This window comes from Camelus bactrianus, chromosome 20 (assembly GCF_048773025.1).
Source record: "Camelus bactrianus isolate YW-2024 breed Bactrian camel chromosome 20, ASM4877302v1, whole genome shotgun sequence".
NCBI classification, from domain to species: domain Eukaryota; kingdom Metazoa; phylum Chordata; class Mammalia; order Artiodactyla; family Camelidae; genus Camelus; species Camelus bactrianus.
The window spans coordinates 34,892,476-35,035,367 of NC_133558.1; the positions used below are offsets into that span (position 1 = coordinate 34,892,476).

Consider the following 142,892-nt stretch of genomic DNA (forward strand, 5'->3'; position numbering starts at 1 on the left):
GAACAGTCGGGTTGTGGTCCTTGGGTAACAAACACGCCCTAAATCTTTTAGAAAATGTGGAAGAACACAATCTCAGTTCTGCCCCGAGTACCAATGAAAACAAAGACCTCGGTTAAGATTTCAGCTCTCCCTTTCACTTGAGCAAGTTTTTTTGACCTCACTGAGCCACAGTTTCTTCATAGTTCTGAATTCATTTGCTTAGTAAGGAGGTGGAGATGCGAGGAGTGGAAATTGCTGAACAGAGTTAAGGACAAAAAACGGCGCACATCACACATGCACACACACATATGCACAGACACATCTATATCTCCAGACTGCAGCAGCATTCACATGTGCAAAAAGAAGCAACGATGCTTCTTAGAGGAGTGGAAGGTGTTCTCTAGAAGTGCGATTTGGGACGAGGGGCATCAGATCTACTTGGGAAATTGTAAGAAATGCAGAATCTCAGTCCCGGGGCCAGATCTCCTGAATCAGTCTGCATTTTTCACAAGAGCCCCAGGAGATTCACTGGTACCCAGGCAGACCTCAGAGAAATGCTGGGTTCGGTTCCAGACCATGACAATAAAGTGAATGTCACGATAAAGTGAGTCACACGCATTTGGGGGGTTTCTCAGTGCACATAAAAGTTATGCCACACGCTACTGTAGTCTATTAAATGTGCAATAGCATTATGTCTAAAAAACAATGTGCATACCTTAATTTGAAAATACTACATGAATGGACCTGGAGATTGGCATCCTAAGTGAAGTAAGACATAAAGAGAAAGAAAAATACCATGAAATTGGAAGACGAGCAATATTAAGAGCACAACTAAAGCTTTCAGGGTCGCTTTAAAGTTATAGCCCATTTTTAATTGACTCTGAATCTTCTACTTTTCTATCATATGACATATTAGCAAAATACTTGTTTGGTGGGACTTGAAGCATTAATTAGCTGGATTTGACGTGCTATCAAAGGGAAAGTCTCCTATGAGGAACTAGCCCCTCTGAAAAAGAGCTCAGGTGTTTCTGTGGCATTTTAAACACACAAACAGCTGAATGAACCATATTCCTGGGTGGGAAGGGGGTGGGGTTGCTTCTGCAATAGGATGTTTGGGGAGGTAGCTCTAAGCATCTTCTCCGGAGAGCCCCCTATTTCAATTTCAGAAACGAAATTTCCTTTCCATTAGGGTCTTAATGGATAGATTCATGTTGCTTACGGCTTACATACTTACTTAAATGAAACATAGAGCTGCCCGAGAAGATGACTTTCATCCCAGGCTGCTTGGAGAATAAACACAGTGAGCTACCACGTGGCCCACTGCTGTTTAAAGTGCGGGATGGGCTCTGGAAAAGTCTGTGTCAGGGCTTGACTGAGAGACTCCTGCTTTTCCAAATGGCACCATACCCCAGGGATGCAGGACCCCAGAGGAAGACCACTTGGGTCAGATCATTTGGACTGAATCTTCCAAGCACACATGGAGTAGATTATCTAGATGCAGGAGGCTGAGTTTACCCATTAGGCACCCGGCACAGAACGGGTGGTGCCGGCGTTCTTTTCAACTGTGTACGGTAATGTGAGATTTGGCTGAAGAAGAAAAAAATGTAATGGCTCAAAATTAATAAATGCTTAAATTCTACTAAGTAATATGTTATGTAATTCTACATAACATATGTAGAATTTGAATGTAGAACATACATGGTTTTGCTCTGATATTATATGTATCCCATGCACAGGCAATGAAAGTCTTCAAAGGCCTTGTCTAGATGAACATTTGCTATCTTGTTTTCGTTTATGTATCTACACCGAAGAAAAAATATCTGTTCCATTTATTTGATAGAGGCAAGTTTAGAAATAATAGGCATTAAATTAAACCATGAAGTTAAAACAATTGCTGACTACAAGTTACAAATTTGGCCACAAATCTAACTATCCAACCAAGTCCAAGAAGAGAGTATAAAAAAAATGACCACTAACCTTATCTCTTCCTGGCTCTGGTCTCCCGGTGCTGTGCTGGGGATTAAGTCAAGGCTTATAACCCTTTCCTTTCCAGTTGAAAGCTCCACCCACCTCCAGGGATTGGCCAAGGAGCATCCAGTTTGTATATATCTCTGGGGCTTCACTTTACATCCGTTGTGTATGTGATAGAGCATCAAGTTTCTCAAGTAAGAACAAAGTAAGGTTCCAGGGGCTCACTCAGCAAATATTTACTGAGTACCACCCTGTGCCAGGCACCGTTTGAGGCCCTGGGTCTACAGTGGTGAGCATGACAGACCGAGGTCCTGCTTCTGTGGGGCTTACATTCTGGTTGCAGAAGAAAGGCAGTATAAATACACAGATAAAGTCGGTGTGTTCAAAATAATAATAGCAACAATATATCAGGCGATTATATCTTATGGATACGTGAGATCTCTGATGGCAGTGTTATAAGGGGTAGGAGGGAGGAACTGGGACTAATCATAAAGTACCCGCACTACCTGCGAAGTAGTGCAGTGTTGTTTGAAAGTGGTCTTAGTGTAGTTGTATGTAAATAGTGCAAACTTTAGGACAACCGTTAAAACTCAAAAAGAAAAACTAACATTAAATGGCGGGGAGAGTATAGCTCAGTCGCAGAGTGCATGCACAAGGTCCTGGGTTCAATCCCCAGTACTTCCATTAAATAGATAAACAAACAAACAAACCGAATTCCCTCTTCCTTAAAAAAAAAACATAAAAATGAAATTAAAAAATGTTTAAAAACCTGTAATTGACACGCTATGAGAGGAGAGAAAATGGAATCACATAAAAAGCTCGATTAAAACCAGAGCCTGCAGAAAAAGTGGAAGGAAAAAAAAAAAAAAAAAGAAGGGAAAAAGAAACAAAGAACAGGGCAACAAATAGAAAATAGTCACAAACATGGTGGAGATTAATCCAATAATCATTTTAAATGTGAATGTCTTAAATGCACCGATTTTTAAGACAGAGGCTATGGCGAGTGGATTAAAACAGGACACAATTATGTTTTTCACAAAAAACCCACTTCAAATATAAAGACGCAGATTGCATAAACAGGGAAGATTGCGAGGTGGGGGGGGCGGTGTCAAATGCTCTGAAAAAAATCAAATAAGTTGGTGAGAAAGAAGTATGGGGTGTGTGGGGTGGGCTCCCGAGCTCATGGTCAGAGGATTCCCTTCGGTGGAGATGTTGGTGTGGAGAGAACAAGGTGCCCGCCGTGCAATCTTCTGCGCGGACAATTTGGGTTCGAGGAATGAAAAGCACAGACAACAAAGAGGGGACACCAGCAAGAACGAGGGCGGGCTGCAGGCTGTTCGCTGCAGACCCCGCCCCCTGGATTCACCTTCTGCTCCGCCCCCTGGAGCCCCCGCCCCTCCATCCCCCGCCCCGCCCCGCCCCCAGGCGCCCGGGCGGGAGTGTCAGGTGGTCCTTCCTGCAAGCAGTCTGCCAAAGCCCCTCTTAGTGCTTCTGCTGGGTCCCGGGGCTCATTAGGTGCTGCAGCTCGTCCCCTGTAGACGCCAGAGCCTCACGCTGTCCAGCTTCCCCTTTCATCGCAGGCAACAGAGCCCCGGCAACTGGCCGGTTCATCCGTGGTGTGCACTCTACCGCGTTGGCTCAGCGGTAAGCTGGTGAGCCTCCTGTCCCCGCTCTGCTCTGGTTTCCTGCCTCAGGGGTCTTTGAAGATACTGAACTGATGCCTTTGAAGATACTGAACCCAGCGCCTGACTTCTTGCTCCATGACTGGAATCTGGTGGCTCCGGAAAATGGGAGGGTGGAGCGCGTTTAAACCTAAGGGTCTGGACCCATGAGGGGCTGCGACAAAGCTGGGGTACCGCACCTGTGTGGAGTGGGGGAGGGGAACTTGCTTCTCAGCTGGGAAGTGAACTGCAGCATTTAAGGTCATGTGACCTTGAGCAGACCCACGTGGGAAGGTGTCTTCACTGGAGGCGGCCTGGCCTCTCGCAATTACTTTCTCTAATCCTCTAACTCAGTGCAGAAGCCAACTTCCTTCCCGGGCTGTCGTCTCAAAGAGCCAGCCTTAAGGGTCCCCTTGTGTCTAAGAGAATTAAAACCCCCAAACACCCTTTGTTCTATAGCTTATGGTCTACACAGCAGGCCTTTGATGAATATTATTGGGCAATGGCCCTGGGTAGTAAAATCCCATCCAGAAGGTCCTGTAAGAGCCCAGATTTTTTGCTGTCCCACAAAACTCAATGATAGAGACCCCTGGGTATTACCAAGTCGATGTCTGGTTCCCATGTGTAAATCAGCCTCCAAATGAGTGTGAAGTTTCTTCTCCCTGAAGAATTTAGAAAGACCACCCTCTCTCTAACACCAACTACAGGTTCAGGGAGTGTCCCCTAAACACCCTCAGGTCTGCCAGTCGGCCGGAAGGACTCAAAGAACTCACTGAAAATGGTTATACTCACAGCTACGGTTTATTACAGGGAGACAATACAGAGGAAACTCGGTCAAGGGCAGAGATGCACAGGGCAGAGTCCAGGAGAGTTCCAGGTACAGAGCATCCAGATGTCCTCATTCTGTGGAGCATGAAACAGCAAGTGCCAGCTCCTCCTGGCAAGCACAGGTGACAATGGAGTACTGTCACAGAGGAAGCCCACTCTCACTCAGGTGAGTCCAGAGTTTTGACTGGAGCTCCATCACGGGGACATGTCTGTCTGCCCACGTGGCTGGGCTGTCAGCAGACCCTCCAGAGGGGAGCTGACACCACGCCTACGCCATAAGTCATAGTTGTTATCTGGCTGGCCCAGGGCCCCAGGCAAACAAAGACACGCCTTTCAGAGATGACATTTCCTGAGACTCAGAGATCACCTCCCAGAAGCAAAGGCCCGATCTGTCTCTTGGGAAGGTGAGGCTTTTTACTATACCCCTGCCCCCATTTTCTTCTTTTTCTTCTCTTGCTCTCAGGAGCCTGGCGGTTGCATCAGCCTGGGTCACCAGTGCTCCTCGGGCCTGCCCCATGCAGCACCTGCCGCCCTGCCGCGACTCCTCCAGCAGTTCTGAATATTAGCATGATGACAGTGCTCACTGCGTCCAAGTGTGAAGACAGACCTTCACGTCTGCGCTGGATTTTCCTCTAATAAAACCCTGAGGCACTTGCGTGGCTGGGACAGGCATTCAGGGTCCTCTCATGACAGTTTTTTACATCTGGGCAAAAATCCCTCTGGCCGTAAGGAATGAGTGCGTCCTGTCTACAGGACCTGAATCAAACAGTTGCCTTTTGTTTCAGTTTTGAAATTCCCAAGTGTGAGTTACTCCCAAAGTGATAATTCTTTCTTTTCTAAAATGACTTCTGCTGTTTACACATCTATCTCGCCTACTGTATGGGGAGTTTTTCCTAAAGCAGGGCCTCTGTTCCAGGGTTCCTGCCTCCTGGCATGCTATTTGGCACGTATCAGGTGCTCAATTAGTATCTGAGATGTAAGTCAACACATGTTTAAAGCAGTATGAACAAGCCACACTTTTAGTTCTTGAAACGTAAAAATTTAGAAGTCTACAAATAACCATTTGGGCAGTAAGAGGATAAAAGTTATATATATTTATATTCTCTTATACTTGGGTCAAATATAACTGGAAAGATACACAAAGGATAAAGATGCTGGCCTATGGAGGGCAGAACTGAAAATAAAAAAACAAACCACTTTAACTGGATAGCCTTCTATGGTTTCTCGATTCTGGAACCATGTGAATGTATTATATATTACAAACGATTTAATTTAAAAATTCTAGCAGCAGGGCAATGATTTGTAAATCCTTTATTTTGGCAAATATCGATGGCGTTCATGACTACCATGGATCTATTATAACTCAGAGGAGAGTTACTCACTATCTAGCGAATTCCGTTGTCATGAGGCACCAAAAATAAGACGAGCCTGGGGCAGGGGGTGGTTAGAATGGGAGAAGGAAAGGAGAAAAGCAGCTCAGGCGAGAACACGAGGTCCTGCCCATCCTCATTACCAGGCGATTAGCAGACAGAGCAGATCTAACTTAAATGCCGGCCTCTCCAAAAAAGGTGTTCGGAAGGGGGTCCCATAACAATTACTCACTGGACAAGACAGGTTGATGCTTCTAGAAGAGAGCTCCTCGACATGAAAGACCAACTTAGGGACAACTACACACAGCACCACGACAGCTGGATCACGACAGCCTGGCTTCCATTAAGACGCTACTGTGGACGCAGCGACCTCGGGGCTGGCGCTCATTCACAGCCGTGGGAGCCGCTCTACGGCATGAAGATGTTGTACACGGTTCTCACGTAGATGTCATCCGGGGGCGGCTTCCTCTTGCTGCCAGGTTCGAGGAATTTCTTAATTGTAGGGATGTTACTGATTTTCACCGTGAACTCCTGAAAAGGGAAACACAAAAGTTCAAGGCGAACAGCAAAGGTATTCGTTTCTATGAAAACACCGGTATGCAAAATGGCCCATCAAAATGTGTTCAATGAATAGTTGTTGCAGGGATCCACATGAAACCATGATCCAGCATCTGTTTAGGGTCTGATCTCTCTCTCTCTCTCTTTTTTTTTGGGAGAGGGGAAATAATTAGGTTTATTTGTTTATTTATTTATTTTGATGGAGGTTGAACCCAGCACCTCGTGTATGCTAGGCATGTGCTCTACCTGCTGAGCTATACCCTCCCCTCACTCCCGGGTTTGATCTCTTGGTATAGTTATTTATCATTTCTGCCAACAGTGGCTAGAATCTAGACCAGGCTTTCTGCACTATGGAAAACAGTATGGAGTTTGCTAAAAAACTAATAATAGAGTTACCATATGATCCAGCAATCCTTCTCCTGGGCACATATCCAGAAAAACTCTAATTCGAAAAGATACACGAACCCCAATGTTCACAGCAGCACTATTTACAATAGCCAAGACATGGAAGCAACCTGTCCACCAACAGATTACTGGATAAAGAAGATAAAGTATATATATACTGTGGAATACTACTCAGCCATAAAAAGAATGAAATAATGCCATTTGCAGCAACATGAATGGACCTAGAGATTATCATACTAAGTGAAGTAAGTCAGATGGAGAAAGACAAATATATGCTATCTACTTATAAGTTTAATCTAAAATATAATACAAATGAATTTATTTACAAGACAAAAACAGACTTACAGACATAGAAAACAAATTTATGGTTACCAAAGGGGAAAGGGCAGGGAGGGATAAATTAGGAATTTGGGATTAACAGGTACTCACTGCTATACATAAAATAGATGTGTGTTACTTGGAAAAAAAAATTTTTTTTAAGTATATGTGTTACTCTTCAGAGATTTTAGTGTGTGTCTCTCTTGGCTTTTGCTAACTTGGTCAAAGATGTATCAGTTTGGTCTAGACAGGTGATTGGCAACCTTTTTCTATAAAGGCCAGTTAGTAGATATTCTAGGCTTTGCGGGCCACATGGTCTTCATCCGAGCGACTCGACTCTGCTGCGGTAACACAACATACGTATGAGTAGGCGTGGCTTTGTGCCCATGATACTTAATTACGGACACCGAAGTTTGAACTTCATATAATTTCAGGTGTCAGGAAGTACTATTATTCTTTTGATGTTAAAATGTAAAAACCATTCTTCGCTCAAGAGGGCTACACAAACAGGTGGCAGGCCTGATTTGGCCCAAGTGGCTGGAGTTTGCGCCCCCTCTAGTGGAGAAGAAAGCCCACTGGATTGAACACAAAGCTGAGGCCCCCACTAATGAGGCCATCCCGGCTGCTGACTTCTTTACGCGGGGTCTCTGTTTCCTCAGAGGTATATTGAAGGCATTGGATGAGATTAGTTTTTAAAGCCCTTTTCTGCTTCCAAATTCTAGGATCAATCCTGCCACAATACCGAGGAATAAACTGAGTCACACATACAAGTCTATCCCTGGAATCTGGGCAAGGAGAGGGGTGAGAACTCTTTGGGGTAATGTGTAGGGTGCCTCTCAGCAGCTCTCAGACCTCAGCCTCGGACACTTCCAATTTGCGACCTATTTAGAACCTAAAAGAATTACACACACACACAGAGCCAACCAATCAACAGACGTTAAAGAAGGTCTGAGAATTCTCAGCCAACCTTCTAAAATGCTGCTTTATTTACCTGGAGGTGAGGAAAGGCAGACAGGACGTTAGGAATTTTCTCTTCTAGAGCCAAAATGGTCTGCAGTAAAATGATGTCTGCAAGGCTCAGCTGATTACCAACAAGAAACCGTTGTCCGTGTTCCCGTAAAACCTGCAGGGTTTAAGCATTCTGCATCATTTACAATACTCGACGTGGAGAAACTGAGGAAGCTGTGCAATCAGCGCAGCACCTGAGAAGGACCAAAACTACAGCCTTGTCTCCTTTTATAAATAAAGTCGACTAAGAGGTGGTGCCCGATAGGAGAGAGTGCAAAAGGTGCAGAAATGAAGGCATCCCTTAATATCTGCTCTACATCAGAATGAGCTCCTGAAAAAGGGAAGGAGACATTAATTCTGGATTTAACATCCAGTGCTTTAAAAGGATACATTTATTCCCTAAACGTACCTACAGAAAAGAATTAGCCCTGATGCCTTCCAGAGGCTGGGGGGACGTGCCGTAAGTCCTAATCTCATTTGCCAGTTCTGAGTTTCTACGACCTTCAGGACTCAGTCATAAACTACACATGATGATTTAAAAAAAAAAGGCAGGCTTCCTTTCACATCTTCTAAGACAAAGAAAATTGAAAGAACAAGAGTTCATCCTGACTCTCATTTTGAAAGTCACATATGGATGAAGAGATTCACAGGAATAGATGGTGATCGGGAAGAGGCAAGGCACAGCGAGAGAAGAGAGGAGATGCCTTGGCAGGTGCCCACGAGTGTGAACACATGTGTGTGTCTCACAGGGGCTCTACAGATGTCTCCAAATCAGACAGAGCTAATGGAGCAGAGTGGGAGAAGTCACGGTCAGAGGCCAGAGTTCCAGTCCCGGCTCCCACCTTGGACACATCACTCAATCTCTCTGTGACTGTTTCATTACATGTAAAAGAGGGTAACAATGTCTAGCTCCCATTCTGGGCAGAACCCTGGCACAGCCTTCTCCGTAGGAACCGGCAGTGACCTTCTCCAAGGCACCGCCCTTGTCACAGTCCCTCTCTGCACTGTATCATTCTACCTTCCTAAAGTGCCTGTGGGCAAGAGACCATGAAACCAAGGACAGAAAAACACAGAAGGCCAGAGGAAGTCTGCCTACTCCGTGTTTTTACCTCCTCTTCTTTTGTTTTTTAATTGAAGCATTTAAAACAATACCTGTCAGTTGAGGAAAAGAGAGGAGTTTGAAGCTCAGAAAAACAGACACAGTAAGAAGACAAGAAAAATAACAAAACAGAAAACAAAAAGAGCCAAGAGAAGAGAAATAAAACAGAAATGGGTCTTCTCTCCCCATCAGTCAAGTAGGAGGCCTGATACACACGTCTGCACAACGAACGAATGAAGGAAATAGATAGTTTCTGCTTTTCTGAATCCCTCACAGGGTGGCACCTGGCAAATATAAATTATGAGAATGCACACATGGGCCCCTATTTTTCCCAGAAAATATGGAAGACTCTGGAAGAGTCTGGGAGCTCCAAGACATCCTGGCTTTGTGCTGACAGACTCTGCCAGCTCTCAGGAGTCCAGCAAGGTGGGTCCAGCGGGACTCAGCTCAACTCTGCCTGAGCAGCAAGGGGTGTTTGTGGTCCAGTGGTGCCGTGTTCACAGGCTTCTCTGCCACCTACCTTTTCGAACACAGGAAAGTATCTAATTATAGCCTTCTGGGCCATGTTAACCACCTCCTTTTGCTGATCGTCTGGTTTGAGAAAAGGATGCATGATAAGCAGTTCCAGGAGATCCAGTGTCCCCTCCACGTACATGTCAATCCTTCAAAACACAAAAAAGCAGTTTTCTCAGTCGCCCCTCTTTGAACTCATCCGTTTCCACAACTAAGTATCCAGAGTGCTTTTTAGTTAAGGCCCTGGCCAACTTAAGTGCCAAGAAGCATTCATCTCCACCCGTCCCTCAAGAGCAAAGACGCAAAGTCAGTTCTAGCTGTAATTCAGAAAAACCTGTCACGAATCTCAAAGCACAAGAATTGCCAGTGTCCTCTCCCCCTGGCCCCTGCACCCCAGCCCTCACTCCAGCACCCACGCTCAGTGTGGGCGGTACTTCATGTTTATAAAAATAGTGGGGATCATTTATAGAATGCTTGGTGTGTGCCAAGTGCTAAACACTCTATATCCAGTATTTCATTGAATCCTATGACAGTGTGAGGAATGTGCTATTGTTAACCCCGTCGTAGGGGGAACTCATCAGGACACCAGAGCTTAACGCTTTGCCCAGGGTCACGCTCCAGGGGGTACCAATACCAGGCTCTGAATCATTATAATTATCAAATTATAATCCAATGCACAGTATCCTGGGCCCTGAATGTTCCAGCAGCTCCCCATTCCTAATACTCAATGACAATACATTTGCAAGAAAGATGAAGAATGATATCAAAGCATTTATAGATGTTGAAACTTGCATCGTATCCCAGACACACGCTCTGTGATCTGAACTCAATTCTCTTCTGTCCTTTTACTCAGACTCTCTGTACTGATTTCCCAACTGGTCTTGACGACCTTTCTGGAGTTTTGTTCCCTGTTTGCACTAACAATACAAGACATGAGGTGGACAGGTGTGCTGTAGAGGACAGCTTATCAGCAAAGCATCGGTAAGTGGACAGGCGAGAGAACACATAAGAGGGGCCACAGTACAGGGTCCTCTCCTTGAGGTCTTTGCCGAAGAGATGGTGCTTGTCCGCTATGTAGTGGAGGATGCTCCGGGTCTGCACCAACTTCATCCCGTCAATTTCAACCATTGGCACTTGTTGGAACAGCAGGTGGTTACCTGGGAATGGAAGCCCTGAGTTAGGCATGACCGCTTCCCTGCCCTCCACACTCCAAAAATGCTCTGCTGAATGGAAAGGGACCCATTTCCTGACCCAATGGGGCCAGGGCCTTCGGAAACAGTAAAGCACCCTCAACTTCATTCAGGGGTGGAGATTTAGCCATGAAACAAGCTGAAAACTAGCTTTGCTCTAAACCTTCCCTGTTGGCTTTCACCCCAAGAGAAATAAGTAGCCTCAGTGTTAAGGGGAGAACTAGTGAAGACATTTCCCCAGAGCTGCGCTGGTCAGGACAGTAGCCAGTAGCGGCATGTGTGCAGCTAAACGTAAAGTGACATTAATCAAATTTTTGAACGATTTAAAACTCACTTCCTTAGTCGCCTTGCACACATTTCAAGTGCTCAGCAGTCACACACAGCCGGTGGCTCCTGCACTGGCCGGCGCAGAAGAGAACAATCCCGTTACTGCAGAATGTTCTGTGGCTGCACTGCTTTGACAATCTGGTAATGAAACCCAAGTCACCACGTGATACTCACGTACACGTGTCCGCAGCTGCAGCTACCTCCAGCAAGTTCACTGTCACTAGTCAAAAAGTAACCGATTACTTTCTTCAACAAGCCTGTTTCAAACACCTTCCATGCACCAAAACCCAGGGAGGGAGGCACGTATGGGATCCAGCCCAGCCCTGGGTGGGAAACTGACGGATTCATGTAGTGTCACGCAGGACAGGTGGCATCACAGCCTTGCAGAGCTGGTCCCTCTCCAGGGAGCCTTGAGTTGGGCCTTAGGACCCTGCTGATGACCAGGAAGGAGGCTGCTTACAGGGGCCTGTGTGTGTGTGTGTGTGTGTGTGTGTGTGAGGGGTGTGACCAGGAGTTAAATGGGGCGGGGGGGGCCTTTCACTGGTGTCAAGTCTGTCCGGTATTTAGTGCAGACAGCGGCCCAGTGTAAAAGGGACGATGAGGACAGAAGTGGAAGCGATGAAGGAGAGGAAGAAAAGTCTGGGGGGGGGGTGGGGGGTAGGGAGTCCAGGAGCCAGCGGGGAAGGAGAGGGATGGAGAAGGACCGCCCACTCGGATGGAGGGAGGAACTGCTCCCTCCCTTTCACCAGCTTCTCTGAAACTACTGAATCCAAAGCGACCTCCTGGCAATTTCAGCGACTGCTCCCTCTTGCTTGGCTGGTTTCAGGATGCTGTTCTGGATGCAGAGCATCAAGAGCATCTTTGCCCTTCCACATAAATATCAGTTCTTAAAAAAAATCAGCATTACTGACAGTAATACATTTTGATACTCACCATCCTGCAGCTTCTGCAACTGCTCCTTCGTTTCTAAAAATTCTTCATCAAACTAAATTTAAAAAGACAGCCCCCCCCAAAAAGAAGAGAAATGTCATTATAGGTTCAAGACAAAGATACCTAGTCAAAAGCAGAGAGAAAAGGACACACTCAGCACCCACATCTGGGTTTCTAAATATCACTGGGCTCCCAGGAGAAAAGGTGGACTCTGTGATGTCTAAAAGTGGGGATGGGCTCAAAGACTTATGGACACGTCACAGGCGAAGGCAGGCAGGGCCCTGCACGAGAGGGATTCCCTAGTCACATCTGGGACAATTCAAGGTTTGAAAAGAGTGTTATCAGTTATAGTAACACACGCCAACCAAAAACCTGTGTCCATAACTGATACTTTTTTAAAAAGAGAGAAAAATAAAGCTCTTTTTCACAGGAGAATTATTCCTAGTTAATGTAGAATTATTCCTAATTAATGATAAAACTAGAAAATCCCCAATTTTCACCCTACAACATAAAAACCGATTCCAATAAGGATCATAATAGGTGCTGAAATCACTGGGTCCCAGGGCACAGAAGCTTCCCACAATCTCAAAGTGTCACCCCACAAGTAACTTAATTAGGACAAGGAAAAAACGCCTCTGCAGCGGGAAGATCTGGAGGTTTCTCCATCTCCCAAGTGGTCAAACTCAGCTCCCCACCAGGAGACACCCTGAGACACCCTGTGCTCCCTGCCGTGACCTAACTTGCACCGGACTACAAGGGGAGAATGAGGGACGCTCTGTCACATAAATAGCCTGGACTCCTTCCAGCCTCCAGAACTTTGGTTTTGTCTTTAAGCTCCTTGGGATGCGCAGGGTTCAGAAACTGGATGGCGGGACCATTTGCCTCCAGCCGATCCCACTCCGTGGTCCTCACCACGTGTCTAGACATCCATTTACTTCCTAACTGAAAGTAGGAGCCCCGTTCTTAAGGGCAAATCTTTATTTTAAAAGGATTCGGCTCTTCTTTATAGTATGTGGCCTCCGAGCCTCATAACTCATTATTTCTGTTGGCAGAAACTCAGGCAAAAGACTCAATTCCTCCTCCACACACTCCTTTTCTGTTAAGTGAAAGGAAGGGAAGAGACCAACAACCGTAGGTACTGTTCTAGATGAAGAGACTAGAGACACAACCAGCAAATGCCTGAATCTTGCTTGATTAGATCCTGGAGCAGGGGAGGGGCAGTTGTAACTGCTAAATACATAAGTAACGGTTGTACAGACATTTGGGAGACAACAGGGAACTTCTGAATATGGACCATATCTTTGATGTTGTAAAATTAGTACTAATTTTCTTAGTTGTGACTATGATGTTGAGGTTATTAGATTAATTGTTTATTCCTTCTCAACAGGAAGATACAGGCTGTTGTCTGACACTTACTTTCAAATGATGGAGAATTTAAAAAAGCAGACAGAGAAGGAAACAAATGTAGCAAAATGTGAACAACTGGTGAATTTGGTTGAAAGTTGTCCATTGGACAATGATAGCTTTTCTGTGGATTTTAAAGTTTTCAAACTAAAAGGCTGGGGGCGGAGGGGAAGGAATAGTGAGAGTGACTTTTCTTGTGACTTATAAAACGTGCTCTAATGCACTAATGCATTTCATATCCCCACGGAGTCCCCAGATGGTTCCCTACCCGGTCAGTCCTTGCTCTGCCCCCCATGTCACCCAGCTTCTCTCCTCCTCCTCAACTGGCTGGCTTGGGGGGGGAGGGGAGTGGTTCATCGGGATGATGGGGTGCAGGCATGGCTTGACCTACCCCCTGAGTCCTTGTATGGGAGGAGGGAGCCTCAGTGTCCTAGAGGCACTCCCTCTGGGGCCCACGGAGCAGTAGCCTCCAGGCAAGAATGTTCTGGGCATTTGTCCAAATGCCCAGCTGCGATGCCAGGGGCGTTCCCTCTGCTTCACTGCTCTCCAACTTTTCTGACCATCATTTATAGCGTGTGGGAAGGAGTGTGTGTGTGTGTCTGTGTGTCATCCCAGGCCCACCCCTCAGAGAGTCACATCCAAGGCTGGGAGAGACCAGACATGTACCTTTTATTAGAAACAAGTCCAACTGAATAGTTCTGATTTTGGCTTTTGACTTCTGGGAACACGTAGCAAAAGGCGAACTCTCACTACGGACACCCTGTCATGTCAAGCTTTATAAAACTGTCCGTAAAAGAAACCGGTTCCAGGACAGAAGGTGAGAGGGTGGGAGGGAGAGGATGGAAAAACGTCACCAGGCAGAGCTGGGAGGGGCTGGGCACTGTCTGGGGGCTGCTCTGGGCTGTCAGGACAGAGTGTTTCCTGTCCACGCCGTCAGCCGTCGCTGTTCCCTGACCGGGGTGCTGTTCCCCCTGGAATTCTTTAGAGAAGTGCCCTTGTCCACACCTCGAACTCCGTCTTCACACCCGTCCCTTCTTCTAAGTGAACTGCCCAGAAATCCTGAACGAGGAGTTTGTGGCCTTAACGTCTTCTCTTTCACACCGTTCATCTCCCTCTTCACAAGGAGGATCTGACTGGGTTTTTGGAGCGGGGGGTGGGGGGTCAGGTGGTCTTCAGGCAAATGAAGCCCCAAGCAGCCAAGCAGCAGCACCCAGCATCCAGCACAGAGCCAGGTCTGGGGACTCAAACCAAGCGTGAGACAGAGGAGGATGCTGACTCCCTGAAATAGGCCAGGCTGCCTCTCAGCAGGTGTCGGTTACCTAGTTACCTGCATGCCTGTGCCTTAAGTGTCAGGCTCTACCTGACACTGTGACCCTGGGAATCAGGAACTCACCCAGCGGCTGCCAGCCTGGCCCTCGCCACTATTTCAGATCTGTATGAGCACAAATGTAGCTGAAAATGTCTTTTGGCAAAGTACTAGGAGGACTCCTGATTCTGCCTTTGGGGACTTGCTCTTATAAACCACGTGGTCGGCCCTGGTGAGGGGGGTCAGTCCAACTCCACCCTGGTCAGTTCCAGCCAAGACCCAGGCTGGGCTAATGACTTCACCCCACCTGCCTGCCTGGTCTAGGGTAGGCGGGTCATATGACCCGTGCATTTCTTTATTTAACTTGTGTAGGGCTGGGTTTCTCTTACTGTAACCAGGAATCTTGATTCACAGGAGAATAGGAGGGGCAGGGTAGGATGCAGCTAAAGAAGAGAGGGGATTTGATTTTGACAAGGGATTCTATTACATACATGTGTAAGACCCCCACTGCAAAACCTATTAAATAACTGCAAGCTCTGAAGCACACAGTGATTAGACAGGTGACATAAATATGCCAACCAGGTTCAGGCCAAAGGATCAAGAACTGTTTCACTCTCCCCTTAACACAATTAGAAAATGAGTCCTGAGACGACAGGGGAGATGGAGACGGTTTTGAGCTAGAAAGGTCCATCTCTAGTGGCCGTCCTTACCCAGAGTCAGCAACTGCTGCCCATGGGAAGGAGGGCCTGGTATCATCAGATCTTCCAACTTCCCAAGAGAAGCCAGAAATCAGAATTTGTATGTAAAAATGAAATCGACTAATTTAGAAAACTGTAAAACACTGCGTGGTGGGTTACAATGATATGCACAGAAACCAAACCCAAACCAAATCAGCAAACAAAAAACGAAACCCCGAATCCAGCCACCTTCGTTTGTCATCTGTGGAGGTTGCTAGGGTAACGACTCGTTATTCTGCAAATTCATAAAGAGGCAGAATCAAGCGTTTATCTTGCTTTTCTTACGTGAACTGTACTTCAAGGTAATTAAATAGTTAACCAGTGAGCAATTGCTCTTTAAAAGAAAATCACATTTCATGAATTCAGGTGAAATGACAGAAATAGGAAAGCCACCATTTTGTAATCTCTAACAATGGTGATGCCCAAGGCTGCGAGGCCACTCGTGGAAAGGGGACCTGGGGAGACTTCATGCCGCATGGATCAGGCTCATGTCACGGAAACAAACTGGCCAAGCTCAGCAACGCTGACAACGAGGCAGGCAGACATCATGCACCCCTGATGTCGCACAAGAGAAATGTGTTCACCGTGTCAACTCTGATGCAGTCTGGCAGGAAAAAATAATTAAAGGTAGGGAAAAAAAAGGAGCCGGAATCTGATCAGGCTTAAATTCATGCTGATATAAATAAGTGATGGAATAAGTAAACCAATGGAGGAGAAGACAAATCTTCCTTACATAGGAATTCTAAATGCAGAGACTCCCCACTCCAGGAGGTGAGTATGGGCTGAACTGAATGATTCGGTTCCAAAGAATAGAGGGGAAATTAGTCACTTTACAGTAAAGGAGCCTGGCAGACACCACCTTAACCACGTGACCAAGGTAAGTGCACAAGGGACATCTCACATTAATATCATGTAACCTCTTATATGATGCAGTAAGAAAGACACTCCCTCAAACCCAGAACCCAGTGTAATCATGAGAAAAACACCAGACAGGCCCAAACTATGGAGGATTCTACAAGAAACATGACCAATACTTTGCAAGACTGTCATAGTGGTGAAATAAAAAAAAGACTGAGAAACGGTCACAGATTACAAAAAGCTAAGGAAACATAATGACTAAATACACTGCTGGATCCTGGAACAGTAAAAGGACATTCGTGGAAAAGACCAAGTAGATTTGAAACATGTCTACAGTTTAGTTATGCACCAATGTTAATTTGTTTCCATGAGCTTAGGTAGGATGTCATCATCAGGGGAGACAGGGACAGTTACAAGGGAACACTCCGCACTATCTGGACAACTTGACTATTAATCTAAAATTATTTCCAGATGCAAAGTTTATTTTCAAAAAATGCAGAGGAAATGTTACAGATTTTTTAGATACTGAAAGAAATGTAATCAGATGCAACCTGTGGACCTAATTTAGATCCAAGGAACAAGTTCTGTTTGAGACGATTGGACTGAGGGCTGGATGTTAATAAGGAACTGTTGTTAATTTTGTTGGGTGTGATAATCATATCATGGTTATGTGTTAAAACGCTCATCTTTTAGAGAGAAAAACTAAAGTACTCACAGATGAAATGATATGATGTTTGCGTTTTGCTTTAAAAGCAAGTGGAGGGGAGGAGACAGATGAAACAAGATTAGCATAAAGCTAATTGTTGTGGAACCTGGGTGGAGAGTAGGTGGAATTCCCGGCCACGTTTTCTCTACTTTTGCTCTCACCTGAAAATTCCCATAAATAAGACACTACAAGAACAGAACAAAACCAAACACACTGTGGGCCAAAGCAAACAGGTATGCAGACAAGATAGGAAGGCTGCCCGTCTGAAGCCACTGGAGTAAACAGCAAATTCATCGAGAGATTCTATATTCACAAATGTTCTGGGTGTATGGCAAATTGAAGGTTCCTTTCTTTCTCCTCATTAATAAATATTGATGGTAGATCCGACGCCAATGGTTAAGTAAAAGCTGAGCGTAAAACAGAATCCCATCAAATACATTCCATTCAGAAAGAGAAAAACCCTGGAAAGACTCTTCTGACTCACGGAGCCAAGTCTGAAATATCAGTGGGAGAGGACAGGGCTCCGCCATTGACGCTTCCCTCAGAAGTCTCAACGTTGTAGTAAAACCTGTGGGAAAACAGCATAGAGGTAGGGTACCTCGACTCCCGCGGCGGCCAAAACCCATCTCACGGATTCCATCCGGCCTCTTCCGTTTGGATAGTGAAGCTTGGGTTTCGTAGACATCATGGCCTTTCAGGTTTTCTGCAAAACAAACGCAGCAGCTCCTCGCACGAGAACAGAGAACAGCCTTAATTTCTTGTCTTTGACCGAGTGCTCAGGGGCTAAACGACTATTCAGGACTTTGGCACAGGAAATTGTTTTTCAGGTATTTTGGGGTTTTGGGGGAAGGGTTTTTTTTTTTTTTTTTCCAAACTGCGTTTTCCCTCACTCGACAAAAAACATACCACCATTTTAAAACCTTAAAAAAAAAACACCCCACACCACCACTTGGCTTTCATATTGTCTCTATTTCTGATTTCTTACTCTGGACCTTGGGAAGCTGGGGCCATTTGCTGTAAAGACATCTGTGCTAGCTGCATGGTACTTCACAGACTCCGAATATCCTATACTTTGACCTTGAAAAATCTGAGATTTCCTAAATTCGGCCTGAACAGGCCAGACGCCGAGGCCCGCGGAGTTATGCACACACCCACGCAACCTCCGCAAAAATCCACTTTCACAGGCAGCGAATTTGAGTTTCAGAGCATCCAGGTGGACAGGCCGAGGATTATCATTGTCTGTAAGGCAGGCCGGCAGTGATCATAGCGGGGTCCTGCAGGCCCCCGCCGCACCCGCGACCCGCGGGGACGCGAGCCCCCAGCCCCGGGTGCGCCCAGGCCACCGCTCGGCCGCCGAGCCAGGCTCCACGTGGCCTGGCCCGGGAGACCATCCGAGCCTGCCTCCCACCCAGGGCTGCGGACTCCACAGAGCAGGTTAATAAAGATACTCAACACAGGGCCAAGCACGACCCACACCCGCGTCTGCCCCGATGGAGGCGGGGGCGCAAAGGACCAGCTTGGGGGGAGACAGGAATAGGATGGACGCGAGGTGGCTATGGGATGGAGGGAAACTGAGAGGCTCAGAGCCGGGAGAAACAAGAGGGGAAGGGGTGGGTGGGGGTGGCAGGAAGAAGACAGACCTGCGTCCGCTCCGAGAGCCGGGAACCGCACAAAGCGCCCCGCGAGCGGTCTGCAGCTGGGGGACCCGCGGGCCACCAGAGGCGCTCTCGGTGGGCGAGGCTCCGGAGGATTTCACCAATAGAGACGGCAGTATTTAGCATGCCCCACCCATCTGCAAGGCATGCTGGATAATACGAAGACAACAGAAATTCAAGCCCGTTTTAACACCCAATTTTAACGATTTGAGGGGATTCAGTGACCTTTTAAGTGTTAGTTAGACTTGAACTTTAGTTAAAAATGCCTGTTAGAAATCCTGCATGAACAAGAACTCGACCTATGCTAAAAGTTTGGAGTCTCCATCGGTTTATATAGCGCATGCTCGGCAGCGTTACCTCGGATGTGAGGGCGATCTGGCTGCGACATCTGTCACCCCATTGATCGCCAGGGTTGATTCGGCTGATCTGGCTGGCTAGGCGGGTGTCCCCTTCCTCCCTCACCGCTCCATGTGCGTCCCTCCCGAAGCTGCGCGCTCGGTCGAAGAGGACGACCATCCCCGATAGAGGAGGACCGTTCTTCTCGGTCAAGGGTATACGAGTAGCTGCGCTCCCCTGCTAGAACCTCCAAACAAGCTCTCAAGGTCCATTTGTAGGAGAACGTAGGGTAGTCAAGCTTCCAAGACTCCAGACACATCCAAATGAGGCGCTGCATGTGGCAGTTTGCCTTTCTTTTGACGATGATTTTTCTAATCTCTTCAAGAGCAAATGCAAATCATGATACACAATTCGTATTTTGAAAGATATCACATATAGCTACGTAACACAAAAGTGCTGTTAACAAGGTCCTACTGTATAGCACAGGAAACTACATTCAATATCTTGTAAACAGCCTATAGAAAGATGAAACCGGATATATGTGCACACATATATACGCATAAATGAATCATGCTGTACACCAGAAATTAACACAACATTGTAAATCGACTATACTTCAATGAAAAATATTAAGGAAATAAAAGTGCTGTTAACTCATTAAGCAATAGAACTTAATTTCTCTCATTTTGTGTTTGTATACATAACTTTTTTTCTCCTACCCTTCCTTCTTTCTTTCATGACCCGGTGGATCATCCTGAGCTTTTCTTTCATTTTGTATACTTTAGACAAAACTGCCTTAAGCCACAGCTTAACATGGCACCTTCCTGGGTGGGAAGAACTGGGGGTGTTGGGGCGGAGGTGTTAGTAGGGCTAAAAAAGTAATTTGTCTGGTAAATAAGTTAAAACTTAACAATACATATGTATTAGAGAGTAGAATGAAAAATTCACCTGAATTTTAAAATTAAAAACATATTGTCTCCAAAAGGCCTTCAGAGCGATTTTGTTTTCAGAGGCAGCTTCTGTCATTTCTCAGACCATAGATGTTGCTGACTATTGTTTTCACCCAGGAGGGGCTCTTGAGAGTATCTGGCTAGAGAAGCCTGTGTTGCTGACCAATTGCAGCAACTAACACAATCAGATCTTATTTTCCGTGAATTCCTCTGGCAGAAACGTGGAGAATCAGTTGGGGCCTTTCAGGGTGGAGAGAGGCCAATTAAATATTTGTGTGAATTAGAGTAGCATCGTAAGTCTGAAGATGGGTAAGAAAAGGTGAGATATTAACGAGGTGGGAGGAAGAAATGAAGTCTAGAATGATGCCCCCTTCCGCAAACACACACACACACACACACACACACACACACACACGCACGCACACGCACTTCCTCTTCCACCCTCCTTGGGGTTTTTTTCCCCCCATAACCTTTATTGTCATCTAACGTACTATATTTTTATTTTGCTAACTGTCTGGAATTTTGATAGAATGTAAATTCTATGAGGTTAGGGATTTTCATATTTTTGGAAATGTACTTCTTTATATCCTGTTTCTAGAATAATGCTTAGTATGGAGAATGCTTTCAGAGAATGCTTGTTGAAAGAATAAATGAAAGAATAAAAGAAAGAAAGAATGAATGAATGAATACCTTGCTTTCTAGCTCCATAAAGTTTGGGGGAAATAATAATAAGTAGATTTGTCTTTCATTCCTATGAGCCATCCAACTGGAACTGTCCACTACGCCAGTGACGAGTTAGAAGAAAGGACTGAGATGCATTAACCTGCAGCAAAAGGGTGAGCTTACCCAGAGAGAGCATGTTAAGTTAGAAGGAAGCAAATCAAGAACAACTGGGCACCCTGAGAGTCAGGAAAGTCACTTTCATATGCAAATAACAGTATATGTTCCATTTCATCTTTCTAAATCTAATTCTGACCTATCATAGAGATTCCTCAGTTTAACATGAGCAGGAAGCCACATTTTCCAAACCTGCTGAAGGTGATCGTTCTTCGTTAACCTTCTCCAACCCACCTTTCTATGAGAATTCACTTTTATCGAGCTAGATAGGACAGGCATTATTATTCAGCTTTGTTGATAAGCCAAACATTTATCTCCATTTCCTTATTTGTAATTGGTTGAACCATATCATATTGGTTGATATTTTACTATTTTTTTAACCTACAAAAATGGACCCTTTATACATCCAGCCTGATAAATGAAGGGTCACACCATCCTGGTGATCTTGTTTACCCGAAAGAGAAACTAAGGCAGTGTCGTATGACTCTGTCATTACACAGGCTTGTGGAGAAATAAAAAGTCCTGTTATAATAATTCTGCCATTCCATGACAGGTATCCTTAGGTCATCCTGCTCCTTGGAAAACCCTGAAGTCATTCTGTTCTTGGAGACCCTTGGTGTTACTCTCAGTCTGGGACAGTCTTATAATACCTATCTACCTACCTGCCTGATATGTATGTTCAGAGGCCCTAGGACCTCATCTCAGCCTTTGATCCTTCCCCCACCCACTCAGCAGCGGGCAAAATGGCCTTAACAAAAATCAAGAGCTTTAACTCTCAGTGTAAGAGAAGCTATTATAATTAAATGCCCCAGGAAGAGGGAAACAAAGGCTTAAATTCAGTCTTAGCTATGAATGACTACATCAGACCCTAGTCTAACAGCAGGATTTTTTTTTTTTAATTGAAGTATAGTCAGTTACAATGTGTCAGTTTCTGGTGTACAGCATCATGCCCCAGTCATGCATATATACACATGTATTTGTTTTCATATTCTTTTTCATTAAAGGTTATTATAAGATACTGAATATAGTTTGCTTTGCTATACAGAAGAAATTTGTTTTTTATCTGTAACAGCGGGTTTTCATAGCAGGAAGGCTGGCTGGAACCTGCTGGACATCTGAAGAGGCAAGGTGGGTATATATGCCAAGAATTTACACTGATGGGATCATTACACGGTCAGGTCGGGGTATTCTGATCGAGAAGGGCACATCTACGAATTCACCCATACAAGGTTGATTGGTAAATGTGTTCCCTCAAAATTCTTTCAAAGATTCAAAGAATGGTTGGGAAATGAATTTCCCGTGGAATCCTGTATGGAATTCATGAAGTTAGGAGCTTCTTTTGAAGGTTTATATTGTACCTGTGAGTATATGATGAAAACTAGAAAAATACCAGATGAATATTAATCATGATGAAATCAGCAACAAGAAATTGTTCTGACTTGCATATTTTTAAAACATTCTCAGTCCCTCAACTCGCTAAAAGCTAAATTTAAAAAACCTCCACATTGCAGGATAACTCTGGCTATGCTGGTCTGTCTGCTTCCAATTTCACTTCAATAACACTGTATTTAGCGTTCAGGAGAAGTTACAAAATACCAAAATTCCAAATTAGGAAATAGTACCATTACCACTTGATGGAAGAACATAAAAATAAAAACCAAACACTCAAATCAATTTTTCTTAAACTGTAACTTTATTTGAAGCAGAATTTTCCTTAAGTAAAGTTAACGCTTTTAAACACCGTGGGACAAACTGTTCAAAAAAAGAGCGTTTTATTTCAGAAGGGTCTTGAGTATGTGGTTTCCCATCCTCCTATCTTTTCAATATGAGTATTTGCTTTATAAATAAATATATTCTTAGCTAGTCCTTTATAATCAAATCAGGTGACTAAATTGCTGTCAGATCTGAAATATCAGTGATCAGAAGACTGTTCAGGTTGTTTTAAACTCACATTAGCACAGTGTCTATGAGAAACTGATAATACAGATTCATGGGATATTTGCCCCCAGTTTATCTTCTGTTGGTTCCCATGAGAAGGTCCTCACAATAAATTATACAAAGTACAGTACTTTGGTTGGAAATTGTAAATGTAATTCTAAAAATTAACCACATATATTAAACAAACAAGTTGCTACAGTATGCTTTAAATGATACAAAAAAATTAGTATGTCAGACATTTTCGTATAAACATATTGCTTTGGGTCACACACTGAGCTGAAATGTGCAGCCTGGGTCTTGTTCTCTCTTAAATGGCACAAAACAATGGCTTGATGTCACTTCATGAGAAAACACGGTGCCCGTGAACTTTAACAGTACCAGTAAATGTATCGATTTTTGATAACTCCGGAAGATGACATAGCGTCATTTATTGGACATAGATAGTCCTTCAGACAAGAGATATGTCTAAAAAAATTGCTTGAAAATCAGTTTTCTTCCTGCTAAAATCGTACATGAGCTGGGGGAGCACTTAGTAATTAATGGCAGTTTATTGTAAAATGAACAGCGCTACCTAGAGTATCTTTTACGCTCAGGCAACTTGCCCTGCAGCCCGCACACATACTCCTTGGCTCATACTCATTGTCACTGAACCTTTTCCAGAAAGCCTTCTGGTGAGAAATGAGGTACAGCGGGGGGACAGGTGCAGTTAAACTCATCATTCCTCTTGGTGCCCTGCGATACATTTTATAATTCTATAGTAACTGAAAATATACGTACCAGGTGCCATTTCATTTTCCACTTAACAAAAAGGGACTGTTCCCTGCTACAGTAAACAGCTTGTAGACACAATTTATCCTTTACCCATTTCAGAGGGGAAAAAAAAAAAAAGAGGACAGATTTTGCTAGCTCTTCGGAACAGACATTATTTTTTCAGCCTTCTTGTTTTCTCAATGGCAGGTCAGCTACTTGACTTTCAAATGACTGAATGTGTTTGGTTTCTCAAGGGAGGTTGTTTGCTGATGAACCAAGGAAAGAGGAAGAGAAATATTTTCTGAATTTCAAAATGATTGAATGTGTTTGGCTTCTCAAGGGAAGCTATTTGCTGATAAACAAAGGAAAGAGGAAAAGGAAGAAAAGTGAAATATTTTCTGAATCTGGATCCAACAAAAAATATTAGCAAAACAAGTTTATAATGTGTAATAGCCAGGTAACTAGGTTTTTCAATTGAAAAAAAAAAAAGGACTTAACATAAACTAGGGCCAAGAATACGGTATTCACAACCCAGCTGCTTCTCTGGGGCTTATTTACAATTTAAAACCAGCTTTCCAGCAAGCTGGGTAAGGTTTCAGATTAACTTACTTTTTATACACAACACAGAAAGGGGAAATAAATATTAACCTCACAGTAAAGGACTCATCTCTGAAAACACATTTTCTGTTGCTTTAGATAATGAGTTAAGAAGATAATACAGAAATAAATTCAGCTTCAAGTTGTGCTTACATGTACATATTTATTTCCTGAAGCTTTGCCACCAGTTTGGTAACAGGAAAATATTCCATCTCAGATCCACACCCATCATGTGCTTTTCTCATGCCCTCAGGGATCATGGTACTTGGTCAAGTACATTCTGGAGCCAGACTCTCCACAGCACACATCACTCACTGACTTTAGGTTAGGGCCCTTTGGGAACCGTGGTGATTTGTTCAAGCTGCAACGTGTTATTAATACAGCAATGCAAAAATTTACCAACTTATTAGTTTGAACCATCTCAAAGTACCAATATGCATGTTAACCTATCAAAATGACAATGTCATTGGCTCAACTCCTGGAACCTGGAACCAAACGAGAGTGGCTGGAGCCCTGGGAAAAGGTGAGTCAATACGATCTGGAGACCACATTGCACTTACTGGCTGTGACCTTCCTTCTAGCCTTTCAGGAAACCGTGAGTGGAGGCGAGGGTGCCCCACAGAGACGGAGGAGAGTGGACCTTTTGTCTTTTTCTGTCTCCAAACCAGCTTTGTCATTTTCTAAATTGCTGTAAACATTCCTCTCTGTGGAACCGCCTCTGCCCGACAAATGGAATTCTCACTGTCGAAAGAAACTACACCAGGGTTAAGAATTCAAATGTGGCATGTGACAGACAGCGACATCATGGTAACCGTGACTTCCCAGACCAGTGTCACCTCTGCCATCCATCTTTCCTGCTCCCCCGAATTGCCATAAAAATTTGACTAGAGGACTGGAGAACTGAGCTATGTGCAAAATTCTATGGGTTCTGATCTCATAAAATCTGCTGCTGCTTTGAAACTTAGCTGCTTTCAGATCATGCACATTTGCAGGGATATACATTAAAGTGACTGCATTAACCTTTATGTTGAGAACATTTTGGCTTGAAAAGCTTCCCTTTTGTGGGTACTTATACCCTTGAACTTCAGAAACAGAGGAAAATAGAATGTGACAGCATAGCTTGGTTTCAGCTGGATTTTACTAACCATCAAAAAGGGTGTTACGAAAATCGGAAAAAAATGTTTACTTAGGGTTCTTTCATCTGGGGAGTAAAAAGAAAACAAAGTGAATCATAGAATAGTACTTTGAGAACAGCCCAGTGGTATCAAAACGTCGAACCAATAACATGAAATTGAGAACAGCAGACGGTCACTTTTCTAGTGCTGAGGTCAGTCCAAGAAGTACCGAATACGCCACATCGGAAATTTCACAGGTATCTGCACACATCGAGGAAATAACCCTTTATCGTGTAGCCTTAAATTGCACCCCTGTTGCAATACTGCATCAATATTATTACGTTTTTAAAAATCTGTATAAAATATTACCTGGAACCCCAAAGGAAAATCAATTAATCTTTAAAAAGTTCATTACAAAGTTGACTGTATAAAATGCTAAAACATAATCCATATATACAAAATCCTGCCGTTTAAGAAACTAAGGGGACCCAGTTTTAGAATAAAATAACTTTGTACAAAAAAAGCTATTGCATTCAAATCAATATTAAAAAAAAAAACAACTTTAAAAAAGAATATTGAAATGTCTCAGTTCAAGAAGAACAACTATACTCGGCTTTTCCACCATCTGAAAGTCTGAAGGTGAAACACCACCAGCTGGCTGAGGGCTGGTGTCCCGTGGTCCCCCACGAAGGTCTGGGTGAGGGTCATCGCCGAGATGGGTACTTAGAAGCCCAGTCCGTCCGGCCGTGCACGGGCTGGGCGGCGGGAGGCCGGGGCAGCAATCCGGGAGTGCTTCTGGGCTGGGTGTGGAAAAAAGGTCGCCCGGCATGAGGTCTCACAGCCTTCAGGGAAGAATAACCTGCAGTGAAAGAGAAAGGTGGGTCTGATTTTTTTTTTTTAATTAAAAATTTTTATTTTTCCTTAATGGAGGTACCAGGGATTGAACCCAAGCCCCCAGGCATGCTAAACAGGCGCTTTACCAGGAGCTATACACCCACCCCCCCCAAGGTGGGTCTGACTGATAAGGGATCCACGAAAACAGAGTGCAGATAAGAGCATCGAGGTGACAAAGATGTTAGAAAAAGAGTTTCGAGAGGAGCCTCTTCCTCAGTCCTCTCTCCCAGATAAGGACAACCCGATGGTATGGCGGTCAGGCCAGAAATACTGCTGTCATGCCTGACCCCTCTCTTTTTCTCAGATCCAACTTTGCAATTTGTTAGCAAATCCTACTGGCTCTGCCTTCCAGATCTACCCAGAACCTGGCCTGGGGCAACAATGACCACTGGCCCAGACCCAGCTTTGGGTCTCCCTGCTGCCACCCCTGTTAACCCTGTCAGTCCAGTGACAACAGGGCTTGACTGAGCCTGGAAGGCAGTTGGATCCCCTCCCTTCCCAGCTCATAACCCTCCAGGGGCTCCCACGTGGCTCAGAGTCAAGGATGACACACTTACAGTGGCTTGTGGAGCCTACAATCCCCCTCTGACCTCCTCTTCCTGCTCCCCTCCCCTTGTTCAGGCCACACCTGCACTCCACCTCCCTGCTGTTCCTTGTATCTCCCAGGCTCTTCCTGCCTGAGGCCCGGGCACTAAGAGCCTGCATTACACGGCTTGCTCACTCCCCTCCCACAGATCTTTACTTGCCGGCTCCTCTGCAGTGAGGCCGCCCTATCTAAAGGTGCTTGTGCACCCCCCTCCTCCAGCCCCACACTCCCTACTTCCTTCCTGCTTTATTTTTCTCCTTAGCACTTTGGAGCATCTTATTTGCTTTACTTATTGTCTGTAGAAGACAGGGGAGTTTATCTCCTGCACTCGTGGACCCCAGGACTTCCAGGCCTGGCATAAAGCAGCTGTTCATGAATAATCCGAAATAGAACTCACCAGGGGAAGGGTCGGGAATAGGGGCCAAGTGGACCCTCTGCATCGCAGAACCGATTTCTTTTTTCAGAAAGGAAGGGATATAGTTTCCAGCCAATCCACTAGAACTCGTTGAGCAGGAACCAACTGATTTGAGAAAGGAAAAGCTTGTTATAAGACGTGCACAGGACAGCAACAGGGTAAAGGACAGTGGAGCAGGACAGCAGAGGATCAGGCTTTTACTTTTAGGGAGAAAACAATTATAAAGAAAACAGTGACTTCTGAGCAGAGCATCCCACACCACACTGTTGGGAAGACTGGGGGACAGGGCAGGGGGTGCTGCCCCTGTGGTCTGTACCCATATGGAGCCTGGTGCGTTGGTTTGTTAAAAAAAAATGGGGGGAGGGATTTGGAATTTTCTTTCTCTTTGGGATAATAGATTTAACATGTTCTGGAATTTTCTTTTTTCCACTCCACAATATAGAATAGTTAGCTTTTCATATCAGTTTATACAAATTCTAGGCTATGGCTGAACCATAACTCACTTAACCATTCTCTTACTGATCAGCATACAGGTTAGGTTAATTATTTTGGTATTATAAGTAATTCTACAGGAAATATTCTTGTCCATATCAGAAAAACTAACCATTATTAAGCTATATTAAATACATCCACTTTTCATGTCATTTCCATCTTAAGAGTGTTTTTTGGGGGGGGAAGTTAGGTTTATTTATATATTTATTTAATTTATTTAATGGAAGTACTAGGGATCGAACCCAGGACCTCAAGCAGGCTAAGCACGTGCTCTACCACTGAGCTGTACCCTCCCCCCAACCCCTTAGGAGTGTTTTAAGGGCAGGACCTGTAATGCACACATTAGTATTCTAGGCAGTTAATGGAAAGCCTTACATACAGCAAGTAATCAACACACTGGATGGCTGAATTAATATCTATAATGAGTCTAATTATTAAGGCTTAAATGTACACATGGAATAATGAAGAATCTTATACCAACGGAAGTTATATTTGTTAGGAAGAGTCTATGAGGAGCAGAGTTGCTCCATGTCTTCACAACACAGAACGTTCTTGGCAACTGCTTAATAAGGCAGAGTGAGAAAAACGGTCTGGACCTGGCATGGGAGGCATTGGGTTGGTCAGCTGGAGCACATTTTGCAATATTGGTGAATAGATAGAGAAGAAAAATGGGACGAGAACTGGAAGGAAATCACAACAGGAAAAAAATAGTCAAGAAACACAAGAAAAGACGCTCAGCCTCATTTGCCACCAGGACTTGCGAGTTTACGCCCCAGTTAGACACCACTGCACACCCTCAGATTAGCACACACTTGCGATCTTAGCTGTACCCAGAGGAACCAGGGATGCATCACGACTCCCACAGCCTGCTGGGCAGCAATGTGGCAATGTCTGTGAAGTCGAAGGTGAGCACATGCTTTAACCTCACCGGCTTCCGTCACACCCAGAGCCACCTCACTCGTGCACAGCAACCGGGGACATCAATGTTCACTTCAGTGCTCTAACTGCGAAAACTGTCACCAACTCACACGTTTGTCAAGAAGAGAAGGGCTGAATCAATTCTGTTCCAAGCGTCCACCAACAGACCAATGGATAAGTTGTGATACATATATATCTCACATTCCATTGCACACATAGGCATACAGTGGAATATTACTCAGCCATAAAAAAGAATGAAATCTTGCCATTTGCAGCAACATGGATGGACCTGAAGGGTATTATGCTTAGTGAAATAAGCCAGATAGAGAAAGACAAATTCTGTATATCACATACATGTAGAATCTAAACAAATACAACAAACTAGTGACTATAACAAAAAAGAAGCAGATACAGAGAACAAACTAGTGGTTACCGGTGGTGGGGGGGTGCAAAACAGGAGTAGGGGAGTAAGAAGTTCAAACTATTAGCTATAAAATAAGCCAGAAGGATATATTGTACAACATGGGGAATATAGCCAATATTTTACAATAACTATAAATGGAGTATAATCTTTAAAAATTGTGAATCACTATACTGTACCCCTGTAACTTACAGTGTACAGCAACTATACTTCAATTTAAAAAATTGTGTCCTAGTATAAATAAAATCACACATTGTATCATACACACATATACTGTATCTACCCTACTATACATAGTGTGATATATATTCTATGTATGTATAATTGCTACATACATAATGTAATCATTAAAATGAATGAAGTGGAGCAGTATTATATGCATATAAATCTGAAAACATGGAAAGCCATACTATGTATTTTTTGGGTATATATATATACCAAATATATATATATTTAAAAGCATGGAAATAATAAACACCCAAATCAGGGAGTGTCCAGGGTCAGGGAGAGGAAGAGGAAGAGAGAAAGGGAGGGAAGGCTGAGGCACTGGGCTTCGTGTGTGTTTATAGAGTCTGACTTTATAAGCTGGGTGGTAGGTACATGGATGTTGGTATATTCGTTCTTTTTTGTATTTCTCAGAATGAATGAACACATGATGGACAAAGCAAGGGGAAGAGCAACCCAGATGTTTCCTTGGCATGCAGAAGAGGAGGCAGCCCACAGCGGGGGCTGCCCGTGCAGGGGGAGCAGGTGCACTGGGAACCGGGTCCATCAGCCTGGAGGACTTCTGAAATTCATCCACCCAAAAAGAGTGGAAAGGGCCTTCCAAACCATCCACCTTCCAACCAGAAGGGGTTCTGATGCCCTGGGCTAAGTCAGAGCAAGGCAGACCCCATGGAGAGTGACTTCTGGAGGTCTCCCACCACGGAGCAGGGCTTCAGAAGTCAGACTTGGTAAGGCTTTTTCCCTGGAGCCAGGGAAGACTTCACTCTCCTCCCCAGCTTTTCTTGAAGGCGGAGCCAGAGGGAGCTGGCTAGGTCCGCAGGGCCTGCTGCCAAGAGAGAGGGGCAAAGGCCTGGAAAAGGGGCCCAGGGTTTTCACACCAGGGAGGCCCTCGTGGTGACCCTGGTCTCTCTGTACCCACTCTGCCGCATCCAATCTGCTTCTTGTCATTCAGGGGTTAATAACCAGGACTCACCTGAATTTATTTTGCTGATCACTGATACTGTCCCTGAAGATTTTCCAGACAAACCAGAACTGGACCATGGATTCGATGGAATAAAATCCTTGCCTGGATTTGGGAGTATGCCATTTCTTATATTTATTCCTGATTGGGAAGAAATGTTTTTAGGACGCAAAATTCATAGGGTAATCTTGCACCACAAGTCACAGATGAAATGAACGCAGAACCCAATTTGTGAAGGTTCCCCTGGCGGGGGAGGGGATAGCTCAGTGGTGTCACTCCTCCAGGCACAGCCCTTCAAGAACTTCCTATTGCTCATGAATTAAAATGCAGATTTCTTACAAGACCCCAAAGACGCCTCATGCTTCACACCACATCACCATCTCCGACTGCGCTCGGGCCATGCTGGCCTCTCACGAGCCAAGCCCTTTCCTGCCCCCAGGGCCTTTGCACTGGCCGTCTCTTCTGCCCGGCGTGCTCTATCTGAGGCTCTCTCCACCTGGAGTTCCTTCCCAGTCTCCAGGGCCTTCCCTCACTGCTCTGTCTAAAGCAGTGCCCCACCCCCTCCATTCCATCACCCTTAATGCCACTTGTCACCATCTGTAACTACTGTGTGTCCATTTACTGAGGTCTGTCTCCACCATTAGACAACTCAGGGGTGGGGATACTGCCCACAGGCTACTGGCTAATGTCACTGCATTGACTGTGATGTAAATAGAGGGCCCTGGCGTTGGGCAATGTAGTGGCCCCTCTAAGCTATTTTCTTTGCCCTATTCCCGGCACTGAGACCGGAAGATGCTCTTACTTACTGATGGAGTGACTCTGAACAGACGGCTGATGCTGTAAGTTTGAAATACGGAGAATTCGGAGAGAGGCCTGGGCCCCCTCCAACTACAGCGTTTACACCTAAGCCCTGGAGTCCAGCCACATGGGGTGACGAGGCTCCCACCTGGTTTCCTGAGAGCACACGGGGCTGACAGTTTTGGTGGAGAGACCCTGGGCCAGCTGCCTGGCTCTGATCGCTTCCTCCCTCCTCGGGGGCTGGACCCAATTTCCCCCACCAAATTTCTTATCTTCAGCAACTACACAGGACTGTGAAGCCTGGGCTTCAGCAAATATTTTGGAAGAGCAGCCCCAAGCACTTGCCGACTGAAACAGAATCTCTGTGAACACGTGACTCCAGGGACAGGATTTCTTGTCAGCGATCAGAGCAAAGGCAGGAATCTCTCTTACCGGGCAGGTACCGGGAGTGCCTTAGGTAGTGCTGCTTGGCCGCAGACCGCAGGGTGGGCGTGTCGCGCCTGGGATAGGACGTCTGGGTGGGGGCGCTACTCCCGGCGCCCCCGGACTCGGAGGGCTTCAGGTCCAGAACGCTCTCAAATCTGGATGGAGAGAGGGCGGCTCGTGTCAGCACGAGCTGAGATGCTCATCACACGGAAAGACAGCTCACAACCCCCAGACGGCGGCCCGGCAGCCCGCCCTTGCCTGCAGAGAGCCTCCTCGCTCTGTCTCTTCTTGTTTTTCAGGTCAATCCTGGTGAACGAGGGGCTGAAATCCGAGTCATCCAAGTCAGCCCAGTCATCGGAATCCTTTGTCGACCTGGAAACGAGACCCCACCTCCTCCTACTCTTTGGCTTTATCTCACCATTTTTGTGCTCCAGGCTGGTGAGAATTTTCTGTGTAGACAAAAAGGGGAGGGGGGAGCAATACTTGGCATGAAGGGAGCTCACCCACGAGTAACCCTCATTCTGAACTTTCTCGGTTATGAAAAGGAGGGTCCTGGGGCGTATTGCTCCCCAGTAGGTGCTGATTGTCAGGAACGGTGACCGTGGGAAACACCGTCCCATGCCTGTCTCTCTCTCATCCTGCACAGGTTACAGCAGCTGTCAGCCCGTGGAGACACTAAACTGTGAAACATAAGGGCTTGAAAAAAGAGACTTAAAGGTACTTCTTGCGCACGAGGATGGCTGGATTCTCACTCAGGACTCGTCTCTGACAGTGAGTGTGACTTACACTGTCCTAAACAGAATATGAGAGAGTACAGCTAAGGTGTTGGTCACCTTCTCTTTTACAGAAAATGATGCAAATAATGCCTTCTTGCCTCCTCAGTTGCCCTGGAGAGGATTTCACTACAGAATTAGCTACGGTGAGAAATTTCCAAACCCAGGTGGGCGAGGGTCGAGTGGACACAGTCTGGAGACACCACCCCAGAATCTCCGGCACTCACTGACTGAATACTGATCGAAAGAAAAGGTTTTACTTTTGCATAAAGGTGTTAGAAAATCATACCCTCAGACAGCATCACGGGGCTAATGGTAACCAGATTCCCTTCCCAGATGATTTTATTGAATGCAACACTCACTGTTTCCTTGTGAACAGCAAGAGAAGGAGCTGGACTCAATCAACAGCCTGGCACTAACAGCGTCAATTAGGGGGAGGGTAGAGCTCAGTGGCAGAGCGCATGCTTAGCATGCATGAGGTCCTGGGTTCAATCCCTGGTACCTCAGTTAAAAAAATTAATTAAAAATATATCTAATTACCTCCCCCCACCAAAAATACACAGCACCAATTGATGGCACTGATGGAAATAATGATCTACAAACAGTGGGGCGCTGGATGATTTTCAGACTATCTTCACAAGCAGAGGGACCTTTGATTCCCACAAATAGCCCCACCTGGTGGGCAAGACAGGCATCGGGATGAGGGCATGGGGTCCACAAAGATGAATATTAACAGGGACTAGACATTTAGCAAGTTCTAGCTGGGTGCTGGGTACTGTTCTAAAATCTTTCAAGCCTGAACTCATTTAGTCCTCAAAAGAACTGTATCCGGCAGGTACTTTCATTCCCACCCCTGTTTCACTGATGTGGAAGCGAGGAACAGAGAGGCCAGGTACCCTGCACAGCGCCATCGTGCTGTGAAGCCACATAGCCGAGACAGGGACCCTGGTGCCCTGGCTGCCGCGTCCAGCCCTCGGCCGACCCCCACAAGTGGCACTGTAATTCACAGGCAGCGTTAGAACTTGACCTTTAACTCCAAAGCCAAAGCTCTTTGCACAATTCCACGAGACTGCAAAGACAGAGCTACTATAGTTAGCCATGATCTGCTGAAAAAGAAACTATTTCATGCCATAGGTAGGCTCAGAAGAGGAACAGGCCAGACGCAAGGCTCCCTAGCAGCTCTTCCTGCTTACTGCCTGAGGATGCTTGGTGTGGAGGGGTGGCAAGTGCAGAGGGCTGGGCTTGTCCTCCGGAGGGTGGTCTGTCCTGGCAGCCTCGGCTTTGTAGGAGTACAGGAGATGCTGAGGGGGCTGGCTGGCTTGATGCTGTCTCGACGAAATCCGTGCGTGTGGCTTGGTTGGGGGCTGGGCGGGAGGGACCGGCTTTATGTGGGGCGGTGGGCCTGCCTTTTCCAGGATGTCCTTCTGTGGTTTTCCTGAATCCTGAAGGCTCTGTGTGGTGCTGCCCAGGGGGTGCCCAATCTGGAAGTAAGGATATCGAAGTGCCTGGAATGACACACAGTGCTGCTTTAGGAGAAGAATCTGGCCAGAGAGGGTGACACCATTCAGGGTCACTGGCTGGATTTCATGTAGCCAGTTTACCATAGTTGCTTAGCCCAAACCAACTACAAAACCACATCCTGAATCTGTAACACCCCTTGTGATTTTCTTTCTAAAATAGTGTAAAATGTGCGGACTGGTTGCAACACTAAAATTATTTGCATAAAGCAGCCAGGTTCACTGCTATTCCCTTGGCTACTTCTGCAAAGATCCTGGCCTTGTGACTCATTTGCTATGTGTCTTAAATGTAATAGTTCACCATTCCAAGCCCATTTCTTCACTCCATAGAAAGGAAGAAAATAATATGAAATGGAGAGAACCAAATACAATGATCCAGGAGGACTCTGAAGAATCAAATATAAAATAAGCAGGTACAGATGATAAACAACAAGGATTTACTGTAGAGCACAGGGAACTATGTTCAGTGTCTTGTCATAACCTATAATGGAAAAGAATTGGAAAAAATATGTAAAACTGAATCACTTTGCTGCTCATCTGAATTTAACACAGTACTGTAAATCAACTATAGTTCAATAAAAAATAAAATAAAATTAGCAGGCATAGATGCTTTAACACCAGAAATGCCAAGAGGGTAATGTATGCTATAGTTAAACCTTGCCCATCAAGATAGCCTAGTTTTCTGGATAGCCGACAGATAAATCTGGAAGTGCTGGGGTTTGCAATTCTTTCTGAAATATTCCTAGTCTTTTTAAGTGGAAGTCACTGAACATAACAGAACCGTCCTTAATGACTCTGGGACATAGCTATAAACATCTGTGATAATGATACTATCGTACAGGTTTTGGACCCTGGCATCTAACTTGGGAAGTCTTCTCTGTCCTCCCAGGTATTTTTACAAAGTATCAACTGAATTGGGGGTACTTTTGTTTTTTAGCTTTTCTGATCCTATTCTTAAAAGTACACATTCCTCCCTTGGTTCCTCCTTACAGAATCTTTTTCTTGTACTCTCTAGTGTGTATCTTTTAAAAAACTGGGTTTATCAGAATGCTTCCCTCCTGCCCTGAAAACATGTGTGAATTTCATCACCAGAAGCACATTTCTGAGCGCTTTCCAAGCTTCTTGAGCCATCTGGAGTCTTCTGGTACCAAAGCAGGGTTCCTTCTTCCTTGAGCCAGTGGAAAGCTGCTTTTCTCCCATTCCTTAATCCCCTCAACTGCCATCTCTCGGCTCTCACAAATTCCAACACCACATCGGCACTGTCTTCCAGCATCTTCGTCACATTTGCTTAGCTTAATTGTTGACTCTGCTTAGAACTGGTCACCTTTTTGATTCTCTGAGCAACGGGACTGTCATTGAAACAAGTTGAGAAGGATACGACTAACACAAAAAGAGGCCTGGGAGTGGTTGAAGCCCACAGCACTACACGCCTCTTTTGGGTTCACTTTATAATCTAAGTCACAGTGGCTTGGCGGGGGGGCAGTTGGGAAAACAGGAGGCAGGGAATTGGAAGGTGTGCCATCCACATGTAGGAACGGCAGTTGGGTACCTACCTGTACTAGTTCCTGGCGGAGTGATTAAGGCAAATTGCTCACACTTTCTGAGAGGCAGCGTTTGCATTTAGAGAATGAAAACAGTAACACCTATCTCATGGAGCCTTCACGGGGTTAAAATCACATGAAAACATACTAAAGCATCTGCAAACTGTAAAGTGCGGTAACACGTTAATTACAGTTATTCTATCCTAGCTCTCTCTTTTTCATCTGTAAAATGAGGGATTTGGATCTTATAAGATATATGCAAACTCTCTTTCAGCAACCAGTACTGCCTTATAAACAAACTGCTATGTAATCTTAACTCAGAGAGAATATATTTGAAAATGTTCTCCAAAGGTAGGTGGATATAATCTGTTTATTTTCATTTCCTCATATATGGTGATGCATCACATGAATTGTAGTGCTATTTTCCAAGCAACTGTATTGTTTAAATCTTAAGAGAGCTTCAAACTGTTTTAAGTTCTTATATAGTTTTTAAAGAACATTATAGAAGAGTAGGGTATAGCTCAGTGGTAGAGTGTGTGCTTAGCATGCAGGAGGTCCTGGGTTCAATCCCCAGTACCTCCATTAATAAATACATCAATCTAATTACCTTCCCCCCAACCATCACCAAAAAAAGGACCTTACATAGTTCACCACTAGTGGTATTCAATCCTATTTTTCACTCATAATACCAAATAAAATACTTCCCATGAGATTTATAGGAATTATTCACAGTTAGACATGAACTTCACAAGAAATGCATCAGGAAAAAATGGAGGGAAACCTGACTAGCTGTCGGCCGTTTCTTGGGATCCCACTGAAGCATGTCTCTCAGGAGCTGAACTGCTTCACTGCTGGCATTTGGAATCAGGGTCTTCAAGTTATTGGGGACACACTGGGGCCAGCGGAAGTTCATAGCAGTTGAAAGTTGGTAGCCTTCAGGCCAGTCCGTCTGAAAGAAGGAAAAGGAGGGAAACCTTACTCAGCCAGTCGCTGTGATAGGACTTGATATTCTGGCCTGCATGTGTATAAAGGAAAAGTGATCTGTCATTACCACGCCCACGTTCAAGACGGTGGTGCTCTGGGTGCTGAAACACAGAGGATGCTAATGGAGAGACACAAAGGACAGGAAGGCTGGGGATAGTGGGAAAGACCCTGTATTTACCACTAACTCGTTTTTAACTTTCACACAAGACGGTTCAGCTCTTGAGATTTGAAGGCTGAACCAAATTAGCATTTTCCCCACTGCATTCCACGAGACAGAGGTTTTAGAAACTGTAATGAGATATCTGGGGAGCGAGGAATACAGCAAAACATCTTGTTCTTGGTCAGATTAATTTGAGAAATCCTACATATTACTAGATCCCCATCTTGATGATTCAGAGTCTACATGCTGAGAAACCCAGCAGTCAAGACAGCTGCTCCATCTCAAGCCCTCCTCTTTTCCATGCATCAGAACTACGGGACTCAGCACTGGAATGAAGGGCAGAAGATGCAGCACAAGCAGTCCTCAAGGCCCCTTTTAGTTCCAACTGCTCTTTCACAAGACACATTCCGATGTCATCGCTTTTTATTTTTTTTTTAAAGGGAAGTGTCAGAATGTATAGCTGGTATCATTCATTCACTTACTCACTGAGTGCCTCCTATATGCTTAGTCCTGTCAGGCATCTGAAAAGTAATCCAATATCAATCCTGCCTTTAAAGATACGACTGTCCAAAGGAGAAGATAAGACACTTATTTAAAAAACACAATAATAAGAATAAAAAGTGAAGGGAGGGTATAACTCAGTGGTAGACTGCATGCTTAGCATGCATGAGGTCCTGGGCTCAATCCCCAGTACTGCCATTAAAAATTAACAAAAATTTTTAAAAACCTAATTAACTACCCCCCCCCAACACACAAACAAACAAAAAGTAGTAAGAGTCACAAGAGAGGTAGAGTCACAGTTATCCAAAGGTAGGAGAGATTCCAGCAGAAGAGTCTGGAAATCTAAAAGAGGTGGCATTAATGATTCTTTCAAATAATTAAAAAAAAAAATTTTTTTTGAGAGTCTGGTTTGTACCAGCAATAGTGCTAGGACCTGGAAAATAAACGCACAGTAACAGAAGGCAAATCCTTTCCCTGAGTGAGCGGACGGTCCGGGAACAGATAGGCACACAGATGATACATAAGTAACACAGAGCGCAGCTGCAGATGGAGACACCAGAGGAACAGGGAGGAGGAGGATGCCGAGGGTCTTGGAAGAAGACGGGGGAGATGCCAGGGCACCGAGACGGGTGCAGGCACCGAGTTGGGGGTGAGGAACGAGAGTTAGGGGGCGGGGCGGGGGGAGGCAGAGAATATTTTTAGAGGGGAGGACAGCTCCAGAGCTGTTCTTTAGAGGGATAAATCTGGCCGCAGACTGGAAGAAAAGCTGGAGGGAAAAGTCTTGAAGGCAGAAAGGCACCAGCGGGGCGATCACGGCGGCAGTCAGAGATACTGGGCGGAGATGGTCCACCGGATCCATGAGCCTTCAAAGGAGGCTGGTTGCGGGGTAAATCATGAGCGGTCTGGGTCAGATGTGCTGAGTTTGAGGTGGTGGCGAGGGGGCCAGGGGAAAATCCCGGAGACGGGTGTAAATTTGTGAACGGAGTTACGAAGAGGGGTCGCATTTAGGAGGCTTCTGCCTGGATAAGAGTTGTAGGCACGAGAAAAGAGATGCTCTGCCAGGGAGGTGAGGGGACGTGGAGAGAAAAGCAGGGGGAGCCCGGACCCCTGGAAGTCTTCCACCGCAGAGGAGAAGGGGCGGAGGCGGAGGGTTACCCGGGACGAGGACGGTCCCAGAACTAGCCGTGCTGCCCGGGCTGGGACACGGGGACCACGGGAAGCTGCCGCGGCGGCCCACAGGCCCTCGTCCCACGTCATTACCTTTTTCGGAGTCCCCAGCACTTGGCAGATTTTGAAGATCGTGTCGATCTCACTGGCCCCGGGGAAGAGCGGCCGGAGGGTGTACACCTCTGCCATGATGCAGCCCACCGCCCAGATGTCGATGGGGGAGCTGTAGTTGGTGGACCTCAGGAGCACCTCCGGGGCCCTGTACCTGGGGCGCAAAGGAGAGACGTGCTAGTGCCAGGGACGCCGCCCAGAAGCAAACTAAATACAGTCAACCCTCCGGGCGAGGGTTTCTGTATTTCCGTCTTCTGTCTAGTTCAGGGCGGTGCACGGATAACGCCCTGCCTCTCTGCTTCCCGGGGTTTTCTGTCGAGCATTTCTCCACCGGCCTCTTCTCTACAGCATCTTGGAGAAACACAGACAGTGAGAGAGGGCAGGAAGAGAGACAGCGAGACAGGAGGGAAAGGGAGCGAGAGAGAACCCAGAACTGGTCCTCTGTAGGCTCTTCTTGGTCATGGCCAACCGCTCAAATCAGACTCGTAGCGTCTGAACATTTTAACAGCATCAGTTCGCTGGTTTTCAGACAAGGTTATTTGGACAATCTTTTACACGACTCTTTTAGCAAAGGTCTTCTGGAAGCTTCTAAATATGTAATATTATTTAGATTGTGGAAACGTGCAATGCACTTCCTTTTAAAATGATTTACAACACAAACTTTGATGTGTTTGTTTATTTTTAATTTATTTTTTTAAATGGAGGTACTGGGGTTGAGCCCAGGACCTTGTGCATGCTAAGCATGTGCTCTACCACTGAGCTATACCCTCCAAATTTTTGTTGTTTCTTTTGGGGTGGAGGGAGTTTAGGTTTGTTTGTTTGTTTTTTTATGGAGGTACTAGGGATTGAACTGGGGACCTTATGCATGCTAGGCATGCTTTCTACCACTGGGCTGCACCCTCAACCCCAGGCCCTCTTGCATGCTAAGCCTGCACTCCACGGCTGAGCTACACTCACTCCAACACAAGCTTTTAAAGCCTGTATGGGGGTGGGGAACAGCTCGGTGGTCTAGCGGGGGCTTAGCATGCACGAGGTCCTGGGTTCAGTCCCCAGTACCTCCATTAAAAAACAAAACTAAACTAAACTAATTACCCCCTCCCCACAAGAAAATAAATAAAACATAAAATTCTTTTAAAAATTAAAAAAATCAAAATATAATTAGAAAAAAAAGCTTGTACAATGCCACCATCCCTGCATATATGTTTCAAACTGTGCTCTTCCTCATAGTGAGAACTTAGTATTTCTGACATTGATATTACCCTCAGTATAACCATATGGTCTTTAAAAATAAGAAATGCAAATATTAATACTATCCTTAATACTATGATATTTTAAAAATTTTTATTGAAGTGTAGTTGATTTACAATGTTCGTTTCAGGTGTACAGCAGTGATTGAGTTATACATAATATGTACATATATATTTTCTTTTCAGGTTCTTTTCCTATAATGGTATGTTTTTAAAGAAGTGCGATTAAATAATTTTGAGGAGGATGGGACTCACCATCTGGTAGACACATAGTCTGTGTATGGAGGTCTTGAGCGGATTTCTCGGGCCAATCCAAAGTCTGCGATTTTCACAAGCTCAGGTCCCATACAGAGGAGGTTCTCTGGCTTTAAGTCCCGATGGAAGAAGCCTGTGGAGGTAGGGGAGAAGGAATCCAGAGGTGAGATCGCGTCTGCATTACTCTTTGCGGCTGCAGGGCGTGACAGCAGTGATCTGCAAAGTAGTATGGTGTGACACTGAAGCCTCCGAAGATGTCAGCTGTTCCTCCGCAACCTCTGTGCTGAAGTGCTCAAGTCTACACCTGCTGCACCTGCTCCAGACCCACATCTGATGGGATGGCAGCTGATGTCACTGTCACCCCCACGTCGACCTGTCCCAAACCCCTCTTTGCCTCTCCCAAATCATCTCCTCTTCTTGCAGCTTTGTACTTCCACAGAGGAAGTGTGCACCCATGAAATGAGAGCAAAGATTCTGGTTCCCCATATATCCCACCAAGCAGCTTTCCTTCCTATGGATCATACTTTAGGCCCAAAATAAACTGCCAGATGGAAAATGGCAAGGAAAAAAGTTTAACTGCAAACAGAATCTTTTTTTGTTTAAATGGAGGTACTGGGGATTGAACCCATGGATGCACGCATGCTAAGCATGCACTCCACTACTGAGTTACACCCTCCCCTGCAAACAGACACTTAAAAATGACTGATGAAAACTGTATTTGTCAGTTGACATAGGTCGTCTGTAATGCTGTATAAGCCTTTATAACTGGGAAGCATTTGTGACTCTGTCTTTAGCATATCCAGCCCTCTGTTCTTTTTATCACCAAATAATAGCAATAATTATGATCATCAGCCATATACCCAAGAGTTCTGTTCCTTGGCAACGAAAAGACCCTCTTGTCATGTCCACTTACTTTTCATCTCCATTTTAACAAAGCATCACTATTTCATTGCTATGAGAGGCAATGCTGCCTCGTGGTAAAGCTTGCAGACCGAGAAGGTTGCCTGATTTCAAATCCCAATTCTGTTCATTGGCTGGCAAATCACTTAACCTCTCTGTGCTTTCCTCATCTGTAAAACAGGGGAATAACAGCATCTACCTCGTGGGGATGTTTTGCAGGATTCAGTGTGTTAATATTTGTAGAGCTCTGAGTGCAGGACTTGGGACAACGGCACCTCGCAAGAGCTTGTTGTGAGCAATGCAAATCCTCTCATTTTATCTCCCTGACAACCTGCTTGGGGCAGGGAGCAGGGAGGGGCAGGCAGACAGGGTTCCATTTTTTGCAGATAAGAACTAAGGCTTACAAGGCTGGTGACATGTCCCATCACCTGTGGGAGGGGGCGCTAGGTTCCGACCCGATTCCTGGCTGGGTACGTGTGCAGGGCTTGTCGCAGTGAACCCACTTTTTCCCATGCACTTGGGATTCCCAGTGGAAACCCTCATCACTGGGTCATTCAGCAGTCATGCAACAGCCCCGTGCTGCTGACACAGAATCTTCCTGTTCGAAACTGTTTGGCTTTCAGAATACAGGAAAAGACCTTCAATTCAATTCCAGGGTCCCCCATGCCAGTGCAATCAGAGGGATTTCCTCTTTCATCCTGGCAGAAAATGTGTTGTGCTTGCTTTTTTATTACCAACCCCTGGGCAAGAAAAACCTCAAACCACAGAGAAGGCTTTCTCCCCTCCACCACATCCTGTTCACGAGGAATCTGATATGAATGTATGGAAATAACCAGAGACGACTTCAACATGGTAAATTTCTGTAGCCCACCTTCCTGCTAGGGAAGGTATGGTTTCACAGACATCACTGAACTTGAGCCTACGGAGCTTTTTATCAAGGCCATGAGGACAGCCACACACAGAAAGGCCAAGGGCTGACTCAAGGTCAGGCACAGCAAGACAGCGGTGAAACAGCTACATCTCGGGGCAAAACACTGTCCTCCGAGCCACCGAAGGCATTTCAGACATCCTGCATGGAGATCTGTTAGGGCAGGGCAAGGATGAAACCGGTTTGCGTCCATTATTTAATTCCTGCAAAGTACACATGTGTGGGCCTTGCTCAGTCTGCCCAGGTGGAGCTGTGTTTTCACTCCCTGGGGGGAAAGGAGTCACTGACATGAACTACGGCCATAGCAACAACCCGCAGCGCTGCTCTGCCCTCCCAAAGGATTCCACTCCCAGGGACACGAGGTACCTTGGCACGGCGAGAACCAGCTAACAGGGAAGAGCCTGAAGCTCACAAGACGAAGCTGTGATGTGCTTTCGATGATTTTTTTTCCATTACTGGAGGAAAGGGACCCTACAAAGCTCCAGAGTTAAGTCAACACTGTCTAAAACCATGCAAGAGTTTTCAAAAATCATTTATCAATGAAAAGGAGGTAGGACCTGCCCAATGAACACCCACCCCACCTCCAATTACTGTCACACTTTCTTCATCTCTTGTTCTCTGTTCTCTTTAAGAGAGAGGTTTTTCTAGTGAAGCGTGGCAAAGGGGCACAGATACCTGAGCTAATCTCCACTCTGCCACGCTCATGCCATGGGGCCTCGGGCGGGTCTTTAAACCTCTCTGAACCTCAGTCTCCTCTTCTTTGAAAGGAATAGATGCCATCTACCCTCCCTACTCAGGAAGTTGGCAAGGAAATAAATAAGGTAACAGGTGAAACGTTATCAAGCTCAGACTAGAACTGGCACTTAGCTGGGGGGAGGACGTCAGCAAGAATCTCCGGGCAAAGCATGGTGCTGGGGTCGTAAGAGCAAAGCAGGTCTGACCTTGTCCGGAAACGGTGCCTTCTCTGTGCCCTTTCCACACACCACCTGAGTGTGTAAGGCGTGCAAGGGAGACTGACAGTGCAGAGCTCCAAAGAGCTGTTTTGACACAGTAATTTATGGGTGCTCAATTACTAGACACAAGCGTGTATTGTGTGGGCATATTCATGTGCATTTGTGGGTGTTGTGGGGAGAGTGTATGTGTAGGTACAGGTGCATGTGCAAGGGTGTGTGTGTGTGTGTGTGTGTGTGTGTTCATTTGATGGGTTTAGGCGGAGACCTGGATCAAAGGCTACAAGTTCTTTCCAGCAATAAATATTTGAGTCTCATGAAAAGCAACACAAAGAGAAAGAAAAGTCAACGCATGTTAACTTTCTCATAGGTCCACTGCTCCGTTTCCAGTACTGACTGAGGAGCCCAAGTCACTGAGACACTGACTGGTCCCTATTTGAAAACGTCCGGTTGGCCATTCTCTTTGGAGAATCCCTCTGATTCCTCACCATTTCTTCTTCCTGACCTCTCAGATCTAGTAAGTGATCTGTCTCCTCCTATTTGTCCCTAAGACACCAAACCAGCAGTTTTCAGCATTTTGCAAACTCACACCATCCCTTGGGAATTCTTGTGAATAGAGGCAAAAGTGCTTCTTCCACCCGTGCTGGTGGAATCAGAGATACCTTTTACTGAAAACTTTTTACGAGAAATGGTTCACGGTCTTGCACATGACCTGCCAATTATTCAGCGCGTGCCCGAGGCTGCCAGTGTACAGCCAGCCTCTGTCTGTTGGTGTTTCAGTTAGTCTCTAAGTGCGAGGGGCTGCTTAGGGGTCACAGAGCCAGCTGCGAAGGGTTCCAGACGTCCCACCCACTGGCTGCGGCACAATGTCTTCTCCCCTCACTGCCAGGTTGTGTCAAATCTGAACTGACTGTATCATCAAAGGGCTTCCTCCCAGTCTCCTTACTGGATAATGAGACTCACCTGTTGGCGCAGTATTTGCAGCAGCCACGGTACCTTAGACTGGGAGAGAACGGATTTCTCCCCATGCAAGACTGGCCGCCTTGCCCATCTGTCTGTCTGTCAAAGCAACCTCAAATGGCCTCCTGAGGGGGACCCCTGCCTCCACCAGTGGACCTGTCCATTCCCAGGCTCTGCGTTTATGAGAAAGTATCGATCCAACCCCAGCTGGGTCGGCGTCCAGTTAGCAACAAAGACTAGCAATACCGCAGGACTTGCTGGAAATAGAACCTCAAAGGCATCGCTACTCAATACCGTTCAAAAGCGCAGTCAAGAGGACTTCCTGAAGGGTATGTGACTGTTCATTCCTCTGGGTGCTCTAAATCCGTCCTTGGACTCACCAGACCATCCCTGCAGTGAATCATTCTGGGCCCCAGGAGGACCGTTTTCTCTGATCCTGTGATGTAACTGGTCTATGTTGAGGGAGATGACCTGAAACTATCCCATGTAACCTGTCACCGTGTTCACCATGAAGTCACGTTATGTAAGGGTCCACAAGAGAAACCTCTCTGGCATTAGTACCAAGAGCAATTCTGCTTTTCTTGGGCAGTTGAACTGCTTTTACTTCAGAGAAACTATGGAGATTGCAAATGGTCGTGTTTCACATTCTGCATTGTCTGACGGCAAACTCAGATTCAAATTTTCTACTTAAAAATATTTGCTGACGTGCCTTTTGTGGATCAACCTCACTCCTGGCTATAGCCATGCCTTGTTTTGCCTTTTTCTGTGCTTATTTTAAATTCATTTTGTTTTCTGGTGTTGCATAAATCTTGTTAGACAGCTTTGCACCTTTTTGAACAAGCTGTAATTGAAATACATTAGGAAAATGAGAAGCCACAGCAAAGCAGTGTTAGTTAGTGGATTAAATATCACATGCGAAGCTTTTCTGAATTCTAATTTTAGGTTTCTCATTCACACACCAGTTAAGGGTCAGGAATAATTCTTGGATCTAGAAATAACAAGCTTAATGTTAGTGCCTAAAGAATAAGAACATGTGGACATGATTTAAAAAAAAAAAAGAGGGAAATTCAGAACAAGCTACTTAAAATAACATACTCCAAAATCCACTGTTAGTCTCGCAACTGGTCAATTTCTGGGAGTCAATAACAAAAGGCACTGACAATTCCTGCATCTGCTACCTGGTGACATTTCGCTGCTATTCAAAAGCACAATAGTCCAATCCACCTACCGTGTTTGTGAATAAATGCAAGTCCTTGTAATATCTGATACATGATATTTCTTATAGCGGACTCAGGAAACAACTTATTTCTGTGTGGGGCAGAGGAAAAAAAAGTTATAAATCGAGATTTACATATGAAAACAAATCCCTTGTTTTCATGTTCTTTTAGATATATAGTAAGAATTTAAGAAAACATTGGCCCCCATGCTAATTTGACCAGATCCTTTGATGATAAGGACCAAAGGAAAACAACCATTGAGCCATATGGAAGAGTGGACCTTATAAATACCAAATATATTCAGTTATGTCACAAAGAAGAAAAGACTAAACATTTAATAACAAACCAAAAAAAAAAAATTCCCTCTAGTACATCATATAAAAAAATCTTCTCTCTCCATAATATAAATTAAAACTTAAAAAAAAAACTGATGGGGAAAGTTTGGGGTCTTTCAGAGGTCTCATGAGATGCAGTGGGTACCTTTTCCCCACCGCTGGGCAAACCACACAGCTTCACTGCTGTTACTGACAGTGAAAATGGTATCTGTTCACCGAACTCGCTCAGAGGGATGCTGTGAATGACATTCATTTACCAACCAAAAAAGGGGCCCGGACAGTTCGACATGGTTCACTTTTAAAGTTAAAAATTACATGGTAGGAAAGTTCTTTATTAGTTTGTCTGTCTTCCCAGCATGCAAACTCTGAGCACCGCAGCAAGAAAGGCCCTGCAAGGGACTTGATGTTTCCAGTGAATGTCTCAGTAGGAACGAAGCTGCTACACCCCTCACTCGTGGTTGCCCCGCCCATACGTCCTGTGGGAAAGAGGGCCGCAGAGCATCTGTTAAACCCCGAGCCTGCTTAGGTGAGCAACTCACGGCTGCACTGACCACGCCGCTACCACCAGGCAGGAACGCGGGTGGGGCCCCGTGTCTTCTGGGCACCTTTAAACAGCAAAACCCAAGCAGCACGCCCGCGATAAACAAAAGCAGAAAGAAAACCTATCCCCTCTGAAACACTTATTTCTAAGCTCCTGAAGACCAAACCGTACCTTTCTTTAATGAGCTGGTAAAGATTTTCCTTCATGTACTCAAAGATGAAATAAAGATGATCGTTTTCCCTGATAACTTCTTTTAATTTGACAACATTGGCGTGGTTGAGCTTCTTTAAAGACTGAAAAGGAAGGAGCAAAACACAAAAAATTAGAGAAAGTCTGTGGCTGAAAAAAGAAGCAATCCCACATACACTTGGGAAGAAATACCGAATGCTAGAACCACTGAATGCCACAATTAGTTTTTATTGACAATTTCATAAATGGTATTTCTCTGAAGTTGATAGTGACTTTACATAGAAAAATGATTGCGATTCACTGATGAGAAGGTAAGGATGTGACCGTGACTGGAACTTCTGGCTACCCCCAGCACCAGGCAACGGGACAGGGCTATCTGAGGTGCACCCGCTCCAGATGACGGCATTCACGCCATGGACATGGCCAGAGGGGGCTCCGCTGAGGTTTGATGGAGCCGGCATTGGAGAGGTGGAGAGGCAGCTGCTTGGAACTGAGACCACCAGCCAGCCGACTGCAGACGCTCAGAACAGGAAAAAACAAACACACACAATGTCTAAACATGAAAGTGTTCACAAGCGTCCAAATCTGGCAGGACGCTCAGTAACAACGCACCCAAGGGATCAGAGCTGGGGCGTGTGTAATACGGCCGAGTTACTTCAAGCAGCTGGGAGCAGGGAGGACATATGGTCAGTGAATGAGAACTGAGTAAGACTCTTCTGGAACCTCCTCCCAGAAAGACAAGTTTTTGCCAACTGCTTCTCTGGCAGGAAATTCTCAGCTGTTTTGGCCAATGGCCCAGATCCTTCCAGAATGACCCAACCGGGCTGATGACTTCTTCCAGCTGGTTGGATTTCTGCTTCTCCGTGAGTAGCAAACATTGCCTAACATGTAAGCATTCACCAGATTCTCATGGACCGCAGCCGTTTTTTTCTCCCTGCTTGCCTAAAACGCACCCTAAGTGATGGCTGAGGCGTGCAGTGGACGAGCAGCAGGATGAACAGGGAAAATTCACTCAGAGGAAAGTGAAGTCAGCTTTAAAACTTTTCAGGAAGAGAATTCTACAGCTTAATCTCAAACAAACAAACAAACAAGCCCAAGCAATCCAATCAAAAAATGGGCATAAGACCTAAACAGACATTTCTCCAAAGAAGACATCCAGGTGGCCAACAGGCACATGAAAAGATGCTCAATATCAGTAGTTATTAGAGAAATGCAAATCAAAACTACAATGAGGTATCACATCACACCGGTCAGAATGGCCATCATCAAAAAGTCTACAGATAACAAATGCTGGAGAGCGTGTGGAGAAAAGGGACCCTCCCACACCGCTGGTGGGAATGTAAATTGGTGCAGCCACGAAGGAGAACAATATGGAGAGTCCTTAAAAAACTAAAAACAGACTTACCATATGATCCAGCAATCCCACTTCTGGGCATATATCTGAAGTAACCTCTAATTTGAAAAGATACATGCACCCCAGGGTTCATAGCAGCACTATATACAATAGCCAAGATATGGAAGTAACCACTGAAAGATGACTGGGCAAAGAAGACATGTTACAATTATACAATGGAATACTACTCAGCCGTAAGAAAAAATGAAATAACGCCATTTGCAGTAACAGGGATGGACCTACAGGTGATCTGCCGTCTTGCTTCTGAGTGAGGCTGATGGGCAAATTAAAGTCTGTATCAGTTTCACATAAAAGGAATTAATGATAAAAGAATTTTGTGGCGGACTTTATGTGACACAGTCTGGAGAGGTCTATTTCAGGAAAGAAGGCATCTTGGTCTGGCTTGGGAAAGGCTTCCAAGAAGAGGCAGAGGCAGGACAGTCATATCAGAGCAGAGGAGCAGAAGCAAATTATGCCCGGCTCGGCGGCGCACCCACGGACCGTCTATTAGAGGCAAACAGCCTGGCGGGGAAGAGAGGACATGGAGACAAAACACACGGAACAGAAGAACAGGATCGCGAGAAGAGCCAAGGGAGAGATGAGACACAGAACAGCAGAGATGTTTCAAGGAGCAGTCGCCAAACTGAGCGGTCGGTGAGAGCTGTGTTGACCTCAAGCAAACTGCTGAGTCTCTGGACCTCAGCTGTTCCCACCAGGAAACTCAAGGCACCATGACGTTCCTCACCAGGTGGTTGTGGGGATGGGATAAGACGGAGCAGGTAGAGGTGCGTCAGGCCCATCACAGCTGCGCAGTAAATGGTGGATGGCGTGTGAACAGCTGAGCACTGGGGACACGAGATGTGTGGGAGGGGTCACAGCGGCCACGGCCACGAGCTGTGGTTTCTGGGTGAATGGTAATCAACAGAGGAAGGAGAAAATAGGGGCGCTGGGGTGGGGGGCACTCGTGCTTCAGGCACTTATGTCCACTAAGCAGCTGGCTACACGGGGCCTGAAGCCAGGGTCGGCAAGCCCGTCCATCAGGGGACAGAGAGTAAATATTTTAGGCTTTCCAGGTCTGATGGTCCCTGATACTCCACTTTCCCAGTGTAGCGTGACATCAGCCACAGATCATATGAAAACAAACAGGACAGGGCTGCATTCCAACCAAATTCTTTTACAAAAACTGGCATTGGGCTATTTGTCGACCCCTGGTCTAAATGCATAAGAAAGAGAAAAGATTTGATGGGGTTGCTGAAGCCAGGGGAACAAGTAAAACCACTCTGGAGGAGTCAGAGCAAAGGGAAAAACTGCTAAGAAAAGAATGTGAGAAATTATTGATATTTAAAGGGGGAGGGAGTGTATAGCTCAGTGGCAGAGCGCATGCCTGGCATGCACGAGGTCCTGGGTTCAATCCCCAGTCCCTCTATTAAATAAATAAATAAACCTAATTACCTCCTCCCAAAACAAAATAAAACTGAAAAAAAAAAAAAAGGGGGGGTGAAACTACAGAACAAGGAGGTAGAAGAGGTGGGTAAAAGCAGTCACACAGACCCGGGAGAGGAGAGGAGGAAGTGGCCCACAGACCAGAAGACGTCCGAGAAAATGATGCCGGACTTGGCAACTGGGGACTTGGAGGAGAGCAGCTTTGGTAGAGTTGCTGAGGTGAATGGAAATCAGTTGAGTGGAAAGTCAGTGGTGGGGGGAAGTGATGGCGGAGAGGGTGTTTGGAAGGTGAGGTCAGGAGAGAGAAGAGGTGGGAGCTCCCGGGGAGAGAGGGCTGAGGCTGATTAGAAAGAACAGCAGGCACGTGGATGGACTGAAGGCAAAGGAAGGAGGAATTTGAAGATACGGGTAGGTTCATCATCACCAAATGTGTCCCAGGGGTTCATTGATGGATGAATGGATAAACAATATACAACATATCCTTACGACGGAGTGTTAATCAGCTTTAAAAAGGAAGGAAATCCTGCCACGTGCTACACCATGGATGAATCTTGAAGACATTATGCTCAGTGAAATAAGCCAGGCACAAAAAAGATAAATACTGTATGACTGCACTTACACGAGGTACCCACTTTAATCGAACTCATACAGACAGAATGTAGAGTGGTGGTGACCAGGGGCTGGAGGGAGGGGTTCGTGGGGAGTTGCTGCTTAATGGATATAGAGTTTCAGTCTTGCAAGATGACAAGAGTCCTGGAGATGGATAATGATGACGGGTGTACAACGCTATGTATGCATTTAATACCACTGAATTGTACCATTTTTAGGGCGAAAATGCAATTCTAAGTTTATTTTGAGCCCTGTGGGCACTAGCACTAAACACCTTTAGGGTTATCCTGATAGTCTGGACTATTGCTCTGAACACCTACCTGGCAACCTGCCACTTCCCTTTGAGTTTTTAACCTTAATGCACAGGCATTGTGTGCGGAAAATGTGCAAATGAGCCTTCCCCGGAGATGACTGCAAAATGTGATTACTGCATGTATTCAGTTTCTGACTGGTATGACAATTTCCTAATACTGTTCAGTTTGCTGTGTAAACACAATTGTGCAAATCTGTTTAAAAAGGGTCAGAAAGGTAAATAGTACATGATGTGTATTTCATCACAATTTGAAAGGAAAGGGACATTAGTGAGAAACTGGTGAAAGCTGAATAAATCTGTGGTTTAGTTAATAGTCCTATTACCAAGGTTACAAAAAAAAAAAAAATACATGCACTAGTGTAATTGCATAGCAATCCTCTCCTCTCCGCTATTAGCTGCTTTAGGTTATCTGCCTCCTTTTTCAGCATCAGTGAAACAATTCAAACAGAATGGCTATATTAACTATAAATCTCAGCATGTATAGTGCTATTTTAATTGACCATACGTAAATTATCCCCTCGTGTATTCATAAGTACCTTGACCTCCCGAAGGTTCATGCATTCCTCCCAGGAATAAAACTTTCTTTTCATTCTAAAAGAGAAGAAAGAAACAAACAGTATGCTTACTCCCAGTAACAGGCTAAACTCTATCTCTCAAAAATTGTTTTCATTCCAAACCTAATGAACAGTGCTTAAAGTTGGTTCCAACTTCCACCAAATATTACACTCTTCAAAACAACATGTATTTAAAAACCTGCCAGTGCAATCAGTCCTCCGGCACAAAATTTCCCAGCAGAGTGAGAACAGGGCCCTGTAAAGAGACCTGGACGGCTGCCTTGCTGTACCACTAATTGGCTAAGCTCGCCCTGGAGGCAAATCCCTCAGGCTTACTGCATCTAGACTAGAGCTGTCCAAACTTTCTGCATTGATGGAAATGTTCTGTGCTGTCCAGTATGGCAGCCACCAGACACGCACGGCTACTGAGCGCTTGGGTGCAACAGAGAAACTGAATTTTGAATTTAAATTTTAAATTTAAATGATGTATGATTATTTGTCACCATGTCGGGCAGCACAGTGTGAGACCCTCCGGCGCAGGGGTTGGCAAACTCCCATGGGCCAACTCCACTCCGCCATCTGATTTTATACAGCCCGTGAAACAGGAATGCCACTTATATTTTTAAAACAGTTGGGGAAAACAAAGCAAAAGAAAAATAATATTTTGTGACACGTGAAAATGATCTGAAATTCAGTTTCCATGAATGAATGTTTTATTGGAAAACAATCACACTCACCTGTTTCTAGATGGTCTGTGGCTGCTTTCCCACCACAACAGCAGAGCGGCGTGGTGACAGAGACCACACAGCTCGCAAAGCCTAACCTAAAATATTTACTGTCTGGCCCTTTGCTGGAAAAGTTTGCCAACCTCTAGTCCAGAGGCGGAGGGGTAATCTGGCCAGAAATGTCAGTCAAGGTTCTCTCTTTCATGGCCCTTCAGGCATGTCACCTCATTTGAAACTCACGGCATCCCCATGAGACAGAAAGACTATGAAACAGAGCAGTTATGCCATGTCCCCAAGGTCTCACCTCTGCCTAATAACCCTCATCTCTCCCCCTCACTCTGACCGTCCGTCCCCGATGTCACACTGTCTCCTGGTTGAGTGACCAGTTCCTGTATTTATGCCCCAGACCTGCTACATGACAGGGGCCGATCACGCACTGGAGATACAACAGTGGACCCGACCTTGGAGCAGGAAGGCAGGTGATCAGTCATCTTCCGTGCTGAGTGCCGTGAAGGAAAGGGACAGGGCACCCTGAGAGTGGACCCCAAAGTGACCTAACTTCACCGGGGTCTCAGGGAACAGTCCTCTAGTGAAGTGATGGTTCAATCAAGACCAAGGGCATTTAGCCCGGTCGGAGGTGCGGGGAAGGGAGTAGTATGGGAAGGCTCAGGGCAGAAAGGCATCTGGTCAGTTCAAGAAGCCGAAAGGCCAGAGTGACCAGGACAAAGCAGGCAAGCGGCCAGTGAGAGGAGACGCGGCCAAAGAAAACAGGCAGGGGCCGAGAGAGGCGGCAATTTGTAAAACTGGGGACTTGATCCTAAAACTGAAAGCAAGACATTAAAAGCTGTCTTCATCTGGGTTCCCTGAAGCAGAGCCTGAGGCAAGGATTTGGGTGCAGGGAGTTTATTTGGGAGGCGACCCTAGGACGCCAGGGCAGGGAGCAGGACCCCTGAGAACAGAGCGGTGGTGAGCCCACAAGAGGGTGCACCGGGGAGCTGACACCATGGTGGGTGACAGGGGCTCAGTCCTGCTGGGGACCTTCTCCGGACCATGCAGAAGCACCTCGGTGAGTCTCCCAGGTGCACCTGAGGTGGGATGCTGGTGGTGGGCACAGCACCGCACACAAGTCAGGTCAGACACGGGGACGTGATGGCAAAGAATGTTTGGCACAAGTGATTTTAGATGACTAGACTCATGTTTAATATAATCCCTTCAGGCTGGAATGGACAGGGGAAAGAGTGGAAGCCAGGAACCTGAGGGAGGGAAGTATTGTAGTGGCAGAGGTGCTAAGTGAGACTGGGCTGAGGGGGAGGTTAGCAGTGGGAAAACAGAGACGTAGGTGGATGAGATAAACATCTGGGGGTTAGAATCTCCAGGACCAGACAACCAATGCTGGGGCACACAGAGGGAAGACGGGAGGACTCCCGGGTTTAGAGAGGATGGTAGTGTCACTTATCAAGATAGGGAATAATGAAGGAGAAACAGGTCTGGAGCAAGAGAGAATGTGCTGGATATAAGTTCCGTTTTGGACGTGATGAGTGTGAGGTGTCTGCAGGGTATCCAAATGGAGATGTTGAGAAGGCAACTGATGTAGCTGGAGGGGCAGGCAGACTCTAAAATGGTCCCCAAAGCCCCCCGCCTCCTGGTATTCACCAACTAGTATAACCCTCCTCCTTCAATGACTTGCTTCTGACCAAAATAATACAGCAATTTGAGAGGATGTCACTTCTGTGATTAGTTTACAAATGCAATAAGAGATGTTGCTTCCAACTTGGCAGAAGACTCTCACTGCCTTCTTGGTTCCCGTGCCTTGATGAAGCAAGCTGCCATGTTGTGAGCTACTTTTTGCAGGGACCCATGTGGCAAGGGACTGAGGGCAGCCTCCAGCTAGGAGCCAGCAGGGAACTAAGGCCCTCAGTCCAACAAAGCACAGGATACTGAATGCTGCCCACGGTCATGTGAGTGAGCTCAGACCTGGGTCCTTCCCCAGTCCAACCTTCAGATGAGACCCCAGCACCAGCCAACACCTTGACTGCAGCCTCATGAGAGAGACCCCAAAGCAGAGAACTCAGCTAAGTCATGTCCAGAGTCCTGACCCACAGAAACCGTGAGATAGTTCTTGTAAACCACAATACTTTGGGGTAAATTGTTCCGCAGCAACAGATACCTAATACAATGGGTCTGGACTCCGATTGCAAAGGGCACGTGGGACGAGGGGAATAAAACAGTAGTCACCAAACGGAGTCACACGTGTAAAGGATCCAAAATAAGTCACTGAATTTCTCAGTGTCAGTTTCCTTTCCTATCACATGTTTCTTTATTTGCTCGTTCCTGCCTCCCAGTATGAGAAGACCCTTGGAAAAAGCATTAGTGCTGTGTGCAAAGCAGCACATCTGACGTGGGGACATGGTTAAGTCTCTAACATGAGCATCCCAGAGTCCCCCATCATCCAACCCACAGAAATCAACGCACGTCTCCATGTGCTCCCCTGTAGAGACTTTTCAAAGACGAGGAATGGGGAGCATACAGTTAAAACTATGTTGACAATGTGTCACTGAGGATGAATTCATGAGCATGAAAGAGAAAACTTTTTTTGAGTTCTTTTTGTTTTTTTGCAGGGGGGAGGTAGTTAGGTTTATTTATTGATTTACTTTCTCAGTGGAGGTACTGGGGATTGAACCCAGGACCTCGTGGATGCTAAGCATGTGCTCTACCATTTGAGCTATACTCTCCCCACTAAAACTTACTTTTTAATAGCAATCAGTTCCCCAGACTCAATGCTTCTTCCCAGCAGGACGGAACCATAGGTTCCATCCCCGAGTTGCTTGATGGTTGTGTATCTATTCATGGTGTGCCTGCTCAGGCCGGACACTCATCTCAGGCCAGAGGTGGACCAGTCCTGCAGCCGCAGCAGGCCTCCCCGGAGTGTAACCAGATTTTTCGATGGCAGCAGCAACAGCAGCAGCAGCAAGAGGTCTTCAAAAGAACGTGACTATCTCCCAAATACATATTTTCAAAGATGAGTCCTGCCTGTAGAGAAAAACGAGAGACAAAGATCAATGCACAACGTATATTCTGAGTCTGTCTAAATCAGGGACCGGCAAATGGTAAGCCCCAGCCACCACCTGTCTTTGTCAAAAAAGTTTTATTGGAACACAGCCCTGCCCACACATTTGCAAATTGTTTGCAGCAGTGTTCACACTACACAGCAGAGTTGGGTACCTGTGACTGAAGGCTTGCCTGCAAAGCCTACAAGATTTGTTATCTGGTCCTTTCCAGAAAAAAGTGTGTCCACCTCTGGTTTAAATAATGTTCTTTTCCAATGTTTTCTAAAACGAGAGGTAGCATTCTTGGAAAGTGATTTTGTCCCTGGCTCAGAAACGAATCAGTTGCAATGTGATGCCTTTCTGCTGACTAATCGCTGTGGGCAAACTCCCCACGATAACCACCAGGGAGAGAAATTGCTGAGCTACGAGACACCATGCTAAATACACTGTGTTCTGTGCAGTTCAGCTGCGGTTCACCACGTAAACATACAAAAGCCGAGAAGTGCTTAAATTAAGGTTCTCCTGAGAGAGAACTTAAGACGTGCTCCATGAACTATTTGGGGCTAGGCAACAACAGTATTATTTTTCCTGTTAGACATTCAGAAGCCGAACAAAAAGAACTTGTCATTTTTTAAGGCCCGCATGTACAGTGTGCCCCTTTTAAAATCATTCAGTTGGGCTTTTTTTAAAGGATAAGTCGTTGATTTTTTTTTTATATATGTACTAATTATTGTTTCTAAGAACAGGTTAGATCTTTAGCTTTTAAACTTACATAGTTATCAAAGGAATAAAGCCAACTACAAAATAAGAAACAACAGAATGCGGTAATCCAAACATAAAGGACAGTCGACATAGTCAAGAGATCAACCTAATAATTAGTTCATTTGTGTCCTTATTATTATTATTATTATTTTAGATTCTTCATATAAATGATGTCATAAGGCATTTTTCTTTCTCTTTCTGGCCCACTTCACTTTGAATGACAGTCTTCAGGTTTGATTTTTTTTTTTCATTTTCATTTATAAAACTGAGTGTCAGTCGGTCTACCTATATGGAAGAAAATGTAAGCCCATAACTTAAATGACTGCAATGCCTTTAGGCAAACATTAATGAAGTGTAAATGCTTAAATAAGAACATGAAACATCAAACTAATTATCTGAAGAATCAAAGGATCCGAAGATAATGATTAGAAGTACATGACATTCTGCATTGAAGCCCAGTTAACGCAGCTTCTCTTTTCAGATGAATTCCAATCAATGAATATAAAAGCAAAGAGGGAAATACATCCACTACTAGCCCAACTTCACAGTAAAATCTGTTGCAGGCAAGATTCTTTGATGGATGTAAATATCAGTGGATAAAAGTTTGAGGAGAAACATGCTATTCCCATTGTTTCAAAGTATCTTTAAGATATTTATTGACGTCAAAGGGAAAGATGGTGACTCTGTGGGCAGGAATCTAGCAGAAACCTCCTTACCCTAGTGATCAAGTTCCACATCACCATTCATAAGACACATGACATCACGAATCCTGGATAGGATGCTCGGAGAAGGGGACGCCTCTGTGGTACTCTTGTCAAAAATGCAGAACCTCAACCTACTTGTGAGAAAACCTCAAACTCAAAATGTGGGACTTTTTTTTAAAAAAAAACTGACCAATACTCTTCAAAAGTGTCAAGATCATAAAAGGCAAGAGGACAGACCAAGGAGCTGTCACGGATCAGAGGCAATTAAGGAGACAGGACAACTAAACTCAACATGAGATCCTGGATAGGGTCCTGGAACAGAAAAAGGGCATTAGTGGAAAAGTTGGTGAAATTTGAATAAGGTTGTAGTTTAGTTAATAGCATGGTGCCAACATTAACTTCCTGGGTTTGATCGTTGTTCTGTGGTTACAGAAGATGTTAGTAACGGGGGGAGCTGGGTGAAGAATGCCTAGGAACTCTGCGGACTATTTCTGTGACTTTTCTGGAAGTCTAAAATCAGTTCAAAATAAAAAATTAAAAAACAAATCTAGTCTGTGTTCTGTGCGTGACCTCGAGAAACCTTGAGAAATGTACAGGTTATGCCTGATTTCACCATATTCTACCATAAAACTGGAAATGCCTTAGAGATCAAGCTTCCGCTCCCCATTCCTCCACCACACAAACTCATTCTCCTCCCCCCAGAACCATTTGAGGCCCCTGGTTTCCTTCCTTTCGAAGCTCTACAGGGTCAGACTCCTCACAGCTTCCTTGAGCAGCTCTTTATAGCAATGTATTCCATTGCCGATTAGTACATATTTATAAAGCACCTACTATGTGACAGACCCTAGGTTAACATCTGGGGATAGAGGGACCAATAAAACATGGCCCCTTTCCCCAAAGATCTTAGAGTCTCATGGCAGAGGATGAGGATGGGGGTGTGGAAGGGAGTGGCTCATGAATATGCACGAAGATATTTCAAGGACACTGAGGGTACAGAACTGGGGACGGGTTAAGAAGAAGGCCCCCTGCCTTCCGGCTGGGTGGATTCCACGAGGCTCAGGAGAGCAGCAAGAAAGGTCTTCATAAAAGACTGAGTCTTAAAAGAAAAAGAGAAGTCGGTGTTTTGTAAGCCGAGGAGTTCTAGCACTCCACTCCAGGGAGCAGAAATGAAGGCACGGGCACTTGAATCTGGGGTGGAGGGGAAGGTAGGGAGTTAGCGCACGGTGGGCTGTTTTGGATTCCAGATGTGTCTCAACATAACATAGAAAGAGTATTTGGGTCAAAACATAATCAAATTTGGGGCTCTGTGCTTCTTTCCCCCTCTTTTTCTTTTTTTTTTTTCTTATTTGTCTTCATCTGTTTTTGATATGACATGATTTCTGCATTATTCGTAACTTCATTTTCCAACAAATTCTCCTTGATGAACCGTGGCAACCAAAACTTAACAACGACCTTCATTCCAGCAGCATGTGGTTTTGCCCTCGCTTTTTTTTTTTTTTTTGCAATGGCATTATACTACTGATTCATATCTATTCATTATTAATCATAGAAGCCCTTCTTTGATAGCTACTTCCTTCTCTACTAAAATTGTATAATTGGGACAATGCCTTCCTAGACTATCATGGAGAAAGGTATTTGTGGAAGAATTAGGAAGTTCATTGAAATCAAGACAGAGTGGGTCATTCACGCAACACACAATCACCCAAACGATTCTTCCTTGTTACAGTCTGCCAGATAACAAAAACATGCCATAGAACAGAATTCAGTTACTCTGGCAAGATCTGACTCTCGTCACACCGGGGCAGTTGCTTTTTAATTTTATTTCAGGTAATAACGTATCGGCTGTCAAATCGATCCAACCAGTGTCTCTTCAGGCATTAATGTCAGGTTGGCAGTGTATAATTTTATTCAAACTGTACTGAGATGCCAAGCGTTATGCAAGGCTTTAGGGGTGCATTATGGATAAGGCGAGGGTCCTTCCTTTAAATAACTCACACTTGACATATATATGGAAAATGCAGGAAGTTCTACAAGAACATGGTGGAGACGGCAACCGACTCTTGGGAGGAAGGAGAGGTGGGACACCCCTGCAGAGAAGAGGGGGTACAGAGGTAGCGAAGAATGAGCAAAGTTTCATTATACAGAAATGGAAGAGAAAGGAATTACAGATGGAGGAAACTCTGCAAAAGGTTGCTTATAAGAGCTCGGCATGGTCACATGAGGACAAAAGCCTAGTGGTTCACTCCCTGGGTGAACAACAGACTCACTGGGGGACTTTGAACAAATACTGATGCCCAAGCCCAACCTCTAAGGGTCAGATCAGGGGCGGGGACTGCGTTTTGGTAGTTTAGAAAGCTCTCCAGGTGATTCTAATGTGCAGCCTCAATGTGAAGTTCAGGACTAGGGCACACAAGCCGTGAAGGGCAGTAAGGAAATGGAGAAGACAGCCAGAAACTTCGGGTGGGGTCCAGTCGTGAAAGGGTACACTCGTCATGCACGACTTTGGTCTTTACCCCGACATAAGAATTCTCTGGGGTTTTTAAGCAGGGAAATGACACGAGGAGGACCCCCCTGGACTATTCAAACTGCTGTTAGAATAGAGAGACTAGAGGCAGAGAGACTAGTCAAGGGGGTTAGTGCAACAGCCAGGAGAAGTATGTAGAAGGCCTGCCCGAAGGCACTGGGCTGGACGGATGCTAGAGCCAGAGACACGGGTTTTGGAAGAGGGAACGTGAGTTTGTGTGTGTTATTTGGACAATGTGCAGAGACAACGGGTTCTGTTTCCGAAGGTGCTGAATTTGAGGAATGCACGAAACCTCTCATGGGAGATGCTCAGGACACAGCTACAAGCAGTTCCAAGGTTGTTCTATTTTTTTTTTTTTCCCCAAAGAGAGTGCATTATTGGAGTTCTTCCTAGGAGAACAGCATTCAGACAAGGCTAACGTTGTGCACAGTTCTGGGGCATTCTGCTCACAGGGAATGCTACCTAAACGGTGACCCTTGGAGTTTCGCAACATGGCGGTCAAAGTTCCAGACCAAGGGACACAATAGCCTAAACATGAGCCTTAATTACTATGCAATTTGGGATGACAAATGTCTAGATAGACATTAAAGAACATAATACGGGTCCTCAACGGAAGTACAGGAAGAGTAGTTAAAGAAACACAGAATTCATGGAGAAAAGGAGGATTAGAAAGCACGGTAGTTGTTTCAAGTGTACAAAGGGGTATCAGAGAGAAGGATTCATTACACTATCTGTGGATCTGGAAAACAGAACCATGCCACCATCTGACCTTTCTATTCTCTAGTGAATTATTTCCAATACTAAAAAAAAATGAAGTGGTATTATTCAAATTCTCAGACAAAAAGTCACATTCAACCCACGTCAGTGCTGAGCACATCCCAGCAGGAAGTGGTTAAATACATTTGGGATTCATATTGTTCAACTGTTCATCACTTGTGGGGTGGCCCAAAAGGAAAGGACAAAACCTCACCGGTGCTCTGGGAAAACGACAGGGCGATGGACAGGGCATCAGGAAAAGGAGGGAGAGAGGACAGATACTGTTGCTGATCTGCCCAACAGCAATGTTCCTCCTCCTGCTTAGTTTATAGAGCCCTGATTTTATTCAGGATTCAGTATCACCAGGAACGGCAGCCACCAACACAGCCCCAGGCTGTGAACTATGCTCAGGCGAAGCCAAGTCAAGCAATTCCACTTCCTACTGAAAATCATTTAGGAGTGGGACTACAGCTCTGACTGATGAGATGGAAAGGATAGTGAGCAGGTAGGGGAAGAGAAAGGTTTCTGAGAAGGAATCCACTCCCTGAAAAAGACAGTTGACAAAGACGTTGCCCCATGTTTCTGCCTTGAACACAGTCATCTAAAGCTGTAACATGTAGGGCTGAGACCGCCTTCTGGCGATTATGAGACGTCAACTCTACAGATGAGAATCTCATCTGCTGAGGATGGATGGAAAGAAAGAAGCTGGGTCCCGATGATACCACTGGGTGGCTGCACGATCCCTGAAAACATCTGCTTTAGATTTCTCGTCATATAACCTAATCAAAAGCCTGTTGCTGACGCTACCGTCAGGTAGTCTGTTAAGTACAACTGAAAGCATTCCTGATTCAGTGGACTAAGGCCACACTGACTTAAGAGACTACATACAAAGTGTTCTACTGGAGTTCATATAGGTAAGTAAACAGACTGATCTATCCATCGATCTTTTGTAGTCAGCATGGTTGTGAAGACTGAAAGAGGTGTGGGGCTGGAGACAGATGAGAGGAAGGAATTCTCTATGAGCCTAAGGTTAATTTTCCACCCACCATGACCTGCTTCCATTTTGGAAGAACATACAATACACATCTATTGAGGGCAACACGGATGAGTGTCCAGAAATGGCCCTGGGTATCGCTCAGGGTTGCCTGGGCAACTAGCTCTTTTCCCCAGGGTCATCCAAGCCCAATTTCTCTCTTTTTTTAATGGAGGTACTGGGGATTGAACCCAGGACCTCCTGCATGCTAAGCACACCCTCTACCACTGAGCTATCCCCTCCCCCCAATCTCTAAATAATGACTAATTTCTCTCACCAAGGACATGTCATTCACCCATACATTGATCCATGCATCACTGACAAAAAATAATTTAAAAAAATGTAAATAGTTTTCCTTACCCACCCTATTAGTTTCCCGTAGCTGCTGTTAACAGATCACCATAAGTACGCTGACTTAGAACAACAGAATCTTATTCTCTCATGTTTGCAGAGGCCAGCGTCTGAAACCAGTATCCCCGCGCTGAGATCAAGGTGTTGGCCCTTCCTCCAGAGGCTCAGGGAGGAATCCATTCCTCGTCTTCTCCAGCGTCTGGGGGCTTTGGGCGTTTCCTTGGCTCGTGGCCACATCACTCTAACCTCTGCCTCTGTGGTCACACTGCCTCCTCTCCCTGTGTCAGACCTCCCTCTGCTTCTCTCTTACAAGGACTAGTGTTTGCACTGAGGGCCCACTTGGATAACTCAGGTTTATCTCCCCATATCAATTTTATTAATTTTATAAATTTATTTATATAATAAATTTAAATACGAAATATAAATTAAATATAATTAAATAAAATATAAATTAAATAAAAAATAAATACAAATAAAATAAAACAAATTTATTACTTTAATTGTATCTACAAAGTCTATTTTGACAAATAAAGAAACATACACAGGGTCTAGGGACTAGGACCCGATCTCTCCAGGCGATACCACGAGCCTGTTACCCTCCAGTGAAACTGCCCAAAGACACGCGTGATCATACGAACTATGGCAGCCATGGTTTCCACTCAACCAAGTTAAGTATTTTAGGAATGAAATCAGGAATCTAACGCTGAGTTACCCAATGAACAAAGGCATTCTTTTTTGAGCCATAGAGAGTATTTCTCTTTAATTTGCAGAACAGACAAGACTTTGAAATCTCTGAGAAGATGATGTTAACATATGGAGATTCCACACTGTATGGACCAGGGGTTGCAAGTGGACAGCCTGAGGACCAGATTCACAGAGATGCTTTGAGTTTATATTTAACGATGGGAACTTGCATATAAAAATTGCGATTTGGGGCAGCTCTGGAAAAACTGAAGAGCTAAAATGACACACAGTCCTTGGCCCTTCACGGGAACAAAAAACTAAACAAGCGTGGTCACCGTCCCTTCCAGTCAAACACGAGCTCTCCAGCAGTTTGCTGCCCCCATCCTCCCAGGTGTCCCTTAAAATAAATAGCATGTCAGTTGCTTTTTTTTTTTTTTTTTCTAGTTCCCATTTATTTTTGTACCTTCACAGCCACTTGTTTTACCGGAAGAAAAACATTTCTCTGTTCCTATGCCTCTATCCAAAGTGACAAAGTAAAAGACAGCCTGGAAAAAAAAAAAAAAAAAAACCTCTTTTGAAGAAAAATTGGAGGGAAAGAAAAATTGTTGTCCTCTTTCTAAAAGAGAAGAGCAACTCTTTACCATTGAACAAGCACACAGCCCACTCCTGAGGGTCTTTTCCATTTCCTCCTCTGCCCCTGACAGTGTGTGAATTCACAGCTCCTGGTGTAGACAGTTTTCACTGCTGGAGAAGTCAGTCGGATGCAGCAACCCACCCATCAACTTGGGGACTTAGCTAACGTGCACTTCTAAATCCCACTGACTCCAAGAATGAACTTGGATAATCAGTCACCATGACCAGTCCATACTTAGCTCACTAATCTATCAAATAAAGTAGTAATAATAATTTTAGTACTTACTATGTGTACAATACTGTTTTAAATGCTTTGCATATATGAATCCATTTAATCCTCACAACGGTACCAGTCGGTACTATTATTATTACCCCCATTTTATTTTATCAGTAGGTACTATTATTTACCCCACATAAGGAAACTGAGCCCCAGGCTACTCATCCAACATTATACAACTAATAGATGTTGGCACTGTGGTAGGAACCCAGGCTGACTGCTCTAGACTCAAGGGAGAGATTGCAAAAGATCCAAAGACCATGAAATCATTTAAGGATCTGAGAGCAAGGGGAATTAAAAGAAGTACTTTGTAGCTCAAAGTCTAAATACAGAAACCAGCGAGGTGGCCATGCTCTAGTTGGCCTCATTCTGCAACCCAGCTTCAGCGGACCCAGCGGGGACCCCGCCAGCACCAACTGCCTACAGCGGAGGCAAGGGACTGAGGACAAAGAGGGACTGGGTCCTAGCTTCCACTCGGCACAGACCGCCTGTGACTCGGAGCATCTCTTGGTCCTCGGGTTAATTTCTGGGCGCCGGACTTAATGAAGTGAGGTGGTTTCCTGCTCTAAGGCTCTGTGGTTCTGTGACTCTCTGGGTCAGGAATGAAGCTAGCTTTTGTCTAAGGAAAAAAAAAATAGATCAGTGTTTCCACCTTTTTCCATCACATGCACAAAAGATAGCAAAGAGCAGACAGTGCCCTGGAGGGACGCTGCACACTACACAGCATCTCTCTTCCAGAGCTGGACAAGTGTCCCGCTGCCTCAGCCAGACCCCAAAGCTGGTAATCTACCCCTTCCCTTCCCTTGGGGTCCAGCTCAAACATCACCTCTTCAGAGCCTCCTGCCCCAAACTGCTCAGACACAGCCAAGGGCTCTCTCCCTGGGACGCCGCAGAGCCCTGACCCCTCCTCACTGCCAGCCCTTCCCCAGCAGTGCCCAGCGACATGCAGGCCTGGCCCGGACACTCTGCATGCTTCCTGCATCTCTGTTCTCACACCTCACACTCCGTTTGTACACAGAAGGGTCAAAACATGACTTTTAGTCTTTGCAATTCATTTTCTAGACTACCCTTGGTAAGCATCTCAAAACACACAATGCTTCTAATTCTTTGTGTGCAAAGTTACAGTAATCAAAGTGTTTGCCCTGAGCTGAAGTGTTCTGAAGTTCTGAGATGGGGGAATAGTAAATACTAAGGTAAAGAAAGGGCCCTGCCTGGGTGAGTCCTCCCACCACAAGGCTGGAATTACTGAGTCTCAGAGTCCCAGAAAGGCCCCCCTCAGGGTACCTCAGATCAGGCCCTTGGCCTTTGGGTGAGGCTGTATCTCTTAGAGCAATACAATTGTATTTGCTTTCACAGGGTTCCAGCCCATCTTTGGAATGAATGCTATGGTTTTTCTGGCTAGGTGACACTGGGGAAACCTTCCTGCCATCTGCCCCAACTCCCTCCCCTCGACTCAGTCCTCAGTGGAGGCAGAACACCTGCTCGCAGCCAGCAGTACCGCCAAGTGTCCTGGGAAACTGACCGGATGCAGGGACGGAGGTGGTCCGCTCTTTATTTTGGAGACTTGATAGTCATTGAATAAATGCCACAACTACTCATATTTTAAGACAGGAGACAAAAAACTGTATGCAGAAGTGGGCTTCTCTGGGAACTGCGGTTTACCAAGCCCACTCCCCCATTCAGATCTGTATGAAGAGCTCTGCTCCCTTCACCTTGATGGCTTTCCACTGAAAAGACACCATTGCTTTCACTTGTCCTCACAGGAAAACTTCACCTCGTGCAAAATCGCTCAGTGGCCCTTCGCCTGACACTTCTGAGTCTTATTTTACCTCAAGTGGCCCGTATTCTAGGTTCAAACATGTCATAACTTCATAAATGTAAGGTTAACATGGTTATATTTCTTTTAAAAGGGTACCAAAAATAGTGCACCTGTATTTCTGTCTTTCTCTCTGGGACCGAATTCTTCTGCCCATGTACATTTTAGTAACAATGTCCTCTAAGTATTTTTGCCTCTTAGACTAGTGCTTTTTTCTGCACTGAGGACAGCAGCTCCAAGACCAAAAGACCTCCTTTAGATGGACCTGGCCTTGTCATGGCGGACCATGACAAGGAGGGCATTAAAGATGCTTTCAGTGACTGTCTTAACGGAGACACGGGGGAAGAAAATCCGTTACCCCGGCTGGACTCTTCTGTTCCCCAGAGACTGTTTCATGCCCTGACCCCCCTTTCCTCCTTCAGCCTCAGCTTCTGAGAGGGGAACTCCTCATGCACCAGGTCCTGAATCCCAGGAGAAGGGTCCACGACTTCCTCCCGTGTCTCCTGCACCACCGAAGGGCGCTGTGCCCCGAGCCTAAAGTCTTCTAGCACTTGTGGGTTCTTTCCAAACTAGGATCCGTCATTCTGCGAGGTTCATGGGCTGTGAAAAGCCGAAGGGAAGACCCAGAGGATGAATACCCATGCCCCTGACTCGTGGGAAACTGCGGATGAGCCAGGATGATAGTCCCCACCGGCTTCATGGAGGTGGTGATGGTGGTCCTGGCCCCACCTGCTTGCCTGATCACCATCCCCTGTTTTACAGGTGAATAAGGGAGGGCGAGGTGAAGACGAAGGGAGCGAATTGCCAAGTGTCACATACTCTAGCGCTTTGCAAACATCACGGCGCGGTTAACTGCGGGCTGATATACTGCAATGTAAGATGCTTTACCACCTTGCATAAGGACAAATCAATCAGTAACGCATATCAAGGAAGCAAAGGCTTAATATAAAAATTAAATAGAAGGAGGAGGGTAGAGTTCAAACGGTAGAGCGCATGCTTAGCATACAGAGGTCTTAGGTTCAATCCCCAGTACATCCATCAAAAAAAAAAAAAATTAAATAAATCTAATTACCACTCCCCTCCAATAGAGCAGGGCTCAGCAAACCTTTTCTGTGAAGGGTCAGTCAATATGTTAGTCTGTGAGGTCGATAGGGCTGTGTCACAACTATTCAACTCCTCTGCTGGAGCACAGAAGTGTAAACAAATACGACTTTATTTACAAAAACAAGGAGCAGGCAGGACAGGCCTGCAGGGCACCATGTGTGGACCCCTGAAACACAGGAAACCCTGCACGGAGGCAGAAGCGTTTTAGCCCTCTGTACATAACCCTCATCTCCCCCAGGGTCACAGGTTTGCATACAGACTGTGCATCCTGAGAGTCTGAGCTCTTCGAGGGCAGAGGTTTCGTCCTGTTCACAACCGTATTCCCAGCACCTAGACAAGCACCTGGCATCCTGTTGGCCCAAAGACGTGCTCAGAATAAAGATGGGTTGGATGATTAAATTAATGAACGGGCAATTTATGGGTTTATAAAGGGTCGCTTTTTTTTGTTTTTGGCATAAAGGGTCACTTTGACTTATTTTCCTACACCATCAACCCCAAGCCTACTGCCGTCCCTCATAACTTGTCTGCAAAACTGGACAACTCCATGGAGACGAGTGCACGGAAATTATGAATCCTTCAAAAAAACTTGTACAACAGTTTAGGAAAACATTTTCTTTTTAACAGCTTAAGATAACGTGTAGATAGATGCAGCTTACTTTTTTCTCACTCAGTTTTGTCTGAGTTCAATCAGTCATTGATACATTCACTTTCAAAGCACAGGCCGAGTCCAAGCGGACAAAACCACGAACTATACTGTCCTTTGGGATCTACAAGCTCACGCAGATGGTAATTCCCATGGTATGGTCAAACATGTCGTTGGATATCACACCGTCGCTACTTTATCTTTTTGGTCCTGGGCCATTATCCTTTATAGTAACCACGAGAGCAGTCACTTGTTATCAGCACTTTACCGCTCCTAGTCCACCTACAGAAAGGTAAAAAAATGACTCATATTGACCTTTCCTCACACAGATGTGGCTTGCACAAGCTCTTGGCCATGACTGGACGTTTATCAAGTGGCTACTAAGAGCGAGATGGAAGAAAACTCCAAATGAGACGCGAGGCACTACTGCGCCCCTCCATTAAAAAATCTGAGTTAGGACGACAAACTTAGGGTCTAGGGAAAATGTCAAGTAAGATAATGTATAACCTCATGCTAATTAGTATAGATTGACTGCTCAGTTCAGTAGGACCTAAGTTCAACATGGATGGAGCATAATGTTAAGGAAACTTGACTACAGCATCAGAGTTTTTTCCTTGGTGAGACCTTAATGATCATCCCGAACCCTCATTGCCCAGATGAGATCCAGAGGCCCAACCAATAGGATTCTTGGCACCTTCAGAGCAGCATAATTTTAAATGCGTGAATGTAAGAAATGTTTTAATTATCGATGTCACAATTGCTGCCACTTCCCCTTCTGGGAAAAGTATATGAAACAGATACCATATGACATCACATATATGTGGAACTGAAAAAATGACACAAATGTACTTATTCACAAAACAGAAATAGATTCACAGACATAAAAAACAAACTTATGATTACTGGGGCGGGGAATGGTGGGGGAGGGGGGAAAATACAAAGTTTGAGATTTGCAGATACATACTACTATATATAAAATAGATAAACAAGGTCCTCCTGTACAGCACAGGGAACTACATTCAATCTCTTGTAATAGCCTATAATGAAAAAGAATATATATGTATAACCGAATCACTTTGCTGTACACCAGAAACTCAACATTGTAAATCAACTGTACTTCAATTTTTAAAAAAGGATATGAAGCCATTGCTAATCTTGAACCACATATAAAACAAAGTGGCAGCTCTTCAAAGACGTGCTTTCCTCAGACCCTGAGACGGCTTCACAAGTCAGCGCTCGTAGGAGTTGATTCCGGCTGCACAGGTGAGTCTGACCACAGGCACTCTTTCTATGAAGGTTTTGACTTTCAAAGCACAGCGAGCCAGCGCCTTAATTCAAGTGCAAGAATGCTTCCATTCCCACAGAAGGAATCAAGAAAGGAAGTTCTCCACTTGGATTGAGTATTTCCCTAGGCTCTGTGGAGCAGTAGGATTTCCTAGCATCAGACAGCACCCCACGGGGAGCAGAGAGAGTGAGCCTGAATGCCACCTCCACCTCAGTCCCCTCTTGTGAGGAACCTGCTGCTTCTACTTCTTCTTTGGCTGAAGATGTCTCTGATTTCTTCCTGCCACAACGCTTAGCATCTTCAGGCAATGTGCCCCAGAAATAGATTTGTTTCAGCAAATTAGTTTTACCGGGTAGTTTTCTAGAACACATGGGTATGGATAAGGAAGTAAAAACCATTTCAAGGTAAGCACAGCCACAATCTCGGACACGGTTACACCATAACCCCCAAACTGTATGCGTGTAAGGCACCTGGCTCACACCTCTGTTTGCAGATCTCCCAGTCAACCACACCTACCACAAACAGTGACGTCCACAGATGGGAGCAGTCTGACCCTCCAGGCACAGGCCCTTCCCAGAACCCACAGTCATCAAAGAGAGCTGATGAGAGAATTTACAGTTAAGTGAGACACCATTCATTCACAGGCTGCCAGATCAACACACACAGGAAGGCCACTGTGCCCAGAATTCTGCCAAGGAACCACTAGGCAGGTCGTCCGGCTGTGAATACATACGCACACGTACCCAACGAGCAGAAAAACAGAGGTATGGGGTACACCTCCAACTCAGCGAGACCCTGCAGAGTGAAATGAAGTGTCGCAAGAGAAGCAGTTAAAAAAAAAGAAAATTAAAGGCAGTAATGTTCCTGGCGAGGTTTAGATGGAAAAACAACAGATCCCAGACACAGAGCTGTAGCCAGGAATAACCTAAGCTCAAGCCGTTTTAAGTAAGAGCAGAAAGATACTGAAGGTTCTGCACAGCTGCCGCCCTCCAGGCCGAGCCCTGGCTAGTGTCTAATCCAAGTCAGCCGACAAAACATCTACCAAGTATCTGCTATGTATTCAGGGCTCTCCGAGTCACTGGAGGGATGAGCAAATTTTTGTCAGGCGTGTGGCGGATGCTGATCAGGCACCCGGACCATCTGCACGCCACAGCTGGCTGGAGAGGCATTTCCCCTATTTTACACACGAGGACTGATGCTTGGAGACTCCCTAAGGCCGCATGAGTAACCAGGAGTCAGGCCCTGACCTCAAACCTGCCTGACCCCAAAGCCCGCAATGGCATATTATCGTGCAGAAAATACGGCTCCTGCCCTCAAGAGGCTTAAAATTACCTAAATCAATTAGAGATCAACGTAGCCAACAGAAGGTAGAGCTAATAAGTATCTGGAGACGTGCACCAAACAGAAGAGAAATGAAGAGAAGACAAGAAATGAAAAGAAGTTAGGATTTAGGCTCCTCCTGCGAGAGAGGGTAAGATTTGCACAGGAGGACGGGAGAGGGCAGGGGGGTCTCTAGGAGAGCCACGGAGCAGGAACAATCCTAGCCCCCTTAGTAGAGCAGGCTAGCGAGAAGACGGCATCCACTGAGTGCAAAGATGCATGCTGAACTGAAAATAGAATTTAGATAGGACCAGTGAGGCCCGATTATGAAAGGCTTTGAATATCAGGCAAATTCTATATATAAAAATAGATAAACAACAAGGACCTACTGTATAGCACAGGGGACTAGATTCAATTTCTTGTAAGAACCTATAATGGAAAAGACTCTGAAAAAAAATATGAATGGATATGTATAATTGAATCATTTTGCTGTACACCTGAAACTAACATTGTAAATCAACCTCACTTCAATAAAAAATAAAATTAGAAAAAAAACCAGGTAAATTCTTTTAGACTTGGGGTAGTTGAGAAGGGAGAGGACCGGAAGGTTGCAAAGCAAGGAGAGACATAAGGAAGTGACAGTTGTAAAAGGCAAGATGCACAACAAAGCTGAAGAGATCAGAAAGGGGCGTGTCTCATCCATCCATCCATCCATCCAGCAAACATTTAATGAGGACTTACCAAGAGCCAGCTTTGGAGGCTAGCTCAGAGGCTGCCCCAGTCTGCAGGAGAGGAAGGGTGAGGCTCTGGATTAGAATGGGGAGGAAGGGTTCTATATAAATCACATTTCAAAGGTCTGGATGACTCATTGATAGAAAGGATGAAGGAAATGAAGGACAAGATGGTTACAGGTAATTCCAAAGGTCCAAGATGGACATGATCGCCACCATTACTGGGAACCTCAAAAAACACAATTAGCATAAAACAATGAAAAGTATAAACAGAGCTTTGATGATGTTAAACAGGCAACAAACTGAAAAAATAAAAACCCAAAGGCTCATTCTTTATTCTGGTGACTTGTTTACAAACAGTCTGTAGGTAAGAAACTTCAGTGAGAAAAACCATTTCTTTGTGACTAAATGCTGAGTTCCCTTGACTAGAACAGCCCTCTGTCTACACAGACAGGCTCCATCAATCCTCCAACACATCCCCCCATCGTCTAAAACTAAACTGGTCTCATTTAGAAACATGGCTGTCCACTCCTGCCCTGCCACGAGTTTTGACTCTGAAGAGGAGGACAAGGCAAGGTACACAGGACAGGAAGGGTTACTGCGGAGGGCTGGACCCTAGGGAGCAAGCAGTGGTACAGGGTATCATTTTAACTAAAGAATCCCAGCCCTGCTCTTATTTCTACACCCACAATAACTGGTCCTCAGATAGACAGGAAGGCCAAATTCTTTACCAAATCACAGCGCTTTGTTCAGAAACTATTTCAAATGTGCATATTTATGAATATATTAACTCCTAGCACAGCTAACATATGGTTGAGGCACAAATTCTTCTTAATAATTTGTATGTTAACTACACATATTTAAAGCTCATTTTAATTTTATACTCAGCAATAGTACAATTCACTTTTGGGGCACATCCTGAAAACCCACTCACTGGAAAATGTGAGAAATGAAAACTGCACCTATCAAACTTCCATTGCTACAAAAAGTGCTCTAGGCTAAAATAAAAAACACAAGTGCCAATGCCTCTGAGAAATCTAGCCCTGGCTGCAAAATTCAGGGTGATAGTCTCTCAGTATAATCCAGCTTCAGCAAAAGCAGATTTTTATTTAGTTATAAGTGGAAATGAATACTCTTTTCTGCAGAATGATGCATTCAAGTCCTTTTATATTTAAAAGTAAAAGTAAAAGCCCTCAATGCTGGTGTCAAGCTTCAAAGGGTGCATTACAAAAGAAACGGTTGTTCTGGAAAATCCTTCGGCATCTCTCTCATAACATCTACTCAGATTAGCAAGGAAGAAATCAGAGCAGAAAGAAACCCAGTGAAAAATGGTTGCACACAAACGTGTGAGGATTTCTTGCTCAGAACCCTTGCGGGACAGCCAAAGGCCTAGTCGGAAAAATTCCAAGAGCAAGTCCTCATATCCTACTAACGGGCTTCAAAACCGGCCGGGATCTTTCCCTTCTTTAACGCTCAAAGGTAAACACCCATCAAAATCTTCCAGACTCGGGGGAAACGGGAGTTTTTACGCCAAGAGGGAGAGAACCACAGGACCGCGAAGAGAAACTGCAGACCCTGCGCCTCCCCCTCGCCCTCCGAGCCCTCGCGGGGCCACTGCACGGGGGTCCCCCATGGCTCAGGTCCATGACCCCGGGTGACAGGTCACCCGGCAGAAGCCCCTAGTCCCCGACCCCACTTACCGGCGCCGCGAGCACAGGCGGGGGCCCGCTCCTGCGGTGAGCGCGGCTCCTCGGAGAGCGGGCGGCCCGGGAGCGGGCGCGGGCACCGGGCGATCCCCGCTAGGACCGGCCGAGGGGTCCGCGCAGGGCCGCCCGGGGGCGCCGGCGAGGGGCTCGGGCCGCGCGGCGCATGGTGAGCAACAGGGACCCGGCCGCTCTCCAGCCTCCGGCAGGAAAACAAACAAAAGGCAGGGAGGCTTCTGGTGGGGACGACCGGCCGCTTTCCCTGGAAAAGTTACCCTGCAGCTCCCCTCGCTGGCCCCGCGCGTCCCTGCACCGCGGCCGGGCCGCCGGGGGCGCCGAGCCGCGCGCTCCGCTCTGCACCCGGGCCCGACGGAGCCCCGGGTCCCCGCGGCCCGCCGACCGCCGACCGCCGGCGCGCCCTCCAGCGCCACGCGCGCGCCTTACTGCAGATCGCTTGCCTGCATCAGGACTGAGAAAGGCAGGCCGAGGATGCACGTTCGGAGAGCATCTCCTTACGGATGGTCACGCCGAACACACTTTCCCGGCTGAAAAACTGTCCCTGAGGCCGCAAGACATTGTGAATGAGTCAGCGTCACCGAAAAGTGGTTAAGAGGGCAAATTGCGTCATATATATTTTACCATAATAAAACCATGTTTAAAATAAAAACCAGACTTCCTGTTTGCAGACCTTTGAACTTTGAGAGTTTTTACATCGTGAGGAACTTTAGTTTGAAAGACTGGATTGTTACCCAGGTAAGGAACAGACTAGATAAAAGCTCTACACCATTGTCCTCAGTGTGTAGCTGGTGCTATGAACTATATAACACTTAAAATTCACCTTTTAAACACTCTCACTTGGGTTGTTTAATTATATTGTAGATGTTACCTTAAATCACACATATAAGGACTGGCTCTGAACCACTGTGAAAAAGACATCACTGCTGGAGAGAGTTCTCCAAAAGGTAACCTTCCTACACTGTTGATGGGAATGTAATTTGGTGCAGCCACTATGGAAAACAGTATAGAGAGTCCTTCAAATACTAAAAATAGACTTACCATATGATCCAGAAATCCCACTTCTGGGCATATGTCTGGAGGGAGGTCAAATTAGAAAAGATACATGCACCCCAATGTTCACAATAGCACTGTTTACAATAGGCAAGACATGGAAACAACCTAAATATCCATCAACAGATGACTCAATAAAGAATAATCTGATATGTGAATATATGTATATATATATAGAGAGAGAATACCATTCAGCCATAAAGAAGAATAAAATAATGCCATTTGCAGGAACATGGACAGACAAACTATATGCTATCACTTATATGTGGAATCTAAAAAAAGAGACACAAATGAACTCATTTACAAAACAGAAAAAGACTCACAGACATAGAAAATAAACTTATGGTTACCAGAGGAGGAAGGGGTGGGAAGGGATAAATTGGGAGTTCAAGATTTTAAAATACTAACTACTATATATAAAGTAGATAAACAACAAGTTTCTACTGTATAGCACAGGGAGCTATATTCAATATCTTGTAGTAACGTATAATGAAAAAGAATATGAAAAGGAGTATGTGTATGTATATGTATGACTGAAACATGATGCTGTACACCAGAAATTGACCCGACATTGTAAACTGACTATACTTTAATAAAAATAATAATAAAAAATCAAAAAAAAAATTGCTTCGAGGTCTTTGATATAAATTTACAAAATTGCCCCAAGCCGAATGCTCTCAAACTTTATTTGGAGGCATCAGGCTCACTCGGAGCTTGTTAGAACAGACTTCCGGGCCCTCTCCCCAGAATTCTGGTGCTAATGCTGCTAGTCAGGGGACCCACTCTGCCCCAGACAACACAATTTTAATTAACAAAGCAGTAGTCTTTTCATACATTGTGGATCTTTCTCTGAGTTTAAATTCCCCAGCTAATATCAATTTTATGATTGATTTATGATTTCATATCAATCTCACTGTCTTTGTTTTTGAATTCTAAGAACCAAAAAGATTGTTTTTTTCCAAAAAGAAATCTATGCAAAAGGCCTGAATCCCTCTCTCCTCTTGCTCCTGTTGAAGAAACCTATAAGAATTGAGACAGTCAAGCTTCCTTAGACTTCCTGTCCCAAATGGGAAAGAGTCATCTGGCCACTTGGCAAATGAGTAACATTCATCTACCTTTTGAGTTTACCTACATAACACCCAAACCATATGGCAAATGAAAATTGAAAGTTGTCATCAATGGGAAGATAGAGAGACAGGAGGCAGCCTAACAAATCGTATACTACACCCATGAAAAGTAATTTTTTAAGTATTTAAAATGATCAGTTTTAGTCGAATTCAGTTGTCCAAGTAACTGGCAAACAGACTGTCTTGGTCTACCTTTAACAAGGATCCACTGGGCTAGTTAATGGCTTAGGTCAATAGTCCTAGCCTTGGGGGAATTATAACTCTGTAAATATAATATGATGAGATAATACAACCCTGTAAAGAAGTCTAGTGGATACAGTGGATGCTGATCTAAAATAGAAAATTAGTAGTTAGGAACCATAACAGTGTCTTAATAAATTAGATACTCAACTTACTGTTCCAAATACTAATTATTATTATATTAACATTTATTGTTTAGTTGCTGGAATAATAGAAATCATCTGTGCTAATCGACAAAGCATTCAAGTTTAATGAAATAGAAGAGATCTGAAAACATTTCAAAACCCATTCATTTGTAAAACTGATCCTTCGTATTCGAGTCACATATATCATTTCCTTCCATTATAAATCCTTACAGCTAATCTTTCCCTCTGATTTTAATTTCAAAATCCAATTTAAAAGAGGTCATTGGGAGGAAAATCATCCTTAGAAGACCTAAGTCCTAGAGTCTCCTTTAAAATCTAGAAACAATTAAAGTTCTGGTCTCCGTTAAACAATAAGATACTTTTTATAGGTAGTTGATTTAGGATGTAAATGAAGACACACTCATCGGAAGGGCGGCTACTAATATTAAAAGATAGCATTTGGGACTTCCTTATTTTAGCATACCTTTCTGCACTCATTCCCCGCCCCGCCCCGCCCCAGCTCCTTTTCTCCTCTATTAATTTCTGCGGAAGCCTTACTGCATTACTAAGATATCTAGAATAAAATAATGGATAAGATTTTAACTCTAAACTCGTGGAACGTAGGTAGGGTCCTGGAAGCTTTAGAATCTCCATAAATGTTTGTTGAATGAAGGCAAGAAGCCCTAAGATTGTAGCTTTACACAGAGCAGAGAATATGCCAAATTCAGTATTTAAAACAATGTTAAGTGTGGGAAAATAAAATTTCGCCCGACAAACAAGATTGCCTTCTGCGGAAGTGAAATCAGGCGTTTGAGCTTTAAGAGGTGGGGCGAGGAAGGCGTGTGAGCGCCGGCGCTCGACGCGGAACGGCGGACTACAAAGCCCAGTGTGCCACGGAGCCCTCCCCGCAGAACTCGGGGTTCAGGGCCGTGGAGCCGCAACGTCCTACCCGCGTTGCATGATGGGGTCTGTAGTGAAACGTTCGTTGCGAGGGCTGAGTTATCTTGTCCCCTGCCGCTCTCCAGAGAGCATCTTTTCCTCAACCTCCAAAGCAGTGTTTTAAAAGAGTTTAGTCGTTATAACAGTCTGTGAGGGTAGTGGAGTTTCACTGTTTCCCTGCATTCCTGGAGTGGGACTCTAGCCACAGTCGCCGAGGAGGACCGTGCAGCGACCGTCCCGAGCGCCCATTTCGATGTTCCTTAGGACCGCTCGCCGTAGGGTCTCAACTCTAGATTTGAGTTAACGCCTGTTCAAGTTTGCATAAATTCACTGAGCCGAATGCTGGGTTGAGTTTGGCCGTGGGCACACTGGTGACCCCACCCGAGCTATGCTTCGCGCACACTGCTAGCCCACGCCCCTTGCCCTCCACCGGGCAGCAGGCGGGCCGCGGAGCCCCGCGGCCCGCGCGAACGGCGGAGACGGCGACGCGGCACTGCGCATGCTCGCTGCTCCGGCGCAGGTTTCCGCAGCAGAGGAGCAGCTCGGCTGCGGCGTCCGGGGTCTCCAGCAGGGCCGACGCTCCGGTTCGCGCACAGTCCTCGGCCTCGGCGGGCCCCGGCGTCCCTCCGCTCCGCGAGTCCCCGGCCGCCGCCCCAGCGCGCCCGGATCTGGCCCCCTGCCCCGCGAAGATGGCTGCCGTACGCCGGGCCCGCAGTTACTGCCGCTGCCTGGTGCGCTTCTCCGACCGAGAACTCTGCTAAGCCCCGCTGCAGCAGACGGCAGGAGTAGACACCGGACACCCAGCGCACCTCCTCGCGGGGGCGGTGCCGAGGGGGCGCCGAGAGCCCCGCGGCCGCGGCCGGCCGGCCCGCCAGCATGGTAACTCGCCGAGGGGCGCGGGCGGGAGGGCCTGGGCCTGCGGGGAGCCCCGGGGGGGGGGGGCGGGAAGGGGAGCCGGCGAGCGGCGGGGGCTGCATGGCCGGCACCGTCGCGGGGCTCTGGCCTGAGAGGCAGCGGAGGGGTGCCAGCCCTCACCGCTCCCGGGGGTTCCTTCCTGCCGAGCCCCCCAGCCGGGACTCCAGGTGAGCAGAGCGCGTTTGCAGAAGGGCCGAGAAAATATGTCTTTTCTCAGCCTGCTGAGGACCTTGAACCAGTCTCGCCCCCCTCGAGGAATTTTATTAAAAGTATAGTAAGCGTGGATTGAGGTGAGCCATCGCAGCAGCTAAAATCGGGAGAGAGCCTTGGCAAGCGGAGACACTTGTTGATTCCACCCCCAACCCCCACCCCCGCTGGAAAGCCTGCCCGCGAGCCGCCGTTCTGGGCCCTTATGGAGTCCTGGGTTTAGGATGCACCTGCCCCAGGACGCGTCAGGGCCCCCCCAGGGTTTTGTCAGGCGGTCCCCGAGACGTCGGGTTGGAGGGATCATGTCTCACTTCACAGCAGTGAGGGCCCGAGCAGTGTCGGAGCGGTCCAAATGGAGAGACTGAGCAAAGCTCCAGAAACTGACAGTGCAGATTCCATGGGGTATTGCGTGCTGGAATGGTAGTCTTTGCCCCATGCTGCCTTGTTTTGGCTTCGAATAAATTGTCCATCCGAGAGCCTAATCTCTGGCTAAAGTTGAATGATTCCAGGGTGAAGTGAGACCAGACTGATCAGTTTATAGTCGTTACCCAAATGTGCGTTGAATACGTGAAAGGTTGAATGAATTTATTAAATTAATCTGGAGGCTAGAAAAACACTAATTATGCTTCTGAACTATCAGAAATAGTTCTCTGCCCAGGATTAAGCACTTAATTTTGTGTATTGTTCTTAATCCCAGGTGTAAAACAGTAAAATGGTGAACACATGAGCTGCTCAAGTGAAAAGTGCTGTGAGGTCAAACTCAATTACGAAAAACAAAGTGAAAATCTCTGGGTGACAGGCAAAGACCTACTTATTTCAAGTGGTATTTGAGTTAAAAAAAAAAAGTCATAAAACCCCAAGTTTGATGGGTCTTGTTTTTGTCTTCATACAGTCAAAATCAAAGTCATAATGGATTAGAACTTTTAAAACACAGCTCAGGGGAGAAGATAGATGCTGTCTGTGTTATAGGTTTCCTGTCTTCTTTCCTCATCCCTGAGATATGCATTATGTACCCTCGTGGCATTTTATTTGTTGATTGAAACAATTTTTTTGAGCGCCTTTTGTTATCCTGGCGAAGTGCTAGATCCCGGTACAATACCAGATCTTCAATATAACCAACCCTGTAAGGTGATTTACGGTAAACCTTTAATCATGGGATGTCACATACGAAAAGGGACCTCAGAAGTCACCAAATCCAACACCCTCTCTACAAATGAGACAGCTAGGCCTGGACAGGCCTTGACCTTGAATCAAGCAGTATGTTGCTTGATTCAATCCAGGTATCCAAGGTTTCCAAGAAGACTGAGATGTGATCCTTACTCCCAATGTAGTAATTCAAGCGAAGGAGACAAAAATCTCAGTACAAGTCCTGAGTGCTGTAATCAGCAGCTCAAGTGTAATGGGGAAAACGAAAGGGCCAAGTTAAAAGGATCAGAAAAGGCTTCTTACTGGGATAATCCCTGAGCTGAGTCTTGAAGGATGAGTAGCAATAGCCAAGCGAGGAAGAAGATGTAGTCATTCCAGATGCGGAGGGCGAACAGCATATGCAAGAACACGGGGCTGGAGAGAGCAGGGACTGCTGGATTAGAGGTAGAGGCTGAATTATTAAAATACCCCAGGGACCTCAGTCCCCTTCCATTAGCTGTCCTTAGAGTTTATAGTAATAAAGCAGACTCTTAAATTGAGACAAGGGAAACATACTTCTCAGTGAGATCAATACATTCAAACCCCTTTATTGTGTAATTTCCTATCGATGTTCTTAGGAAAAGCTCTCAGCTTAAAGAGACTGAAGAAAAAATGTACTTGACAATACAGTCGTGCTTAAATTTGCCAGTTTTCTGGGAATTCATCGGAGTCTCTGCTTCTCTCCATTTATTTCTTCACTGATTTAGCCTTTCCACCTTAACCATGTACTAACTAGTTCACATCTTCAAGGCATCTCTGCTGCAAGTCTGGTTGCCAGAGATAAGCTTATTTATGTTGTGCTGTGAAGTAGTCCAAGTATATTTGGTGGCTGTGCTCAAAGATAGGTGTTCACGGAAACACTTTTGTCCTGGAAACAAATTGCAACCCAAACTGGCAACTGTAAAACTTAACCATTTTTGGAATGAGGAAAACTAAATCGATTTTATTTTGTTTCTAACCTTCCCTGATTGCCACATTTCTTTATAAGACTGAGCACTTGAACTGTTGAGCACGTCCTGTGTGCTCATAAGTCTTAGCTAACAGTCTGGACCTAGGCAACGTTTTGTTTTCACTGGAAGGTAGGATTTAGTTTCATTTAGCAAACGTTAAAAGGGTAGAATGGAAGGAAGCTGACCTGAGGCCTCTGTTAAGCCCTAAGCCATGCATGGTAGTTCTAATCCAGCTTTATTCCACTTTAAATCAATCCAGTGTATAAATATCTGGGTTTATGGAAACAAAATAGAACAGTCTTCTTTACAAAAATCTTCACTATTACAGGTTTTTGATTAATGAGCTTTTCTAGTACATTGAAAATAGTAATAGACAAAAGTCACATCCACACATAACATTTCAGTTTCTGTTAAAAAAGGGACAGCCATGTATGGACTGTGGTCTTTTAAGTGATCCAAGAAACGAAAACTATTTGTTAAACGCTATACCACGACCAGCTGTTATTCTCTGAAGCAAAATTGTTCTTTTTAACCACCTACCCAAACATCTGAAGCTGGAGCCCAGTGAAGGTGTTTATTCATCAGTATGAAAAAAATTAAAGTGTCAGGTTTTTCTGGCTGGAGTCATTAAATTACCTGTGAAGAAGATGCCGAGAGGCAACCGTGTGTTTCATTTGTCAAGGAGCCGAGTGGGAGATGGCGGTTACCGGGGGACGCTGGTGGGTGTTGGCCTGTTCCTGGTGTCACTGAGCCTTAACTTGCCTTTCCCCCTCAGGCAGAAGCTGAGGAAGATTGTCATCCCGATGCTGTGAGAGCAGGAGATGATGATGAAACTGAGAGCCCGGCTGAGACAGATCTGCAGGCACGTTTCTCCACCTGTACATTTAGTTCTTCTGTTGATCCCTTACCTAAGCTGGAGTCAGGTGTAGTGATGAAGACTTGGGGATTCTTATTTGCAGCAAAGAATTTAACTGTGTCTCAGACCATATGTAGAATATTTAACTTATAACTATGTTACAGACTTCTTTTTTTGCAGAAAGAAGTGTCAGTAATTGCTGCTGTGTAATTCAATTTATAGGTTTAAAAGTGTTCAGACCAAGGCTTAAGCATGACTAAAAGACATCACCTTAAAGAAAAAGAGTGACAGATTTGACCACCTAAAAGTTTCAAACTTGTATATAGCAAAAGACATCCAAAATCAATAGAAATTATCAACTGGGAAAACTGGTAGCCACAGGTGGGCACAGAATTGATAGGTCTGATACAGATATAACTCCCTGTAAAATTAGGGAGACCGTAAGATAGAAAGATAGAAAGATAATGGAAAAAATTAATATAAATATTTGTTAAACATTAGAAGAGATAATTAACCTTACTAATAATTTTTTTTAATACAAATTAAATCTGCAAAGAATTTTTTTTTTAAGTGATCAGATGAGTGAATAATGCCTGTGGCTCTGCAGGCCGTGAGAACACGCCTGCAGTGGATGTGGAAGTGCAAGTTGCTGCAACCCTTTTTGGAAGGAAGATTAGCATTTTTGATCAAAGTGAAAAACATAGCAGGGAGGGCACAGCTCAGTGGAAGAGCACATGTTTAGCATACACAGGGTCCTGGGTTCAATCCCCAGTCCTTCCATTAAAAAAATCCATAAAGATAAGACATTGGAAAAACATCAAAAAAAAAAAAATTAAGAAAGAAAGAAAAACATAACATTCCCTTTGAGCCAGCAATTCTGCTTCCAGGAAATTAATCCTAAGGAAGTAATGGGGGAAGTGAGAACGTGTACACGTTCAAGAATATTTATTGTAGCATTGTGTACGTGGGAAAGTGGAATACAATCCAGGTATCCGTCCCTTGTATTAAGTAATGATGTGTCCATACAGTGAAATACACCACAGCCGTTTAAAGGGATCAGGTCAACCTTTGTGCAGCAAAGTAGAAAAATATTCATTACAATTAATTAAGTGCATCTTCTGGAAATTATAAGCTTTGTAATACTTGTGCCTTTGGAGTGCACCAGCCGGTGGACCTTAAGAGTGCTTCTAAAGAGCCGTCAGGTCAGAGGTGTGTGTGTGTGTGTTACGTGTTGGGGGTAGGAACATGGGTGTCAAACTGTGTGCAGAATGTAGAGAAAAATTATTTTTAAAACTTTCATATTATATACTTGAAAAAAAAAAAGGATGAATATACACAATCCAGTTACCAACGGCCTTCTTTGGAGGAAGGGCGTCCCAGGTTGGGTTCCCAGGAAGCAGACAGTGAAGGGGTTGTCAGAGGTTTATTCAGCAGAGCTCCTGGGAGGGCTGCTGGAGGGGGCGGGGGTGGGGTGGGGGTTGGCCTGCTCTGCTGTCTCAGTGGACCACCTCAGTTAATCCCGTGGAAGTTCTGAGGATGGAGTAACCTTTGAGAGCCAGGCTGTTTTTGTTTTGTTTTTTTTAAATTTTTTGTTGTTGGTTTTGTTTGTGTGGTTTTTTGTGGGGGTAGTTAGGCTTATTTATTCATTTATTTATTTTATTATCATTATTATTTTTTTAATGGAGGTACCAGGGCTTGAACCCAGGACCTCATGCATGCTAAGCACGGCATTCTTCCACCGAGCTATACTCCGTCCCGAGAGCCGGGCCTTTAACCAGTCATTGGTCACTTTCATGGATTAGTCATTGAGTAGGGATCACCTGGGAGATGTGTTCCAAGTAAAGAAATGTTTGGAAGCATGCAAGTTCAGTCCCTAAGCAATGGCTTATAGTTTCAATTCTAATTAAAATTGGATTTTCCCATCTCATTAGATTTCTCCTGTACAAGGAACCTTTAGGCAAATTTTCACCATTTCTTCAAAGCCTTAAGCAGAAAATTACCTTGGAAGATATCAGGGGTTTAATGGTATTGATTTAGTCATTTAAAAGAACGTTTTCTTGTCCTAGAATATGCGTGTGTGAGGAAATCAGTGTGGGACCTATTGACACATTGTTCTGGAGTTGAGCTCCTGCGTGATGAGTCCTAAAACACTTTTCTCCCCTTAGGCACAGCTCCAGATGTTCCGAGCTCAGTGGATGTTTGAACTTGCCCCAGGTGTAGGCTCGAGCAACTTGGAAACTCGGTCTTGTAGAGCAGCAAGAGGCTCTTTACTGAAAACAGCGGATACCAAAGGAAAGCAAGAGCTGGCAAAAGAAGAAAAGTTAAGTGTTATGGGTGTTGCACTTGGAACCAGCGTATCCATCCCTCCCTGCTTCCTGTACCACTCCTTCTTTCTTGCAGGTGGACAGTCTGCCCGGAGCTCTTTGGTAATTCACACACCCCTGAGAGTCACTCTGTCTCTAAAAGATAGATGCCTCTAAATTTACAAACAGAACTCCAAAAGGGGAAAAAATGTGTTCAAATGTTAACACCTTCCCAGAGGTCTTGATGCAGCATTTTGTTATATTTTGAGTGGAACAGATTTATGCGGTGATCACTTCCTCATTGTGGAAGATTTTGAATGCTTCCTGATGGTTCACCGCTTTCCTGGTGCTTATTCACATGAAGCACGTTGAGCCCACCATTTCCCTTTCCGTCACATTTGTCCCTCAGTGTCCAAGGATGCTCACATTCCTTGTATAAAGTGGTGTAGTGTTTGCGTGTGGCCACACACAGCCTCCCACATACTTTAAATCATCTCTAGATTACTTTTTTCCTCTCTTTCTAAAAAAATACATTTTTATTGAAATATAGTCATTTTACAATGTGTCAATTTCCGGTGTACAGCACAATCCTTCAGTCATATAGGAACATACCTATATTCGTTTTCATATTCTTTTTAACCATAAGTTACTATAAGATATTCAATACAGTTCCATGTGCTATACAGTAGAAATTTGTTGTTTATCTACTTTATATATAGTAGTTAGTATCTGTAAATCTTGAACTCCCAATTTATCCCTTCCCACCCCCTTCCCCACCAGTAGCCATAAGTTTTCTGTCTGTGAGTCTGTTTCTGTTTTGTAAATAAGTTTGTTTTGTTTTTTTTTTTAGATTCCACATATAAGCGATATCATATGGTATTTCTCTTTCTCTTTCTGGCTAACTTCACTTAGAATGACAATCTCCAGGTCCATCCATGTTGCTCAAATGGCATTATTTTATTCTCTTTTAAGGATGCATAGTATTCCATTGTAGAAATATACCACAGCTTCTTTATCCAGTCATCTGTCGATGGACATTTAGGTTGTCTAGATTACTTAAAATACCTAGGACAATGTAAACATGCTGGAAATAGTTGTAAATGCTACGTAAATAGTTGCCAGTGCACAGCAAATTCAAGTTTTGCTTTTCATCACTTTTCTGGAACTTTTTTCTCAAATATTTTAGATCTGCAGTTGGTTGGGTCTGAGGCCGCGGAGTCCGCAGAGGGGGAGGGCTGACCGTAGTCTGTCACTCCACGGAGGCTGTCCTCTTCACACCGTCAGGTCCGCGTGTGCGTTTATGACAGTTCGCCATTAAATAATCGACATCATCATGCTAACTGAAAACTTCCATATCCGTTTTGTCACTGTTAATTTTGAAATAGAGAGTCCTCTTACGGGGAAGTCCTGTGCACCTTCCCCGGCCTCCCTCCACCCGGACCCCTTCCGTGGCTGAGTTCTGGGAGATGGACAGTGGTACAAGTCACAGAGCTTGTTCTGGTCTCCCAGGGTTACTAGCACTTTTGTTTGTGGGTATGTGTATAAGTAGCTCTCTGCAGCTTTTATTACACGTGCAGCTTCATGTAACCACGGCCACGGTCAGGATGCAGAACTGTTCTGTCACCCCAAGGCTCGCTCAGGCTGCACTGTGCTGGTTACACTCTCCTCCCCACCTCCTCCCAGCCGTTCCTAACCACCAGCAGCCACGAGTGGCCTCCACTTCTGTAATTTTGATATGCAAAAAATGTGGTATAAACGTGACCTTTTGAGACTGGCTTCTTTTCACTCAGCATGACTGCTTTAGGATCCATCCCAATTTCCCGTGTGCGTCAGTAGTTGCTTCTCACTGCTCTGGGGTGTTGCGTGGTGTGCAGGTACCCGCTTTGTTTAACCAGTCACCTGTGGAGGGACATTTGGGGCGTTGTTTCCAGTTTGGGGCTGTCATTGCAAGAGCCGCTCTGAATATTCGCCTGCAGGTTTTTGCATGAACATAAGTTTTCATCTCTCTGGGCTAAGAGCGCAATTACTGAGGTGTATGGTAAGTGCATCTTTGATTAAGAGAAACTGCCAAACTGTTTTCCAGAACATCCACACCATCTTGTGTTCCTTCCAGCAGCCTGTGAGGGTCCCCGCGTCCCCGTCCGCGTTTCGTGTTCTCATCACTTTCACACTGTAGCCATTCTGACAGAGGCGTTGCGACGCCTCCTTGTGATACTTTGTGTCTCCCTAAATGGCGAGTGATGTTGAATATCTTTTCACGTACTGTTTGCCGTCTTTCTCTTCTCTCTGTGAGATGGCTGTTTGTCTTTTCTAATTGGATTGCTTGTGTTTTCACTGTTGAGTTTCGAGAGTTCTTTACGTATTCCAAGTACGAGTCCTGTGCTGAATACGTGGCTCGTGAATTCTTTCAGCCTGTGGCTTGTCGTTGCAGCCTCTTTTCAGGGTATGTCACAGAGCAAAAGGGTTTCATTTCGATGAGGGTCAGCTGATCAAGGTTTTCCTTCTGTGGATTTTGTGCTTTTGGTGTCAAATGTAAGGGCTCTGCCGAGTCCAGGCCTCCAAGGTCGTCTTCTCTTGTTCTTCCCGGAAGTTTTTTAAGTTTCACATTGAAGTCCTCCACCTGTTTTTGAGTTAACGTCTTACATCAGATGTGAAGTGGAGGCCGACGTTCACTGTCCTGCTTGCGGGGGCCTGACTGTCCGAGCGCCTTTCCTTGAAGGGGGCTGTCCCTCCGCCCCCCGCACTTGTTTTTAACGTGGACTTTCAAAAATTGTTTTTCACTGTTTGTGTTTACAGGCTCGTGAACTATTCCTAAAAGCAGTTGAAGAAGAACAAAACGGAGCTCTCTATGAAGGTGAGGCCTCAGGACCCAAGATCGTCTGGGTTAACAACTCTTTGTTACTGACCAATTTTATTTTATGTTTTGCTAGAATACATTTAGCGTAGAATGTCAGCCTCCCTATATTTTTTAAAAATCAAAAACAAAAGTTGTATTTTTATATAACCTGTTTCCAAAAAGTATTCCAGAGAGACATCATAGTGGTAGGATGAGTAAGATAACCTTTTTCTACATTCAGGGGTTCGTCTGTGTTAATTCCTCATGGTTAAAGTCCTAAAAATATTGTTCCTTGTTTGAAAATAGGATATTGCCCCTTTTAGAGGTGAAAATGACTTCAGAGGAGGGGTACGTAAAGGACAGATTGAGGAATATGTACACGTTTCATAAATCCTAATTTACAGCTTTTGCTTCTCTCCTTAGGCCGGTAGAAATGTGTAAGCACACCAAGGGGTGGGGCTGTTACCGGATTAAGTTTGTAATTAGGCCTTCATTTTTGTGACAGAAAAGCTAATAATCGGGGCATGGCAGGGAAATGCTTGAGCTTGAGTCATTTGAAAATGCCCCCAAAGCAACGTTTTCAAAGTTACACGTTTCTCCTAGTGGTGCTTTTACTCTGAGACAGTAAGAGGGCCCAGACGGTGACATCCCTTCATGGCCTTTATTGGCTCGTGAGAGCCCTGACTGTGCGTGGTGGACAGTGAGTCACCCAGGGTGTGTGGAGCGGAGGGGCTGGAGGTGGCGGCCTCCTCGGCCCCAGTCCCGTTGGCACGTGTCCGTGGGACAGGTGGCTGGATGTCCTAGTTCTAAGCCACCCGGCCAGGAGATTTATAAACAGGTTTTACAGGTTATTCAGCTAAATAAGAAGCAGCTAGATGAAAGGAAGTTGGATTTGAAGGAAAATTCGAAAAAACTCCTCTCTTTATTCCAGTAGGCAGGAAGCATTTGCTTTTCCTCAACTCTGCCTCCTGGAAGGAAGTTTGCTCAAAGGTGGTGTTTTGCTGGGGCTGCAGCAATGGCGTTTTCAAAGCCCAAAGAAGGACGCCATGTATAAGATCCCATCTGACGACCCTTAAGAGGCCAAGGGGAAAGATGGGCCGAAAGATAGAAATGAAATGCAGCGTCTTGAGCTTCTGTAACATGAGAGCTTTAGAAAAAAGAAAGATGGTTTCTGAATAGGAAGGTTTGGAAGTAACATTTGTGCACTGAACACAGTTGCATGTAGAAAAAGGGAATTTGGCTGTTTGTAAAGCAAGTTACCCAATTAAACCACAGCTTAGGGTAAGTAAAGGAAATGATGAAAATGTGTGGTCATAGCTAATTTAGCTTTATTTCTCCTTTTAGCCATCAAGTTTTATCGTAGGGCTATGCAGCTGGTGCCTGATATAGAGTTCAAGATCACTTATACCCGATCCCCAGATGGTGATGGCGTTGGAAACAGCTAGTGCGTATATGATTTGATAGTAACACATAAGAGTTTGTTAACAGTCTCTGCCCTGTTGACTCTTCACATGATAAGAAGATGGTGCTAATTCTGTGAAATTCTATAGTCTTTATTCTAAAGACTTATTTATAAAGTTGTAGAAATTTCTTAAGTAGGGAAATTTTAAGGTTGAAGTACAGAAATGCACATTTTAAACGGATAAAACAAAAATAAGGTGACGGAAGAATTTTTGTTTCTAATAAAAGCAGTGTCTATTGAAAGGAGGAAATTAAAGGACACATTTCAGCTTTGTGAAACCTATATCAAGTCAAAACTATTAAAATGTAATCAGGCCAAAGCTGAAAAATACTAGTAATAATGGTTGAAATCAGGTACGTGGGGTTTCATTACCCTGGTTCTCTGTTGGAAACTACATTTTTTAAAAGGCTTTTCATTTTATTAGGAAAATGCTGGACTCTAACCAGGCCTTGTTGCAGACAGAACATTGTTAAGCCTCTAACATTTGTTTAAAAGCCCAGGAGCAGGACGTAAGCGCTCCCCAAAGAAACCACCTGCTTTGTGTAGGTGCCACTCTCATCAGTCATGGAGTAGCGTTGACAGAGCTCAGGAGGACGTGTTTTTAAGCCAGTACTTTTGAAGCTATTTGTAAAACAGTTACAAAATTGTGTTGGCTTAATCCCCTCTCTCCCCCAAAGCCCAGCTGGCTGGTATTTAGAAGGGAAGGGAGTCCGTTCCCACCGGAGATTTATCAAGTTTAAAATGAGCAGTACATAGAAAAATAAAATCTTGGTAATGAGGTATTATGTTAACTACTACATTACCTCTGCCATGAAACACTTAAGTTACCTTTATCCATAACTGGTGCTGATTGCCAGGGTTTCTTAACTGCTTATAGTATTAACACTTAAGCTTTGGCTAAACCACATTAAAAATATCCCAGTGAAGTCAGCGTCGATTGCCTGCTGGAACTTTTGGGCTAGAAATATTGTTCACCAAGTTCGATTTAACAGTTCATACTCAAAAGGACTTGTTTGGACTTTTTCTCAGCCTTCTTTCAGTTTGGAGAGAGTTGTTCAGACCCACCTCTTAGCCAGTTTCATAAATAGATGCCTGGTGCTGTTAAGAAAGGTTGTGTTAAAACATTAAAGAAGCATTGCTTTGTCTCCCGTCCCATCATACAAACCCAGATGCTACGAAAGTGCTTTAAGGACAGAGTTGTGTATTTTCTTACCGGATCGCATAGGCCCTAAAAATCTCTGCTGGGTTTTTTGCCTCCTGTAAGAAGTCAGTAGCATCGCGATGGGGTCCAGCCAACCTCAGCCACACGTGCCCTTGGTTGTCATAATAAGCCTTCCTGGTTTTCTGACTTCATCCTCATCCAGCCTTTTTGCAAGTTGGATCATTTTTAAAGTTAACTTCAGCAAAAATGGAAAGCTAGCTATTTTTCTAGAACTCTTAACTACACATTTGTTTGTACTGATAGATTATTTGTGGCCCTGCTAAGATTTTTTTTTTTAATTACATATTTTCCTCTCTAAAGGTAGGGTCATAAGGCACAGAGATTAGAAATCCCTTGGTAAGTCAGCATCTCAGGTGACGTCTGCATATTTTATTTTTATTCAATTAGTGTGGATGATGGTCACTTAAAAGGATATATTTATGTAAGGTTTTTTTTTTAATCATTTGAAGTTATCTTTTTTACTAATTCAGGAAATGTTTACCATAAAACTAATTAATTAAATCTCAGCACCTATCTCCAGAAGTTCTAATTCTTTCTCTGTGGGAATTAAAATTGCTAAAGCTCCCCCCCCAAAAAAAAAACCTGGTATGGTATTCCTTTGCAAGGCAGGGTAAACTTTTTATCATATCCAAAATAAATAAATAAATAAAGTAGTAAGAAGTTTGCTTTTAGACGACTTTTTGTAGAGCAGATTTGAAAGTACTGTGCGGAAGTCTGTGTGCGGACCAACGCGCTGGTTCCCTCACATCCTGTCTTTTCTCAGCATCGAAGACAGTGATGAAGACAGCAAGGTGGCTGACCTCCTGGCCTCCTTCCAGCAGCAGCTCACGCTTCAGGAGTCTGCGCTCAAACTGTGTCAGCCTGAGCTCGAGAGCAGCCAGACTCACATATCAGGTGCGACTTCACGCGCGTTACCCTTCAGGGAGAAACGCTTGACCTTAAGATTTACGTGTTCCAAGCCGAGAAGGTCAGATAGCTCGTCAGACCACTGCTCTGGGTCAGAATCCGGTGGGAGGCCAGGTTGTAACCAGGATCAGAAGGAGGGCAGCAGCGCCCTTGTTGAAGGGTGCCATTCTTTTCTCAGTGGAGCTCTGAGAGGGTGAGTGTCCAAGTTGTGGGGCAGCCCTAGGAAAGCTGGAGGAGGCCTGGTGTCAGCAGGCATTTCAGCCATGTTGGACGCTAGTCCTGAGATAGACTGAAGGTTTAAAAATGAATTTCTTTTTTCTTTTCATGTGTTAAATACTGTTCACTTACGGGACTTTTCAGAGGAAGACAATTGAAAATTTTCAGGGAGATGAAAGTAACTTTATTTAATGTCACAAATGCAACAGGGATCACACTCACGCATATGTACTATTTTTCTAAGGCTTATTTTTATACATCTCGATGGTAAAAAGATCTGAGAGAGAGAGATGTGCTTACGAAAGTAGCTTCAGATCTATCCTGTGCTGGAAAAACGAAGGTGTGTGTGTCTCGCTTTGGGGTAGTTGGATGCACTGGTGCGTAGCTCTGAGCAGCGCTGAAGGTGTGGCTGTTAACACTTCAGGAGCTCATAAAGGTGTCTGCCCTGGGGACGTGCCGGGAGTGGGTGTGCGGGAGGGAGAGTCGCTGAGGGGACGCGTCCTCTGTTGCAGCGCTGCCGATGGAGGTGCTCATGTACGTCTTCCGATGGGTGGTGTCCAGCGACCTGGACCTCAGGTCTTTAGAGCAGTTGTCACAGGTGTGCAGGGGATTCTACATCTGCGCCAGGTACTTACCTTTTTTTTTTTTTTTTTTTAAAGCAACTCCGGCAGTGTTTGAAAAAGGATTATGGTCTTTTGCCAAAAGAAAGTATTCTTTTGAAATTATTCTTTTGATACAAGAACTTGATGGATATTCTAGGTAAAAACTTAGAATGAACAGTTTTGCTAAGCCGTCCTTAAGTGGGTTTGCTCAGACAGCTTAGCATGCCGCGGCTAGAAGGCACTAGGTTTCCAGGGTCTAGAATAACATGGAACATACGTTAACTTCTGCAGGGTGGTTTGCATGCTGGCTTAGCTGATTTGGAGAAAGAATTATGCTAGAGAACTACACTTAAGTCATTTTTACAGTAACTCCAAACTTGATAATGATTTAAATTTAGATGGCACCAGAATTTCCTTTTGTCCCATTAAAAGTTGTCCTAAAAACTCCTAAACACGTACAACCTACCAAGACTGAATCAGGAAGAAATAGAAAATCCGAATAGACCAATTGCTAGCAAAGAGATTGGATCTGTAATAAAAAATCTCCCCCCAAAAAAGAAAAAAACAAAAAACCCCAAAAAACTCCCAACAAAGAAAAGTCCAGGACCAGAGGGCTTCACTGGTGAAGTTTTCAAAACGTTTAAACAATTGACACCAGTCCTTCTCAAATACTTCCCCAAAATCAAAGAGGGGGCACACTCTGACACAAGGCCAGCATCACCCTGATGGCAAAGCTGGATAAAGGGACTCTGCTGGAGAGGGAGGCCCCAGGCCGGTGTCCCCGAGGAACGTAGACGCAGAAATTTGCAACAAAATACTAGCAAACCAAATTCAGCAGCAAACAGCAAGGGTCATTTACCATGATCGAGTGGGATTTATCCCTGTGGGGCAAGGGTTTTGATTTGATTTGAGCTGTATTAGAGTCATGTCAGTTTCGTCCGTCATTGGCTTCGCTTTTTGCACTAATCCCACAACAGAGCCTTGGTGCCGCGTGCAGAATGTATCTCCAGTCTGACCGTTTCGCTACTTGTCAGTACTGTTCTGGCTCTGCCCCCATTAGGCCCGGTCCGGATTGTGGCATCGGCGTCCAGTGTGGTCTCTGGGCTCCCACTCCCACATTCCAGGAGCACATCCTCCATAGACCCCCAGAGTGATCACTGGAAAGCATTAGCCATGCTCAGACCCCTCCAGGGGCCTCCACCTCACTCAGCCAGCCTCTCCCTGCTGCAGACCACGACCTCACCTGCCCCTGTCCCCTCTCAGATCAGGGAGTCTGCACGTCACCTTGTCACTTTGCTGCAGCCGCGTGATCCTTCCTGGTCTTGCACACCGGCCACACTCCAGCCTGAGGGCCTTGCACGCTGTGGCTGCTGCCAGGATACCCTTCCTCCTCACTGTAGACCCCTGCCCAGAAAAATGAGTCCCTGCTTCCCCTCCACCATCATCCTTGTCCTTTACCCTGCTTTGTCTGTCTGTCTTTGCACTGAGCACACTACTTAACACTTTTCTCTCTTCCTTTTATTTTTGTTTGCTTTCCCTGTAAAAGAGCAGGGCCTTTGCCTTGTCCATCGGTCTGTCCCCAGTGCCCAGGGCAGTGCCTGCAGGCACCCGGCCAGCATTGCTGAGTAGACGGTGGTCGGTAGCAGGAATGTTTCTCATGTCTGAGAGCGTAGAGGGAGTTAGTATTATATGTACTGATGTGCTTTTATTACCTAGAGACCCTGAAATCTGGCGTCTGGCCTGCTTGAAAGTTTGGGGCAGAAGCTGTATTAAACTTGTTCCATACACATCCTGGAGAGAGATGTTTTTAGAAAGGCCCCGTGTTCGGTTTGATGGTAAGTTGAACTCTTCAGAGAAATAGTGATCTGTCGCGCTGATTTTGATGTACACAGTCTTAATTTTCCGTGACAGACCTGAGTACCACAAGCACCTTTAGAGGAAACCACGATAAAAGGAAAGCTGGAAACGTGTTACATGATTGTAGTATTAAAAGTTGTGTATTGTGTTCTTTTTAAAAATCTGTTTCTTTTCCTAGGCGTGTACATCAGTAAAACCACATATATCCGTCAAGGGGAACAGTCTCTCGATGGTTTCTATCGAGCCTGGCACCAGGTGGAATATTACAGGTACACCTGCAGGAAACTGAGCGAGTGAGAAACGCTCCCTCTCCGACAGCTGGTTCATTGGTTATTGGACACCTGCTCTTTCTGCCTTTTGTATTTATCCGCAGAATGGCCCTCGGTGTTTTTATCCGGTATTCCACAGAAACCGTGCTCAAAGAACCAGTAGGCTAAGATAATTAATTCCTCCTGGCTGTAAAATTTTAAGAATTTATATTTTCAGAGCTGTTCCTTGTCTCCCGCCCTTGGTGGGCTCATTTGCCTTCCCAGAGGGCTCGTGCTGTGATTCAGCCTCCTTGTCCACCAGCTACCACTGCCCTCGAGAAACAAGTAGACCGTGTTAACTACCGTGTAATATCATCGGACCGCACTTTTGTTTGATGTTAATTAGTGCTTCAGGGAAAAACACACAACTTTAACAGAGCAATATTTAATCCAGTTCATTTGGTGAGTGAAACTAGAAGTTCCACCATCCCCTCGAAGGAAGGTAATAAAATGCTTTCGTTCCCTGCTGCTGGCCTCACGGGTTTCAGGCACGTCTGTCCCAGAGATGTTTCGCCAGTTCTTTAGCCTGTGGGATTTCTGTTTTGGTTTCACAGCCATGAGTAGGTTTAGGTACCAGTAAATAAGGACACGTCCTGTGCTTGCGTTTTCCATGTCCGCAGGTACATAAGATTCTTCCCGGATGGCCACGTGATGATGCTGACCACCCCCGAGGAGCCCCAGTCCATTGTGCCGCGGCTGAGGACGAGGAATACCAGGTAGTTCGTTCTGCAGTTTTCCGTCCAGCCCGCATTTTGGGTGGTAACTTGGAGATTTTGTAACTGAATACTGGATGATCGGAAAAGCAGTCATCGGGGGTGCCTGTAAAAAATGCCAATCCCTGGGCCTCTCCCTGGAGACGTCCTTCAGTGGATCTGGGGCCTTGGAAACCAGGTTTACTCAACACGCTAGCTGATTGTCCTCAGGCGCGTTGAGTAAACACTTCTCGCCCGTTACTTTCTCTGTGACTTTAAATAAATGCACGTAACTGACTTAAAGTATATATATTCTCTCATTTTCAGAACGGAAGCAATTCTACTGGGTCATTATCGCTTGTCACAAGATACAGACAATCAGACCAAAGTATTTGCTGTGATAACTAAGAAAAAAGAAGAAGTGAGTACGCAAGGGGGAGCTGGCACATTTCTTTAAACTTCCGTGCCCTGCGCATTCACACATTCTTGATTAGAAAAGGGTAAAGAATACTGTCTCATCACTTCTGCTGTTACGCAAAATGGGTGTTGACTTAACAGCATATCTCTGAAGAGAGCTGGAGGGTTTTCTAAAATGTGGTTATTTTTTATTGAATCAGCTTAATTCTGCTCCAGGTTTCCTTCTCTGGTCCAGGTTTTTTTAACACATGAAAACGCAGAGCTGGAATTATTTCCTGTGGAATAACTAGTTACAGTTATGTCTAATTATGGTTTTTTTGGCTTTTCTCATTTTGAATCATAGGCGATTAACCTAAATTGTCTCATATAGATAATCCTTTCACAAGGGTGTTTTTCAAATTTCTGTTTCTACTGGAAATAAGCTGAAGTGAGATCACTGCCTTCTTTCTGTTCTTGCAAAAGGGAAGAAATGCCGAGCAAACATGATGGCTGAATTATTACATCCAGAGTACCTTAGACTCTCAACAGAGTAAGGGTCTGATTTTGTTCACAGCTTTTCTCCATGTGCATTGTTTTCGATCCTGGTTGAAAACTGCATTGTGTACCCAGGAAGTCAGTTTTGGGGTAGTTGGAATAAATACTAGCCTATTGCATTTATAATTAATATCATTTTTGAACGAAGTTTCCCTTGTGTTGGGTCTCCAGTCCCCACCCCCAGCACCGGGAGTGGGGATGGTTACAGCGGGGTTTCTTCTGAGTCCTGTCACCCCCTGGCCCTCAGCTGTGGCCTCTCTGGCTCCTGGAGTCAGGGACAGTGGTCTGAGGGGCAGAGATCCTTGCTGTCACTGTGACCTTGGCCGTGAGTTTCCTGAGGTCATCAGAGCTAGGGAGTTGTGAGGCCCTACTTGAGATTTTATCTAATGAAAGAGTTTAGGAATTCCCATGCTGACCATCAGTTTTCTCTTCAGAATATGACATGGTAGGACCATGTGTCATATTGACCTTCTTGTGTTTTTAGCAGTATTTGCAGACGTGATTCCAGCGAACCCAACACTTCTGTTTCTCTGTTGACCATTTTACTGTTGTTGCAAAAGAGAAGTTAGACTTGGTGCTTTATCTGCAGCCTTCCCCAGTTTATCACTTTACCTCTTGAAAAATTCCCAAGTCTTTTCGAACAGAAGGAAACCCTAGGCTTGGAGATGGGAGACAGGAGATTCAGTTCCCATCTGCAGCGGCCGCGTGACTTTGGTGGCCATGGCTGCCTGCCCTGGTCCCACTTCACAGGATGCTTGACCGAGATGATGATGGAGGACAAGCCTTCTGTGTTCAGAGCACTTGCACGTTCTCCCAGGCGCTCACGCGCGTTCCCAGTTAATAACCAAGACAGCTCTTTGCTGTGTGCGGATGTGATGTGGCTCGTGTGTCACTCTCCCGTAGCGTATTCCTAAGATGTCTGTGTGTGGATGTCAGCCGGCCTTCTGCCTGTGTCTCTCCGTCCGTGGAGCGAGGCCTCATTGTTGCCCGTGTGCCCTTCCTTTCACAGAAGCCGCTTGACTACAAGTTCCGGTATTTCCGCCGCGTCCCCGTACAAGAGGCTGAGCAGAGTTTCCACGTGGGGCTGCAGCTGTGCTCCAGTGGTCACCAGAGGTTCAACAAACTCATCTGGATCCATCATTCCTGTCACATCACCTACAAGTAGGCAATCGCAGTGAAAACCCCAGGGGTACAGAACAGCGGTGTCCTCCCCGTCGGGCCAAGGGGCCTCTCCGATGGGGTTTGGTTCCTCAGAGTTAATGTTCAGTTACACGCTGTGACGCTCCTGCAAACCAAGAGAGCAGCTAGCTTGGGAAAAACGAAAAGTGGGCCAAGACGTGGGGCGTCCGGAGCTCCCCTATGGCGCCCGGGGGACGCGGCGGGCCCCCCGCGTGGGGTGCGGGCAGTTTCCATGAGTAGGGGCGGCGCTGGGTCCACCCTGACTTCACCCTCCGACTCGCGCGAGGCAGTCATGGAACACCAGGTCTCTTTTCTTCTCCCATGTTTCAGTCGTACAATTTTTCTCTTTATTTCCCCACTTGGTTTACCCCCGGGGATTGTACACAGATTTCAGATGAGCTGTAGTCAGGAAAGTAAGGCTGCTGAAAAGGTCTCCGGTACTCCAAAGCCGAAGCTGTCAGTGGTTCCTGCTTCAGCTCTTTGTGCTTTTTGTTGAGATTCACTCGGATGGAATCATCGCTGAGCAGATGACAGTGCATGAGAAAGGAGTAGTGCAGAAGTTAGTACTTGAAAAAGCAATTAGGAAAGTGAAATGTCAGTTGGTGCGGATCCTGACTTAGCTGTGGTTGGGTGTGAAAGAATGTGACCGAGGGTCTCCGTTCCAGTTGAATCCAAAATTCTGATGGGCAAAATGTGAGGTCATCTGCCGTTAACCTGCTTCACGACCTCGACCACAATGTCGAAAACTTCCCTGGTCACGTTTCTACCTTACAAGTAACTTGCCTCTCATGTGGAGGGTCCTGACAGCGGAGAGAGCGCTGCTCTTTCTTCTCACCCTTGCCTGCCAATCCTGCCGTTTTATTTTTGCTTCTCTGAATAATGTCTAAAGTGGAATTTTTTTTTTCTTTTCAAAGAAACCAAAATCAAAAGTAGGACCAAGCCAATGAAAAGCATCATGTTTTAGAAAAAAAGGGCGTCATTTGTAGCTGCTGATGACCACATTGACTTCCTTATCATATTTGTAAAGTCATTTGGATTGTTTTTGTTTTTCTTTTTTTTAGGAGAAAATAAAAGGCGGTGGTAATATAACTCGTCACCTGCTCCCCCCTCAGCCTGAAATTATGCTGTTGATCATGCAAATATCAAATCATTAAGTTCTATTCTAGGATTATAATTCTTTCTGATACACATTTTATCAAGAGCTTTAAAATGTCCATAGCCTTTGACTTAGAAATTCTGCTCTTAGGAATCTATGTAAAGGGCATAATCAAAAATATCACAATGTTACTTTTAATTGCCAAATATTGAAAACAACCTAAATCTCCGACAGAAGGGGAGTTGGGTGAATTGTGATAAATGCAGACAGTGAGAGATGTGGCCACAGAAATGGCTTCTGAAGAGTATTTAAAGATGTGAGGAGATGCTTACGTCAGTGTTTAAGAAGCAGGATAACTGACAGGGTGATCTCAGTAAAGCTCGACGGTGGGGTTGAGATGCTTAGAAGCAGCCCTAAACGAAGGGCTTCCTGCGGCTCCATCTGGGTGGTGGGGTGGTGCGCAGTTCTCCTTTTGTAAATTTTTCACATTTTCTATGATCCACCTCTGCTGCTTCACGTGGACTGAGATGAATTAAAAATTAAAGAGGCTGAAGCCTAAAGTCACTCCCCACTCCCAGACATGCCAGGGTCTTAACTGAGTTGAGATCTCCCGGTAACAGGTGACCGTGTGCTCTCTTTTCCAGACCGACCGGAGAGACGGCAGTCACTGCCTTTGAGATCGACAAGATGTACCCGCCTTTGCTGTTCGCCAGGGCGAGGAGCTACACCGCGTCCTCCGAGAGGCCCCTGTAGCCCCACACCCCCCCGCCCCACCGCATGAGTAGATGCATATAGAGAAACAGAGCGCCTAAGTTATAAATGTACAGATATATATATATATATGGGGCTGGAACTTATTTTACATTGTTGGAGTTCTCTCAAGAGTATAAATCGATTATTTTTTTTATTTAAAGGGAGAGTTGATTCTTGGGGTGTTGGTTTTGAAATGAAGAAGTGGGAATCACAAGTCTTAAGTACATTTACGTTGTGAAAAAACACCGGAGGTTTAAATCATGCCCTTCTTGGGGCAGCCTTGTGTCACGTGGGCTGTCCCCTGCCCGCTCGGTCATCCCGGCGTTTCAGGGTGTGCGGGGGGTGCCCCGCGGGGGTCAGCGTTCGTTTCACGGAGGGCACAGTGTGTTTTCACCAAAGGCTCAACATGTGAACACCCCTTCTGGGTTTGTTTGAAACTGTTTGACCAATAAAGATCATAAATAAATGTTTCTTTCGAGAAAATATATTTCTGGATGGCCTTTTTTTGAAATGTCAGAATAGTGAACCATCCTAAGGTAGCCAGCGAGGGCTGAAGAATGAGTCCGCGCCTCTTTGGTTTTGGTCTCTGTATGCGGACGATGGTGTCTGTCTCCCGACCCTGCCCAGGCCCCGTACACATGTGTGACATTGCATGAGAAGGAGCGACTACCCCCCAGGACCGGGACTCTTCAACAATCTCACCTGTCACCTCCATTCCTAAAGGCAGTCAAGGGTCCTGTAAACCCAGGCCTAACTCCTCCAGAATTCCAGTCGGGAGAGAGCCTGCCGCCCAGTAAACTGGGTGTCGGCCTCCCTCACGGCAAGGCCACGAGTGCTCCGTCCCAGAGCTTGCATCTGGCACATGTCTGCCGGATCCAGGTGTGTCTTCGGTGGCTCAAACATGGCTCGGGTACCGTATAACCTTTCAGAGCTTGATACCCATGGCCATGGTTGCTTTCAAGTTCATGGTGACATTAAAAGAGGCTTCATATTCCCACAATCCAGTATAGGATGGGCTTTTTAAGAAGCCAATACATGTTATGTTAGAGATGAAAACCATCTGTCCACCGTGTAATGAGAGAAAAAGAGTTCTGATGGCTTCTAGTAACCTGTAATGAAAAAGAATATGTGTGTGTTCTCATACACACACACACACACGTGTAACAATCACGATACTGTACACCAGGAGCTAATACAACACTGTAAATTTTAAAAAATACCTTTCTTCCGGAAAAAAAGTTCTGTTTGCACTGGCTTTTTGCAGCCGTCTGAGGAATGCATTCCTTAAGTTGGAAAACACGGAGAACGGAGGTGCGTGCCTCAGATAAGGCGGCTCTTCGGGACAAGACCATGAATTTTGATATGCAAGTTAAGAGGACATCTGATGAGAACAGAGTCAAACGTAGCTAGAAAAGTACTTTCCTGTGGAAAATGGAACTGGAGGTTCTCTCGTTTGCCACCCATCCCCGAGTTAGGTGAGCTATTGCTGACACCCGGGGGCCGCTGAGGGCAAACGTTCTGCTATGGCCAGGAAGGCATCTTCCACTTATTTAGCTTGAAACAGAAAATACTTCCTTTTCAGATTATATTTTCTGTGTACTAAAATTTTTTCACTACAAAAGCAATAGACATTTATTGTGAGAAAATTAGAATATACAGAGAGTCAAAATAAAATAATCCTAAAATCCAAAAATAACTCAGCAGAAGGAATTTTCGCTGTGTAATTTTTTCTCCTGTTCTCTGCAAACCCGCAGGAATTAGCTTCGGATATGTCCTTCCTTTGCTCTTCCGACTTGACAGAAGCCGATACTACAGGAAGCTGATAGCAGTGTCAGTGTCCCTGGTCTGTGTTTCCAAAAGACCCCACAATCCCCTAGCCCAGCAGTAATCAAGCTCTATTCTGTTGTTTTTTTTTTTTTAACATGCCAGCGTCCCACCAACAAAAGCTGGCTTCTCTGGGGACAAGGACTACGTCTTTTAAATTCCTGATCCCAAAGCACCTCCATGCTGTGAACATCAAATAAAATAACCCCTAGCAAGCACCGGACAGAATCCATGGGCTCTGGGTGCGTCTTCTTTCAAACGAAAGTGGCACGCTTCCGCCACTAGGTGGCACTCTTGTCCCATATGGAGTGGCTTTCTGCTTTCCTTTCTTAGCCTGAGGGAGAGGTCCGGTTCTCACATTCACAAGGGAACAGGGGCGTCCCAAATCCTTCTGATTGGCCTTCAAAACTGCACGTGACAGGATCGAAGCGTTAAGGTGTGGATCCAAGATGAAATGCTGTCCTGATGACAGAGCTTTACTCCTGCTGAGCTGAACTCCTCAAGAACCAGCCAAGGAACCCGTTTTCTCAGCCAGTGTTTATCTGGCCAGTTTATCTTGGCTGTTCGGGGAAACTGAATACCCTGTTTTGGAAGTGAATAGAAAAGGGATCCTAGGATGAGTCATCTGGGGTTGGGTTGGGGTTGGGGACAAGATGGGAAGGGACACAAAAGAGGTCAGCCTGTCCCCGTTTGACGCACAAATGGCCCAGTTTGTGCCCACTTCATACGTGGGAGGCACCGAGCCCCACTTCCCAGAGTCTTGTGCACAGTAGGGAAATTTGGGGCATCCCTGCTAAATCCACTCAAAGCTTCCATATCTGCACCTTCCTGTGACTCCAGCAAACCTTTGGCTATGGAACTGAGATGCATGAACGCTTGTAAGACTGATCTAAGATGTGCCTGACACCAGACATGTGTGTGTGTGTGTGTGTGTGTGTGTGTGTGTGTGTGTGTGTGTGTGTGTGTGTGTGTGTGTGTGTAGGAGTGTGTGCAGCAGAGTGAGGGGGAACAGTGTGGAAATTTTTACCAGCAGTACAGGCTTCTTTCTGACCAAGTGGATTTCTGTGCAGACGAACTTTTTCTCGAAGGCTGGAAATATATTCAACCCAGTGGACTGCATGCAGGCCAAAAAGACAGTCTGCTGAAACCCGCTGTGTAAAAAGGTGACTGTAGAGTCAATTTATTGTCAAAATTAGGACACTTTTTAGTGGAAAGAGGAGTGCATCTTGTAATTACACCGAGACAACCAGCATAACCCGGGACTGTCCTGAGCAAGCTGGAAATGGACTGTCACCCCGTGTACCAGGCATCACCAATGCCCGACAACCGTTTCATCAGATTTGACGTGGAATGAGGCTATTTGTTCTGACCCATTTTTCTCCCTCCTGATAGAAAAGAAGAAAACACCTTTGGTTTCCCGGTATGAAGTGACTGCCATGGGACCCCACTGATTTCCCTCAGAACCCTCCCCAAATCCTGCGTTTGGCCGATGGAGACATCAGTGCCAGACGGTGCCAGAAACCACCAACAGTGTGAAAAAGGGCTGAATCTGTTTGTCAGGTTCTGCTTTTCTCGTATCTGCTCTTGATTAGGTCTCCTGGTCTGGGACCTAGGATCCCTGTGGACGGTCGCCGAGAGATGTCTTCCCTTTGCCATATGGCTCGCATTCCCTCCAAATGTCCGGCTGGAAGCTGCGTTTCCTGCCTCGTTCCTTCTTGGTTCCCATCTGTGGGGCTCTTCCCCTGCGGGACCATCTAGAGGAGTGAGTAGGTTTATTTGGGGCACTGTGACGCGCTGTGGTGCCGAGACCACAGATGGGACCACAGCACCTGAGCTCAGAGCACCCAGCACGGAGCCTGGCATGTGGTAGGGGCGCAGGAAATGGGAGGCTGCTCCCAATCCGACCATCGCTGTCATTGTAGGACCGGAGTGCAGCGGAGGGCAGCCTCGGTGGGCTGCTCTGCCAGCAATGTGTCAGAGGAGGAGGTCCTTGCCTGCATGCCCCCAGTTCAAGCCTCCAGTGGTAGATTCTTGTAGCATCCGGAGCAAGGGACAGCTACACACATGGGGGCTTCTCTAAGGGTCTTTCAGCTAAGCATCCTTCAAACCTGAAACATGATTCCTTCGAGTCCCTGGGACCTGAGTAGGAAGGAAGGGATCTTATTCTCCCAGATGTGAAGGAAGGAGGTTTCCCCCTAACTCAGAACTCAAAGGGAGAAATAAGGAAAGAGATTACCTACAGGGTATAGACACCCTAGGTTTGAACTTCCACACTTACTAGCACTTGTTATCTTAGTCAGAGTCATTGAAACAACTGGAGCCTTATTTGTAAACTGGGGTTAATGGTAACTATCTGCAGGGTTGCTATGACAACAAAAGACTACACATCTTGGGGGGCGTGTATAGCTCAGTGGTCGAGCATGCACGAGGTCCTGGGTTTGATCCCCAGTATCTTTACTAAAATTAAATGAGTAAATAAATACATAAACCTAATTACCTCTCCCCATCAAAAACAATAATAATAAACTTAAAAAAAAAAAGACTACACATTTTAGGCTCCAGCACAAGTGGGCCTTTTACAAATGGAAAATATTATTGCTTTGGATTATCCAAAAGAACAGTAACACCCAGGCAGGTGGGGAAGGTAGCTCTATGACTGACAGCCCCCAGAAAGGAGATTCTTAAATCATAAGTCTTGAAAAGAAAAAAAAAAAGCCCTGAGACTATGCTTGAGGCCTATCTCAACAGGGCAGTTGACACCAGAAAGCCTCTCAGACAAGGGCAAGTCAGGTTACATCAAATCGATGGCTGGGCTTGATCAGTTGGTGGGGATTTGCCTGAAGTGCTGGTTAAGAATGATTCTGATGCTGAGTCTGAACTCAGGGAAGCAGGCCATGATTGATTGACTGGTGATGCCTGCCCTGGGCACAGGACTGGGGAGGCACATCATCACCCTCTGTTCCTCAGCGATCAATGCATAAGACTGCCCTTGACACAGGCAGGAGTGTGGACATCTGGAGCAGCACTCGGGCTGTGGGTAGCCCAGGGGAAATAAGTGGGAGGCAGTGATGCATCAGAGACTGATACAAAAGGAAAGGTGTGGAGGATCATGGGAAACCCTTGATAGTGATGTTGGGCAAATGCCAACGATTTCCCAATTCTACCCAGGAGCAGCCCCAAAGGGGTAGCCAGAAGAGCCTGAGAAGTTACCTGGAAGAGTCAAGAGAAAACTGGGCACACTGGGAAACCCTAAGAAGTCCACAGAGCCAGTTAAAGAACAGGCGAGGTGGTGCACAAAAGACCACAAGGCAAAATTATAGCAACTGCCTGACCTTGTCCTTGGGAACAGTAGGGTGAGAAGCAAGAGTTTATAAACAGCCAGAATGGTCAAGAGCGTTTATCCCCAAACTTAACGCCCACTCTGAGACCCAGTGGCCTTGCTCTAATTGCCAAATGATACCTCAACACGTCTATTCTGAGGACTCTAATCTCGACAAGAACCGAGTAAGGCAAAGTGCAGCCTGAGTCTTCCTTAATGACAGAGTACAAACGATGACCCCTGAGAGGGTCATGAAGACTCTAATAGCAAATCCGCACTCCCGGCCCTGCCTTGCCCTTGCTCCGCTCAACAAGAAACAGCAGTATTTGAAACATGAATCGCAGCCTCTAAGCAGACCTGAGTTAGGAAAGGCAATCTGAAGAACTTGGAAAAGCAGGAGAAATATAACAAATGAGAAGTTTTCTTTTAGGAAGAAACATGTTTTGGAACAGGCTTGTCTTCTTCTCCTCCCTACTGAGACTGTCATTAGGCAGACGTCTCTGAGTGTGAAGACAGTTGCCCACGTGGCCACCATGTTGCCCGCACCCTCCAGGGTCCACTGTCACGGAGGGAGCATGGTACGGCTCTCTCTCTAATCCTTCTGGGGCCGGCAACCTTCCCTTCCCTTTCCTTCCTACGTTTTCCAATAATACAGAAGACCGGGATGCACCTGTGAATCTTCCAAACTTTTGGGCAAACATTGCTGAAAATTAAGTCTACAGAACCTGGCTCGGTTTGAAAAGATGTAGGTTCTAAACTCACTTCTTTCCTGTATGACTTTTTAAGGAGTATGTATTTCAAAACTTGCCCTTCTGATTATAGAATTAATACACCCATTTTGTAAACTGCAGAGAAACATTAGAAGAAATTAGCATTAACCCATCAACCTGCCACTAGAGGTAGCCACTGTTTGCATTTGCATCTAATCTCTTCCACTGATTCCTGGGTACTCTGGTCATCCATCCTCTGGTCATCAAAATGAATTTGTGAGCAAGGCGTGAACTTAATGCGTTGTGACCATAGACGTGGTAACACTCATCGCTGGGCTGGGGAATCATTTGGTGAAGGTTAGGCTTCTCTGCTGTGTTCTGGGTATTTCAGCAACTGGAACCACTGTCTTTCATGGTTTGAGAAACACTTTCAAAGCCTCATTTCCTCACTGGTACAGTGGGGAGAACTCTGCACCAGATAGTTGCGTAAAGGTCCCTGCAAACTGGAGATGAAACGATGATTTCAAAGCCTACTTATCGCAGCACATACAGGAAGGTTTTGCCGACGGACTGTCCTTCAAACCCCAACCGTTGGCTCTGGTCCCCTGTCCGCTGCTAGACCAAGTTTCTCTAGATAGGCAGTAACTGCCCGATATACCTCGATGACTGGAGGTGAGGGCGAATCAGAGGCTGTCCTAAGATTAACTCTATTTCCTGATCATTGAAACATTCCCTATAATTCTCTGCTCAGTTCTGGGAAGACATAGTCAAAGGGCTACGTTGTCAGAATGATGCAGGCACCTCAGGAAAACAGTAGACATACTGACCAGGAGATGAGACAGTGTTCTACAGAAAGATACCTGTTGGTGGTTAGCAGTTACTCACTGAAACTATCTCCTTTTAGTTACCCTTTTGGTAACTGCCTTTTATAAATGTTTGAGTTGGGGCTGGTCCTATGTGTGGGCAGAGGATCTGAACAGAAGACTTTCAGGACTCAGGGGACTGGTGATGGGCAGGCTGCCTTTCAGTGAGGAGCCAGAGAAGCAGGGCTGTTCCTCCTCACTCACCAGCCATGTGGATTTGAACCCCTTCCTCCCAGTTTCTCTACTTACAGGTTTCTCAGCCTTAGCATCCTTTCTTGTCATTCACGCCACTGCCTAGGTCAGGACCTCACCATCTCTCGCCTGAACCTTGTGCATCAGCCTTCTGTCGGCGCCCTGCCCTTGTCCCACCCCTGCCCCCAGGTTAGTCTTACTGAAGCCCAGCCCCGCTCTGTTATTCTCCAGTCGCCAACTTGCACAGCCCTCCTCTCTCTGCCAGGATCCGCAGGTGGCCACAAAGGAGCCACAGCGGGCCAGGCAGGCAGACAGTGGCTGGCGAGTCCCTGTGCATCTCATCTGAAAAGGAATCAGCTACTCGGCTCTCACTGACTGTCTCTATGAGAAATCTGGGTTGTCCGTGAAATGCCTGTATTTTTAAAAGTTGGCTCAAATTTTAAAAGAACAAATGCACTCTGTACAAATGAAAGCTGGATGAATGAAATTGGCCATTGTGTCCGATTTGGTGTCCAGGCTAAATCCAAAACCACGAGCTTTGCGCTCTAGGCTTGGAATGACTTGACATTGACCTACCTTTCTGGCGTCCTTCCTGCTCACGCGCTCATGTAGTCAAGAGCCAGGAGACCTGAAGCGCCTCCCTGCCCTGCCTCTCTGCTCTGCTGGCTCTGAAATGCCTTTTCTCCCAGCATCTCCTGCTCCACCACTCCACCTTGAAAGTTTCCACTCCTCCTCCTGGAAGTCTTCCCTGATTTACCCCCAGCCAATGACTAATTAAAAATTACACACCATCTACTTCCCTGGGTCCTCTCAGAGGGTTGTATTTCACCTCGGTTGTGCTTTCTATTATCCTGACAGCCACCGCTCATCAGAAGGCTTCAGATATAAGTTTTTCTTTAAACATTTTTTATTGAGTTATAGTCATTTTACAATGTTGTGTCAAATTCCAGTGTAGAGCACAGTTTTTCAGTTATACATGAACATACATATAGTCATTGTCACTTTTTTTTCACTGTGAGCTACCACAAGCTCTTGTATATATTTCCCTGTGCTATACGGTATAATCTTGTTTATCTATTCTACATTTTGAAATCCCAGTCTGTCCCTTCCCACCCCCCGCCCCCTTGACAACCACAAGCTTGTATTCTATGTCTATGAGTCTGTTTCTATTTTGTCTTTTTGTTTTGTTTTGTTTTGTTTTTTAGATTACACATATGAGCGATCTCATATGGTATTTTTGTTTCTCTTTCTGGCTTACTTCACTTAAAATGACGTTCTCCAGGAGCATCCATGTTGCTGCAAATGGCGTTATGTTGTCGGTTTTTATGGCTGAATAGTATTCCATTGTTATAAATATACCACCTCTTCTTTATCCAGTCATCTGTTGATGGACATTTAGGCTGTTTCCATGTCTTGGCTATTGTAAATAGTGCTACTATGAACATTGGGGTGCAGGTGTCATCCTGAAGTAGGGTTCCTTCTGGATATATGCCCAGGAGTGGGATTCCTGGGTCATATTGTAAGTCTATTCCTAGTGTTTTGAGGAATCTCCATACTGTTTTCCATAGTGGCTGCACCAAACTGCATTCCCACCAGCAGTGTAGGAGGGTCCCCCTTTCTCCACAGCCTCTCTAGCATTTGTCATTTGTGGACTTTTGAATGATGGCCATTCTGACTGGTGTGAGGTGATACCTCATTGTAGTTTTGATTTGCATCTCTCTGATATTTAGTGATACTGAGCATTTTTTCATTTGCCTATTGATCATTTGTATTTCTTCCTTGGAGAATTGCTTGTTTAGGTCTTTTACCCATTTTTGGATTGGGTTGTTTGTTTTTTTCTTATTAAGTCATATGAGCTGCTTATATATTCTGGACATCAAGTCTTTGTTGGTTTCATTTGCAAATTTTTTCTCCCATTCTGTAGGTTGTCGTTTTGTTTTACTTATGGTTTCCTTTGCTGTGCAGAAGCTTGTAAGTTTCATTAGGTCCCATTTGTTTATTCTTGCTTTTATTTCTATTGCTTGGGTAGACTGTTCTAGGAGAGCATTTTTGAGATGTATGTCAGATAATGTTTTGCCTATATTTTCTTCTAGGAGGTTTATTATACCTTGTCTTATGTTTAAGTCTTTGATCCATTTTGAGTTTATTTTTGTGTATGGTGTAAGGGAGTGTTGCTTTGCATGCTGCTGTCCAGTTTTCCCAATACCATTTGCTGAAGAGACTGTCTTTACTCCATTGTATATTCTTGCCTCCTTTGTCAAAGATTAGTTGACCAAAAGTTTGTGGATTCATTTCTGGGCTCTCTATTCTGTTCCATTGGTCCATATGTCTGTTTTTGTATCAATACCATGCTGTCTTGATGACTGTAGCTCTGTAGTATTGTCTGAAGTCTGGGAGAGTTAGAAAAGTTTTGATATTTAATTCTAAGCCATTTGTGTGCACAGCCCTGTCTCCAGCTATCCCCTCCCCCACTACTGAGCCCCAGGATCTGCCCTGTAGGTGACAGATGCGTGTCTTTATGAGAGCTCTGACTTTGAGGGACTAGGCTGGGTTTATCAGAGCCAGGCTAAACTCAAACCTGGAAGACCTTGGCTGGTTGACTCGCCAGACGAAACTGCCCCATCTCCCTGCAGCCCACCCTCCACAGGGCTCCACCCCTCCACAGCAGGGCCAGGGTCTCTTAGCTGTGTCCTTGGTCACTCGCGGTCTCAGGCCAGGGGAGCTGAATGGACGAAGCAGCTTCACCTTCCCCGGGGGAGTGGCTCCTGGCACTCACTCTGCTGACTGTTCGCATCACCCGGAAAAGGGAGAGACGCCTGAGGGAGCGGCTCCTGGATTCGGCTAATCCGATTTAGTACTGATATTATCACTTAAAAATGTTAGACCCAAGGAGACGCTTATAGACATTAAGATCAAAAGAGGAAAGTTTGCAGCAACATCGATGGAACTGGAGATCGTCATACTGAATGAAGTCAGCCAGAAAGAGAAAGAAAGATAGCATGTGATACCACTTACATGTGGAATTGAAAAAACGATACACATGAACTTATTTACAAAACAGAAACAGACTCATAGGCGTAGAAAACAAACTAGTGGTTACCAAAGGGGAAAATGAGGTGGTAGTGGGGATAAATAGGAGTTTGGGATTAGCAGATACACACTACTGTGTACAAAGTAGATAAACAACAAGGTCCTACTGTACAGCGCAGGGAACTATATTCAATATGTTGTAATAACCCATAATGGAAAAGAATTTTAAAAGAAAAGACTATATATATAACTGAATCACTATGCTGTACACCAGACACTAACACAATATTGTAAATTATCTATAATTCAATTAAAAATTGTTTAATTAAACCAAAGAGGAAACTGAAGCCCAGAGAAGTATGCTTGCCTGAGGACAAGGCAGGGTGTGCCCCAGATAGGATCCAAGACAATTAACTCCAACTCTGAGGACTGTTTTCCACTAAGCCATAGATTTGCCACTAATGTTTGAAATGTTCTAATAAAAACACAGGTGAGGTGGGTAGGGTTTAGCACAGAGGTAGAGCGCATGCTTAGCATTTAAAAGAATGATAAATAAATAAATCAAAGCAAAATAAAAATTATTTTTAAAAAAAGCAAAAACATAACCAAAACACAGGTAGGCTATCCCAAGGCCACATTTTTCAAAAACTCCATCCTGCAGCTGAGCAAACGTGGGCTCCTGATTTTTCTGGTCCTTCCAGCGTTGGGAGAGTAACGTTTGCTGCTCCAGCAAACCTGGAAGCCAATTCCTTAGCAGAGGCGGATGAGTGGGTCGTGTCTGTGTCTGCACCCACACGTTTCAAACTCCGAGCCAAACGTTCATCCCGGGAGTAGACAGAATAATGAACCGCTCACAGGTGATCTGCTGCGATGTGTCCTGCTCTGCTCTCCTCATGGCTTGTCATACTTCCCCGGAGCATTCAAGCAAAGAGGAGGTACCATTGAAATCAGGCAAGAAGATGAGACTGTTCCCTTCTCACCACCCTCCTGGGGAACTCTGCTGAGAGTAAGTCAGGGTAGGAAAGGGGTTACTGGTGCTGAGATGAGACCATTCTCTTCACTTTACAGACAAGGAAATGGAGGCTCAGAGCAGCTCAAAACCACCCACCTGTTAATTTGCAGACACACAACTGGGCCAGGCACTGGGCTAGGCTCTGGAGATTCAATGGTGAGCAAAGACAGACATGGTCCTGCCCTCACATTGCTTCCAGCCTCGCAGGAAAGAGACTGTGGATAAATTATATGAAGCTGAGAGGAAACAGACCATGCCTCCCCATAAGGATTACTTTGAACTGAAGGCACCTGAGGAACAGTAGACCACAGGAAAAGCTCTCTGCCCTCACCTGGTTTGCCTGAAAGCCGGGCATAAATTTCCCATGTGATGGTGACCCCCTTCCCATTCTTGTACCAGGAATGACTCTTAATCATTGGAGAGCGCTCCGGACTCTCATCAGTCCAGAGGTGCACGGAGAGGAAGCCCCCTCACAAATCTTCCTGAAATGACCCTCATCTTCGATTCGTTTCCCTGTGTAGCTGCATCCCACGGCGGGCAGCTCCTAGAAACCTAGGACCTTTCCTACGTCTTGTCGCTTCTCCAGGCAGGCGCCGTTCCGTGCATGAGCCTCTGGGTCTGACCTCCTCTTTGGCATTTTCGTTTCACTCTGGGAAGCCCTCAGTCTGCACGTGAAAGAAATCTCTTTATCCGGTTAACCTGTCTTCAGCAGCTGAGTCTCCAGGGCCCCAGCCAAAGAGCTGGGAGGATACAGGGAGAAATTTCCCTCCCCTCTGAGGTCCCCTGACACCTAGTCCCGTGGCCTTTCTACTGCTCCGAGATGCTGACACCACACTCCTGAGTCAGATGAATCAGATATCCCAGGTCGGTTACTTAATCTTCGGTCTTTATCTGCTCCTTTCCCCCCACACTTGACCTTGTCACCACCCCAGCTGCTTCTCTATAACACACTTTATCTTGTGAGGCGAGGCTGGAGATCTCGGTCTCCGTGGCCAGCGGTCCGTGGGTCTCCTGGCAGCATCTCTCAGGGTCAGTAAGAGCCCCAAGCACGCTGCCCGGCCCGTATCTCATCTAGAGTCTGATAATGTGGCTCCACCAAAGGAAACCGGAAGCCAAAGAGAGAGATGGCTTCAGTTTTTTGCTTATTTTTGCGATCACTTAGCTGCGCAAACCCTGCCAGGCTTTGATGGCTTCTGAGAAATGCCAAGCATTTCTAAGGAAGCTATCATTAAAGTTAGCCTTTTGACCTCTCCTCGTCCAAAGTGTGCCTCCACATCCCTGCCCAGCATTCTTCACCTCAGCCCCGAGTGCCATGGCGCCATCCTACGGTTAAGCCCTGGGAGCTTTTGCGACCACAGAACCAACAAAATGCGGCAGGAGAAACCACAGCTGCTCTGATGAAACAGGTTGATGGAGTCAGTGTGACAGCTGACGTGCAAAGGCATGTGTGTCTGTTGGGGACCTTCAGGGACACCGCGGAGTGTTGAGGCTCCACGCCTCATGATGGAGCCTCAGTAACTATCACTGGATGTCATGAGTGCCCTTCACACTCACTGTGTGGCAGGTGTAACCCAGGTGTGCCTTGGGCTCCTGCTTGGGGGTCAGGGATGGTGGGTCACACTAGCCTCAAGTCTACCCCACCTGCTGCGCTTTACGTCCCCAGAACTTGTTCCTCCTTTAACTGCAAGTTGGTACCCTTTGACCAGCATCTCTCCAATCCCCCCACCCCAATGAAGGCTCCTTCTCTCAGCCATCCCTTCCTCCGCGCTGCTTCCTGGGCTTCCTTCTAAGTTACTCAACATCTCGGAGCTCAGTTTTCTTTTTTTTTTTGAGCTCAGTTTTCTTGTTTGAGGCACGAAGACAATAACACGTCCCATATCATCATTTTGGGTATTAAATAAGGTAATGTATAGAAAGCATTTGGCACAATGTCTAGAGCATCCTATGCTCTCAGTACAAAGTTTCAAAGTAATGATCCAGCAATACCACTCCTGGACATACATCCAGAAAGAACTCTAATTTGAAAAGATACATGCACTCCAGTGTTCATAGCAGCACTATATACAATAGCCAAGACATGGAAGCAACCTAAATGTCAATCAACAGAAGACTGAGTAAAGAAGTTGTGATATATTTATACAATGGAATACTACTCAGCCATAAAAAAGAATAAAATAATGCCATTTGTAGCAACATGGATGGACCTGGAGATTGTCCTTCTAAGTGAAGTAAGCCAGAAAGAGAAAGAAAAATGCCATATGATACCACTTATATGTGGAATCTTAAAAAAAAGAGAAAAAAAAAGAAAGGAAGAGGACACTAATGAACTCATTTACAAAACAGAAACAGACTCATGTAGTAAACAATCTTATGTTTACCAGGGGAAAGGGTGTGGGAAGGGATAAATTTGGGAGTTTGAGATTTGCAACTGTTAGCCACTATATATAAAAATAGATTAAAAAACAAGTTTCTTCTGTATAGCACAGGAAACATTCAATATCTTATAGTAACCTTTAATGAAAAAGAATATGAAAATGAATATATATATATGTATATGCATGACTGGGCATTGTGCTGTACACCAGAAATGGACACATTGTAACTGACGGTACTTCAATTTTAAAAAATGTGGGCTAAAAAAAAGAAAGTCTCAGAGTATTTCCATCATCAGATGAAGGGATAAAGAAGATGTGTTATGTATATACTAGGGAATACTGCTCAGCCGTAAAAAAGAATGAAATTTTGCCATTTGCAACAACATGGATGGACTTGGAGAGCATTATGCTGAGTGAAATCAATCAGACAGAGAAGGACAAATACTGTATGGTCTCACTTATATGTGGAATCTAAAAAATACAACAAACCAGTGAATAGAACAAGAAAGAAGCAGACTCAGCCGACATAGAGAACAAAATAGTGGTTACCAGTGAGGAGGGTGGGGAGGGGAAAAAGAGGGGTGGGGGAGTGTGTTGTACAAATTACTGAGTGAAAGACAGGTTCAAGGATGTATTGTACAAGCCAAGGAATATAGCCCATATTTTGTAATAACTATAACCTTAAAAAATTGTATAAAAAAGTAAAAATTAAGTTGAAAATGTCTCAGAGTATTTAACCTTCGTTCCCAGCCTTCGTGAAAAGCTTTTGGCATCTCAGGATGGAGTGTCAACAGCTCACAGACTGTAGGTCCTCAAAGGATGTTTTCCATCTCCCTTATAAGCAGAGCAAAACCAGGAGGTGGGAAGAGGAGAGTCCTTGCAAGATCGGCTGAGGGCATGTGAAGAACGTAAGCTGACAGGCAACTGGACACAGGCTGGTTACTCTCTCGAGGAGCAGAGGACAGTGCTCTGTTCCTTTGTGTGCACAGGAAGAAAACTACTGGCGTGAAGTTACACAAAAGGGTTGTGAGGGAACGTGAACTCCCAGGCTTTGCGTCTTAGCCTGCGTCAGCCCAAAGAACACTGCGTCTCCAGTTACTGTCCAATTATTGTATTTTATTTTGTACTAAAAGATACACAAGTTCTCTGGGCTGGTTAGATTTTTAAAAAACCTCAAGGCTTAACAGAGGATGCTGAGATTTCCAAAGTTATTTTTTCTTGGCAGGGCTAAGGTGGGTAGGAAAAGAAACCAGTTGGCATTCTCTCCTAGTCAAGGAGGAACGACTCGGGAGGTGGCCCCCTGCTCTCTGCAGGATGAGAAAATCAACCACTGAAATCTCCCTGGGACAGAGTCCTCCTCTTCTCGGAGGACAATGCTCTAATTTTAAGGGAGGGATTCTGGTTACAAAGTAGACAATTCTTTTTTCTATTTTGAACGTCAGAATGAAAACTTGGGAGTTGATTCTGATTTTAAAACCCATTCCATCCTTTTTTTTTTAAAAAAAATCACAATGTGCAATTATTTATCCCTTCCTTCCCTCATCCTACTCTTCGATGGTCTCCATCTCTCACTTATGCCCTGAGCCTGGAAGGACTCTGTTGGCCACCAAGGCAGCCATCTCTACCTTCGAGTCAAGCCCTGATGTCCAGGGCCAGTTTGACCCCTACCGGTAGGGCTGGTAGACAAAAGGAAGCAATGGTTGTTAAGGCTCCATCTGGAGTCAAGGCCACTTAGGTGCCAGCAACACCTAAACTGACTGCCCTCAGTCCCCGGCTTCCTCCACTGACCTGGCCAGGGGTCTCTTCTCACCTGCCTCTCCAAGCTCACTCCTCCCCACTTACCCATTTCTGATTAAATCTTACCTAAGAATAAAGCACTCCTCCAAACGGAGGGCCACTTAGAGCCTTCAGGACCAGCAATTATGTCAGGAGCAGAAAAACACAGAGGAGAGGTACAGCTGCTGTGACTCATGCGATAAACACTAATGTTGTTAATCACATATGATCGGAGGGTAGAGCTCAGTGGTAGAGCACATGCTTAGCATGCACAAGGTCCTGGGTTCAATCCCCAGGACCTCTGCTAAAAATAAATAAACCTAAGTACCCCTCCCCCATCAAAAAATAATGTGATAATAAACAAATAAAAATAAATAAAATATTTTAAAAAATCATATATGACAAACAGTAGAAGCCAATAATAAAAAGCACTTATGACAAACTTGCATTAAAGGAAGTTCAGTAAGTGCTTTATATTGAGTTTGTTATCCTTACTTTTTCCATCAAAATAATGTTTGTATATGGAATAAAATATATATGTAATAGTACATGCAAAAGATTTATACTAAGAAGTACTAGTTCTCCCCCAGGTTCCCCAGAAAACAACTAGAGCTCATCAATGAATTTGGTAAAGTTGCAGGATACAAAATTAATATACAGAAATCTGTTGCCTTTCTATACACTAACCACAAAATAGCAGAAAGAGAAATTAAGGAAACAATCCCATTTACCATCACATCAAAAAGAATAAAATACCTAGGAATAAACCTACCTAAGGAGGCAAAAGACCTGTATTCCAAAAGCTAAAAGACATTGATGAAAGTAATTGAAGATGACACAAACAGATGGAAACATACACCATGTTGCTGGGTTGGAAGAATCAATGTTGTTAAAATGCCCACGCTACCCAAGGCAACCCACAGATTCAGTGCAATCCCGGTCAAATTACCAATGGCATTTCTCACAGAACTAGAACAACTAATTTTAAAATTTACATGGAAACACAAAAGGCCCAGAATAGCCAAGACAATCTTGAGAAAGAAGAACAGACCTGGAGGAATCACACTCCCTGACTTCAGACTGTACTACAAAGCTACAGTCATCAAAACAGTATGGCACTGGCACAAATCAGACATGTAGAGCAGTGGAACAGAATGCAGAGCCCAGAAATGAACCCACACTTACATGGTCAATTAATCTACAGCAAAAGAAGTATGAATATACGATGGAGAAAAGACAGTCTCTTTGATAAGTGGTGCTGGGAAAACTGGACAGCTACATGTAAAAGAAAGACATTAGAACATTCTCTAACACCATATACAAAAACAAACTCAAAATGGATTACAAATCTAAATGTAAGACCAGATCTCCTCCTAGAGGAAAACACAGTCAGACACTCCTTGATGTAAATTGCAGCAATATTTGTTTGGATCTATCTCTTAAATAAAAGAAATAAAAGCAAACATACACAAATGGGACCTAATTAAACTTGAAAGCTTTTGCACAGCAAAGGAACCGAAAAGACAACCTACTGAATGGGAGAAAATATTTACCTCATCTCACAGCCTATTCCACACCTGTCCTTTTTCCTTTTTTGGTCTTTTGAATATTCAATAGAGCCTAATTTAAAGTTCTTTCTTTGCGATTGCTGTGGCTGCCAGACAATCCATGATCTAAAAAGTACTTTGGATTCTGACACATGAATTGGCACGCCATCAATCACATAAGTTTGAAATTCCACGTATCATCGTCGCTGCAAATGTGAGGTTATTCTGACCACTGCGTCTTAATAGTAAGGACCAGCATTTTCAGGGCCTCTCATTTGGCTTTGTGAGTTGCACAGACTTGGATGTCACGCTACCTGGGTGTATATAGTAAGCTTTTAAAAAATGTTCAACTGAAGACCTAGTCCTTGTCCTGCGGGGACAGTAAAGCATCCTTGAAATGACCTGAATTCAAAGCACCTGATGAAATTACTATCCTGATTATGCTCTGAAGGAAAGAATTTCTCTTCTCTGCAGAGAAACAGACAGAGGCTGGATAAGCTTTTATTCGGGAAGCTGTAAAGGAGATTCATGTCTGTTTAGATATTTGCACAAGTGACCTTTAAACTCTGTCCAAACCCTCAGATCCAAAAGCTGTAGGTCTCTGATTGGTTGTTTATACTCAAGGATCGCGTGAGATAAGGAGATGCAGAATCATGGAGCTCTCTGAGTGGAGGTGAATCTCATGAGATGCTGCTTCCCCAGAATTTTGAGCCAAATTTTTAGCAAGCAGAGACACCTGTCTTAGAGCACGAAGGAAAGGCATTTTAGGGGGAAAAAATAAATCTGACGCAGCAATGAAAAGAACAAAGTACAGCTACACACAATGATACGATGGCTCTCATGGACACAGTGTTGAGAAGAAAAAGCAGATATGAGAGGATATGCACTTGGTGGTGGCCAGAGTGTGTGTTCTTGTGACAACTGACGGCCTTAGGCTGTGACTGTGCTCTGTCCTGTGTGTACATTCCATGTCAATACTTGCTTAACAGCATATCATATGATTCGACTTGTTAGGCTCCCCGCAAAAAGGCAAAATCGAGCTATTGTAATATGTGCAAAAGTGGTAAAAATATAAAGAGCCAGCCTAGCAGTCAGTCACCATTGGGATGGGGGAAGGGGCTTGTGATCGGGAGTGCGTGGGACTGGGGTCCACAGTCAGGTGACCCCTGAAGCGCTGGTAAGTTCTAGTTGTTGGCCTGGATGTTGCTTTATACAGGCATTCACTTTATAACTCTGCTAAGCTGAATATATAAATGTTATACACTTAGACAAAATCATTCAGTAACCAGTCTAAATGTTTATGACTAGGGGACTGTTTAAATGAATTACAGTCATTTAATGTATTAGGGATCATTAAAAATGAAGCAGCTGTGGTCTTTTATCCTTTTAAGGATCTGATGTCCAAATTGTGTCCTAAAATGACAAAAGTCATGTTAGAAATGAATCTAGTATGACACTACACACACACACACACACACACACACATACATACATCAGTCCGTCCTTGTCCATGACTTTGCTTTTGGTAGTTTCAACTACCCATGGTCAACTGCAGTCCAAAATATTAAATGGAAGATTCCAGAAATGGGGGAGGGTATAGCTCAGTGGTAGAGCACGTGCCTAGCATGCACAAGATCCTGAGTTCAATCCCCAGTACTGCCATTAAATAAATAAATAAACAAACCTAATTACCTCCTGCCCCTCCCCCAAAAATTAATTTTAAAAACAAAAGGTAAATAATAATAGAAGAAAAATACTTTTAAAAACAAACAAACAAAAAAGAAATTCCAGAAATAAACAATTCATAAGCTTTAAATCGCACACCATTCTGAGAAGTGTGATGAAATCTCACTCCGTCTGGCTCCTTCCCACCCAGGAGGTGAGTCACTCCTCTCTCCCCTCTGTGTGGTGTATCCACACTGTACAGGCTACCCGCCTGTTCGTCCACTTACTGGCCATCTCAGTTATCAGATCGACTGCCGGAGAATCACAGTCCTTGTGTTCAAGGAACCCTACTTAATTAATAATAGCCCCAAAGTGCAAGAATAGTGACACTGGCAATTCGGATATTCTCTTACTGAACCTAATTTATAAGTTAAACTTCACCACAGGTATGGATGTGTAGGGAAAAACGTCAAATATTTAGGGTTCAGTTCCGTGGTCTCAGGCACCCACTGGGTGTCTTGGATTGTACCCCTCCACACAGAGAAGGAAGGATTACTGTATGCAGAGCACCTCTAATCTTTGGGAAATAGATGGAGACTAGGAGTCAAATTTTGTATCATGTGCATTTGTTTCCATTCAAATAGAAGAGATCGCTTATTTTGAACACAATTGCTTATTGCATGGTTCTTTGCAGATTTTATGTCTAGGCGCTCCTTTATTATAGAGTATTTCAGCAAAAACGAGCAACTGGCAATCAAATACAGCTGCCCAACCATGGCCATGTTAGTTACACAAGGACTTTCCTAAGCAAACATTTCTCAAGCACGTGTTTTGAACCTGGTATGGAGTTAGGTCCTGGGAAAATAAAGATAAGTGGGACAAAATCTGAGCCCTCGTGGAAAGGGAAGACAGTGAGGAAGAGGCAGAAAGAAAGGAGAGGTCACTTGGTACCACTGGAATGTCTCTTCATGCAGCTGTTTGATTTCACTGCTCTTTGTCTTTAGGAAACGGCGTTGGCTTAGATCCCTTGTCTTGACAAGTCTTAGAAATCGACATCTTTTATAAACCAATCCCACGTGTTTCATACTAGACCAAGTACCAACCACTTCACTGGTAGAATCTTCATCTTTCAGCTCCTCTGAAGCTCCCTCACTCTCCCTGGTCCTTCATTCTGTTTCCCAGAAGGTGTAGATGAGATCCTAGGTAGCTGGGCTTTTCACACATCTGCTTTGTTTGATGTGATTCAAAAGATATTGGAAAAGCAACAGACAATGCAGCTGAGGTGCCGAGAGCCCCAGATATTGTGGGGGAAGAAAAAGAGCAGGGGACATTGCCCGCCACAGACTGGACAAGTTTCCAATCCTCACTGAGCAGTACTCCAGTACTCCGGGGGAGTACCCCAGTACCCCAATACCCCGGTAATCCTGAGGACTACTCTAATACTCCTATAGTACTACAGTGGAGGAAGATAGGCCAGCAGATCACTGCTGTAAAGAAAGACGTCTTGCCTCCTGCTTGTCATAATTCTGATTTACCTGTGGTCACATTGTGAAAACTATTTCCTAAAGAAATGCCTTCAGCCGTTTCCCGAAACAGCTTTTTTTTCCCACGTGGCTATAAAAGATTTCAGTCATTTTTCTCCTCCATTTTATTGAGATATATTTTTATTAAGCTATAATTGATATACAACATTGTATAGGTTTAAGGGGTACAACATAATGACTGGATTGATGTATACACTGCAAAACGTTTATCACAGTAAGTTTAGTGAATGTCCACCACTGCACAGTTACAACTTTTTCCCTTGTGATGCGCACCTTTAAGATCTATTCTCTTCGCAGCTTTCAGAGATACCCACAGTATGAGCTGTAGTTGCTATGCTGTGCATCATACCTGCAGAACTTATTTACCTTAAAACTGGAAGTTTCTACCTTTTGATGACTTTTACTCAGTTCTCCCACCCATCACCTTCTGCCTCTGGCAACCACAAATCTGATCTCTATTTCTGTGAATTTTTTTTAATATTCCGCGTGTAAGTGAGGTCATACAGTAATTGTCTTTCTCTCTCTGATTTATTTCACTGAGCATAATACCCTCAAGGTCCATCCATGTTGTTGCAAATGACATGATTTTTTTCTTTTTTATGGCTCAATAGTGTTCCATTGAACCGTATTTTCTTCATCCCATTCATTTGTCAATGGACACTTAGGTTGTTTCCATGCCTTGGCTTCTGAAAATAATGCTGCAATGAACATGCGAGATCTGTCTTTGGGGTAGCACTCCCATTCCTTCAGATGTATACCTAGACATGGGACTGCGGGATCCGATGGCACTACTTTTAATTTCTTGAGAAATCTCCATTCTGTTTTCAACAGTGGCTGTACCAAATTACATCTCCCCCAGCAGTGCACAAGCGTTCAGACTTGGATCATCTTAAAGGACAGAGGTTTAGAAGCATTTCATTGTTGCAATGATCCAAACCCAGGTACCTCATCTCTTCGTCAAAATCCCATTTGTTGCTCTTGCTGGGCAGAGAATATTGATGAGGCTGAGAGGTGTAGGGGAGGAGAAAGGGGTCTTCCTGAGGTGAATAGCACGTCGGGGGAGAGCAGTAGTTGTTAAAATCCACACGCACCTTCTCTTCATAAAGATCACCCTCTTGATTTGGCCAGAGTGAGTGGCAGCTCATTTTGGCTGCTGGTGGTTCCAATGGGATCTGCTGGAAAAAGGGTTCTGAAGTGTTCTGGGAAGAGGGGCAGTCATAAGGCCAGCTGGTCAGAGGAAAAAAGTAATTGGGACCACCACTGTCATTCAGAGGATTCCTCCCCAAGGCCATATTCTTGTTCCACGTTTGCAGATCACTGTAACCAAAGACCCCAGAGACGGAGGGCTGAAGCAGGTCTTCGCTGCTGGAGACCCGACTGTCAGACAAACTGCATTTCTCGTGGAGCTGAAGGGGGTCCACGGTGGAAGTGGGGTCTGCTGGGTCAGCGACTCCCCCCAAACCGTAACTCCTGGAGAAGGATGCGCCGTCGTTGGGCGCCTTCTGCTGGGGAGCATGACCTAGTAAATGTGCGCTGTAACTGTCAGGCAACTGGACACCTTCCTGCAAGGACCAAGTTAAACTTTCCCAGCTTGGCGTTTCACCTGGAAGAGGCTGGGAAGGAGAGAGAAAAGCTCACGTTAATAAGTTAAACTGCCACAGGCCCCCCAGGCCCCCACGGCTGACCCCGTCCCACAGGCGCTCGGCGCACGTTCCTCATTCCTCGCATGCTTGGAGCACCAGGGCACCCAGCCCTCTCCACCGGCACCCCAGACCTGGGAGAGGCCAAGGCTGCTGCCATTTCCATCTGAGATCTTACTAACCAGCAAGGGCCGCATCCCCCTTTACTCAGACATGCGTGTGTTTATAACGTGTCACCTCAAACGCAAATCAGGTGTCCTAATTGCCTCTGTGAGACATTCGTAAGGGGCGATTTAAGAAAAACCAAACCACCAAAAATTTATATTATATTCAGTGAAACTCTCAGGGGGCCTCTCTCTCTCTCTCATCATGTCCCTCCTTGATTTTTCTATTTTTTTTAGCGTGGATTCCATGAAACCAGGGCCTATCTTTTTTTTTTTTTTTCCTCCTCAAGAGACATTGAACTCATTCTATTGAATCATAAAGAGGACCTCTGGAATACGAGGTGGTAAATTTACTTTTATAAATGGAGGAAGGAGGTTGCCCTCCAGTTAATCACAGGAAAAGTTATCTGTTGAGAATGGGGTTATCTTCTTGTTTCTGGAAGACGAGGGACTATGAAGAAGATGTGGATGGAGAGACTGTGACCAGGTAGGGTGAGCAGAAGATGCCCTCACCTTCTCCCAGGGCTCCCAGGAGACGGGGTGAGGGACCAGTCACTGGGATTCAGGGACCCATATCTCCCTATAACATACTCAGATTATATATATATTTTTTCTTAACATGCATTTAGAGACTCCAGGGATGGACCGGCTCCATTCCTGTATTCCTGAAAAGAAATGTGGTGCATGGAACAGTAGAAAAATTACCACCACTATTAAGCAGACAAACCCACAGACCTACTGTATGACACCCATAAAGCCACACACGTCACATCACAGTGTGACCGCAGGGAGGAGTCTCTGTCCCCACACCCACGGGGTCCACTGCTTTCCAAAACTCCCTGGTTATTTCATCGTGGTGGAGCGGGCTAAGGAAATCATCTCTTCTAGGGAAGCATGGAAAAGTATGAGGCTAATATTTTGTGGAGATCATTTCATTTTGTTCTGGTTCTGTCAGAAGTAGAGAGTGCCAAATACAGGTCAAGTACTAATTCCAGTCTCTTTTTATTAACTGCAGCAGAGAAGATGATTCTGAAACTGTATGGACTTTACAGTCGAGGGCATGCTACAAAAATGGTAGAGTCAGGGGTCTTGGCAGATGCTTGCTCACAGGTGAGCCTGAAGGTATATGATGTCTGGTTTGCACTCGCAGGTAAGGGACAGGGAGATCTACGGCCGCCACCACAGGGGTGGCAAGTCACCGTAGGTTTTGAAGGCATGTGGGGAAAGGTTACCTTTATCTGCGGGCTCTGCTTCAGCTTGGAGCAGACGGAGGAAGATGCTGCGGGCGTTTTCTTCACTGCTCTTCTGGCCTCGGCTTCCAGTTTGGTCTCTGGCTTCGGATGATCATGCTCTCCCTTTGACTTAAAGGAGATGAAGCAGTGAAATAAATAACCAGACGTCCTTTTCATGGTGTGTAGAATTTTCCCCCACGCTCTGCCATCGGACTGGGTGTTGTGGCAGCTGACTATTGTGACAAGACTGGAGGAACCTTTAAAAAATCCTCCCGTGCGCTTTCCTGCCCACCTGCTCGCCCATCTTTTCTTAGGATGCTCCTGGGCATGGTGCCTCTCCCCAACCCGGCAAAGTCACATCACAGTGATGGCGAGTAGCGCTGACGACACACGCTCTCAGAGACTCTTCAGCATGACGCTGTGAGGCCCCCACCGTCATCACCATCCCCAGTTTATGGAGTGGGAGATGGAGGAGTGGAAGGATTATGCCACCGGGGTAACCTCCCCAAGTAAGCGGGGAAGCCGGGATTCAAAGTGCTCCAGGGCTGGCCAGGCTGAGAGCCAATGGCTGGCCATTCAGGAATGTTGTGAGCTGGTTGTTAAACACATCTTGAAATCAGCCACTGTGGGAAGAGTTACATCCCAGAAAATGACAAACCCTACCCATTAGAGCACTTTCTTTCCAGGGGGCAGGCTTAGCAAGGACGCAGGCCCAGGCCTGCCGGAGGCCACTGTTGATATCACCTCCCCCATGAGGGCTTCTTAACACCGCATTTTACAGAAAACCTGGGCTTAGGGGACTCAGGTAATGTGTCCATGTTTACAGGGCTGGTGAAATGTCAGAACCAGGTCTGTGGAAGGCCGCTGCACCCCTCAGCACCACGCTGGCCTGAGCCATCAGATTACTGACCACTGCCTCCTCTGGGAGCCTGAGCAGCTCCAGCCCCAGCTCCTCTCTCGAGGTGTGGGGGACAGACGTTTGCTTGCCCAGAGGGGCCTCGGGGAGGATGCAGGCTCCCCTCCACCTGCACATCTCCAGTGGGAGACGCCCTCCTTGTGCTCTGTGAACAGCTCCTGAATGAAAGGGAAATGGAATCGCTAACTTGAATCCAACCTGGAAAAAGATGAAGCGTCCATCGTGCCTCCAGAAGTTGGTGACGGGAAAGCCCCCGTGGCCCCGGCAGGGAATGAGCTTCAGGGGACCGTCGCAGTTTGGACAGCGCTTCCCTACAAGAGAGCAGAGGACGGTGATCACGCCTGGCTGAGCCAGGCCGGTGGCCCCTTGGAGTCTGTGCAGCCCTGCTGGCCTCACAGTTGACTCTAGGATGACAGAGGAGGATCCCCCTGGCCAAAGGTTTATGGGCCTTCATCCACTGGGCATGACCCCTGAGCCTAGGAGACCAGGTCACTCCCACACATGTTAGAGTAAGCAGTCATCTAGAGAGTGGGATATTTTACAGGTCAGAGGAGAGCTATTCTGAGCAAAAAAAAAAAAAAAAAAAAAAATTCCTCCCCTCCTTATTCACTGATAGTTGAAATTCTTTGTAGAGAAGAGGAAAAAATTCTTGCACTTCACAACTAGAATGAAGGGTCAAGGAGCAAAACCACATGCCGGAGAGAAAACAGCTACTAAATTTTCACTGAAGTGTAAATGACTGATATCAGATTCCGCCCCAGGTGCAGGTTTTGAAAACAAATTACAAGGCAAGAACATGAAGTAACTTGAAGTCTCAAGGGGGCAAGACACAGGGAATGCTGAATGCATCTATTTCACAATCCGATGAATATGATAACGAAAAATGAACAATCATCTCAGCCTCTGATTATGGCTGGAAACTAAATGGTGTAGAATTGAGTCTAATCTCAGATTCAGTCCCGGCTCCCACTCCAGATCAAAGCACTCACTGAGATCATTTGAGGGACCCCAGTCCCCAAGATGCCAGGTAGGAAGGGTGAGAGACAACTTTCTTTTAGACTTTGGCAGGGTGTGCTGGTGAATTCGTGTTAGTCCCTTAAGTGAGGCATCTTGCTTTTAGCAGAAGCCCCGAGTCAGGTGCCTTAACCCAAGGGAGCCTGGGCGTGGCAGATCGTTGGGGCAGATCTTTGGGACGAGGGGGCTGGTCGGCTCTCCACGTGAGAGCCTCCACCACCCTCCAAGGCGAAGGCTGGGCCCTTGGGATGCGCAGGGACTTCGGGCCGGGAGCCGCACTCACTCTGCTGCTTCTGCCGGGCTTTGTCGCAGATGGCGGGCCTCAGGTAGACCTTGCGGCCCTCGGCGGCCGAGCAGTCGCGGCTGCACACCACCACGCCGAGGCAGGACTTCTTGAGGATGCGCGAGTTGTGGTTGTTGGTGTTGCGCATGGCCCAGCTGCTCAGGTGCCGCTGCGCGCTCCTGTCCTCCGAGCTGTAGATGTGCTTCTCGTAGGCGTCCGGCCACTCCTGGAACCAGTCCGTCTTTTTCACATTCTGGTAGAAACACAAAGGAGAGTATCATGGCCTCAGCTGTGCGTAGATGTGAAGCTGGTTTCGGCGCTCCAGGGACCTTTGGCAAAGACCAAGATGGATTTCATTCTGCGGCGGGAGCCGAGCGCGCGCAGCGCAGCGCGGCCACGGAACGGCTGCGTCCACCCAACATCTGCTCCCTGGACCAGCACGAGCTGTGATGCAGCCCCTCTGAATGCTCCCCGACTAAGATTTCTCCAGCCTTTGGTGATAAGAGGGAGGGCCGGTTCTCACTAAGAATGTTGGAGGGTGAAGTAACATTATTGTGCTCTTACACAACGGGCAGGGCAATGAGATACTGTCTCTCCCTGTGTGGTGGTTACCTCGTTGGGAAAGCGGAAGGTTAATGGAAGGTCACCTGGCATAGGCGGTGGGAGGCGGGAGAGCCGCCTCCTGCCCTGTGGAGATTCTCTTCCCTTTGCTCTACTCCACGTTCAGACAGGGCAGAGGAGTCAGGAAAAGTTTATGTTGACTGGAAATGTCTAGGTTCTTGCCCAGGACGGGCGCTATTCCCTGCACATCAACAGCGAACTAAACAAGACTCTCCTTTAGGTGGACAGACACACAGGACCTCCATCCTTACAGCATGAGTTACCTGGCTGTCTGTGCCTCTGCTGCTTTATCTGTGTAACAGGGATAACTAGTCCCGCCTATCTCAAGAGTGGTTCTGAGAATTAAATATAATAGTTAAAAAATACTTAGCACAGCACCTAACATGGAATAAACATGAGTCACTGATGTTGCGGCTCACACAGATGCCACATTGGACAGATTCTTACAGTGAGAATTCAGTGGTCTCAAGAGACCACCGTGGGCTATGCCCATCCCTACAGCTTCCAGAGACCTGCCTTAAGAGCATTTTTTCATCAAGAAGATTCTAGAAGGTCAGGATAGAAGATTCTAGAAGCTCTGGGAGGAGTGTTCGGGTACTTCTTTGCTTCCCCAACAACAACAACAAAAAAAACACAGCAATAAAATATGAGAAAAGAAAGACATTTGAGAAGGAGAAAAAACAAACATCATCGGGATGGAAGGGCATCACAGGGAAGTCCAGGTCTACTTAGAGTTCAAGTTCAGAACATGCCAAAGAACTGTGTAGCATGAGACTCAGGGCTGGTGACTGTCTCTGAAGCCTCCTTTTGCTCATCTCTAAAATGGGGACATGGGGCGAGGGAGGGTATAGCTCAGTGGTAGAGCATGTGCTTAGCATGTGTGAGGACCTGGGTTCAATCCCCGGTACCTCCTTTAAAATAAATAAGTAAATGAACCGAATTACCCCCCCCCCCCAAATGGGGACATGGATAAAACATGCCTCACAAAAGTACTGTGAGGAGCAGATGTGCTGTAAACTGTTTGTTTTATATAGCTAATGAAAGTTGTCATTTGAATGGAATTTCATGGGAACTGAGGTGGGTCTGAGGAAATAGAAACTGGAGGTTTTAATAGTGAAGAGCTGGGGTCTGCACAGTAGGGCCATGGGTCAAATCCAGCCCACTGCCTGTTTTTTGTAAATAAAGTTTTATTGGAACACAGCCACGTTCACTCATCTAAGTGTTGTCTGTGGCTATGTTTACACACCGTAGCAGAGTCCATTTGCTGCAGCCCAGACTGTATGGCCCACAGAGCCTAAAATATTTAATATCTGGCCATTTATAGAGAGCTTGCCATCTCCTGGCTGAGATCACAGCCTGTGGAGGCTCATGGCCTGGGTGTGGGCCTTTAAGTAGTTCCTTCCCCTGAGTGTCTCCACTTCCTGCTCTGTGGGAGGGCGGCCACGGGAGTACCCACCTCACAGGGACGTTGTGAAGACTGAACGAGTTAACATACACAAAGCATTCAAAACAGTGTCTGCTATTTACAACAGCCAATACATGGGAGCAACCTAAACATCCATCAACAGATGACTGGACAAAGAAGATGTGGTATATTTACACAAGGGAATACTACTCAGCCATGAAAAAGAATGAAATAATCCCATTTGCAGCAACATGGATGGACCTAGAAATGACCCTACTAAGTGAAGCAAGTCAGAAAAAGAAAGAAAAACACCATATAATATCATTTACATGTGGAATCTAAAAAATGATACAAATGAACTTATTTACAAAACAGAAAGAGACTCACAGACATAGAAAACTTATGGTTACCAAAGGGGAATGTAGGAGAGGGATAAATTGGGAGTTTGGGATGAACAGATACAACTTACTATGTATAAATTAGATAAACAATAAAGTCCTACTGTATAGCACAGGGAACTGTATTTAATAGCTTGTAATAACCTATACTGGAAAAGAGAAACCAATAAAATACTACCTGGCATATGGCGAGTTCCACATCAGTGTTAGCTGTTACTCAACCAGATCTGGGGCCAGCCAGTGTGGCTGTGACAGCCACCAGCTTTCAGGAGAGAGGTGACCCCCAGAGAGGCCACTGCTTTAAACCTTGTTGAGCCAAATGCAAGACAGGAGTCCAAGAAAACAAAAGCTTGATTAGTACAATTCTTGTTCACGACCTCCTTTCTCGGAGCAGTGACTAGGCTGGCCCCTCCTGTGCTGCCCTCCCTGTGGAGTGGGGAGGGGACTTTGTTCCAGAGAGAAGGGAGGAAGCGGGGTGGCGTCTGGAGGACCCCCCTCTGGTCCGCCAGGCAGCTACAGTCGGGGTTTCTAGGAAAGAGGCCAAGCCAGGATGCGCTGCCTCTCTTCCCCAGCTCCCTGGTAATTCTGAGCAGGACAAGACTTCATGCCCAGGGTGAGGAGAAGACCTTAGGCAGGCCCTCGGACAGCCCTGTCTCCTGCCTTCTCCACCCACCTTCTCCTTTCTTCCTTCTGACCTAAAGCTCTAAACAATGATGGCCCTCTTCTCTTCCACCACAGAAAAGGCCGCAGAAAGCATAATATTTTATCTTCTGAAATCAGAATGTAGGTTCAAACATGAAAATGTGGACCTTTAACAATTTGGACTGCAGGAATCTACTGGTGGATTTGAATTCTTCAAATACAAAGCACGGTTGTCAAGGCAGCAGAAACAAGGGCTGGGGGGACTTGAAGAAAAGCTGAGATTTTCATGTTTAAACGGTGAGTGCCCCATTCAAGCTGGTCAGTGGCATAAAACCCACAAACCAGGGCAAAGGGGGGTGCTTGTCAGAGCACCTGCAATGCTCCAGGTGGAGAGCAAGGACTGGGTAGGTGTGGAGCAAGAAACCATCTCCACTGTCTTTGCTGTTGGCTTTTTCTCCCAGTTTAATGTATATTTTGATCGCCCTTTGAGACGTCCTCTTTTGATAGACTCTTGAGAAATACATTGTTTAGTTCCCCTGTATTTACAGATTTTCCTGTTGCCTTTTGCTATTAATTTCTAGGGTGAATCCACTGTAGCTGGAGAATGCATTCTGTGTTTTCGATTATTTTAATATTGTTGAGCTTTGCTTTAGGGCTCACAAAATGTCCTTTTTTCCCAACAGCCCCTCCACCGGCATCCTCCAGCTCCATTAATAATGCAGTAATAATTTGGACAAGGTATAACCTCGAGAAAATTACTAGGAGTAAACATATTCATGTTGAAATAGTCTCTTGGCTGTTTATTTATGACCAGTCTTTTGACCTGGACATTTAGTGGGATTTTTGACACTTTTTTTGACATTGAAATTAAGGAAACCCAGATTCCGGTAATGTAAAGGAATCCAGGTGTCAAATGAATGATAATGAACTCTGACAGTCTCCTAAATTTAAGGCATTAGGGAATAAAATTTTAAAAGGAAGAGCAATCATTTCTTAATCTTGTTTAGCGAATCCCCACAAAATATTTTTTTCTTTTCAGATCTTCTGTTTATTTTAATTTCTAACTTTTCATGAGTAACTCTTTGTTTTTCCTCTTGGTTAAGAAGTTTATCATTTAAAGGGACTATTCCGGAGGTTTCCAACATGTAAATATAACGAATTTATACTTTATAATCTTATGGGTAACAGCACTGGGAGGGGGGTAGAGGGTTAATTAATATTTCTGTGATTCTGTATGTAATTTTTTTTCCTAAGAGAGTTAATCTTCTAAGTCAAAGTCTTTGAGCCTGTGCAGAGTACCCTTCATCCTCCCCTGATTTTAATTTACTTAACTACTTGAAGTTTTAATAGGATATCTTAAGAATTAAATATACACTATTACATAAAACTAATGAATTAAAATCAAAATTCTGAAATAAAGTATCAAACATTTATATTATCACGTTATTACATTAAAAGCGATTTTCACTTGGAAATAGTCCACTCTAATGTAAAGCAACTATATACTAGGTTTTCTTTAATAAAAATAGCGTGTTCATTCCTTAGAAATAAACGTTTCCAAATAAAACAGGGCTAGCAAACAGATACATGTTTAAGTAAATCAGAGAGAGACGAAAAATTAGTTGTAACAATGGAACACAGGAAAAAAATTGAAGCAGCATTTCGATTTGTCTTCAGCTTTTCAGTAACTTATCTCCCTGAGCCAACTGGAAACTCAACTCCAAGTGCTGTCAAAGGGAGAAATTCAGTTTGACAAAATGCTTTTTAGTTAACTTAATAAGAATTACTCCTTTGACTAATCTTGCAATTTCTTACCTTTTTGAAGGGGGGAGGTAATTAGGTTTATTTATATTTATTTTTTTGATGGAGGTACTGGGGACTGAACCCAGGACCTTGTGTATGCTAAGCATGCGCTCTACCACTGAGTTATACCCTCCCCTACACCTTTGTTAAATGGGTCAAGATTCAAGACACAAATTTCCTTATTTGCTCAGACAACACTAGTGCCCCAGCTTTCAAACTCTGTCACCTCCCTCTCTTTTCTCTTCTCCCTTTACTTTCCAGCTCCACCCAGCTAAGAAGGGACCTCCTGGCAGGCACCCGGGAGAGTCTCCGCTACCCCAGATGCAGTGATGCTCCCATCCCCATCCCCCCGGAAGCACAGGGTAGCAGAAAATACTGGCTCTGATAGAGGGAGACCCAATGGCCACGGGGCCCACACAGGTGGAGCTGTCCCAAGGGGTTCAAATGACCTTGAGATCAAGGAGAATGCTGGGCCAAGAGGGCAGAGTCATCGGTGTCCCTGTCAGACCAACGGCAGTGTGACCTGATCACGCAGTCAGATAATCATTGACCAGAAATCCGCAATCTGGTTTACCTGTTAGCTCCCTGGCTCCAAGACACTTCTGATTACAACCAGCTCATTCTGGTGACATTTATCCGCACAGATTCACAGAACCAGCTCAAAGATTCACCTCTGCTCATAAGTTTGAGGCGAAGGAAATTGTGCTGGTTAAAATCATGGTCCAGGAATTAACTCATCAGAGATGTGGCCTCTTTGTGAGGCTTTAAGAGGACCTGTATTTATGTTTAGCCTGTGTGTTGCTCCCCAGCCTCATGACTGGAAATAAAATGATTCGGGGTGTTTGTCTGCTGTGGTGCTATTGGAACACCTTGTGCTTCTGCTCAGAGAAACTGGCAGGTTTGGGGAACTGAGTGTGTGTTCTCATCTCCCTGCTAAGTGGGTACTATTTAGGAGAGAAAGGAATTGGTTTTCTTCCTGATTTTCAATCAGAAAAAAAAAGAAAAAAGAAAAGAAATTTATTAGGGATTCAAGGCTCCCAAAGGTTACAATCAGTATGAATGAGACTGTGTAAAGAACCATGTAATGAACATTTTTAATGAAGGTAAAACTAACCCAACCCCAGACCTTTGCTGCTGGGACCAAGCAAAACCGTAGGGCAATTATATCTGGACTTTTAAAATGCAAATTTAAGGGAATAAGATGGGAAAGCAAAATTGGTCTATTACATTGGTCTGGAATAAAGAGAATTTTATTGGGGGAGGGTATAGCTCAGTGGTAGAGTGTGTGCTTAGCATACACTACGTCCTGGGTTCAATCCCCAGTACCTCCTTCAAATAAAATAATAATAAGTTAATAAATAAATAACCTAGTTACCTCCCCTCAAACAACAACAACAAGACAGGAACAAAAAGACTTTTATCCATGATGGTTTTGAATAAGTTAGTTGTCTGAAGTTTTGAGCTGGCTCCCCGGTCACTGGATAAAGGAGAAATGGTATCAAAATAACCACAAGTTAAACAGAAACAAGGGAAACGAAGGTATATGAAGACATAGCTGCAGCTAGAAAGAAGGAAGTAGCACCGTGAAGCAAATCCAGGGAGGGATGATGTGGTGAGGACAAGAGATTTTCCACACCCTTGATCTGATCATAATGCTTTCCGGCCCAATAAGCTTAATGCCTTCCCACTGCCTTTAAAATAAGCGGTTCCTCTAAGGCTAGCCTGCGTCCTAACCCCCTTTCAGGCCGGTAGCCTCCCGGATCTCCTCGCTGAATGCCTGTGCACAAGCTCCCCTATGGGTCGCCTTTGAGTAGCCTTCAGACTTTGGGTCCCTGCTCTGCCTTGATTGTCTTGTCTTAGCTTCACCTGCCCTAATCCTTTCACCTTCCACAATGAGCTTCTCCAGGGAATGCCCTTTGCCAGAAACTCTGCCTGCCTCCCCAGGGCCCCAGGTCATGTTGAATTACCTACACCTTCTTTCAGCACCTCTAGCATTTTTCTCCACGGCATTGATTCTTTCCGATCTGGTTCCACTGGACCAGAATATCATAAGCGCTTCCTTGAAAGTTAACCCAGCTCAAGACCTCCCCTGCATGCCTGAGCCTGCAACAGTGTCTGGTACATCCCAGTCACCGTTCGTCATTGGTAAGAGTCTTATGAATGAAATAAATATGAAGATAAAAGTGTATTCTTTAGTGTTAGAAATGTGTTATATCTAATAACTAGTTTCATTAGTAGAGCGATGTATTAAAACAATGTTTTATATAAGAAGTGTTTATCTTCAACATCAAATCCCTAACTAAATGTATCAATCACTATTTATAAACGGATCTTTCAAATGCTCCCCAGAATATTCTTTTAAGTATTTCAGTGAAGTAACTTGCGAGTTATTTGAATATTGTTTTAATCATTGCAAAAGACTGGTAACTACAAACCCTCATGACCCTGTGGTATTGAGAAGAATCTGTAGGTTTGTATCAAATAAGGGTATATTTACTAAGGACTTGACAGAAAGAATTAACAACGTCAATTTAAATTCATAAAAATCTCCCAGTGTGAAAAAAAAAACAACCCCATTAATCTCTGATGTCTGGAGGAAGATGTCATGGTTCATTGTTGCCAAAAATTAACCCCTGGATCTTTTTTTTTTTTTAATGGAGGTACTGGGGATTGAACCCAGGACCTAGTGCATGCTAAGCATGTGCTCTATGACAGAGCTGTCTCCCTCCTTCTAACCCCTACATCTTGATCTGTCTGGGACTATAAAGAGTTATGGTGTTTCTACGACCGGAAGATGCAGTGAGCACTCAGGTGACCATCTCAAGACTTGAAGCAGGTGAGCGGATTACCAGGAAAGGAATTTGTCTACAAGCGGCAGAGACTTGCAGAAACCCTTGCAAGAATATAAAAGTACAAGAAATAAACTATAAATTCTTCGTATGGGTGGAGCAGAGAATGAAAAGAGGGGAGTGTATAATCATGACAAGCCACTGCTCGTTATTATAAATGTAATCCTTTAAAACACATTTTTTTAATGCCCAGACAGGTGGTCTGAGGAACACGCATCACCTGAGGGACTCCATGAAAAAAGGACTCCGTGGCCAAAAATAAGTTAGGGTGACACTGAACACAGCCTCTTGGGAGAGCCACCAGTTCAGTAAGGAAGGCGCCACATCTGCACTAAAGAAATCTGTTTAACTTGGTTGAACTTAGTACTTCGCTTTTTCTCTCTTCACAGCACCCATTAAAATTCCTTGTACCTTACACACTACAGAGCACGTTCTGGGAACACATTTGTTCTAAGCAGCTTAGAGATTTATGCAGGGTATATAAGGAGCTACTGTGTTCATTTTACAGAGGCGATAATGAAGACTTGAGAAAATAGATTTGTTTAGAGTCACACAGGCGATAGAGCAAGGAGCCATGTGTTCATGAACTCCGAATTTATCACTTATTGTTTAACAATTGCCGAGCCTTGTGGTTGGTGCCCGCCCCCCCCGCCCCCCCTCCCCACCCCGTTCTAGGATGCAGGCCACACACTCTCCGAATCTCAGGTCACTGAATCCTAGACTGTTAGAACTAAAAGAGTCTGTAAGAGACCATTTAGTACAATCACATCTTTTTCAGAGAGGAAAGGGAGCTTCAGAAATTGGAGCCCACTCCATGAAGCTCTGCAAATGAAAAGAGACAGAACTGGGGGTTGGTACAGCTCAGGGGTAGAGTGCGTGCTTGATGCGCCCAAGGTCCTGGATCCAATCCCCAGTATCTCCATTAAGGGAAAAAGAGGGGAAAAAAAAGAAGAAGAAGGCGGGCAGAACTGGAATTCACAGCCAGGGCTTTGGTCTCCCAGCCCTGTGCTTCTCAGGGTCCACCACTCTGCCTTCAGATATTCTCTCAAAATATAAAAAATCTACTGTGCTTGGAAATCCTTTCAAGACTTTTTCTTTTTCACCTCAACTGGATCTTGCTATGATTCCAAAGCCGGCATAAACCCAGATGCGGATGGTGTTGTCTCTGCTGAGAAAATGTGAAGGAGCATTGTGCACTTTTAACCATTTCCCTGGCATATTTGACAGACTGAAGGGCATTCACCTCTTTCCACCAGCCATCAGACTTTTTCTATGAACTAAAAATGGTACATTTCCAAAACTCAATGGGTTCTTGTCGTAAACGTCTCAGTTTAATGTCTTGGGGGAGCAGAGAATGCTTTTTTTTGGAAAATTCAGTTGGAATATGAACTTTTATGAGCCCTGAGATCCCCTCCAGGGAGGTGGTTCTTCCTTTCTTTTGTCTACTGATCTGATGAATGATATGACGCCTCTGTCCCAGAAAAAAATATGTGTTGGGTAGGACAGGGTGGCCCGCCATTTCAAGGGTTCTTAGATCCCATTAAAACTCCTGCTTTAACATCAAAACCCTCTACAACACCGCCATTGAGGAGATGCCCCTCAGTGTTGCCGACCTCATCTGAGAGGGGCCGTTCTGCTGCCTTGTCCCAGCCAGGGGTCAGTCCTTGGGGTGGGGAGTGGGCGGGATGATGAAAAGCAGGAAGGGGAGAGAAGGGAGGCCAGAGGTGGACAAGTTACATTTTTTTCTTTTTTTTTTTCCTTTGAATGAATGTCACTTTTTTGGGAGGAAACACCTTCTGCTCTAGGATGTGACTTTGAAAAATCATCTAAGGACCTGCTTACTTCAACTCTTGATTTTGAGGACACCCAGACTCTCTATTCATGAGCTGCAATCATGAGTGAGGAATCCGGTTTCCTGATCCAGGAGTAGTTAAAATTCCCCTTAAAGTTTCCCCCCTAAAACTGTTACCACAATTGTAAACCGACTGCCAACAACTACAAAGACAGATCCTTAAAACAGAGATTTGCCTGACTTCGCTGTGGTTTATTTCATCCTCCTTAAATGAATGGGCGTACCCTGTGCTCTGGGTCTTCTCAGACCCACCAAGAGGGAATGGGAGAGGGGACTTAGGGAGAAACAAAAGGAAAACTTCACTAGAGTGAAATTTGGAATGGTCTGGAAGCCTTCTTTAGAGGGGAATCTGGAATGGTTATAAATACAGACGATGGAAGCCCCATTCCCTCCTTCCTGCTGGGGGTAACCCAGATGTCTTTTCCTGCAGAATCAGGCGGGATAGCTTGAGGTCAAGCCCCCATTACTTGGTCCTGGTGGTCTCCAGTCCCAGCCTCCCTCATTACCTTCCCCAACAACTTCCAGTGAGAACATCCTTCAAAGGCCGACAAGGGAGGTCAAGGAAGTCAGCTTTAAACAACAACAGTTTTCCACCAAATTAAGAGTTCTCAAGTCAATTGCCAAAGATGGAGGCAAAGAGAACAAGCTGTGGAAGTCACTCTATAGCTGGAGAGCAGCCCGGCGCACGTGGACTGTGCATTAGTTACAGAAGTTCTAAAAAGCACTATCGCTGGGGCATTGCAGTGACAGATTTTGTTTAAACCTATTACCAGAGCAGATGAGGTTGCACGGGAGCTGATGCATTGCAAAGAGTTGATTGGGGTGAGTGGGTGGGAGCTCAGTGGTAGAGTGAATGCTTAGCATGCATGTGGTCCTGGGTTCCATCCCCAGTACCTCCATCAAAAAAGTTTTTTTTTTAATTAAAAAAAAAGAATAGTTGATCTATGGGCAAATACATTATCATGGATTTTGTTCTGCTAGCTGGCCAGGGGAGTGCCATCTGAACCAAGCCAACATTGAAAGAGAAGGGAAGTCACATTTTCTTTGCTTGTCTGTCATCAGGGAAGGCTGGTAAGTAAGGGCCTGTTCAAATCAGAGGTCTTAGCATCTCCTTTTGAAAGTCTTGCAGATACTAACTACTGTATATAAAAATAGATTAACAAGTTTCTACTGTAGAGCACCGGGAACTATATTCAATATCTAGTAGTAACCTATAATGAAAAAGAATATGAAAACGGATATGTGTTATGAACATGTATGACTGAAACATGATGCTGTGCACCAGAAATTGACACAACATTGGAAACTGACTAAACTGACCATACTTCAATGAAAAAGAATGCCAAAAAAAAAAAAAAAAAAAGTCCGCCATTGGATGTCCAGCTGAAACTCTGGAGGAGAGGGGTTTACCCAGCTGGAACCCTAACCAGTTTCTTTCCAGATCTTAGCAAGTTAATGGCCAAGGCTTCACAGCCAAACACAGAAGGCAGAGTCTTAAAGGCAAGCACATACCTGTGGCAGCTTCATATCATTAATATCCCAGCTTAATGTCTCTTTGTCCTCAGCACCAAGGTTCCCAGGTTCCATGATAAAGTCAGGTCGCTCACAAGTTTCCGATGATCCCACTGCCCGTAGACGTGCTTGAGAAGTTTGCTCTCAAAGGCTCTTAACACGGTCAGATCAGTCCACCCAAGCAGTTTAGACCAGGAGACTGTTTTTTGACACTAAAAAAAGAAAGAAAGAAAGAAATGACAGCAATACTGATCATTCAGTGCTCATCTGCCAGAAAAGTCTGTTTCATTGGTATTTTTGCAAACACCAACACACAAACACCAAATGTAGAAGCCATTAGCAACCTGGCTGCAATAAAGCTTGACCCCGGGCAATCAGAAGAACAGAGATCACCACGTCCCCTCTCGGGTTTGGGCTTCCTGCCTCACTGCTGGCCCCGTAGTAAGGACCGTTGTCACCCTTAGCCGATGGTTGGGAGCTTTTCCTCCACATACTTGGGCTGGGGCTGGAGGGAGAGCTGGTTTGGAGTTGTTTCCACGGATACATCTTCATAAATTAGCCAACGATCAGTTCTGTTACCAGAGGGGACCATCACAACCAGACGTGTCTAGAGGTCTTTTTTAAATCTAAATTTCCATAGAGATGGATAATCCAGTATGCATTTTATATCCTCAAATACTATCGAGTGATATTCTCGTATCAGATACCTCTAAAACTTTGACAACAAGGACATTTCGGGGCTGAGACCTCTTTGTTGGGGGAGGGGTTCCCTTGTCACTGTAGGGTGTCGGGTATTAGATGTCAGTAGCAACCAATCTTGCTGACAACCAAAAACATCTCCAAACATTGCTAAATGTCCCCTGGGGGGGAAATGGTTTGAGAGCTCCTGCTCTGAAATAGTGTTTCTCAACTTTGTTTAATTCGAAGCACCCTTCAAGACCGTCTGACTTTACCTCTTGCAATTCCACGCTCCCCTGCCCCTCCATGAGAAAATTCTGTCTCACTTTACTTGGATTAACTGATATTATATAAACGACGGCCATTCAAAAACGTTTGTGCCAACTGTGTTTCTTCCTCCACAAGAAATACTAGTTTCTAGTTCTAACTGGTTAAAGGGGATTTACTGAAAAAGAAAAGAAAAAAGAAAAGAAATTTAAAGTGTTCAACTCTGAAGGGAAAAATAAAACACCAATCATTTTGAGATGAAATTAGCTTGTCAGCACAAGATGAAGTGAAACATGCTTATAGGTGTGGCATTTCCATTTGCTGGTGCTCCAGGCAAAACCAGGGGTGTGGTGATGTAACACAGAACTACTTAATAGGCAACTCAAACCACAAGTCAGTTTAACAGGCTCAACCTTAGGAAGTAGTCCCATGAGCTCTGTTCCTTGGTTATATAAACTTATGTAACCCGAATCCTCGCCGGTCACCGAGACAGACTGAGGGAAAGCGTAAGGGTATAGGAGACTGTTGACCTGGACATACAAATGAAGTTCTTGGCCGCTAAAGAACAAGCTAATAGAAGACTCTTCCCCCACTATTTACCTGCCCACACTCACCTACAACCTACTGGTCCACGACTCAAAACGCATGAAGCCCCTGCCCCTTGATTCAAATACAGATGTGCTAGATTAAATCCCCACTGAGTTTTAAATAAAATTCTGTTTGGGAAATAAACATTGAGTTACTGAAGGAAGGATGTCACAGATTGACTTCAATTCAGGTTTAAACAACAAATATACTAGGCCCAAATAGTATAAATGTGACAGCAATGGTTTTATGTACCTAGCTCTCTCAACATTAACAACAGTAACTTGGATGGTCTAAAATTTGTTACAGCTAACTGGAACAGATGGATCTTCAAAAAAACCCAAAAACCTTGAATAACAAGATTCGCATTTCAAAAAACTCAAAGACATTGTTTTAAGCCTACGCAATGTAGAGCTAATCCTTTTGTTTTTAAGTTAAGGGAAGGAGGATCCAAAATCCTGCAGCAGAAAGACTACATTGCTTTTTAGATTTTTTTTTTCTGCTATAAATTTTTGCCAAATGAATGAACATGAACTTAATATTTCTCTGAAAGCTAAAACCAAAACACAGGAAACAAGAAAAGACAGCCTTTCAAACATAAACAAGCAAATTCAGTTTTCCTTCAGGGTTAAAAAGTTACATTTGTCATGACTTCCTTTTTTTAAAGCAACTTGGGCCAAAGTGTGTTCAGGTTTTGCCATTTCTGCAGAAACCCAACCAGAACCGATGAGACCCCGGGTCTCACGTGATAGCAGGTGACCATTATCCCAGCCCTTACGTTTGTCTCTCCTCAGGATTTCTGCCTTCCTTATCTTTTTCTTTTTCTTTTTTTTAACTTAAGTGCAATTGACTTAACGCTATAAGTTTTGGATGTACGACATAGTGATTCGCTATTTGCATGCGTTGCAGAATGATCACCACGGTAAGTCGTGTTCCCACCTGTCACCGTACACAGTTATTACAATGCTGACTACATTCCCTCTGCTGTACATTACATCCCCATGACTTATTTATCTTACAAATGGAAGTTTGTGGTGGCTTCCTTACCTCTGACTGCTCATGGAGATGCAGACAAAACGGTGTCATAGAAATCTCATGTTGGGTTCAGGTCCCAGCGAGCTCTGGTCATTTTCTATGCAGAAGCTGCCGTTCCCTAATCCAGGTCAAGGTACACTATGCTAATGAGCTCTGGCAAGAACCCAATCAAAATCCAGATGCTCCCGGCTTGGGATAGGTAAGGGCGACCTGAGAGCCACCTGACCAGCCCAATTCTTCGCAGAATGCCAGCAATGTGATGAATATTCCACGGTACGCCGGTGAACTTTCCCCTTGTTTATATCAAGAGAGCATTTTAGCAGAAATGGACACTGAGAAAATCCTCACAAGGAAGTGCAGACGTGTTGCTTCTCATAATTTCAAAGATGGAGCCCAAGGCAGACTGGTTGAAGGTAGATTCTAATTCTCTCCACCACTTACCTCTGCTTGTGTATAGGAGAGAGGAGACGGACAGAGAGAAGCATCACAGTGATGGAATTTGCTGGAATAGATAGTGGCTAGCCAGCACCTCCCAAACTAGGAGCACTGAGATGCTATCATGCCCCTAACCAGGATGCCCCAGCCATCCTGGGTGTTTCAGTCTCCTTCCCTCGAGAGACGTCTGCGGCAGTCAGGGCATAGCTCACATCTGTCCCGTTCACCTTCTGTGTCCCAGGCAGTCTGCTAGGCTCTGGAGACACAAGGGAGCATTAAAGCCGTGAAGGAGTTTAGTGGCGGAAAAGATGAACGAAGACACTGACTCAGCCTGAGATAACACGATGCGTGGTCTCGAGGTAGTTAGTCTAGAGGATGCAGAGGCAGGTGGTTTTAAGCTGGAGGGAAGAGAATCAGGGGAATCTTCTTCCATCATCCTGATACCTGATCAGCCTCTCGAAGGACAAATAGATACTTGTCAAGGCATCAAGGAATAAAAGTGGGCGTTGCAGGTATTGGCAACATAATAGGAAAGTGGTATGAAAAGTGTGTGTGCCAGCCCGATGAGAAGTTGGTACCTGTCAGGAAGGTTCAGACCATCGGAGGAAGGAATGACCCAGCCAGAAGGCTACATGCTGGGGGAGCATCGCTGGCTGTGTAAGGCTGGCCCTGGGAGACCTTTGACAATGTTGGGAAGATTTCTCTCTAGGCTCTCAGTTCACAAATGGACTCCTCTTCCATCTGGAGATTAAGACCCTATGTCATTTTCTTGTGCTTTATATGGCTAATTTTGGTCTGCTCTTTGTAGACCCTCCTTGGTTGGAAGGATCTTTCTCCTTCCCCCGCACAACTGGGGCAGGAGAAAGTCTGGCATTGTGCCAGCGGGCCAAAGAGAAATGTCCCCAGGGTCCCGCTGCAGAATCAGGACGCAGGGCAAAAAGTAGGTGTCGAGCTGAGAGGCAGTTAGGTGATAACTGCACCTGTCATGATTACCCACCTGCTCAGATCACCCAGTTGGAGTGTCTCCTCCCCTCCGCACATCGACACTCTCTCCATCCTTCTGGAGCCCCCCAGAATGCCACCTCCTTTTGAAGTCTTCCCACACTGGTCTAGAACACACGATTTCTCACTCTTTGGCATTCCAGAACTCTTAACTGAGTTCTAAGCTGTTTTACATCACTTAAAATTAACACTTCTTTTTTTCCTAATTACAAAATGAGGTCACGATCTTTTCAAAAGAAAAAAAAAAAAAGCAGAAAACCTCACGTTCCCGTCTCCCAGAGGTTCCCACTGGGAGCATTTTGGTCATGTCCTTTCAGACTGTCGTTTTCCAACCTGCGTCGCCAAACACAGGTCTCACTTTGTGTGGCTGTAATACTACAGGACGTGCTGTTGTTTTAACTGTTCATGAGTGGGACTCCTGGCTCCCTAGCTAAGCCGCCAGTTCCTTCAAGACTAAGTTGGTATCTTCCACTTTCCTTCTCTTTAGAGAAGGATCTGCTGGAATCCCAGCCTCAGCAGCAGATCCATCCTTGTACCAAGAACCAGCCCGGTTCTGACATGGTGAGGGCGGGGCCCGGGGGGCAGGGAGGCGCTCTGTCTCCACACTCCAGTTGAGCTCTGACCATGTATCCCAGACAGGTGACAGCATTTCTGCCTTCTCAAGGCCACACCCTCTGTTCTTGCCCAAATTCTCCTGATTGGATCTCTGTCTGTCACTGTGATTAATAACAACAGTAATCATGACAGCTTCCCTGGACACTTAACAACGTGTTAGGCATCCTGCTAAGTACTTGGTCCTTACAGCCTCCCCAGGAGGTAGACGCTACCCTTTAATTTTCATGACCACCTCATGAGATATAACATTATTTAGCTGTATCAGTATGAGGAAACAGGCATAGAAAGGTTAAAAGTAACTTGATCTTTACAAGATTGTGAAGTAACCAATCTCTCAGCATCAGCAAACTGACCTTGGTCAGAGAAGAAACAGCAACTAGAAGAATGATGTGAAAGGCATTCCCTTCCTGAGAAAGTAAGTCCATCTGACATACCAGCCCCTTCTGGCATCAAGATTCTCTTGCTTCCTGACCTCACCATTTTTAAGAACATTGCTTTCCTCCCCCAAGGCTGTTTATCAGAATTTTCTGTCCCTTCTGGCATGGGACTCAGTCTGACCTACGCAGTTCTTCCCTGGAATTTTCCAAATCAGAGGTGGGGGAATTGCTGTTCCATTTCACATGCCAAAATGGTAAGCCTGACCTCAGAGAGCTGCCGTGGCCATCTCTGCGGCCACATGACAGATCTGAGAGATGAAACCAACAAGAGAGCAAGAAGGCAGAGGGGTGAAGCAGACAAAGGGAGAGGAAGGAGAGAGACCTGGACGCAGGCAAACCCGAGTCCTGCTCCAGCCTCTCCTTTCCAACCACATGACCCACAAAGACCATCTACACTCTCACCCCTTACAGCTGACTGTCTTCAACTTGCACCTATCAGAAATCTACTAGCATAGCTCCCGGCTAGGTAAGCCTGAACTTAGCCCAGACTTCAAAATAAAACCGCTCTCCTCTTTATGCTTCTGAAGGTGGGCACCCAAGGGGACTTGTCTGATACCCTCTAAAATCAGCAAATTCTTTGTAATGTCTCACCTGAGTCAACATGCAGGACACAGAGAATAGCCATCGTCCGCCCGATGAGACACTCAGGGAGCACGTGGAGATTTAAAGCAGGTATCCAAGGGACATCTCAGAGATCCCTTTTCTGTGCTGTGTAAAAGTGAACTTTGGATTTTTTTTTCCTTTAGAATTTCTCAAATTTTAAGCCATTTGTGGTTCTCACCTGGAGAGCCTCCAAGTTCTGTCTAATTATTTCAGTTCTAAAGACAACCCACATCATCTTAAAGTGGATTCTGGGCTGCATCCGTTCTGAGAAATAAGAAGGTGACTTCACGATCTCTTTCTAAATCTCTGGGCAGGCAACACAAACATGGTTGGCTGTTGAGAACCATTGTTGATGGTTCAGGTGGGGAAGCTGCTGGCTGTCAGGATATTTTTTTGAAAATATTGTGAAATTTAAAAATACTTACTTTAAGATTTGAGAACTGTTTTACCAAAAGAAATGATGACTAACGTATGTATGCGTAATATCAAAATCACAGCCATGAACCCAAGTCTCAACCCCTTAAGAAAAGGAAACAATAAACAAACAAGCTCTCAAGTTCTTAATGGTGGATTGTTTCCAATTTCCTATAAATATTTTGCTGTCCTCTTGTGCTAAAAAAGGCAAGGAATGGGAAATCGTATGGGTTGATAAAAAGTGGGGGATGGCAGAATTGGGAAAACTATTCTGTTCCTTGAACATTCTTGCAAATTAAGAAATCAACACCAACTTATCTTAAATCTTAAGTACCACAGCTCAGACAGAGCAAGGATATGATTGCACTATTTCCAAGAAGGGGTGAAGTATCCCTATTTTTTCATTAAAAAAAATTTATGGTTATTTTTCATTAAAATATTATTTACGTTAAAATGTTGTTACTGATATTTTAAATGAAGTAATAAATATTTCAATTTTTTTCAGCTCTAATTGCTAGTATGGTAAATATTGACAGCTATAACCACATTCACAAAAGCTCTTTGAGGGTATCATTAATTTTTTTAAGCATTTTTTTTTATTGAGTTACAGTCATTTTACAATGTTGTGTCAAATTCCAGTGTAGAGCACAATTTTTCAGTTATACATGAACATATATATATTCATTGTCACATTTTTTTCTCTGTGAGCTACCACAAGATCTTGTATATATTTCCCTGTGCTATACAGTATAATCTTGTTTATCTATTCTGTGTATGTCTGTCAGTATCTACAGATTTTGAACTCCCAGTCTATCCCTTCCCACCCTCTCCCTTGGCAACCACAAGTTTGTATTCTATGTCTATGAGTCTGTTTCTGTTCTGTATTTATTTTATTTTATTTTATTTATGATTCCACATATGAGCAATCTCATATGGTATTTTTCTTTCTCTTTCTGGCTTACTTCACTTAGAATGACTTCTCCAGGAACATCCATGTTGCTGCAAATGGCGTTATGTTGTTGGTTTTTATGGCTGAATAGTATTCCATTGTATAAATATACCACATGTTCTTTATCCAGTCATCTGATCATTAATTTTTTAAGAGAGAAAATTGGTCCTGAGACCCAAAAGTTTGAGAACTTCTACAGGAAAGCACTAAGTCCTGAAGTTCTGAGCCTCGGCCAGCCGGGGAGGCTGATTCTGGTGATACTCAGCGCTCAGGGTGCAGACTCCCCCATCTCCAGCCCCAACACGGACTCATCGCTCAGGACTAGCAGGAAGGCAGGAATGGGAGAAGACGATCATAAGGAAAAAGATGCTTTCGGTAAAACTGCGCACCACCGACGCCCCCAGGACAAAACGCCGCTCGAGGAGCGAGGCCCCGGCTGCAGAAGGCTTTGGGGCTCCGGGGCCGGTTCCGGCAGACCCAGCGCCCACCCCACCCGGGAGTCCGGAGCTCGGCCCGCCGCCGTGCGGGCGCCCGCGAGGACCGAGGTGCTTAGCCCGCAGGGGGCGGCGGGCCCCCCTCTGAAGCAGGCAGAGCAGCAGAAGGAAAAGGTAGACGTGTGGTCACTGCGGACTCACAAGGTGCCTGCTGAAGAAACAACCAGAGAGCCTGCAGGTGAATGCCAGGCACCAGCTGCCTAAAACCCCGCGTGCCACCCGGACGTGAGCTCTGCAGCCTGGCCTCATCACAGATCAGGTACTGACCCTTAAGGAGTGCTGAGAAAAGGGCAACAAAAAATGGTAACAGTTTTACTTTGATAATGTTTATTGATAGTGTTTATTTCCTCTTTTATATTTATCTATAATTTTCTAAATATTTTGTAAGAAGCAGGCATTCTTATCATGTGATACTTTTTTCATTAAAAGTGAAGAGTGCAGGAAGGGATATATAGCTCAGTGGTAGAGTGCGTGCTTAGCATGCATGAGGTCCTGGATTCAATTTCCAGTGCCTCCGTTAAAAATCAAAAAAAGAGTCAATGATATGAAATAAAAATGGGGGGGGTATAGCTCAAACGGTAGAGCGCATGCTTAACACATATGAGGTCCTGGGTTCAATCCCCAGTATCTTCTCTAAAAATAAAAAAGAAATAAACTTAATTACCCCCCTAAAAAGAAACTAAAAAGAAAGAAAGAAAGAAACAGAAGAACTTAAAGTAAAAATGTGTCCTATTTGTGCAGTAGGTTATAGCAGCAGTTCTCAGACTCGCTTGTGAATCTCAAGATAGTTTTCACCCTGAAAAATTAATGAGATCTTCAAAGAGCTTTTGTGCATGTGGTTATTATTCTGGCCATATTTACCATGTTAGAAATTAGAACTGAAAATTTTTCGAAATGTTTATCGACTCATCTAAAATAATAATAATAGCCCATTACGTGTTAACATAAATAACATTCTATGAAAAGAACTGTATGTTTCAAACAAAAAATTAACAAGAGACACATTGTTTAACATAAAATTTCCTTAGTCTCTAACCTAATAGAAGACAGCTGGACATCTCATTTCTGCTCCTGCAGTTAATCTGTTACAAAATCACCTGTCATGGAACCTCTGGGAACACTGCCACATATGTGTGAGAAATTGGCAGTGAAGAAAGGCAAGTAACAGCTTTGTATTATCATGAAAATAGTTTTGCTCTTGGAACCCGTTTGAAAGGGTCTGGGGAACCCCCAAGTCTTCATGGACCACTCTTTGAAAACCCTTTTCTGTACACTATACAAAAGACCTGCACAAACAAATCTCACCTGACTCTCACAAAAACACCTTGAATTGGGCGTATTTTCAGACAGCTGAGGAACCAGATGCAGAGAGGTTAACCAATTCATCCAAGGTTACAGGCTCCAAGTCTCGTCTGTAGGCTCTGAACCCAGAATTCAAGCCCTGAGAACCCACCCACCTTTTCCCAGATAAGGCGCAGCCTGGGACACCCAAATAATTTCTACACAGTCATTAGAATGGCTAATATTTTCACTCTGGGATGTGATGGAAAAACGGAGACTCGAAGTTATGTAAAACAGCATGACAGAGCAGAAACAAGCACAGGTTCACGGAGGCAGGAGCCCTGAGGTGCAGACACCACTCCTCCACTGATGGTGTTACTTGAGACAAGTTTCTCCGCCTCTCTGGGCACAAGGATTGCCACATCTGCGAAATGGGATGATTTTATCTTACCTGCCTGAAGGCATGGGCTGGACCAGACGATTGCCCAAGGTCCCTGCTAATGGACCGACTGACATTTACCTGAATCCCAATCCTTTAGAAGGCTGGAAACACAACTCACCTTTTGAAAGGGAGTTCCTTCAATTCTCTCTTTTTCTCTAATGTAACATTTGAAACTCAGTGTCTATTGAAAGTGATTTCAGTCTTTATTATCACGCTTGCAAACTTTCTTATAAATGCTTTCAAACTTTTTCCAGAAAGCTCAGCCTTGAGAACAACTCACCAAAATCACTTGAAAGCTGATCTGTAGAAATCCCATGCAACTCAACAAGCCCCACAGTGTACTGAACGCCTGTTGTGTGGCAGACGTGCAAGACTCTGGTGAAGCACGCAAACCTGATTTTAATTCTGGCCAAGCTACTGGATTTACACATTTACAATGCGCTTAAGTTGCTTTATTTTCCCCACTAAAAAAAGTGTTATAAAATACACATAGCATAAAATTTACTATTTTAACCATTTTAAGTGTACAGTTCAGTGGCATTAAGTATATTCTCACTGCTGTGTAACCATCACCACCATCCGTCTCCAAAACTCTTCTCATCTTGCAAAACTGAAACTCTACTCATTAACAAATAACTCCAAGTCCTAGCAAACACAATTCTACTTTCTGTTTGTAAGAATTTGACTACTCTAAGAACCTCATATAAATGGAATCATACAGGATTTGTCTTTTTGTGACTGGCTTATTTCATTTAAAATAAAATCCTCAAGGTTCATCCATGTTGTAGTCTGTGTCAGAATTTTCTTCCTTTTTAAGGCTGAATAATACTCCATCATGAGCATAGAGCACATTTTGCTTATCCATTTATCTGCCAATGGATATTTAGGATGTTTCCACTGCATTTAAGCTTTTCAAGCTTTCATTTGAAGGTTAGGGAAACTCTACAACAGCCAAGAAAAAGCAAAATAGAGCTAATGACAGTAGACATGGATCAGAGAAGTATGCATTGAGTTATTTCAAATTTGAGAAGAAAATTTCAGTGGAAAAAAAAAGAACCAGATTTTTGTCTTTGTTGTTTTCCCCTCTTCTCCAAAAAGATGTTACTAAATTGTAAGTTTCATAAAATTCATGGAATGTACTGAGTTTAGTACATAACATGTAGCAAAATTCCTGGCAAGTTCCATCAATGTATATTCTAATACACAAGGTAGCATGCCGTTAATGAACTTTTTTGATCTGAATCGCAACATGTGATTTTACAAAAATCTTACAAGATGGGCAAGGTGGTTATACGTGCAGTTTCGTAGATAAAGAAGCTGAGAACCTCGGTCATTATTTCATCACCAGGCAACATGGCACCAAGGACATCACTAGTGGTCTTACACCACCAGCTCCAGTCCTGTCCCCTTGTCCTCACTACCTGGCAGTAGTTGTGACTGAGCATTGGAAGTCACTTCTGGGATACCGTTTCACCATGAGACACAGATAAACTAGACAACATTTTAGGGTTCTTCTAATCTTAACATTTTATGGGATAGTTTTCCATGATGGTGAACTTTTTTTTTAAATGTCAAGATGTGTTTATGTGACCACAGGCTTGTTGACATATATAGTTAGATAATAGTGAACTGATCCCATGTTCTGTTAGACACCCTGCCATAATGGGAGGAAATTAGCAAAAAGTGACAGGGAGAGAAGAGTTGAACAGGCTGGGTAGGAAGAGTACTGCTCTTTGATCTGCATGCTTAGTTTAGAAAAGGTAAGCATGAATTGATCAAATGCATGATGGTTGGCCCAGGCGGGACCAGAGCAAAGCTATGACATGGTCACATTCACTGCCCCTTGAGAGCTCCAGCCTCCCTGAGTCTCCTCGCTGCTACCCTTGGATTGTACCTTTCTTAGCTGCACCCGGGAGCTCAGTACCCCCAGCTGCCCCATGTGCCCAGCTCCACCAGGCACCATCTGAGCCCCCTTTCCAGGTCATGCCCTGTCCTCTGCACTTTTCCCTCTGTCTCCTGATCAAAACCTACCCATTTAATACTTCTGGTTAAAAATAAAATGTTGCCATTTATTTCCCCTCCTTCCCAAACCTACTAAAATAGCTGTAAAAGAATATTAAATGGTGCGGGGGAGGGGGAGGGTAGAGATCAGTGGCAGAGCATGTGCTCGGCATGCACAAGGTTCTGGGTTCAACCCCTGGAAACTCCATTTTCAATATGTTACATGTCAACATGGCTGGGCCAAGATCCCGAGGTATTTGGTCAAACACCAGTCTAGATGTTGCTGTGAAGGTATTTTTTTACATGAGATGAACATTGAAATCAGTAGACTTTGAATAAAGCCATAATGTAAGTGGGCCTCATCCAATCAGTTGAAGGCCCTAAGAGAAAAAAGACAGTGCCCTGAGGAAGAAGGAATTTGTATCCAGGCTGCCTTCAGACTTGAGTTGCAAGGAAAGTTCTTCCCTGGGTCTCCAGCCTGCCGGCCTATTCTGCAGATTTTGAATTTGCCAGTCTCCATAATCATGTGAGCCAATCCCTTAAAATGAAATCTCTCTTTCTATCTATCTATATACAAATATAGATGGGTTGAGATAAAAGTACACATCCTATTAGCTCTGTTTCTCTGGAGAGCCCTAACTAATACAGAGTTCCATAGGGAAAAAATGAAAAAAAAAAAAAAAAAAAGCAATGCTTTTGTGAGTTTAGAAAACATTATTCATCAGGCCATGGCAAAGATTCAGTCAATCAGATTAATTATGAGTACATAGAAAACCAGGCAAATTAAAAAAAATTCCGAGGCAATTATGAACTCCAGGAAAAACAAATTACTGCATCTCAGCAATGAACAATATTTGTTTGCAAAAGTAATGCGAAGGCCTACCATTGACCAGCCAAAAATCTTTCGGTAATGATCTAAGGAGAGGGGAAAGAATCAGTAAGATCTAAAACTGATAAACTGAGAAACATAATACAAACACATGTTTTTCAGAAACATGGAGATAAATGCTAAGTGAAATTGCCAAGAAGAAGAAAATAAGAAGGTTATTTTCCATGGGTATGGGGTAAGAAAATATCATACAGCTGTTGTATTTTATCATAAAACTGTTCTGCTATTTAAATTTGTACTCAAGTATTTCTTTGATAAAAATTTAAATTATCTGAAAAACATTTGTCCACTTGCGGCTCTGTCTGGGCCCTGCTACCGAGATAAGTAATCTATTTTTAAAAAATAATAAACTTGATAGTTTGTCCAATCCTATCAGATAATTTACTTAATTTTTAGACTAATTGTAATTAATCA

At 44.9% G+C, this 142,892-nt stretch overlaps 5 protein-coding genes across 9 annotated transcripts; 1 reads left to right on the top strand and 4 right to left on the bottom strand.

Annotated features, from left to right (window-relative positions):
- Positions 1-4,390: 4,390 nt before the first annotated feature.
- On the bottom strand, positions 4,391-18,947 carry LOC105083868 (glutathione S-transferase A4). The gene is made up of 7 exons (XM_010973888.3): positions 18,809-18,947; positions 17,767-17,871; positions 12,161-12,212; positions 10,735-10,867; positions 9,718-9,859; positions 8,082-8,213; positions 4,391-6,340 (listed from the first exon to the last, which is right to left on the bottom strand). Exons 2-7 carry the CDS (start codon positions 17,854-17,856, stop codon positions 6,218-6,220), a joined length of 672 nt encoding a protein of 223 aa, XP_010972190.1. The 5' UTR covers positions 17,857-17,871; positions 18,809-18,947; the 3' UTR covers positions 4,391-6,217.
- Positions 18,948-22,616: 3,669 nt separating this feature from the next.
- On the bottom strand, positions 22,617-53,793 carry CILK1 (ciliogenesis associated kinase 1). Of its 3 annotated transcripts, none has more exons than XM_010973889.3 (13): positions 53,543-53,793; positions 50,053-50,107; positions 45,741-45,862; positions 44,705-44,784; positions 39,739-39,871; positions 38,219-38,390; positions 36,095-36,262; positions 33,449-33,760; positions 31,741-31,931; positions 31,489-31,637; positions 30,271-30,399; positions 27,224-27,346; positions 22,617-26,205 (listed from the first exon to the last, which is right to left on the bottom strand). In XM_010973889.3, exons 1-13 carry the CDS (start codon positions 53,641-53,643, stop codon positions 26,051-26,053), a joined length of 1,890 nt encoding a protein of 629 aa, XP_010972191.2. In that variant the 5' UTR covers positions 53,644-53,793; the 3' UTR covers positions 22,617-26,050. The 3 variants fall into 3 exon arrangements, 2 of the variants coding, with proteins under 2 accessions (XP_010972191.2, XP_074205013.1); XR_012501163.1 differs by lacking the exon at positions 22,617-26,205 and adding an exon at positions 28,762-28,940 and having other exon boundaries at positions 27,222-27,346; positions 53,543-53,679; XM_074348912.1 differs by lacking the exon at positions 50,053-50,107 and having other exon boundaries at positions 53,543-53,680.
- LOC141574251 (uncharacterized) lies at positions 53,673-70,587 on the bottom strand. Its single transcript, XM_074348913.1, has 2 exons — positions 70,166-70,587; positions 53,673-53,825 (listed from the first exon to the last, which is right to left on the bottom strand). The coding sequence occupies exon 2, from the start codon at positions 53,802-53,804 to the stop codon at positions 53,673-53,675; it is 132 nt and encodes a 43-aa protein (XP_074205014.1). The 5' UTR covers positions 53,805-53,825; positions 70,166-70,587.
- Positions 70,588-74,145: 3,558 nt separating this feature from the next.
- On the top strand, positions 74,146-94,648 carry FBXO9 (F-box protein 9). Of its 3 annotated transcripts, none has more exons than XM_074348914.1 (13): positions 74,146-74,546; positions 77,700-77,786; positions 79,946-80,206; positions 82,880-82,937; positions 84,264-84,363; positions 86,367-86,497; positions 87,238-87,352; positions 89,044-89,162; positions 89,363-89,453; positions 90,113-90,208; positions 90,512-90,605; positions 92,145-92,296; positions 94,055-94,648. In XM_074348914.1, exons 1-13 carry the CDS (start codon positions 74,544-74,546, stop codon positions 94,161-94,163), a joined length of 1,416 nt encoding a protein of 471 aa, XP_074205015.1. In that variant the 5' UTR covers positions 74,146-74,543; the 3' UTR covers positions 94,164-94,648. The 3 variants fall into 3 exon arrangements, with proteins under 3 accessions (XP_074205015.1, XP_074205016.1, XP_045365240.1); XM_074348915.1 differs by having other exon boundaries at positions 79,946-80,099; positions 82,878-82,937; XM_045509284.2 differs by lacking the exons at positions 74,146-74,546; positions 77,700-77,786 and having other exon boundaries at positions 80,033-80,100.
- A 19,568-nt stretch (positions 94,649-114,216) lies between these two features.
- GCM1 (glial cells missing transcription factor 1) lies at positions 114,217-130,554 on the bottom strand. Its single transcript, XM_010973891.3, has 5 exons — positions 130,352-130,554; positions 119,270-119,522; positions 118,171-118,283; positions 117,057-117,185; positions 114,217-115,633 (listed from the first exon to the last, which is right to left on the bottom strand). Exons 1-5 carry the CDS (start codon positions 130,424-130,426, stop codon positions 114,905-114,907), a joined length of 1,299 nt encoding a protein of 432 aa, XP_010972193.1. The 5' UTR covers positions 130,427-130,554; the 3' UTR covers positions 114,217-114,904.
- Between the last annotated feature and the right edge of the window lie 12,338 nt (positions 130,555-142,892).

Bases quoted from the DNA above. Each gene is read 5' to 3' on its own strand.
- FBXO9 (XM_074348914.1), top strand. The intron at 87,353-89,043 runs GTACTTACCTTT...TTTATTACCTAG, and splicing joins GGATTCTACATCTGCGCCAG to AGACCCTGAAATCTGGCGTC. The intron at 89,163-89,362 runs GTAAGTTGAACT...TTCTTTTCCTAG, and splicing joins GCCCCGTGTTCGGTTTGATG to GCGTGTACATCAGTAAAACC.
- LOC105083868 (XM_010973888.3), bottom strand. From the start codon at position 17,856: ATGATGTCTACGAAACCCAAGCTTCACTATCCAAACGGAAGAGGCCGG. The intron at 10,868-12,160 runs GTGAGTATCAAA...TTCCATTCCCAG, and splicing joins GTTGCAGAAGCTGCAGGATG to GTAACCACCTGCTGTTCCAA. The intron at 9,860-10,734 runs GTACTGTGGCCC...TGTGTTTTGAAG, and splicing joins GACCTCAAGGAGAGGACCCT to GATTGACATGTACGTGGAGG.
- GCM1 (XM_010973891.3), bottom strand. From the start codon at position 130,426: ATGGAACCTGGGAACCTTGGTGCTGAGGACAAAGAGACATTAAGCTGG. The intron at 119,523-130,351 runs GTATGTGCTTGC...TGTTTCTACCAG, and splicing joins ATGATATGAAGCTGCCACAG to AATGTGAAAAAGACGGACTG. The intron at 117,186-118,170 runs GTTGGATTCAAG...ATCTCCTTTAAG, and splicing joins GACGCTTCATCTTTTTCCAG to TCAAAGGGAGAGCATGATCA.
- LOC141574251 (XM_074348913.1), bottom strand. From the start codon at position 53,804: ATGTATTTGGGAGATAGTCACGTTCTTTTGAAGACCTCTTGCTGCTGC.
- CILK1 (XM_010973889.3), bottom strand. From the start codon at position 53,643: ATGAATAGATACACAACCATCAAGCAACTCGGGGATGGAACCTATGGT. The intron at 38,391-39,738 runs GTGAGTCCCATC...TTTGCGCCCCAG, and splicing joins GACTATGTGTCTACCAGATG to GTACAGGGCCCCGGAGGTGC. The intron at 36,263-38,218 runs GTAATGACGTGG...TCCTTCTTTCAG, and splicing joins TGCTGGGGACTCCGAAAAAG to ACGGACTGGCCTGAAGGCTA.